Source organism: Balaenoptera acutorostrata, chromosome 1, assembly GCF_949987535.1.
Source record: "Balaenoptera acutorostrata chromosome 1, mBalAcu1.1, whole genome shotgun sequence".
Lineage (NCBI taxonomy): Eukaryota > Metazoa > Chordata > Mammalia > Artiodactyla > Balaenopteridae > Balaenoptera > Balaenoptera acutorostrata.
The window spans coordinates 1,394,463-1,513,293 of NC_080064.1; the positions used below are offsets into that span (position 1 = coordinate 1,394,463).

The 118,831-nt window shown below is 64.5% G+C and overlaps 4 protein-coding genes across 14 annotated transcripts; 2 read left to right on the plus strand and 2 right to left on the minus strand.

Annotated features, from left to right (window-relative positions):
• Positions 1-969: 969 nt before the first annotated feature.
• Positions 970-18,250, minus strand: MORN1 (MORN repeat containing 1). Of its 4 annotated transcripts, XM_057550317.1 has the most exons (8): positions 17,919-18,250; positions 16,703-16,774; positions 15,693-15,791; positions 15,095-15,205; positions 14,155-14,245; positions 13,474-13,561; positions 4,682-4,778; positions 2,821-3,723 (listed from the first exon to the last, which is right to left on the minus strand). In XM_057550317.1, the coding sequence occupies exons 1-8, from the start codon at positions 17,992-17,994 to the stop codon at positions 3,224-3,226; spliced, it is 1,134 nt and encodes a 377-aa protein (XP_057406300.1). In that variant the 5' UTR covers positions 17,995-18,250; the 3' UTR covers positions 2,821-3,223. The 4 variants fall into 4 exon arrangements, 2 of the variants coding, with proteins under 2 accessions (XP_057406300.1, XP_057406298.1); XR_009008879.1 differs by lacking the exons at positions 16,703-16,774; positions 17,919-18,250 and adding an exon at positions 970-2,807 and having other exon boundaries at positions 3,613-3,743; positions 4,682-13,561; positions 14,155-15,835; XR_009008878.1 differs by lacking the exons at positions 16,703-16,774; positions 17,919-18,250 and adding an exon at positions 970-2,807 and having other exon boundaries at positions 3,613-13,561; positions 14,155-15,835.
• A 9-nt stretch (positions 18,251-18,259) lies between these two features.
• Positions 18,260-29,020, plus strand: RER1 (retention in endoplasmic reticulum sorting receptor 1). Its single transcript, XM_057550329.1, has 7 exons — positions 18,260-18,422; positions 21,926-22,007; positions 23,028-23,132; positions 24,893-24,992; positions 26,217-26,295; positions 27,427-27,562; positions 28,143-29,020. The coding sequence occupies exons 2-7, from the start codon at positions 21,927-21,929 to the stop codon at positions 28,230-28,232; spliced, it is 591 nt and encodes a 196-aa protein (XP_057406312.1). The 5' UTR covers positions 18,260-18,422; position 21,926; the 3' UTR covers positions 28,233-29,020.
• Positions 29,021-29,104: 84 nt separating this feature from the next.
• PEX10 (peroxisomal biogenesis factor 10) lies at positions 29,105-35,484 on the minus strand. 8 transcript variants are annotated; one of them, XM_057550282.1, is made up of 6 exons: positions 35,240-35,484; positions 34,191-34,271; positions 33,390-33,796; positions 31,948-32,098; positions 31,793-31,858; positions 29,105-30,885 (listed from the first exon to the last, which is right to left on the minus strand). In XM_057550282.1, the coding sequence occupies exons 1-6, from the start codon at positions 35,349-35,351 to the stop codon at positions 30,782-30,784; spliced, it is 921 nt and encodes a 306-aa protein (XP_057406265.1). In that variant the 5' UTR covers positions 35,352-35,484; the 3' UTR covers positions 29,105-30,781. The 8 variants fall into 8 exon arrangements, with proteins under 8 accessions (XP_057406265.1, XP_057406232.1, XP_057406243.1 ...); XM_057550249.1 differs by having other exon boundaries at positions 31,723-31,858; XM_057550260.1 differs by having other exon boundaries at positions 31,948-32,123.
• Positions 35,485-49,302: 13,818 nt separating this feature from the next.
• PLCH2 (phospholipase C eta 2) lies at positions 49,303-116,857 on the plus strand. Its single transcript, XM_057550342.1, has 22 exons — positions 49,303-49,460; positions 92,874-93,020; positions 94,830-95,095; positions 95,288-95,416; positions 98,786-98,956; positions 100,626-100,719; positions 100,873-101,076; positions 101,357-101,477; positions 103,085-103,256; positions 103,650-103,757; positions 104,833-104,991; positions 107,455-107,541; positions 107,905-107,987; positions 108,357-108,454; positions 108,563-108,745; positions 109,130-109,237; positions 109,923-110,047; positions 110,126-110,210; positions 110,536-110,682; positions 111,097-111,176; positions 113,311-114,073; positions 115,117-116,857. The coding sequence occupies exons 1-22, from the start codon at positions 49,382-49,384 to the stop codon at positions 116,376-116,378; spliced, it is 4,671 nt and encodes a 1,556-aa protein (XP_057406325.1). The 5' UTR covers positions 49,303-49,381; the 3' UTR covers positions 116,379-116,857.
• The last annotated feature ends 1,974 nt before the right edge of the window (positions 116,858-118,831 follow it).

Below are 118,831 nucleotides of genomic sequence, written 5' to 3' on the forward strand. Positions count from 1 at the left end.
TACACTACCAAATGTAAAATAGATAACTAGTGGGAAGCAGCCGCATAGCACAGGGAGATCAGCTCGGTGCTTTGTGACCACCTAGAGGGGTGGGATGGGGAGGGTGGGAGGGAGGGAGATGCAAGAGGGAAGAGAAATGGGAACATATTGTATATGTATAACTCATTCACTTTGTTATAAAGCAGAAGCTAACACACCATTGTAAGGCAATTATACTTCAATAAAGATGTTTAAAAAAAAAAAAAAAAAGAAACTGCATGACAACCCACAAAATAGGAAAAAGATATTTGCAAATCAGATATCTGATATGGGAGCTCTATCCAGAATATATAAAGAACTCTCAATAACTCACAATAAGAAGACAAGTTGCGGGCTTCCCTGGTGGCTCAGCGGTTGAGAATCTGCCTGCCAATGCAGGGGACACGGGTTCGAGCCCTGGTCTGGGAAGATCCCACATGCCGCGGAGCAACTAGGCCCGTGAGCCACAACTACTGAGCCTGCGCGTCTGGAGCCTGTGCTCCGCAACAAGAGAGGCCGCAACAGTGAGAGGCCCGCGCACCGCGATGAAGAGTGGCCCCCACTTGCCACAACTAGAGAAAGCCCTCACACAGAAACGAAGACCCAACACAGCCATAAATAAAATAAATAAATAAAAATAAATTTAAAAAAAAAAAAAAAAAAAAAAAAAAAAAAAAGAAGACAAGTTGCCCCAATTTCTTAATGGGTAAAGGATCTGAATAGATATTTCTACAAAGAAGATCTACAAATGGCCAATAAGTGCGTGAAAAAAATGCTCCAGATCATTACTAATTAGGGAAATGCAAATCAGAACCACAATGAGATACCAAGTCCCGCCCACTAGGATGACCATAACCAGAAAGACAGAGCAACAAGTGCTGGCGAGGAGGTGGAGGATTGAAGACCCTCAGCCATTGCTGCCGGGAATGAAAACACATCCAGACTGAAAAGGAAGAAGTAAAATTGCATTTATTTGTAGACGACATGATCCTGTATATAGAAAATCCTAAGAAATCCTCAGAAACAACCAGCAAGGTCAGAGAATATAAGATCAACATGTAAAAATCAACCGTAGTCTCGTAATTTCTGAAGTGAAGATAACAAAACAATTCCATTTATAATAGCATAAAAGAATGTAACAAATGTATTAATAAACAAACTATAATTAAACAATAATAAATCATTGATCGTTTATTAATAAATTTAAGAAAAGTGCGAGACTTGCTCACTGAAAAATACAAACATTGATGAACGTAAAGAAAAACAGGTGGAGAGATGTCTCATGTTCATGAAGCAGAGGATTCAGTGCTGCTACTGGCGGTTCTCCCAGCTGGAGTCAATGCATCCCTAACAAAACCCCAGCAGCTTGTTTTCTTTCCTTTTTGGGGGGACAGAAATGGACAAGCGGATCCTAAAATATTTATATGGAAATACAGAGGTCCCAGATTAGCCAAAACAATTTTGAAAAAGAAGAACAAAGTTGGAGGAATCTCCAGTTTCAAAACGTACTGGAAGGCTGCAATAATCAAGATGGCGTGGCAGTGGCCTAAGGATAGACTCATCGATCGGGGGACAGAACTGACGTCCAGACATAAACCCTCACCCTTACAGTCAAGTGACTTCTGACCAAGGTGCCCAGGCAATTCAGTGGGGAAAGGACAGTCTTTTCAACACATGGCACTAGGACAACTGGAGTCCACATGAAAAAAGATGAATTTAGACCTCTATCTTACCCACAAAAATTAATTCAAGAGGGATCAGAGACCTAAATGTAAGAGCAAAAGTTGTACAAGAAAACAGGAGAAAGTCTCTGTGAATTTGGGCTAAGAATCCTTAGACAAATCACCAAGAACATGGTCCATAAACGAAAAAACTGACAAACTGTACTTCATCAAAATTTTTAAATTGTGCCCTTCAAAAGACAACATTGGAAGATTAAAAGATAAGCCACAGACTGAAAGAAAATATCTGCAAATATATATCTGCTAAAGCACTTGTATCCAGAATACATAAAGAACTTGTATAACTAAAAACTAAGACAAACAACCCAATCAAAAAAAAAAAAAAGGTGAAATATATGAATAAACATTTCTCTGTGGAAGACGTACAAACGGCCAATGAGCACATGAGAAGATGCTCAACATCATTAGTTTTAGGGAAATGCACATCAAAACCATGAGGAGGGACTTCTCTGGTGGTCCAGTGGTTAAGACTCTGTGCTTTCATTGCAGGGGGGGCAGGTTCGATCCCTGGTCGGGGAACTAGGATCCTGCATGCCGTGTGGCGTGGCCAAAAAATTAAAAAAAACCCAAAAAACAAACAAACAAACAAAAACAAAGAAAAAAAAATCCATGAGGAGATGCCACCTGACATCCTCAGGATGGCTACTCCCTGGCGAGGACGTGGAGAAATCAGAACCTTCGTACGTTGCTAATGGATGGTAAAATGGTGCAGCCACTTTGGAAAAGAGTTTGGCCGTTTCTTGAAAAATTTAAACACAAACCTACCCAACAATTGACCCAACAATTCTACTCATAAATATATACCTGGGAGAAATGAAACATGTTTACACAAAAACCTGCACATGAATGTTCACAGCAGCCAAGTGCCAAGGACTGGACTGTCGCCCACGGACGCAGGTGAGCAAAGCGCTGGGCGGGCAGGATGGGAGGCTAGTGGTCCACAAAGAGGAGAGCAGCGCTGCGCGCGGGGCGGGAGGGAGGGGCGGAGCGCGACCACAGGTGAGATTCCCTCCACGCTCCGTGTCCAGGAAAAGGCGTTTGTGGTGCCTGGGGTGGGGGGTGGGAACAGGGCAGGAATGAGGCGTCTTTCTGGGGGGAAGGAAATGTTCTGAAATGGAATTGATGTAGCGATGGTTGCCCAACTCTGCAAGTGTACTAAGAATCATTAAATCCCTGAATATAGATGAATTGTATGGTATGTAAATGATACCGCAATAAAGTTGTTAAAATAAGCCAATTGTGACTAAATATACTTGATTTATGCTGCACGTCGTGCTTCCTACGCAGAGCCGTGGAACCGAAGTGGACCACCGTACAGGAACGTCTGTCTCCGGTGGTCCCACTCCGTCCCTCTGGGTATGCTCTGCTCACGGGGCGGGAAGCCTGGTCGTCCCTCTGCTTGGCCGCAGGGCCGACTGAGCATCTAAACGCAGCCCAGATGGATGGGCGTCTGTCCACCTTGGTTACCCCACGAGGAGCTTGAGAAACCCTCCCCTTGCCAGGCTGAGCGGCTGGCCCAGCGCCCACGCGGCCTCCTCTGTCCTGACTCTGAGTGTGACCGCCGGGAGGGCCGCCTGTGTGCTCACGCACACGCACACAGATGCACACACAGAGCCCACGTGCTCACACACGCACACGCACCGCACGGCCGCCTCCCACCGGCTGGAGGGCTTGCACGCCCACTGCCCTTTCTGCCAAGGCTCCGGCAGCGAGGACTTGGGAACAGGGGCACCTGGGCGCAGCCGGGAGGCCAGAAGCCACCTGTGGCATCTTGCCTGCGTTTTCACTACTTCAGAACCCGACACCTGCTTATCCTTCTGAAAAGTTTGGCCGCCTTCCTGGAGACACTTACCCGTGGCAACTTCCCCATCGTCCCGCTGCAGCTGAATGGTCAACGTGAAGGAAGATCCCCGGGCCACATCCATCACCTCCGGACCCAAAATCACGATCCCTGTGGCTTGTGCTGGGGAGAGCAGAGCGCACCTGTCGTGGGGTCAGGGCGGTGAGTGCCACGGGGCTGCATCCTGCATCCCACATGCCCTGTGCAGCCGCTCAGGCCTGACCGTGTCCCTGAGGGGCGCTGCGGGGGGCGGGGGGGGCGCATGGATGGCACAGCTGTCAGGGCTGGGGGACCGTCACTGACGCCGTGACCTTAACCCCGTCCTGAGGGCCGCCTACAGTGATTTGAAGTGGGTCGTCTCAGAACTGACCTGATCACGGTAGGGGGGCGGCAGAGCTGAGGTGACGGCCCAGCAGTGCCCAGTGCACCCGGGGCACGTTCCCGCACGGCCTCCCTCCCGCCCACTGCTTGGACCTGGGCCCTGCATTGCGTGCGTCTGTCAGTGATCTGATGAGTGCTGGACGAGGCTGCGGCCACCTGCCCGGGAGCCGGCCTGGCGAGCAGGGTCCACCCGCAGCTCTGAGTGAGCAGCTGCGCCCATGGACCTGGCACCAAGGTTCTGACTAGTGATCCGAGTCCCTGGAGTCTAACAGAAGCTCCCGCGCCCGGGGGCAACACGGGGAAGGTGTGGCGCTGGCAGAGGACCCTGCAGGCCACAGGCCACCTGTGCGCACACTGCAGTGCGGAGAGCTCAGGGTGGGGGGCTGGATGGAGGCTGCGCAGGGGGACCAGATGCCCAGAGCCCCGCGAGTGGGAGACCCCGAGGCTAGGAGCCCCGCTTGAAGCAGGACCACTTGGGTCCAGGGTCTGACGGGGGCCTCTGCGCGTCACGAGCCCCGTGAGACCACAGCAGAGCATGTTCCTCCCAAAAGGGGACTCTGGGCTCCACTCCATCCAGCCCCGCTTGGTCCACGCCTCCCGCGAGACTGCCCAGGGCCACCCGAGAAAGGACACGGCCAGACCCAGACGTGACCCCACGAGAGGACCCCACGGGGCCAGCGGCAAGGCCGGGGGCACCTACCCATGGGGTGGCCATTGATCCACACCCCTCGGTAGACGCCCCCGGAGCAGTGGGCCATGCTGCCCTGTCCCCTGAACACGTCACCGTGCCACTGTCCCTGCGGAGAGAACCACGGGCTCAGACGGGCTGGTCTCCCTGCCGCACGGCCCGGCGGCCCCCCAGGCTCCGAGGGCCCCTGGGGACCACAGGCTGCCGGGAAGCCAATTTGCTCCGCAGAAGGCGCTGCCCTTTGAATTTTCAGAAGCCAGGAAGTTTGGAGACAACGGCCCGAACACAAAATGCAAAGAAAATACGGCTCCAAAGGGCACACTTTTTAGCACAAAAGCCTTTTAACACCGAGATACTGCATTTGTGCAGAGTCCCGACCGTGCAGGTGGGCGAGCAGAGGCTCGCGGGTCGAGGAGCTCAGCGTTCCGACCGGCTCCTTGATAATAAAAAGGCCAATTAAAGTCACACTGTGCACCCACACAGCCGCACCCTGGGGGCAGTGCCAACTCGCTGCCCACCCCAACTCTGCCACCCCCATAATAAGCCTGCTTTGCAAACGATACACACGACAGTGTGGAAGAATGGTGGAAAGAGCAGGAAAATTGTTTTCGTGGAGAAGTTCGGGATCCTAATGGTATTTTACTCAACTATGAATTACTCCCATTAGAAGAAGAATTAGCCAAAGGCACGTTTTGGTTCTTTCACTCTTTGGCAGAAGTTGACTGGGCTCCCGCTTTCCTGCCCAGCCCTCCGAGCGGCCCGAGGCCGCCCAGCAGCTGGGGCCGGGCTCCGTTGCAGGAGTCTGTCAGGCCCTCGGGAGGGGCCGCCTGGCAGGTGGGGCCTGTGGGAACGGCCCCTGAAGAGCTCAGACACCCCAGGATTTGGGGGGACAGGTTCCACGGCTGTTTGGGTCACTGTGCTCACGTTACAAGGTGACAGGGAAGAGGGGCACCAGACAACCGTGGCGCCCGGTGGGTGCCTGGCAGCAGCGGCAAAGCAACGGCTCGCGGCTGCAGGAGCGGCCGGCTGCCAGCTGGGCAGAGGCGTGGCTGTGCCCCCCACGGGTGGCCTCGTCCCTCCGGCCCCCCGACCCAGAGAGCTGAGCCCTCTGGGCCCACACGCAGGCTGCATTCCCGGAAAGCTCGGTGCCAGCACGCCTGACACCGCAGACGGTCTATCGACGTCCCCTAAGACGTGGCTCACGTCTGCAGGCAGCGTGCCAGGCCAAAGAGGGGGCGAGGCCCCAGGTATCACGGCAGAGGGGGACCGCAGCCAACCCAGCGGGCCCCGCGCTGCCGTCCTGGGCTGGCGCTGGGGAGCCCCGGCATCGCCAGCTGGCCATCCCCGGAGCCAGTGCGGCCTGCACGCAGCATCTGCTGGGCCAGACGTCTGCTCCCAGGAAGGGACGCTGTGTGCAGGTGTGCGTGCACGCGGGCGTGCGCCCCCGTGCCTGTGTCTGTGCGGTGGGGGCAGCAGTGCTCAGTGACCGCGATGGGCGGGGTGGCTGGGGGGGAGCAGAGCAGGAGGGTCCTGGGCCGAGCTGGGCCACTGTCCCTCAGTCCGGGTGGGGACAGCCCTGGGGGGCAGGGTCGCCGCCCCCCGCCCCCTGCCCCCCCGCCCCCGAGCTGTGTAGACCAAATGGATGTCAGAGCTTTCCCAGCTTGAGCCGCCAGGAGTCGGTTTGCTGGGGGCAGTGGTGCTGAACGAGTCGCTGGAACCCTTTGCTTCCCTCACGACGCCATCCCCAGGCCTGAGAAGTGACCCGTTTCAACTCGGAAAGCAGGTCTCACGGCCAATGGAACGCAGCCTCTCAGGAGCCAAATGAACTCATCGCCCCAACCCGCAGCCCTTTTACATAGAGGTTCATGCCCTCTTCTGAGGCTCTGTGCTGGGGTGCCTGGGCAGTGGGCCGGTGGCCCCGGGGAAGGGTGGTCGCCTCCAAACACCCTCCTGTGGGGCCCGGCTGCCTCCCCCTCACCCCCCCCAGCAGGAGCTGCGCCCGCTCGGTGCCCGGGGCCAGTGTGCTGCCTGCCCGCACGACCGCAGGCCTCATCCCCGTCCTGGGCAGCGCTACTGGGGTCACCGCCTCCGCGGGGTGGACGGGAGTGGACGCCCAGGGGCAGGTGGGAGACAGGGATTCCAGCCGTGGGGAAGTGGCAGGAGCTCAGTGTGCACGCCTGCCTGCCCCCACGACACGGCCTTGGCCTCCCTTCGAGCTGCTCCATCACGTGACGCCGAGCGCTCCCGCCAAAGAGGGCCGAGCTCTGTGGCGCCCCGTGGGCCCCTCCCAGCGGCCTCTCCCTTCCCTCTCAGCCGTGGTCCCGTCTCGTCTGTCTGTCTGTCTGCTTGGGGCACGAGCTTCCCAGGGCAGGGCTCCGTGGGGACAACTAGGGCTCGAATGAGCGCGGGCTACTCTCCAAACAGCACGATGGCCACTGGGCCCCTCGACCGTGTCGGGGTCCACGTCTCCGCGCGCCCTGCCCGGCCCCTCGGCCCTCTGTGAAGGTGCAGCGTGGGCTTTCAGGAAGAAGGCAGGCAGGGCCTCGGGGTCGCCCAGGAGCCAGGGGCAGACTCAGGCGGGTCCAGCCCACAGAGCCTTGGAGCACGGCCTGCGGCGCACGGGCTGCCGCGTGCAGAGCAGACGGGCAGTGAACGTGCCTATCAGACCACGGGGCCCCGGCCCACCCCGCCCCGCTGGCTGTGCGCAGGGTCGGGCTCCCCGCCAAGTCGCTGTCTGGTGCTTGCCATCCACGCGAGCACGTTGACGGGCATCCACGGTCATCCACGCGTTGACCGACCGCTCAATCGCGCTCCCGTAATCTGAGACCCACCCCCCCCTAGCTCAGGCTGCAACACAGAACTTTCCCGGGACAGATACACGATACACTCCAGCAGAGTAACTCATCCAACAGCGCAGAATCTAATTAATGTTACAAATCATGCTTTTGAAAATCCTGCCCTTTCTCAGTCAGCTGATGTGCACCAGAGCACGAACAAACAGGTGTTAATGTGTCTTACGCGCCTGCCGGCTCTCCCTCCTCCTCCCCGTCCAGGTGAGGACCTGTGTGCGGCTGACGCAGCGCAGGAGGATGCGAGGACGGCCGGGCCACACTGCACACGAAGCACGGGGGGGACGGGGTCCCCGTTAGGAGAGGCCCCGCGGGGTGAGTGGGGCGCACCTCGTGGCCGGCGGTGGCTGGGGCAACCCCAGGGCCTCTCAGCTCCAGGATGGGGACCTACGTGCTCAGGACTCCTTCCCTGGTCCTTTCTTTGAAGAGCACGGAGTCGGGGGTGGGACGAGGGGCTCCTTGGGTGCCTTCCCCACCACACGAGTTTGAATAAATTGTGAGAAATACACACTTGACTCTTCTCATTTCGGGAAGCACTTTCTAGTTAACTGATGCTATTTTTCTTTCCCGGGGAAAGTGACGGTGCTTTTCCTGGAATTGCTTCTGCGGCTGCCTTGCCCCGATGCGTCTTCAGGCACTCCCAGGCACACTCTGAATCTCCGCCCCGGTCAGAAGCCCACCTTCCCAGCTCATCCAGCTCTTCCCCACCTCCAGTCCTCTCCGGGGCACCGGGGTTTGGCCGACCACACCAGGAGGGGCCCGGGCCCAGCTCTCCACAACATCTGCTTTGATGGCATCCAGTCTGCAGGAGGTGACGTCCCACTGTCGCCAAACTCCTTCCTGGAGCAGGTGAGGACTTTCCTGAGGCCACGGCTCCTAGACCAGGGAGGGGCGTGGCCCCGGGTCACCTGCCTGGGCCTGTGGCCGCAGGGGGCCGGGGGCTCCAGCTTTCGGGGTGGCCTGCTGGGGCAGCAGTGGCCACACAGGCCAGAGTGCTGGTGGCCCCTGCCCATCATTCTCTGCAGACACAATGCTCCTCACTTCCCAACTAGCAGCAGGGTCCCTAAGGTGTCTTTGACCTCCACAATCCTGGCCATAAGTTCCTCGGATTTCAAAGTGTGACACAAGTTCTGCTGATGTAAATACAAGCTGCCTTCACACGCCAGGTTCTGACATCCGTCTGTGTAGAACCCCACCGGGAACGTGGGGCAGTGCTGGATCTGCTCTGGCAGCCCAGGCCCCTCCTCCCACGACGCTCCAGTGGGCCCAGATGCTTCTCACGGTCAGGCCCCCATTCCTGGACTGTGACCTCCCGGCCAGGACAGTGGCACGGGGACACGGAGCCCCTGGCATTCCTACAGGTGCGCAGGTGAGGAGAGCCACCAGCAGGTGAAGATGCGCACGAGGCCGACCACCTGCTCCGTGCGGTGAGCAGGTGCGCCGCCCAGCAGGCCTCCCTTCGGGAAATGCAGAGGAACGCCAACACGAGAAACGCAGCCAATGCGCACGGAGGTGCCCTGGGGCGGGCGGAAGCGCACTGCTGGCGGCACCACGGCACAGGTAGGAACGTTCCGTGTGCAGAGGCTGAGGCTCACCGGACAGCACCCCTCTGTCCCCTCCGCCAGGTGTGCACTCGCCTCCACAGCCCACAATCCGTCCCCAGGCTCCACGGAGGCGGCCCCGGAGGACGCTGCTCTCTGAGGGGCTGCCTGCCTCTTCATCACTTCATTAGCACCGTGCTTATTTAAAAAGCAGAAAACATGGGACTTCCCTGGCGGTGCAGTGGTTAATCCACCTGCCAACGCGGGGGACACGGGTTCGAGCCCTGGAAGTCCATGAAGATCCCGCATGCCGCAGAGCAACTAAGCCCGTGCACCACAACTACTGAGCCTGCACTCTAGAGCCCGCGCGCCACAACTACTGAAGCCCGCACGCCTAGAGCCCGTGCTCCACAACGAGAAGCCACTGCAATGAGAAGCCTGCGCACCGCAACAAAGAGTAGCCCCCGCTCGCCACAACTAGAGAAAGCCCATGCGCAGCAACGAAGACCCAACACAGCCAAAAATAAATAAATAATTAAATAAATAAATAAACAAAAAACGAACCAAAAAACCCCAGAAAACACAAGCGCTGGGAGAGGATGTGGAGAAACTGGAACGCTGGTGTGCTGCTGGTGGGAATGGAAAATGCAAAACGGTGTGGAGGTTCCTCAAAACGTTAAAAATAGAATCACCACGTGACCCAGCAGTTGCGCTGCTCCCAAAACTGGGAGCAGGATGTGCTCACGGTGGCGTCACTCACAGGCGCCGAGAGGTGGACACAGACCGAGTGCCCATTGATGGATGAGCAGCTGGGCGCAGCGTGGAAGGACCACCCACACGGCGGAGCAGGAGCCAGCCCGGAAAAGGAAGGAGGTCCTGACCCCTGCGCCACCGTGGATGCACCTAGAGGACACGACGCCGAGTCAAATGAACTAGACACGAAAGGACACATCCTACGTGATCCCACTTCTGCGAGGTCCCTGGAGGAGATCCATAGGGACAGAAAGTAGGAGGGTGGGGGCCGGGGACTGGGGAGGGGTGGGGAGGGAGTGTCTCACGGGGGCAGAGCTTCAGTGTGGGAAAAGGAGAAAGTTCTGGAAATGACGGTGGTGATGGCTGCACAACAATGTGAATGTGCTTAATGCCACCGAGCTGGGCACTTATAAATGGATGAGGTGATAAATTTTACGTTACGTGTATTTTGCAATAAAGTTAAAAAACAGAGAAAGCTATTTGCCTAGTGAAAGCTTGGGGACAGCTGTACCCTCATGGGAGACATGCCAACTCCCTCTGGCGGCTCCACCTCTCCCAGGTGACCCTTCATGCCCAGAGGTCGCAGGTTAGAGGTCAGGCGCAGGAGGCATCCCCACTGCACGGAGAGGCGGGCGCTGAGAGCTGGGAGCTCCTGTGTCCACACCGTCGGGAAGCTGTTTGGGACGCAGGGACTCAGGGCCTGGGTGTCCTCCCGGGGCCCTCAGGACATGGTCATGGCTGCGACTGTGGGTGCGGGCAGCGCTTCCCGACCGCGGGGCTGCGTGTCCCGGGGCTCAGGGTCTGGGTCGCGCGGGCAGGTCGTCTGAGTGCGCGGCCCTGGGAGGCTGGGGCATCGCTGAACAGCGGGAACGCAGGCGGACGGTCTGAACCCTGGGGAAGGACCTTCGTTCACCTGCAAAGCGCCCGGGGGACGAAGCCGCCGGCCCCTCGCCTGACATCCAAGCCGGCGTCCACTGGGCATCCGCTTGGAGGGAAGCGGCTCTAGCTCCGCAGCCAGTGGAGGAGGCCCCTGCAGGGCCAGGCGGTCGGCAGGGCCGGGCTGCCCCCTGGTGGATGGCGGCGGGGAACCCCCAGCCCCCCGGCTGAGCAGCGACTTGCCGGGGAGGCCCGAGCAGGGCCCCCAGTGCCCAGGCCGCTGATGGGGAGGCCCTGGAGGCGCCCAAACTGCCTCTGGGGGAAGGGCACGCGGGGTGGAGGGCGGGGGCGGAGGCCTGCGGGATTCTCTGGAAGAAGGCGAGGGCTCGGCCACCCCCTGGTTTGGGAGGCCTCCTCGTCTTTGGAACGGTGGTCGAGAGAGTCGGGGAGCCAGAGGGCAGCTGAGGGCAGTGCCGGGCACTAGAACCGCGCCCCCGCGCCCCCAGCCTACAAGGCGTGGACACTGTTGGGGGTGCCGAGCGAGGAGGATCCTCCCAGGCCCCCCCGCGTTCCTCTCCTCCGTGGCAGCTCTGGAGAATTCAGCCCAGGGACCGTGGCTGCCCAGGGTGAGCCCCAAAGCCTGGCCCCATGACGATGGACAGACATCCCCCTTGGGGAGAAGCAGCAGGGCTCTGGCCGGGGCACAGTGGCATCTGCAAATGGGCTCTGGCGCAAACTGCCAACCGCAGCGGCCCAGGCGGCACCCCGGGAGTGGCTGGCTCCCCAGACCAGGACTTGCGGTCCCAGGAGGGGGCCCGGGAGGGGGTGTTACCTAAGCAGAGCTCCGCGTTTTACAAGCAGGCAAGGTGAGCATGCCTGGGGGAGCTCGCAGCCAGGGCAAGACTCCACGCTCCCCAGCAGGCCATTCCATCTCAGGCAGGGCCCCGGCCAGTTACCAGCTTACTGCCTCTCGGCCCCAAAACGACCCTTCCTGCCGACTCTGGGCTCTGGGAACTGGACCCTGAAACGTGTCGCTTTGCCAGCTGCTGCCGTGCTGAGTGCTGCAGGGACCCTGCAGGGAACAGGCTTCCCTCGGGCTCCAGGGTGCCCACTCCTAACCCCTCAGGCACAGGGGTTTGTCCTGGGCGAGTTCCTCTGTGTCCCAGGGTTTCCTGCACACACGGCCCGGCTGGTAGCCGACGCCCAGGGAAGCTCCTCCAACCCAGCGGGCCGCGGCCACACCCTCTGTCTGCAGGGTCTGAGTCTCCAGAGGGGCTGGGCTTTCCCTCGTCTCCCGGGACTTCCTTCCCAATCTCCACTCTGACTTTCACATGAGAGACTTCGCAGAGATATGAATTCAGCTGACAACCTAATTCTGCAACCCACACGATCAAATTTTGTTTCAGCCCTGAGGCTGTGAGAAGTGAGGGACTCTCAGGGCCGTGGCTGGAGCTGAGTGCGGACCTGAGCTCCCGTCCAGGACACCAGGGGCCTCGTGGCCGCCGTCACTACATCCACAGCCACGTGCAACCCGCGGCTCCCGAGGCCCAGGTTCAGCTGGCGTGTCACAGCCGAGCTCGGTGGCAGCTCAGTCACTCCCAAAGCCACCACGGGCCAGAGTCACATCTCCCACGGCCTCAGGCCCATGCGGTCAGGCCCGAGGATGCAACCAGCCGGTACCCACACCCCATCTTCGAGGGCGCCTCCTGGGGCCACTTTCACGTTTGCTTTTGCCATATTCCTGCTTTTACCCCTTTGAGTATTTTGCTGTCTTTCACTAGTTGATACTTTCACGTTCAATTACTGGTGTGACTTCTGTCTTCCGGCGGATTCTGGTTCAGGCATCACCACCATCCATCCGACGCTTGGGCCAAAAATGCAGGGACATCTTCGCTTCTGCTCTTGTCAACCAGTCCAGTATCTGTAACTCCAAACCACCCCAAATTTGGTTCTACACCCCATGCAGGCCGCCATCACCTCTTTCCATGAGTGAGAACAAGAGAAACCTTCCAAACACAGGGATCAGGTCACCAGCTCCTTCCAGCACTTTCTGTGATGTGTAGGATAAAACTCCAACCGCTCGTGGCTCCGGGGCCTATGCGTGGGACTGCCCGGACCTCCTGCCTTGCCTCCCCTGCCCCCTGCTCTGGCCACGCAGGCTTCTTTCTGCCTCGGAGCCCAGCCTCGCCCTTCCGCTACCTGCAACGCCCTTCCATGCGGTCTCCACGCGGCGGCCCTTTCCCATCCTTCAGACCTGGCTCACGCGGCATTCTCTGGCCCCTGGCTGCATCTCTGCAGGGCCGGCTGGGCCCACAGGCCGGCGTCCAGGAAGCCCAAGGATGATGGATTCTGGGAGCCCGAGAAGGTCTTCCCACGTGCCTGCATCTCTTGGCCTCGTGGCACCTAAAACCCCCCATCAACCTGAGAGTAGCAGCTGCCACGATGATGGGGGGCGGGGCGCAGAGCCCTGCTCACGAGGAGCGGGGAGGGGCCCTCGCCTGCTTCCCCAGGTTGTCGAGGGCACTGGGACCCCACGGGTATCTCCTCTCAAAAAGGCTTCACCAGGCCATTCCCACAGGAGAGCGCTGGGTCATGGCGTGTCTCAGGAACCCGACGGGACGGAAAGGTGTTGGCGGGCGGCCCTTAAGCTCTCTGAACCGCATCTTTTCGTCAGCAAAACGGGAACGGCGGCCAACCCTACCTCGCAGGGTCAGACGGGCAGCAACCTGGGCTGCGCCCCGGGCGGCACCGGGAGCAGAGGACGCCCGGCCGGTGGGTCCAGTACCTCACAGATGGAGCCGTCCGCACGGCGCAGCATCCCGTGGCCCTGGCGCTGGTCCCGGACCCAGTCGCCCTCGTACTCATCTCCGTTCCTGAGGGACAAACGCGGAGGCTGCTCTCAGGCCGGGAAGGGCCAGGTGGCTGTGTGACGCACACCGGCTCCTCCGACTGGGGCTCAGCACGCACCCCCGGGACCAAGGCAAAAATAGGCCCGGAGCAGATGGTGCGAGCGGTGGCCTTGCCAGGGCCCGGCCAGGGGGGCAGGTGGCCTTGGCGCCCGGTGGGGTGCAGTGACGGGAGGCCCCGCTTGCCGGGCCCCGGGTGTGAAGGTTTGGAGAGGATAACGGGAAGGAAATGGGGGCGCCTGCACATCCCAAGGGCAGGATTTTGCCCGAAAACTGCCCGGAGTGTGAAAGACGCCCAGCACTGGGCCGGGAAGCAGAGAGCCTGCGGGCGCCACCCGACTTGGCCCCGCTCCACCCACCCACCCGACCCTCCCATCCACCCCACCTTCCCAGCTGGTATTTCATTGGAGGAGGGGGATGGATGTTCTTCCTACTAAATACACACAGAACCAATGTCAGTAACTGAGGGAGAAATTGCAGGATCACATGAAAAAATCCCAGACTGTACTTTCAGGGCTGGGTGTTCGATGGGGGGACGGCCCACAGGACGGCAGACTCACCGGAAGACCATCCGCCCTTGGCCGTGCCGCTTGTTGTCGTGAAACGACCCCCAGCAAGCTTGTCCATCTGCGTCCGCCAGGTGCCCCCGTCCTGGAGGGGGGCGAGGGTCGAGGGCCACCTCGTGCCTCCGTTGAGGGAGGGGGGTGTCTACAAGAAGGACGGGGTCGGCACCCCCTGTAGCCGGGCCCCATGGGGGTCCCTCGGCCCCGCAATCCGATCTGGGGCGGCCTGGCAGCCACACGCAGCGGGAGCGGCTCTGGGTCCAGCTCTCAAGGTCCCGAGGGAGGGTGGGGGCGCCCGGACCCCCCAGCATCGGAGACTGAAACGCTCTGCTGTCCGGCTGCGGTGGCGCTGCCGCGCGGTCAAGGCCAGCTCGCAGGTGCGAGTGCGCGCTGAGGACCGACAGCCGTGCTGGGCCTCCACCGTCTACTCAGAGGCCCCGAGGCCAGAGGAAGTGACCCTGAGGAGCGGAGTCTCAGGGCCTGCACGCTCGGGAAGGGGAGGGCGCCCTGACACCTCGCGGGGGGCCTCGGAGGGGGGCAGAGCTGCGCCCGCGCCGGGCGTGCTGTCGGGGGCTGGGGCTGCTCCGCTCGCTGCCCCCGGAATGTGGCCTCCTGACTCGCTGGGTCCCACGGGACGTGGAGGAGGTGACCGAGCCGAGGGTCAAGAGGACCCACAGCGCTGGTCGCGCCACTGCGACCCTCAGCAAGGCCAGGAGACCCGCCCGGCCGAGCCCAGGCCAGACCGCTGACGCGGGATCGAGGGCGAAGGCAGAGCGGGGACCTGAGTCACCAGGTTTGAGGGGCTCGCTGTGAGCCCTGCGCTCTGAACCGCACCGGACCGGGGAGCACACTCGCGCCCGGGCCCGTTCAGGCCCCGAGTCAGAATCCGGGGAGTGCTGGGGTCCGGGCCCCCGTGTCCACCCCGCGGACCCCGGACCTTCTCTCAGGCCGCGGAAGAGCTCCCCTTCGTAACGTCCGCCGGCTTTGTACTTCATGACGCCGTGTCCTTGGGGTTCTCCCAAAACAAACTGTCCGGTGTAGGTGTTCCCTGGTGTGGACGGGAGGCGGGAGGCGGTGTCCAGGGTTAGACTCGTTTCCTGAGTCCCGCAGGATAACCAGTAGTTCTTGCCCGACCCCCGGGCAGTGGTAGCAGAACACGGTGTCCCTTTATCTCACTGCTCACCCTGAACGAGGGAAATGGGACTCCCTCCCTCCCAGCAGTGTGCGTGCAGACTCCACCGCAAGGGGACCCTCTCTGGGGCATCTGTGTGCTGGGGGCAAAGGCCCCGCCAGGCCACAGTCCATGGGGTGAGGCTTCTCTCCGCTGAGAACCCAACACCCGCTTGCCGGTGGGGGTCTGAGGTTCTGCGGGCAGCAGTGTGGCCGCTCTGCCCCAGGCTGGCACGAGGCTGTTACGAGACACCTCAGGGAAACCAGGGGTCCCCAGGTTACAGATGGAAGTGCCTTTTGCACCCGGAAGGGAGGGGCCAGCTCACACCAGGGTTGGTTTAGGAGGAAAGCGTCGGGCCGCTAACCTGTCAGGGCCCAGTGCCGGCAGCCCTCTCCCGTGATCTCTCCGTCCACAAACTCGCCTTCGTAGTAACTCCCGTCTTTAAACAGAAGTTTGCCCTGACCTGGTGAAAGACATCGTGCTGTCAGGCAGTGGCTGGGAGTGACCGCTGGGGCATGCCTGTGACCGGGCTCGTTTCTCAGGGATGAGAGCGGAGCTGTGAAAGTCTCTGCGTTTGGCTCCATCTCTCGTCCAGCACGTGCTCTCTGCAGGCTCACCCACACACGTCCACCAACGAGAACGTCCGTGAAACATGACTGAGGGTCGTCCTGCTGTCCTGGCCATCAAAAGTGCAAGGACCCCGCTCCCAGACCTCCTCAGAGGGGACTCGACGGCCACCTCGCCTCTGTCAGCGCAGGGGCAGAAGGAGAGAGAGACAGTCTGTGGTCACAGGGTGACACTGAAGCACATTTCAAAAAGGAGGGACCACTCTGTCCAGGCCAGGAAGAGAATCAGAGATTTCAGCACAAAAGTGAGAAACATCCGTGGGGCAAAAGCGTTACAAGAAAAGTCAATAAAAATCAAAAGGTTCAAAATATAGAAAATCCTGGCAGCCAACAGATATAAAAATAGCTCATGAGAAAATACTGAAAGATCAATCCTCCAGCAGAAAAACAGGCAGAGGATGTGAGCAGACAGAACCCCAAACAGGCATAAAACCATGAGTGTAAACTTTGGAAAGTTCAGGCCTGCCTCTGGGGGGGACTCCAGGGGACTTTCACTTGATACTTGTTCTCCTCTGCTGCTTAGATTTTCTACAAAATCAGACAGTCTCTTTATCATCAGAAAAAAGAAAAGCAGATCTCATCAGCACCAGGGGAGCCGTCCAGGCCTCCAGCACTGCAGGATGGCCCCTCACGGGCACTAGTGAGCGCTGAGGGCCCGGTGTGGCCAGCACCTGTGTGGCCCCCAGATCGGCAGGGACACGGGCCATCAGCGGCACGGCTGCAGGAAGAGGCCACAGCCCATCCTTACCATGTTTCCTGCTTCCTCTCCATTCTCCTTCATATCGAAAGAAAGAATTCCGGTAAACGTAGACTCCGTAACCTGAATGTTGAAAGGAGGGCGCACAGGTGAGCAAGAGACACAGGTGACCCGGCTGATGACCAGCAAGCACTGAGGTGCGGGCCGTCCCGTGGGCTCCTCCAGGTGTCTGTGGCTTCACCCCCAGTGAACTCCCCTGCCCACTGCTCCCTAAAGGCTCAGTTCGGGTCACGACTCTCCCTGTTCATCTGTTTATGCACCAGACACCCTGAGCACCTACTCTGTGCAGAGAGGCCCGGGGGAAGGCAGGCTAGGAGTGAGCGCAGGGTCCTTGAGAGGACCGTGCAGGTTGGTGGGAGGGTGGACGGGTGTGTGCGGGGGTGGGGAGCCTTCCTGAGAGGGGACATTTGAACTGAGCCGAATTAGCTGGGGGTAAGTGAGGGCACAAGGGGAAGAGCCGTCCCGGTCATCCCTCTGCAGGGACCTCATCCCCCCAGTGGCCTCCTGTGCCCTCCGGACAAAATCCACACTTGCACCCAAGGAGGGCCTGCCCATCAGCACTTCTTGCCACTCAGCTGCTGGGCGCACCATCCCCCAACTCCCAACTCCAGTAGTTCCTGGGGGGGGCAGGGCCCCCTCCCCACCAGCCCCCCTATTTCAAGGCCAACTTGGGGCGAGCGGCTCTAGGGAAGCGTGGGGTTGCCAGACTCTGGTATCTGCCATAAACGAGACTCGGGTTCTACCTGAAGTTAAGAGGTGTGGACTCGGATCTCTATGGCCCCGTTTTCTTCATTCTATGAACAGGTCCTATCAAACCTCCTCTGACCGCGCGTCGGGGACGTCGGCAGGCGCGGTCAGAGGCGACCCCTGCCAGGACGCAGGGACACCCAGGACCGACTCGGTTCTTGCCGGCTGGGTCTCCAAGACACGGCCGGTTCTGCTACTCTGGGCCCGGGACCCCACCCATCCCGCGGGCACCGGGACACGCGAAGGCGCGTCCCTCCCAGATCGGGGGCGACAAGGCTTCCGGGGGTTGCGGGCTAGACTCGGGGGAGGCGCGCGTGGGGAGCCCCGCTGGGCTTGGGGGCCGCGGGTTCTGGACTTCCTGAAGTGAAAGTGCGGGTGCGGGGACGCGCAGCGAGCGTCCGGACCTGCCCGCCTCCCTCCCATCCGGACCGAGGCCCGGTAGGGCGCAGTCGGCTGTTACCGTCCCGCGGTGGCCGCGCCGGCGGGTCTAGGCGCGCTAGGCGGGAGCTCGGGCACCCATCACGGGCGGACGCCATCTTGCCTCTAGAGTGTCCCTTAGCAACCTCCTAGCACTCCTCCATTGGCTCGTTGGTCGCGAGGGGGCGTGGCCTCGGCCTCAGTCTCTGGGCGTTACCAATCTCTGGAGCGGAGCTGTCTGGGCCCGGAGCCAGAGGACGCGACTGCGCTTGCGCAACGCGGAGAATTTCCGCCGCTTACATCCCTTCCGCCGACGTGACCGCCCCGCCAACGGCCTGGGCGCCCGCACCGGAAGCGGAAATGGTTGGAGGCTCTCGGCCCCGCCCCGGCGGCCATCTTGAAGGCCCGGGAGGCGGCGCCGCGCAAGACGGAGCGGAAGTGCTCGGCTGCGTCTTCCCGGACCGAGCGAAGCGCCGGCGCGGCCGCCACCCGCGTCCTCCTTCTCGCGGCCCTCGGGAGACCGCGCTCGGCCGCAGTGGACCGCGAGGTGCCGGCGGACGGGGCGGGGCGGGGGCCGGGGGCTTGGGGGCCGCGCGCGGGGCCGGGGCCGAACGGGGCCCCTGGGGTCGCCGCGATGACCGGCTCCCGCCCCCCGCTGGCGCGTCCTGGAAGGGGTCGGCCGCCCGGCCGGGGCCGTGGGGCCTCGGTGTTCTCGCCGAACCAGGGCGGTCTGCGGGATTTGGGTAGGAAGCGTCGCGGTGGACTTGGGTCTCTTGAGGTCGAGTCCTGGCCATTCTGCGAACCGAGGATTCCGAGCGCTCGGGCCGAGCCGCCCGACGGCGCCCCGCGTGCTGGGCCCAGAGCTTCCTCCGGAAACTTGCCTTGGGCACTGGGCCTGGGAGCGTCCCGGGGCGCCTGCTGCTCGGTCGGCTGGGTCTCACTTCTGGGGATGTGTAAGGTGGACCCCCCGGGGCCCCCGGTTCTGGTGGTGCAGGTGCGGTGTGGTCAGGGCCCGGTGGAGACGGGAAGGTGGTCACGCCCAGGGGAGGGAGCAGCTGGCGGCGGGGCTTGGCCGAGCGCTCGAGTGGATGAGGTCTGGAAGGGCATTTCAGCGGAGGGAACAGCATCAGAGGGTGAAAGTGTGGGAAATTACCACGCTGGGGACCCAGGAGGAATGGGGAGGGGGGATGAACGGAGAGGTAGTGGGAGCCAAACAGTGGGTGTCCCGTGCGCCGGGCGGGACTGTCCTCTGTGTGATGGGGGCCATCTGAGGAGGGAGGTCCACTCCACAGACAGGTGCAGTGATGACTCGAACTCTGTACGCAAATCTGCACACGTGATACTCCTGGTCTCCGCTTGGAATGGTTTTGTCTTGTTTTTGCCTTTGTTTTCTTGAGGTTGAGGCTGAAGCAGTGACATCCAACAGAGAACTTACCCACTGCGAGCTCTGTGCCGCGCCCTGTGGGCCGTGGGGCTGGCAGTGGACAGACAAGGCTCCCCCTCAGGAAGCTTGCGTTCTAGTAGGAGGCGATAGAGAGAGAAAGCGGAAAGCAATCAGAAACGATCGTCACACAGAATAAAACAGGGTGACGTGATGTGAGGGACCGGCACCTGTTGGACAGTCACAGGGCGCCTCTCTCTCGAAGGCGGCCTTGGAACAGCAGAGGGAAGAGGACCGCAGACGCCCAGCCCTGCGAGGGTTGCCCCGATCGGGCTCGGGAACAGGTCTGACGTGTGTGAGGGAGACCCGCTCGCTCCCTCCCTCCCTCCCTCCCTCCCTCGGCCGCCCTACGGGCCAGGCCTGCTGCTGATGCTGGCCGCGCACTCCCACAGAGGCCCGGGAGGGGCCTGCGGTGCTTTACAGATCCGAGTGGGGCCGGCCGAGGTGGCCTGCGGGTCACGCCATAGACAGGCCGTTTGACTCCAAAGTTCACGTTCTTAACGTCGCTGTCGGCAAGCTCAGCCACGGCGTGGAGCCGTGTGTCACCACGTATGTCGTTTGCCAGGTGACCTGAAATTGGCTGTTTTGTTTTGGGAAGATTTTCCACATGTTCAGTTGAAATAATGAGACTTAGAAGCGGTCATTTCTACCTAGGGCACGTACTTTAAAGGAATAGCCAGGTTTTTCTAATGTTCATCTTAATACCTCAGCTCAAGTAGAAGCGTTCTAAAGGTAAACACTTTGGTCATAAAAAAGTAAAATAAGGGGTAATTTGTATGGAACCGAAGGATAAATGATGTTACTGATGTAGCTCTCTGCTGGCCTGGCTCTGGCCTAAAGAGGGTGGCTGGCTGTCCTAGGTAACAGGCTCTAACGTAGCCCGTTTTAAAACTTGGAATTTTCCCCAGTTGAACGTAAAGACAAACTTTCTCAAACGACAGGACTAGGAGCCACAATTCACCTGTTCAGTTCAGCCTCGGCTCCCCTGAGAGCAAAGGGCATTTCCCAGTCTCCTCCGGGGCACTCCTGGCACTCCTGCGCCCGCTAGCCTAGTTGGCCCCCTCCACACGGCGGCTCCAGGAAATGGTGTCATTGAATGACAGACTTTTCAGCACAGATGTGATGACGTGTGTGGTGGGACTGCTCGGGTTACTTTAATACCTGAGCTGTACAGTTGACCCTTGAACAACACAGGCTTGGACTGCATGGGGCCACTCACGTGTGGAGTTTTTCCACGAGAAGAGTACTGCGGTACTGCACAGTCCGTGGTGGGCTGAACTGCGGACCCAGAAGCCGACTGCAAAGGTATACTCGGCTTGCCGACTGCGGGGGGCCGGCGCCCCTAACTCTGCATTCTTCGAGGCTCAGCTGTAACGGGCGCGTTGCTCCACTTGGGACCCGGGATCGCATCGTGAGCCTGCTGGCTTGCTCAGGGCTCGTGGCGAGGACGTGTCGGCGGGCGTGGGTTCAGGCCCCAGCCCCGCTGTGCGCAGGCCGGGCGACGGGGCAGCTCGGGCCGTCGGGAGGCGCGGTTTTCTGTCTGAATGGGAAGGGCTGCTGTGCCAGCAGGTGCCATCTCCCCGATGAGGAAACTGAGGCCGCACAGCCGTGCCACTCGGGCCCTGGAAACAGACTCCCGGCTGGAGTCCGCCTCTGGTCCCCAGCCCTGCCGTGGTGCCGGATCGGGAAGGAGCCGCCCGCAAGTTTGCGGGCGGCGAGAGCTTTGCTCTGGCGTCTTCACCAGCTTCAGGCTGGCAGGGCCCTCCGTCCTCTGCATCCTCTGGTCCCGAGGTTCAGGCGGGGGTGTGCTGGGCTGCAGGAGCTGAGGTCAGAGCTACGCTTGACTTTGAGAAGTGGCTTAAACTATTTGGGGCTGGATCCTCTGCTGTGGAATAGGGGTGACGATGCCCTTGGCTTCCCTTAGCGACCTGGGTTCTCGCAGGCTAGATGCGCGTGGAGTCGCACGGCATGTTGAAATGGTCAGGAGCAGATAGGATTACCTGCACGCACAGATAAGGAACTGGGACGCAGACGGGCGCTCACCTGAGGAGCTTGGCCATGGAGTGGGGACCGGGTCTGGGGGGACCTGGAGGTGCACAGCGGGCACCGTGGGCAGCGGCCTGGACGGAGGGCAGGGCAGGGCCTAGGGAAGTGGGGGCACCAAGGGGAGCCCGAGGAGCGGCAGGAGGAGGTGCTGGAGGCCGGCGAGCCCCGGGGAGGCTTGGGCGCCGTGGCCCGTGCTGTGGACCGGCCCCGGGAGGTGGACACAGGAACGGGGCCACAGGACTTGGCCGTCAGCGAGGGCGGCTCCTGGGGACCTGCCGGAGGCGTGTGAGGCAGGTGACATGAGCAGAAACGGAAGTCCACCCGGTGCTGCTGCTTCGCGTGTCACATGCCTTCCTGGCTCTCCACCAAGGCGTGTTGCTGGCTGGTTTCTTTTTTCTGGGTGACTGGTGGTAAAGACACACAGAAGGAAGCCACGGCGTGGATGAAACAGTGACTACTGAGGAAACCTGCTTGACGGTGTTGATGAAAATAGGGCAAAATGATCCAGTCCTTGAGTGCTTTTTATTGAATTTAAAAGTATGTTGTATTTTTCTTGTATACAGCATGTCCGAAGGTGACAGTGTGGGAGATTCCGTCCACGGGAAGCCTTCTGTGGTGTACAGGTTCTTCACAAGGCTCGGACAGGTTGGTTTTTGGGTCAGTGAGTTGCAGAAACATTTAAATGAGACTTGACCCTGGGACGTTTCCCTGGGGGTAAGTGTGCTGGCAGCCCCCGCAGGGTGGGCGGCACCTCCCTGGGCCTCTCGTTCACCCTCTCGGAAGCTCTTCCCATTGCCGTGCGGGTGCTGGGTCTCCTGAGGTTCAGGCCACGTACTTGTCTTCTGTGTTTTTTTCCGACAACTTTTAAAATGTGAAAACCATTCTTAGCTCCTGGGTGGGATGGAGCTGGCAGCCCCTGCTCTGCCCTTGCTGTCCCCTCGGCCCCTCTGGCCCAGGCCTGCGCTCCGCGGCAGGAATACCCCTTGGGGCTGCAGCGAGGCCTGTGGGTTCTGCAGGAAGGAGTCTAACTCAGCGAAGAATCTCACAGTTTGGTTCAAAACTAAAACTGTCTTGATTTTTAAAATTAAAAAATAGCGTCTGGAAAAGTTCATAATTATTGAAGCCAGGTGATGGGCACATGTAGGCTCATATCCTCTCTCACGAATGGTTGAAATTTTTCATAATTAAAATCTCAAAATTAAATTTAGACTACACACGTGTATATTAATTACACACACGTACACGTGTATGTAGGCACACGTGTGCACATATGTGAATCTAAGGATTAAGGCAGTCAGCCCTGCAGCTCTTGGGTGGGCTGGGACCGGCTCCGGGGGGAGCGGGCTTTGGGACGGGACCTCGGGTGGAGTCCCACGTGCAGGGTGGTGACATTCTCCTTTCTCTGTCCCATCCTCTCGGGGGTTGAAGTTCAGCCTCCCCACGATGGCCCCTCGGGCCGATGCTGTAGGACCACGTGCTGCGAGAGGTGGTTCTGTAGTATTTTTGCTTAAGGGGTGGACTTGCCTCAGGAAGCACTGCAAATCTTGGATTAATTGTAGTCACTGCTTAGTGCCATTGACTTAAAGTCTGAGGCAAACGCTGGCAGGAAGTGTGCTCTGCAGAAGGAATTGCAGGGTCTCTGTAACTTGGGCGCTCTCGTTCCAGATCTATCAGTCCTGGCTGGACAAGTCTACGCCATACACGGCTGTGCGATGGGTGGTGACGCTGGGCCTGAGCTTCGTCTACATGATCCGAGTTTACCTTCTGCAGGTCGGTGGGGGGTGGCGGTGATGAGTCACCGCACTGCGGTGTTGGCTGGGGTGCTGTTTTTCCTTCTGTCGCTGGATTAGGTGGGTTTACGGTGAAGGAAAGGGTCTCTAAAGATCATTTTTCAGTTAAGCACCAAGCATAAGAAAGACTTCAGTGACTGTCTTTAAAGGGGGATTGTTTACATCCCATCCTGAGTTCTTCGTATTCTCTTGCTGGACTTCCCAGGACAGTCTTGGTGTCAGCTTGGTGAGGTGACAGTGCTCTCCAGTGTCCTGGTCTGCACAGGGGACCTTCTGGCGCTCTCTGACCCTGCCTCGCGCGGGACTTTCAGGGGCTGGGGACTCTAGGGACAAAATCACCTGGACTGGCCACCCCATTCCCTGGGCGCTGTGAGCCGTGCTGGTGTCCGAGGAGGGCCGGGTGGGGTGACCAAGGGTGGCACGGCTCCTCCAGGGGACGGACGCCCTCCCTGCACCTTTGGTGAGTGCCGGGCTCCTGGACGGGAGTGCTCTGTAGGTCCTGAGAGGAGGGCAGCTCGTGCTCCCTTGTGCCCAGAGGAAGGAGGCTGAGGCTTTTTCTCCTGCTCCTTGAAAGCGAACACCTCCTTCCAGGTGCTTCCCAAGGTGTAGGCGTACGTGTGTGCGTAGATGGATACTTCACCTGCTGGATGCTATGCTGCGTCCAGGGCTGTGGGGAATTCTCACCTAAGCTAAGTGTAGAGAACTGTCCTTGGATGGTATTGTGTCTGCGTTCCTACAAGGAAGCCTCGCCCTGGCTCGGTGCAAAGGCGGTGGGGCCCCGGTCCAGCTCTGCAGCAGGGTGCGGTCTGTATTGGGTGTCTACAACTGATGTTCAGTTTGCTGTGATCGGCTCTAGATTTTTTTAAGAAACTGGACCTTGGTCCATTCTTAATGGAAAGAATGACCTAGAAACCTTGACTTGGGGGATTTGGGCGGGGGCATCTCGTACGGGTTGGGTTTCCTGTGCTCTGAGCTGAGTCTCTGCCCGACTTGGCATCCCTTCAGACTCAGCCCACCCTGGGGAGCTGTGTGAACATTCAGCTGTTAACGCTTCACATTTAGGTTTTTGTTGTTTGACTTGAAAACGTTTTAAGGCAGAAGGGGCTCATCTTGTTTGTGTGAAAATGTTCAGGCTTTTACAGTTGGTCCTGCAGTGCAGCTCGGGTTCTGATTGGATGAAGTCTCTCCTCTAAGAGCGAGTCACGTGGCACGTGTGCCCCCTTCTCTGTGCTGCCTGAGGGGGGTTTGGCTCCACGACACTTTGCTGACTCGTGCTTGGTTTCCTGATTTTCCGGCTCTGGATTTCTTCTGGGCAAATGTTATGAACATTCCTGACACGGTGTGTGGTGGTGTGAACCGCCCGCCGGAAGGAGCTCGAGCCCCAGTGTCTCAGGCTGGTCCGGAGCCTGCGTCTGGGTCAGGGGCCGCTGGCTGAGGGCAGGGCTTGTGACCCGGGTGTGCAGCTCGGGCGTGAGGCTTTGTGAAGCACCCCCGTTTTTGCTGCCTTCCGGGGGGCTGGTGGCTTTACATTCTGGGTGCACCTAACTGGACCCTTGAAAGCGTTTGCTGTGTGGACCGTGGCTTATCCACTCTCAAGACCCCTCGGTACCGTTTAAGAGAAACTGTCAGCGTCAATGGCCACTGCACTTTGGTCACTTGTTACAACTCCACGTCCTGGTTCAGTCCAGACAGGGGATGGGTTCAGGGTGGCCTCACTGACCGTTTCTCCTTCTCTTCCAGGGTTGGTACATCGTGACCTACGCCTTGGGAATCTACCATCTAAATCTCTTCATAGCTTTCCTTTCTCCAAAAGTGGATCCTTCCTTAATGGAAGATTCAGGTAGAGTAGAGACTGTCCACTTTGTTTGGGGAGAGTTGTGGTCTTTCTATACTTCCCAGGATTAATCTATTTTCTCTGGAAACATTTGAAATCTAAATTTTGGGGACTGTTCTCTGGGTGCTTAAAATGTACCTGCAACTTCTGTGATCCTGGCCAGTTTGTGGAACGACTTGCTAAGCCCTTGTGACAGTCACAGGAGGCAGGCGCTCCTGTCACCCCCGTTTGGCAGATGAGGAAAGTGAGCCGTCGGGCTGTGGAACCTGGCGAGGTCCCACGGGGGCGGGGGGAGCCAGGGCCTGCTTCCTGGGTAGCCGGCCCGTCCACGTCCCCTCCACGCTTGCCTGTTAGGTCCCTTTCTCACAAAAGCAGGCTTCCACGGCGGCTCCACGTGGCTGACTGAGGCCACTGGCCCTCCGGTGTCCCCTGAGGGCGATGGGTTGAAAGGTTCGTGGCTCTGGCTGCTCCTGGCGTACCTGGGCCAGATGGGGGCCTTGGCACACACCTGCTGGGCCAGCTGGGGGCGGGGATGGCTCACGACCAGATGCTGAGGCCTCCATTCCGGCACGTCGCAGCCCCTGTTGGGAAAACCCGACGCAGCTCCTGCGGAGCCCGTGGAGGCAGAGGCACACTTTACGCAGCCTGTTCGCGTCACGATCGGAGCCTGTGTGTTTTTTCTGTGGAGTATTTGTTGAAAATAGCAAAGGAAACAACCCTTTCGTTTGGTGCTGCATTGGGGGATTAGGAAACAAGAGGCCCTTTCAGTAGGCCTCAGTTTCTCCATCTGTTAACTGGGGAGGGCACCTTCCCGCGTGGGGTGGGAGGCGGCTCGCGGCTCACTGCAGAGGGTGGCCGTCCTGAGCCCAGCGCCCCTGAGAGTGGATGCACGGCTCCCGCCTCTGTGCTCCCGTGGCCTGTGGACGTTCATTCTCCCTGTACCTCGTGTGGTACAGTTGACGCGTTCCTGAAAATTGGCGTGTGGTTGAATTTTTACGTGATCACTTAAAGTGGCCTTAAAAAGAAATTCTAATACAGATCTTCTAAAGCAGTGAATGGGTTTCTAAATCAACTGAAGGTTCCCATTTTACGTCCGGTTAAAGGATGTAAATCTGTATGTCACGTATCAGGCCTGCTGGTTCACAAGCTCTAGGGAACCTTAAAAGGGCAGCGGTGGAAACGACAAGGTGCGCCGCCTGCCTCACCTCCGGGTGACATTCTGCCTTTCAGACGATGGCCCCTCGTTACCAACCAAACAGAATGAGGAGTTCCGGCCCTTCATTCGAAGGCTCCCAGAGTTTAAGTTTTGGTGAGTCACTTCCTAACGGTGGTTGCGAAGGGCGCTCGTCCCCACGCATGGCCGTGAGACGGGGGCAGGCGCTTCGGTCCCAGCGAGCCAGCAGCTTAGACCCCTTGGAGAAACGCCAGTTGTGTTGTGTTTCCTCGTTTTGAACGTTGACTCAACCCAGAACGTGAAGCGTGCCCGCTGGGCGTGGAGGGGGGTCACGGGGCCTTGCAGTGCCCACCCCCCTCCCAAGGTGACACCGCTGCACCTCGATGCTGCAGAAAAGAGGCTGCTTCTGGGGAGGCGGGTCCCGGGTATGCGGCACACTTGGCCTCGGGGGGGGCGCTGCTTTGTGCACGGCGCCCCTCCCGGTGGCCCGAAGGGGGACCAGCTCTCTCCCCACTCGGTCCTCGGGGTGGCCTGGGCGTCCCCAGGCTTCCTGGAGGCGGTCACGTGTGTGTGACGTTGTGACAAGGATGAATGTGACAGGAGGATGGAGGTGACCCGCTAGTGTGTGTGTGTGTCGGGGGGGTTAGTCTGTGACCGTGTCTGTCCTGTGTTGTCACAAAAGTGAAGGCAAAGAGCTGCCGCCCTTCAGCCTGTCCTCCTGGTGCAGGGGTGGCCGTGCAGGCGCTCGGCGAGTCCCTGTGGGATGAGCGTGAAACGCCGGGCCCGGGGCTGCCCACCCTCTGAGGTGGCCTTTGTTCCCTAGGAAAGGGAGACCAAGGGGGATTTTAAGTAGGGCTGTGACCCTTATGGGTTGGGCTCTAAGCCGGAGGGAGGGCGGCCCTGAGGCCTGACTCCACCTGCTTCTCCTGGGGACACTGCTCGGCCACTGGGGGACAGCCTGCTGGGCGTGTGGGACTCAAGCCTTGAGGCTCGGGACTGGATTTCTAGACGTGGGCCCCAGCAGCACATGGGGGGCATCTGCATCTGCCAGCTGCCGGCCTGGGCAGTGCCAGGGCCCCCACTACTGTTTTACACTTTATGTAATTTCAGAAAACTTCGAGTGTTCAAGGGACTAAGAACGCTGTGTCCGTGGTCACACGTAGTACGTCAGACATGCCACACGCAGCGCCCAGCCCACTCCGCAAGTGGAGACCCACACCCTCCTCGGGGCCGCCGTCCAGCACTGACCTTCTCTCCTTACGTTAGGCACGCAGCGACCAAGGGCATCCTGGTGGCCATGGTCTGCACCTTCTTTGAGGCATTCAACGTCCCGGTGTTCTGGCCCATCCTGGTGATGTACTTCATCATGCTTTTCTGTATCACGATGAAGAGGCAAATAAAGGTAAAAACCCAGATGGTTCTGCACTGTGAGACAGTGCCTCACGGTACTGGTAGCTTTGGGAGAGCCGGCTCGGGCCCGAGACACGGGAGGGCCGTGTGGACCCTGCTCTCCCTGCAGGTCCGATGGGTGTGGTGCCCGCTCCCCGCTCCCCGCTCCCCGCCAGCGCAGCGCAGCCAGTTAACACCCTCAGGCCTGGCACGTCATACTGCGGGACAGTCGGGGCCCAGGACCTGCCGGATGGCGTGTTCTACCAACATCACCTTAGAACGGGCCTGGCCAGACAGGGCGGTGCGGCTTCATCCTGGCCTCCCCGCCACCACAACCACCTGGGCCCGGGTGCCACCCATCCCACGTCCCCAGCTCAGTAGCGCTAGCCTGTCCGGCACACGGGGCGTCACGAAGCCCATCCCACACCCTCAGGGTTTCCAGCAGCTCGGCCGGCTCCACTGGGCAGTGGGGGGACGGGGGCGTCCGCCAGAGCTCTGTCTCCACGCCCGGTACGTGGAGAAGGTGGGGCTCAGAGTTGGAGGGAAGGTGGGTCACGGGGAAGCCGTGCTGAGACGCGTCTGCCTGTCCCCAGCACATGATCAAGTACCGGTACATCCCGTTCACGCACGGCAAGAGGACGTACAAGGGGAAGGAGGACGCGGGCAAGACATTCGCCAGCTAGACGTGGCCGCTCTCCGCGGGCCCTGGACGGCTGCAAGTTGCTGTGACGCCGTCTTCTTTCCTCACATAAAGTAGTTGATTACAAGGGAGTTATTTTCTTTTTAAAAAGGAGCTTCAATTATTTGTAACTGAAATATCAGGTTCTTGAAGAAACTGGCATTTAAACCGAATCGCGTTGATTTATTTTCCAGTGCCGGTCAGGCGTCCAGACGCTGGCCTTGCAGAGCGCAGGCCGGGTGGACAGCCGGGTGGGCTGGGGGGCGGGGGCGGGGGGCCGGGCCCGCGGAAGGAGCCAGGACGCCAGCTGCCGCCTCCCAGGACGCTCACTGTGGCCACGGAGGACGCTCGCCCGTCCGTCCGGCGCGTGGAGGAGATTCTGCAGCAACTCCGGGCTCTAATGCCGGTTTCCAAATTTCATCTCGCTAGAGATGTGTTGAGTTGGCCTCTATCATAATGACTCAAAACTTCGTTCTTAACTACCATGATTGCTTCTGAGGGCCTGGAATTATAAATATATATATTTTAATTGTTTGAGATTATTTTGACACATTTCTTTGATACGTGAAGGGTTGTTTTAACTTAAACGTGTTCTCATGCAGCAGCCCCTTTTCAGAAACACCTGGCAGGAGCAGCCAGTTCTGTGGCTTTTAACACATGGCTTCCCACTTTCTACAGGGAAACAGCTCTGACCTGCATGTCAACTTTTTTGATGTGATAAAAACCAATACTCTTAAACATTTTACCGAGTGACTTTTTAATTCCAACTTCATTAAAGACAACGTCCCTGCTCGCCTGTAGTCTTCATCTAACCCGCTACGCCTCCGGCACTGTGAGGGCCTGGCGGGGGAGTGTGGCCTCCCTGGAGGGCGGGCTCTGCTGCTGAGGCCGCGGCCCAGACACCGGTGTTCTGTTCCCACTCCCTGCTGCAAGCGCCGTTTCCACCTGTCTGCGGGTTTCAGACATCGAGTGTTTACCGCCTGGCTTTTCTTTTGCCAGTTCTTGCATAGCTGAAATTGAGCTCCTCTTGCTTTTAAGAGGCCGTAGGAAGACCATTTGTGTACCTGATCCTGAATTTTAACTTCATGTGTAAATGATGTCCAAATCGGTACTTTTATTACCACATTATGGCACCTGAGGTGTTCAAACTCTAGACTTTATTTTGTTTTTCATACTGTTTTCCTGGTAAATGCACAGGCCTGAAATACGGGAAGTTGCGGGCACTTGGTGAGTGTTAAGTAAGGGGTTTTGGGAACCATGGAGCCTCCCCTGGGGCTCCTGCCTGTCCGGAGCAGGGCCCACGGTCACGGCCTGCCTCTGGGGCTGACCTCTGCTCACCGAGGAGTCTCTGTTCCTGCATCACCGCGCCCACAGAGTCACGTGGAGGGAGCAGCAGCCTGCAGGGGCCCTGGGAGGGCCCCTTTTCCGTTCACCTCATGGCGCTAACACACCAGCACTTCTGTGGAATTGGTGTTGTAAGGATGCCTACGGCAAAGTCCTGTCTCTGCACAGCTTAGGTAGATCTAAAAACCTGAAAATAACAGAAAAGGTGGCAGGAAGTGTGTTGGACACAGCAGTGAGCTGGTGTAGGCAAGCTGGCCCACCACCCGCTTTGGAGACGGGTGGCCTCAGCGGGTCAGGCTGGCTGGGGCCCGCCAGGCGCTCCAAGCAGGAGGAGACCGCTCGTGTCGAACGGCCAGGACGCACACTTCCGTTTTATTTATTTTTAAAATTTATTTATTTTTGGCTGCATTGGGTCTTTGTTGCTGAGCGCGGTCTTTCTCTAGTTGTGGTGAGCAGGGGTTACTCTTCATTGCGGTGCGCGGGCTTCTCATTGTGGCGTCTTCTCTTGCTGTGGAGCACAGGCTCTAGGCGCGTGGGCTTCAGTAGTTGTGGCTCGCGGGCTCTAGAGAGCAGGCTCAGTAGTTGTGGCACGCGGGCTTAGCTGCTCCGCGGCATGTGGGATCTTCCCAGACCAGGGCTCGAACCCGTGTGCCCTGCATTGGCAGGCGGATTCTTAATCACTGCGCCACCAGGGAAGTCCTCCATTTTCTAAAACGGGAAACAAACTTGACATTTATTAGAAGGCACCTGCCAAATGTGTTAGGGGGCGATCACGGCTCCTTGCTTTCCGGGAAGGGCTGTGCCCCCTCGCCCCAAAAGCCAGCTCTGGTGACAAGGGTTAAGGTTTGTGGGCCGTTGGGGCTGGAAGACTGACCACGCCGGGAAGGCACGCTGCTGGTTCTCGGCGCCTGCTCGGTCCTGGCCCGTCTGGCCCCACCCTCACTGTGTGCCTGGTGTTGGATAGAAATGACCGGTTTGGGGAAGGGAGGGAAGTTCTGTTTAAGTGCTGAGCTGTCTGGCTGGCAGCCCTGCAGGCCCTGCCCAACCTGCCCTGAAGCCATTTCACGGCCAGGTCCAGGTCCAGCGCTTGTCCTCCCCGGCAGCTGGCACGGTATCTTATGTGACAAAGAATAAAAGACTTGAGAGTTTCACGATTTCTGTGCAAGTAAAGTCAACTTGTCAACCTTGAGAATAAACTTCCTCCCGACATCAGGAAAGACTCCTGGGTTCCTCCCTCCGTCGGGTCAGCGGTAGTGCCGCAGGTAGACCAGCTTCTGGGGGAGGAACTTCTCCCTGCAGAGGGGACACTCCATCTGTGGGGGGAGGAGGAAGGTCACGGGTTGTGACCCCTACAACCCCGGGGGTCCCTCCCCCACTGGCATCTCCAGTAAAACACGGATGTACACACGTCTCTATTAAGACAGAAAAACATTTTTTTGAGATGATGCAGGCAGTCGGGGAGCAGAGCAGGGACGGTGACCAGCGAGGAGATGGCCAGGCCACGGGTGACTTGGGACAAGGGAGGGCGCTTGGCCGCGGAACGACCGTGGCTGCCATGAGCCTCTCGGAGTTGCTGGGTGTGAGCTCACGGGTCCCCTGTCCCCACCCTCAGGGCCGGGTCCCTCCTGGCCCGGGAAGGTCAGCCCCTTGCCTGCCAGGCACGCATGTGCCCCGGGGCCTCGCGGCGCGGCCTGCAGCCACCCGCACCCCGCAGGCCCTGAAGAAGGCTCCTTGGGCAGCACGTGGGCGGGACACGCCAGTAACGAGGCGGGCTTGGCCTCGGGCCCCAAGGAGAGACGGGCGGAGGTACATGGGGGCCCGGCACCGGCCCCTCCCTGAAGCCAGCACAGGGCTAAGAGGTGGCAGAGCTCCCTGCTCTGGCCCCTGGACCCCACGCCCTGAGATCTCAAGGCCGAGCAGGCGGCTCTCGCTCCGAGGGTTCCCAGGTGGGTGGCCGGGGCCTTTCGGGAGCAGAGCCGCCACAGCGGGCTTCCGGCCACCGCAGCTCCCTGCCGCCGGCCCAGCCGGGGGCTTTCAAAAACAGGCCCCCCACCCCACCCCACCCCACCCCGAACGAGCGCGGCTGTGGAGGCAGGCAGCGGGCCCAGTGCAGCGGGGGTGGCCCGGGGGCCTGTGCTCAGGACGCCCACCTTGGTGTCGGCCCAGTGGGTGATGCAGCCCCAGCAGAACAGGTGGCCGCAGGGCGTGGCCGTCGAGTACCTGCGCTCCTCCAGGCACAGGGTGCACAGCGAGGTTCTGGAAACTGCTCTCTCCTCTGCGTAGCTCCTGGCAGGAGAGGGGGGACGACGGGACAGAACTGAGCCTGAGTTCCGTGTGGCGCTGGGTAGCCCCTGCCCCGGCGCAGCCCTGCGCACCTGCGGTGGGACAGGCCACGCTGCGGCCTCCACTCCCTCTGGGCGCGCTGCCTCTGCCGGAAGCCGTAGAGCTGCAGGCCCGCGGCCAGTACCAGGTGCAGCAGGGACACGAGCCCCAGCAACCTGTAGCTGGCACGGGCCCGAGGGTCCTCTGCGAGCGGGTGGCGGACACGGAGCTGTCAGGGAGCCGGGTTGGGAGGGGGGACAGTCACATGATCCGTTGGCACGAGGCACTGAGTGGCCCAGGGGCCAGGCCTCCCCCGTGGGACGAAGCCAAGGCCTGCCCTCTGGCTGCGGGATGGGGCAGGAGCGCCTGGCAGGCTCTGCGCTGGGCGGCAGCCGGGGGGGCGCAGCTGGACAGCTCAGGGCCTCACCCCCCGCGGGAGCCCAGCGCTGAGCGAGGACGGCCACGAACCTCGAAGCCTGCAGTCACTAGGCTGCAGGCAAGGTGTCGCGGGGAGGGGGGACGACCAGGCCCCCAAGCCTCATAGAAAAAGAACTGGCAAAGAAGCCTGAGCAGGGGCGCCCAGTGGGGTGGGAGGGGCGCCAAGCGTGGCACACCCGCTACTCAGCCCCATGGGAGGAAGAGAAGCTCCCGCTTCTAGCAAGGCACCAACCACCCGGGTGATGTTCTGCAGCTGGGACTCCCGGCCACGTCCCCCAAGGGAAAGCTGCTTGCCCCCCGCTTCTGTCTCATTCCCCCCAGGGAACGGGGACAGTCAGGTCAGCCAGACTGGCCAGAGCTCGGAGCCCGAGAGGCAGGGCCCTGGGTGCCTGTGTAGGAAGAGCCCCGTGGCAGCCCCCAATGCCCTGACTGGGTTGAGCCCGTGCTTCCAGGCCCCTCTGTGGCAGCAGCTTAGCAAACACCCTACCTAACAGGTAGAGCAAGCGCGGTGAGGACAGGGGCTGGGCTGAGGAGAGGGGGTGCACGTGCCCAGACAGCACTGCCAAGGGAGCCTGGAGACCTCCGGGGAGGCAGGGGGCCCGAGGGAAGGCCCTCCGGATGAACCTGGGAGCAAGGGCATCAGCTGAGACTCAGGAGGGTCGGAGTGCCTGCGGTGGGCGGAGCCCAGGGGAGGCTAGCGGGGATGCTGGCGGCAACAGGGTCGCTGTAGGGTCACCATCGGGATGTCCCTACACCTGACCCTCTGTCCAGGCGGCCTGGAAGGGTGGGCATGGGGCCCAGAAGCCGGGGCCCCAGGCCTGCGCTCAGGGTACAGAGTGGGGCGGTCACACGTGCTGGCGGCAGGAAGACAGACTCGCCCTACCTCAGGGTTTATGGAAACCAGACTTCCGCAGGTCTTTCAGCAAAATGGGACCTGACAAGACCCACGTTTCCAGTGGAGGATTTCAGCTCCGGCCCTGTGACTGTGCTTGGGGACAGAGGCCCTGAAGAGCAGTCCCCTGCAGAAGAGCGGGCCCAGGCGGCACCTGTGACTTACGTAGGTGATGCCTGTGAACCTCTTGGCCAGGTGGTAGAAGGCGCCATGGATGTAGAACCAGGCGACGTGGAGACGCTGGAGGCACCCGAGGCCCTGCCTGAGCACCAACACAGCCCGCAGGAGCGTCCCCTGCTGCTGCTCCGTCAGGGCGGCCGTGCACCGGCGCACCCAGCGCCTTGCCCCCGACGGGCCACGGGCACCGGGGGCCAGGCTGCCCCGCGAGGGCCAGGCGCCGTCGCCATCGGCCTGCAGCTCGTGCTCCAGGTGGAGCAGGGCCTTGTCCAGCAGGTAGGGCAGGACGGTGTGCAGCGCCACCAGTACCCCGCGGCGCAACCTCGAGGGCACTCGGCCCTGGGTCGGGTCCACCTGCACGATGCTGACGTACTCCTCCCCGAGGGTCTGGTAGCCTGTGGGGAGACGGACCGGGGAGACAGACAGGCAGGGACCTGCCAGCGACCTCCTCCTCTCTACCGGGTCCCTACGATCCTCACAGCCCAGGCCCTGTGACAGGGCTCAGCGCTGGGACCCCTCTCGGGCCACGGGTTCAGCCATGGAGAAACGGTCCCAGACAGATGTGACGGGTACTTCAGAGCTTCCAGAGGCCCCAGCCTGGGCTCAGGGCCTGGCCTCCCACCCAGGGAAAGGGCTCAGGGTCCCCTCCTTCCCTGAGGCTGCATGCGGCCCAGCTCCGGGGACACTGAGAAGCACCTCCAGAAGCTTCTCACTCTGCTGGCAGCCCCTCTCCTGTCCTCTGGGCTCGGCGTGTGTTGTGGGCCTTGAGTTCCTGCCAGGGGCTGCTACCTGCCAGTGTAGTGAGGCCAAAGTAGGCGACATCCGACACCAGCTCAATCTCTCTCCTCCACTCCAGCCACTTCTTCGCACCTGAGAGGAGGAACCACGTCATTTCTGAGGGGTTGGGGCGAGGGTGGTGCAGCGTAGATTAGGAACAAGCCTCCTTCCTGCTGCCAAGGCCCAGCCCCGTCACCCTTCCACGCGGCCGAGACTGTCCTAAACCACACTCTGCTCTCTCCCTGGCCTCCTGTGCTGTCCACTCTGCTCCATCTATACCTGCCTCGCTTGGCCCACTGAGTATCCTGAGAACTTACCAACCTGCAGCCACCTTCCCGTCCAGGACCCGCCTGGGCAACTGCTCTAGAGCCCAGAAGGGCCACAAGAACAGTGTAGTACAGTGACCAGGAGCTCAAGCTGAGACCACCCATCCAGCATCAAATCCCAGCTCCCACACTGCTGGTTGTGACCTCAGGAAGTTACAAGATCTCTCTGGAATCCCCACTTCCCTGTCTCTAAGGAGAGGACTAGCAGCAGGTCCCACTCAGATGTGTTGAGAATAAAATGAGTTAACGTTCTGAAGTACGGAGAGCAGTGTCTGGCACAGAGTAAGTGAATGTGTTAGCAAAACGAATACACGGGCCATTTGTTCTGATCGTGTCGGGTCCCTCTCCTGCTCAAAACCTGCCCATGGCTACCCGCCAGAGTCTACGGCCCAGCCTCGCTTCGGCTGTTCCGAAGAGGAGCCCGCTGTCGTCTGGAATCCACCCCACGCTCTTGCCCCTCCACTGGGCTCCGACGCCGCTGCTCCACGGGAGACTCCCCGTGTCCCCAGAGCCGTGGACTCTTCCACGCCTGGTGCCTGGCCCCCACCCCCGCCCCCGGCAGCAGGCGGCAAAGCCCGGGGCGCTCGCTCCTTCCTTCGGCTCAGGTCTTGGGGGGGCGAGCAGGGCCTGGCCGATCCTGCGGAGGGCTGACCGGAGGGCCTGAGGCTCGTCGGCCCTGAGGCTCGTCGGCCCACTTCGCGCCCCAACGGCCTCCGCGGCCCCGCGGGGGCTCACCCGCGAGGCTGTGCAGGGCGCCGCCCGCCGCGCTCCGCAGCCCGCCGCGGTAGTAGTCGTCCTTCTGCGCCGCGCGGACTACCTCCGGGGGGCTGGCGGCCGCGGGGGCCATGGCCTAGGGTCGCGGGGCCGCGTGGACCGTGGAGACCGGGGAGATCGTGGTGACCGGGGAGATCGTGGTGACCTGGGGCTGCGGCGAAGCGGATAGCCACGCCCACGCGGCGGCGTCTCAGGACGGCGCTGGGCTCGGCGTGCGGCGCAGACCTTGTGCGTCACAGACCTTTGCGTCACGGCGCGCGCGCGTCCCGGGGCGGGGCCTGCGGCGGGGCGGGGCTGACGGGGCCAGTGCGTGGTAGGGCCGTGGGTTCCGTGCGCGGTCGGTACGGGGCGAACGCGGCCCGGATGAGGAGCGGGCGGAGGGCGGGAGGGGGCGGGTGCGCGGGGTGGGGGGTTGAGCGGCGCAGGGTGGCGAGCGGCCGCGGGGACAGCCCCCAGGTACTGCGAGAGGCATCAGAGCTAGAGGGGGTGTGCCGACGCCCCGTGGGGAGGCACTTGCCCGCCCCTTGGGGCCGGAAGTAAGGAGGGCGCTCGTCTCCATCCCTGCAGTGCCCTCCGCGGGGCGCTGGCACCTCCTGTGTTCTCATCCCCGCGACCCCCACTGCGGGCCCAGGAAAGGTGCTCTGCGGCCTGGGGCGGGGCAGGGAGCTCTGATTCTTGAACCGCGGTGTTTTTACTGTAGGCTGCCCAGGCCCCACAAGTGCAGACCCCTGACCCCTCCCAGCTGCTCTCAGAGGAGGGACCGAAGAGGGCCTGGGGAACTTGGAAGGCCATGCACCAGAGGGGACAGAGCTAGGAGAGCCCGGCGCCCAGGCACAGGCCACAGCTGGACTTGAGGAGGGGCCTGGGGGGAGGGCAGTGGGAGGAGGCAGTGGGGGTGCCCTGAGGGCTCTGGGTCTGGAGCAGGTCATGGCATCTGTGTGTGTGCCCCAGTGGAGGGGGTGCAGGGGTACCCCAGACAGACCAGAGGGCCCTGTCCTGTGGGCACTAAGGGGAGCCGTGGGCCCAGCAGGAGAGAAAGAAGGCAAGTGGGCTGAGGGGGCGGGGGAGCCACGGGGCCCCCCTGACTTCGGCCTGGAGGGCGTGGGTTGAGACAGGCTGCAGCTCTCGGCCTCACTTCTGCTCCCATATCTGGGCGTCAGCTGTGGGTACGTGCACAGGCTGGCACGGCTCAGCGACACAGAACCAGGCCTTGGGGACAGGCTCAGAGCTCGTTGGGCCTCCACCAGGGGCAGGCAGGCACCTTTTAGAGGGAAGGGGCAGGACCTGCATGGTCCCGCAGTGCCTCCTGCTACCGAAGCCCCCGTGTCCCTTTGGAGCGGTGCCCCTGTCTGTGTACCCAGTTTCCTAGTCGCAGAGGCCACCTGTTGCTTTGGTTTGCAACCAGGGGTGGGCCCTCGGGTGGGGGCCAGGTGGAGACACTGAGGCCTCACAAGTTTCTGGCCAACTAACAGGCTGGCCCCTGAGACCCCCTGGCCTATGGGCTTGCATAGATGGATGCAGTGTCCACCGGCACCAAGTCAGATCTGGAAGAGGTCTTGTCCCCTTCCTCAGGGTCACCGGCTGGTTCCTTAGGGAAGCCTGAGGGGTGGGGCCTGCCCAGGGCACCTCCTCCACTGGCTGGTCCCGGCTCCCTGCCCAGAACTGCATCTTCCCAGTCTTCTAACCAGCACAGCTGTACTGGGCAGGGCAAGGCCAGAAACAGTGTTACCACGCGTCTGTCCTCGGGGACGTGCGGCCTGGGGTCCAGCTGGGTTCAGATCTCCCCAGTGTCCTCACTTGCCGTGGGGCTGGTTGGTTGGGGTGGCCGCTGGCGCCCCAGGGCCCTGCTGTGACTTGAGTTTGGGGTCAGAGCCCAGAATGGCCAGCAGGTGGTGCCGTGGGCCCATCTGCTCCACCACGTTAGCGGGTAGAATTATGGATTGGGGAGTGAGTTTCACCCCAAAGAGTGAATCTGGATCAGAACCAAAGGAGAACAGAGTGACGACTCGCCGGGTGCAGAGATGGCCACACGACTAAGGAGGGGGACGAGATGGTTTCAGAGGGAAGTCGGGTGGGAGGGACAGACAGAAGTCCCTGCCTCATCAAAAGTCAGCTCTCCGGGTCCCCTGGCAGCCAGGCGAGCTGGAGCCCTGTGCGCTGCCCGCTGTGTTCTCGGGTTCTGGGATTCTGGACGGGCTGGAGGGATGAGGGCTCTTGCTGGAGGCCTCACCGCGTGACTTCTGACCTGGCTCCTGGGACAGGAAGGGGAAGAGCCGTGTGGACTTCAGGGAAGCGGCCACCTGCGCCGGGCAGAGGTATCTGACCGGGGTCCAGCCCCAGCGTGGGGCCCTGACGTCCACTGCTGTGTACAAACCGAGCGTGCTGAGCCAGGAACCCGCTGTGACCTCGGCTGTGTGACCTCATCCACTGGGACCTCTCACACGCACTGTCTGACCTCCGGGCCTCAGTTTTCTGGTCTCCGGAATGGAGATGCCGATACAACGAGCTGATGTTTATTAAGCGTGTCCTCTGCGCGCATCGGCAGACGCAGGCTGCGTCTAAGCTCGTACTGCTCACCGCACAGCAGGCCAATAATAGATGAGTTGTTGGGACAAGGCATAATGACTTTATTCAGAAAGCCAGCAGACCGAGAAGATGGTGGGCTCGTGCTCCAAAGAGCCATTGTGCCTGAGTTAGAATTCAGGCTCCTTTTGTACTAAAAGGGGAGGGAATAAAGTCAAGCATTTCCTGGTTCCGGTCAGCCTCCGGAGGGGACATGTGAATTTCTTCCTCCCTGCAGTCATTCACACGTGGGCCTGGTCAGGATGTTTCCTGTGAGCTAAACAAAGGCATTTTAGCTGAATGCTCATAACCTGGGAAGCAGGGTTCCCAGAGATGGGCCACTATGTAGAATTTACACTTACAGGCAACATCCCTGTAGTGATTAACTTGTAGTAGAATACAAATGTTCCTCCCGATTACATCACCACCAAATTCATTCACTTCCTCCCATTGTCAGATTGCTCCCTCCTCCAGGACGTTCACTGAGCCCGGCTGGGGGTGGGGGTGGGGCGTGGCCCTGCTGCACCCCTCACTCTCCCAGCTCCCCCGCTCATCTCCCAACCTCCCACAGCCCCACCCAGCAGACTGGTGGGCAAGCCAGTGGCCAGCTGGTCTGTATCCCTTTCCTGGGAGGCTGGCTTCGCCCGACACGGGCTTCTTGCTTGGATGGCTGCTGTGCCGTGGAGCCTGGCTCGGGAGCACCTGTCGGGAGAAAGGAGGAGGGGCAAGGTGGGTCAGCTCGAGGCCCCTGATTCTAGCCAAGGCAGTCTCACTGTGTGACCCCTCCTGCCCAATCCCAGGGCTCAGGGTCATCCGAGGCCGGCCGGACAGCGGGCTGGGTGCACCCCTGCCCTGGGACTGTGGGGTGGGGTGCTCCCAGGCAGAGCCTTCGCTGGACCCCCTGTATCCCCATCCAATAAGGGGGAGCGGGTGTTTCTCACCGTCGGAGAATGGCAGAGGGGCCACTGAGGCTGAGATGCCCACCCGGTGGTGGGGGTGGAGAGACACGGGTTGCTGGGGACCAGCCTTGCTGTGGGCCTGCGTCCATGACTGGGCAGGCGCCTTCGGGGTGTGGAGCAGAGGTGGGTGCTGCTGCCCTTTGTGGGGCGTAGGGGTGGGCAACTGCAGTTCCGGCCCCAGGCCTGGGCGGGTGGAGAGCCCGGGGAAGCGCCCGCTGCCCCCCGCTGACCTTTGGGCACAGCACTCCCTCGGGACAAACCTGGAGAACAGGTTCCTCCAGCTGGCCGTGGTGGCCGCGCTGGGAGGTCTGGGAACACACCTCACCCCAGCAGGCAGCCGCGGAGCTGGCCCTGGGGCGGGGCGCGTGGGGCGGGGGTGCAGTGGGCACAGGGAGGGCTTGGCCGCCTGGGGTGGGAGGGGCCGTGGGCGTAGGTGGGCAGCCCCCCAGAACCGAGCTGGGACTCCCACCAGCCCCTTGGGCAGAGGCCTCCCCCAGTGCAGGGGTGGGAAGGCCCTGCTGCGGGACCCAGAGCGGTGCCCTGCCAGGGGCTTGTTGGGTGGGGCAGGACAGGGGCTGCCTGGGGCTTGGGCTGGTCTGGGAAGTAATGTCAAGCAATTTCAGGGCACAGGGGCTGGCCAGGGACTCTGCCGGTGGCCGGGGCCGGTTGTCCCTGTGCTGACCTGGGACAATCAGGCACGATTCCTGGCCCAACAGTGTGCTGGGACTCCGGGGCCGTGGGCCACTGTCAGAGCTTCAAGGGGGCGGGACAGGAATCTGGAGCCTGAGGGGCCAAGGAGGGAAGGGGCACCATCCATGTGGCAGAGCTAAGAGTCAGAGCTCGGAGAGGCCATGCCTGGTCCAAAGCAGGTGCAGGGTGAATCCCAGGTCTGTCTGGTCCCACATCTGGATCCCAACGGCTTTGCATGATGCCAGGGTGGGTGGGGGTGGTGTGAGTGCAATCATCATCTGGGGCTGAGCTGGTTGGTAACTAAGACCTGGACCCTAAGGGCCCAAGGAAGAGGTGATCTGGGAGGACTTCCTGGAGGAGGAGGCTTTGCACTGGCAGGAGAGGGAGGGCTCCGTCCAGACCAGAGGCCGTCCTCCCCGCCTCCCCTGGGGCTGGAGGGAGGGGGGAGAAGCCAGGACCCTGTGGGGTGGGGCACCCAGAAGACTGAGGATTTGTGGGCACCAGGCAAAGCCAGGGCGGCCTGAGAGAGGCCGCTGGCTGGGCAGGGGTGTTGACAGCGGCTGGCGCAGGTCACCCACACGCTCGCCTCACTCCAGCCCAGGGAACGGCATCCACTCGGGTCTCCACGTGTGGACGGGCACAGGGAGGTCAGGCCTGCTGTTGGGGCTCTTCGTGGAGGGGGCTGTGCTGGACGCTCCCTGGAGACGCCCTCCCCCCATGTCACTGTCCCCATGACGGCATCCTCCTAATGGGGGTGGCCACGGGGGCTGCCACCTCTGTGCTGGAGGTGTGACCTCGGGCAGGTCCTCACCTGCCAAATGGAGGATAGAGAGTCTTACATCCTGGGCCGGGGAGCCCCCGGGACCCACGCGTGTGCGGCGCGGGCGGCACGGGGCCAGCCCGAGGCTCGCTGTGGCTCGTCTCGCGGGCGGGCCCCGGGGGCTGAGTGGCTCGGGCTTTGCTGGGAGGTGGCGTGGGGGCCACGGGTGGTAGGGCCTCAGAGGTTTGCAGGCATCTCAGCAGCAGCAGTGCTTGGTCTGTGGACTCGGGTGACGGTGACAAGAGTCCCCGAGGGCGTCTCCCATCTGTTCCCAGCAGGCGCCCGGCGTGCGGCGGCGCTCAGGGTGTCTGTGTGGACCGAGCTCCGAGGCCAGAGCGAGTGGACAGACCCCGGTGCGTGGCGGGCACCGTCCACGGTGCGTGCTCGCCAGGAACCCGAGGCCACGGCCTGCCTTGCTAGCGCCCCGCCGGCCACGGCTGGAAGGAACCACTGTGCGCTGGTTTCCACCTCTGCATCCACGTGGTTCTGACTTTGGGTTTTGCGGGGGTTTGTCCTGATTCACAGTGACCGGTAGCTGCCAACGGCCAGTGCTTCTCACGGCCCCTCTGCAGCCTCGGGGTGTTTACTTTCAAAGTAGAAGAGCTGATGCTATTGAAGGCCCACGAGCTCCTCACTTTAGACGTGAGAGTCGTGAGATCGGGAAGCAACCAGGGCCTGGGGGCTGCAAGCGTGCGGCACGGGGGCTCCCCGAGGCAGAAGCGCAGGAGCCTGGCCCGGCATGGCCCAGCGTGGCCCAGCGTGGCCTGGAGCGTGGCCCGGGGTGGCCTGGGGCTTCTCCCACGAGGCGCTGTGTGGAGACAGTGGCTCCCGGTCTGTTGGAGGCCAGGGGTCGGGGTCCCCAGCAGGAGCCTCCGGATCCCCCGCCCGCCCCCCGCCCCGTCCCCAGAGGCCAGGGCTGAGTGGGGGCCCCAGGGCGCGTCTTTAGCTTTCTCCCGCTGGGTGTGGCAGCTGTGGCTGTTACCCTCACTTGGTGCCAAGTGTGACCTCAGCGTCCCCTGTGCTCCCCCTTCATCCAAACACCAGTCCCCCTCCCCGCCCCCCGCCACCGCTGCCCCTCCAGGCACAAAACTTCTCAGAGGGGATGCTCTCTTAGGATCCCCCTCCACTCTCCCCCTCCACGGGATCCGCTCCTGTTGGGGGTCCCAGCAGCCCCCGTGCCAGGCCCCCCAGGCCGTGGTCCTCGCCCTCCTCCAGGAAGGGGTCTGCAGTGGCCACCCCAGCTCGGGGCTGGTCTGGGGGTCTGTCCTCTCTGCCTGGCCTTGAGTTTCCCGCTGAATTTCAAGAGACAACAGACATCCAGGGGAAAACGGAGGGGCGAGCAGGTACCGGCCTCTGGACGGGGGGAGCGGGGGACACGGCTGGAGGCCGGCAGAAGGAGGGGCTGATGCCCACCCGGCAGTGCGGCGTGGGGGCCACAGCCGGCCTCCCCTGGGGGCGTGAGGACGGTGAGGGAGGACGGCGGAACGGGGTCGGGTGCCTGGCCGTGGAGATGGCAGAGCCGGGAGGAGCCCAGAAATGCTTCCCTCAGCTCCCTTGGAGGAGGGAGGGGGCTTCTGTCTGAGGAAGCTGCACTGGGACTGGGGACTCCCAGCCAGCCCTGGGCCCCAGGGACCAGACGGGCCCTTCTGGCTGCAGGGCCTTTGCACTTGCTGCCCCTTCTGCCTGAGGCGCCCCCTCCCGCAGATGGCTCCCCTCTGAGCCCCTTCGGACCCTCCCCGACACTGGACCTTTGTGGCGAGCGAGACCTTCCTCCCTGCCAGCCTGGGTACTACTGTGGGGTGAGGGTGGGTGCAGGGTCCCCCCAGCCGCCCCTGGGGCTCTGGTCAGAAGCTCTGCGTCCTTGTGTTAAGGACGCAGGGACGCAGGGACATGCCCTGTGCCTCCCTTCTCCCGGCCCCCTACCCCAAGCCTTGACTTACCTCTTCCACTCAATGGACACCACCCCGCCCAAAGACTTAGGATTCCATTCGGGGCCGCGGGGAGCTGGCGTCTGATGGAGGTGGTCTAGGCAGGACCTCTGCTGTCCCTTTTGGGGCCCTTCCTCTGGCCCCGGGGAGCCGTTTGACCCATTTAGCACCCTCCCCCACTGTGACGTGGAGACTGACCTCGCCACACTTTGCAGATTCTCGCGGAGCACGGAGGTTGGCAGTGACGCTTTTGTGGAGAGGGTGGGGCTCAGGCAGGACAGAGGGGCTGGAGCTGCCGGGGGGATGGGGGGGCTCCCAGGGCCCATCTCTGTTCATGGGGTGGACCCCAGTGATTGCAGCCTGGCTCCTGTGGGGTGTGCTTCTGGCGCAGGGGTGGGGAAAGCGCCCCCAAGGGCAGGGGTCCCAGAGCGTGAAGACATGGAAGGGTCTGTGCCCACCTGCCAGGCTGGGCTCCTCCAGACCTGGCTGGTGGACACGGCGCCTGCCATCTCCTGTTGGGGAAGGGCTCTCTGTGCACCTGCTTTACGGGCCAGGAAACCAAAGCTCAGGGAGAGTTTCTTCGCTACGCAGAGGCAGGCTTCAAACCAAGTTCCGACCTGGAGACGCCCACTTCCACAGCAAACTCTTCTGCAGGCCTCGGGCACAGAGGGCTCTGGGGACCACTCCTCTTCACATCCCGGCCCTGCTCTTGGCTGATTGGTGCATGGTTGATTGATTGCGTTCACCCCATCCAGCCCCTTCTTGGGATGCACTCTGATGGGTGTTCAGTGTGCACCTTTTGTTTTAGTTATTTTTCAGAATGCATACTGTGTTTTGTTGCACTTACCTTAAAAGTTTTTTTAATACAATTTTAAAGGTTGTACTCCATTACAGTTATTACAAAATATTGACTGTATTCCCCATGTTGTGCAGTACATTCTTATAGTCAATCTTACCCCCAATAGTTTGTACCTCCCAATCCCCCATCCCCATATTACCCCTCCCCCCACTGGTAACCGCTAGTTTGTTCTCTATATCCGTGTGTCTGCTTCTTTTTTCTTTCTTAAATTTATTTATTTATTTATTTATTTATTTATTTATTTTTGGCTGTGTTGGGTCTTCGTTTCTGTGCGAGGGCTTTCTCTAGTTGCGACGAGCGGGGGTCATTCTTCATCGCGGTGCGCGGGCCTCTCACTATCGCGGCCTCTCTTGTTGCGGAGCACAGGCTCCAGACGCGCAGGCTCAGTAGTTGTGGCGCACGGGCTTCATTGCTCTGCGACATGTGGGATCTTCCCAGACCAGGGCTCGAACCCGTGTCCCCCTGCATTGGCAGGCAGATTCTCAACCACTGCGCCACCAGGGAAGCCCCCTTCTTTTTTCTTATATTCACTAGTTTGTTGTATTTTTTTAGATTCCACATATAAGTGATATCATAGAGTATTTGTCTTTCTCTCTCTGACTTACTTCACTTAGTATGATAATCTCTAGGTCCATCCATGTTGCTGCAAATGGCATTATTTCATTCTTTGTTATGGCTGAGTAATATTCCATGTGTATGTGTACCACATCTTTTTTATCCGTTCATCTGTTATGGACATGATGGACACTCAGGTTGCTTCCACATTTTGTGTTGCAATTATTTTTGATCCATATCAATGTTAGCAGTGCAAAGGTTTTGGTCTCTGGACCCCTTTCCACTCTGAACAATTGTTGGGGACCCTGAAGTGCTTTGTGTCCAGTGGAGAGAGAGCTGGCGAGAGCCAGCTGTGAGATATCCAGTAATTCTGTGAGCTGGTTGTTAAACACAGCCATTATTAAAATCAAATTACGTAAACCATATAAGTTATGTAAAAGCACAAGCAATCAACACTCAAAACTTAGCACTTCCTAATTATTCACATCTTACTATTATCCATGTTCTTGTCTAGATAGGGTTTGTGTCTGTTCCATCTGAGGACTGGAAATCCCAGGGGATGGAATGTCGCCCATTTCTTCCCAACTCCGCGCTCAGTAATCTCACGGTCATAGCTTGACATTGGCTGCGGTGGGTGTGCTTACACCATGGGCATCAGCAAACACCATCCTCAGGGCTTTCCTCCCCCGAGAGCTGGCTGGTCAGTCTTGCCCAGCACACCCCTGGTTATGATCACCTGACAGTTACCACAATAGAACGTAAAAGTGATCATTAAAAAAAACAGTTATGGATGAGGCCTTACTAAAAATAACAATCAACTAATTACACGTTAATATAAATAACATTTTATGAAAATAACTGGTTTTTTCCAAACAAAAAATTCAGTGAGAAGAGGGACATTTTTTTACATTGTTGCAAATCTCTGTCGTGTTTGGGTAGAGAACACAGCATTCCATCTGTCCCAGTGCGTTGTGGTGAAGACTACGGGGACGTCTGCCGACTCAGGTAATGGTGGATATTCTCGGATGCTCCGCCAAAACGGAACAAATGAGAGCTTCTTTAAGGGAGCTGAGATGTGAAAGTTGCATCCCTGTCAACGGCCATCAGGGGCTCTGTTACACTAACACCCATTGGTCTGGTTTTCGCTTGGAAAGGATCTTCACTTGTGAGTGATTTTGGATTATCCTGTCTTGGTCGTCTGGGAAATATTGGTTTGCTGAGTTCGGTGGATTTTCCAAATGTTGACACGTTTCATTAGAACACATTAACACCACCACTCTCAAGAGAAACAGCCTTCACTGTTTGGAAGCTGTCAGACTCACAGTGGTGGAGTCAAGTTCTTCCAAATGCTGATGTTCACTTAAGCTGTGGCTTTGATTGTTGGCGACAGATCCTGTCATTTTATTTATTTTCTTTTGAAGTGGCGTGCTTACTTCACTTGTTTTTTTTTTATGTTTTTTTGGTTTTTTGGCCCCGAGGCATGTGGGGTCTTAGCTCCCCGACCAGGGATCGAACCTGCACTCCCTGCATTGGAAGGCAGAGTCTTAACCACTGGACCATGAGGGAAGTCCCCACTTCACTTGTTTTTGAGGAAACTTCTGCCAGATGTCTGCACACCCATACGGCATAGCCAGTTTGCCAGCTGTTCTTTCGGGTAAAAAATGGTGTCTGTGGGCTGTGTCCGCGACCATTTCGGGGGCGGCAGCTTTGTGTGTACTCGGGAGCCCTTCCCCGTGGTCTCGAACAGAATACTAGAAAGATGCGAACCCAGAGGTGAGGTTTAATCAAATTTGTCATTCTTACTGCTCTGTCGAGGACGGGCTCAGGGACACGGCGTTTTCTTTGTTTAATCCTGAGCGTGCCGTGATGCAGGAGGCGATACGGCTGTGGTCCCGCAGCCTTGATCTGTGCGGACTGTCACCCACTGTTGTGCAAACGTCAGCACGGGGAAGGAGAGCGGAATCATGAAAACAGTTCAGACCTCGTGGGCCCCCAAAGGTTCTGGGGACCCCTGGGGTTCCGTGGGCCACACTTCGGGAAGCAGTGCTCTGTGGCGTGGTCTTGGTCGTCTGCCCCCTTCTGACCTCTGCTTTCTTCTCTCGGCACTGTGCTCTCAAGACGCATCTCTCTCCCGCGAGACACTCTTTCTTCCTCCTTCTAATGCCGTGTTGTTCCAAGTGTGTGTCCCCCACCCTGGGGCCTCCAGCTCCCCGACCTGACAGGGCTGCCCTGGATATCCGCCCCCCCCCCACTCCCTTGGGGCCTGGAGGGGCTCTTTCTCCGGAGCAGAGCGGCTGGGTCCCAGGCTGCACACACGTGCCCTGGCTGAGTGATCCCTGCTCTTACCCAGGACTTGCCCTCAACTAAAGCCCTTCCCTCCTGCCCCCGGGCAAGGGTCCTGCTCCATGAAGCCCCTGGACCCAGACGTGTGGCTGCATCGCCCAGTCACTCCCGCCCGGCCTCGCGGTCAGGGCTGCTGCCATGTGCGGCCTGGCCGGCCCTGGGTGACAGCCTCTGCGCTGGGCTCTGGCTGGCTTGACCCACTCGAGGGGGGAGGCCGGGCTTGTCGGGGTCCAGCCTCCATTCTCTGCGTCCTCATCCGCTAGGTCCAGGGTGGGGCACAGGGGAGGCTCCGGCAGCAGGTGGCTCCTGGTAGAGGGTCCAGCTCCAGACTCGCAGGCCACAGGGGAGCCCTGACCTGTCGCCCCATCATCAGGGCTCCTCCCCCTTGGACCCCACTCCCAGCCTGGAGGCTGTGCTGGGGTGGCAGGGATGCGGGAATAAGCAGGCTCTGTGTGGGAGGGGGCTTCGGGGGAGGCTTTGGGCAGTGAGGGTCCCACCTGGGGACGAGACTCTGCAGGCAGCTTTGGGGGAGCGGGGAGGGGGATGGGCAAGGCTGGGGTGGGGGCCCTGGGCAGCAGACGGGCCATCCTTTTGATTCCCTGATACCGTGCCGTGTCAGCCCTTGGGGGCCTCGGGCCAGGTGTCCAGCCCGGGGTGGACACCAGGGGGGACCTGGGCAGAGGGTCTAGAAAGGCTGGATGTTCGGGGCCAGGCCCAGTGCAGCCACACCAGCTGGGCTGGGGTTGGTGGGTTGGGATTCTTCTCATGCCAGCGCTGCCAGTGGAGGATGCGGCGGCCCCACCTCCTGGGCGCTGGCACAGAAGGCGGGGGGCAAGAGGGAGAGGGTGGCCGGAGGGGGGCTCGCGGTGGCCCCTGTGGCGCTCTCACTGCGAGCCCGCTGCTCTGTGGAGCATGGTGAGGGGGCACCGCGGGGTTGGGCGGGGTTGGGATGGAAGCAGTAGCCAGTGTCCAGGCCAGGGGGCCGGGCCTGAGGGACACGTAGGCCCCCGCAGCGGGCGACGGCAGGGCGGGTGGGCTCTGTGGACTCATCAGGAACTGCTAGACACTCCATCCCGGGGCCTCGAGGCTGGGCACTGGCCACTCTATGGAGGCAGATCTGCCCTTCTGGGTGTGGGCATCGCCCCCTGGGCGCTTCGGCTCGGCCGGGCCACCCTCCGGCCTATCCGGGCCTGTGCCGAGGGTCCTGATTAAACGGCCGGCTTCTGAGGGTCAGGAGTCCAGTAAACCTTTCGGCCCTGTCCCCCCCCGACCCGGCCTGGCTCTGAGTGATGTCACCGTGACTGCTCACCCGTGGGCAGTAGCCAGTTCCCAGGCCTGGCGCTGGCATCTGGGCCGGGGTCTGGGCAGAGGCTGGAGGCCTGAGAGGGGCGGTGCCCCTCCTTAGCCCGGAGGTCAGCCTGTGAGAGCGGGAGGGGCCGAGCTGGGGACGGCGGGCAGCTCCTCTGACCCTCAGCCCCTCCCCGCGGGGGCCAGCGTGGCTGGAAGCGAGGAGCGCCATCAGGGGCCCTGGCGTGGCTCGGGGGGCGGGGCTCACGGGCGCCTGTGCTGCCGGGGCCTCAGCTCGCCAACCGCTGACCTCACGGCCCCCCGTGGCCTCGCCTCAGCTCCTGGTGGGTGCTGTTGCCTAATTAGGCTCGACTGTGCCAGCCCAGCCCGAGCCCCACGCCCGGCCCTGCTCTGGCAGACATGTCCGGGCACAGCTCCTGGGCTCCCGCCGCGGCAGGAAGCGTGGGGCCTGCTCGGAACCCTGGCAGGAGCCGGCGCCGGCCTCTTGGGCTGTGTGGCCAAGGGGCCGTGGTGGTCCAGCCGCCGCAGGTGAGCCGCCGCAGGTGAGCCGGGGGCCCGGGCCGCGGCGAAGGGGCGCCCAGGAGGGGAGGTGGGCCTGTGGAGGGCTGTGTGGGCCCGGCGGGGCTTGGGTGGGCAAGCGGGGGATGCATGGCATCCCCTCTGTGCTCGTGGGACGTGCAGGACCCCAGGGAACTCCTGGGGGAGCAGGGAGGGGGATGGGCAAGCCTGGGACGGGGGCCCTGGCTGTCGGGCCCTGGGGGGCAGCCGATCCCGGGTCTGCTGCTGATCTGGGAGGGCTGGGCCAGGTGGAGGGCTTGGGGGCTGAAGCCTGCCAGGGTGAAGGAAGGGCAGACTGCCACGGGGCCCTCCTTCCCGGGTGGCTGGAGAAGGGCCACGAGGTAGGGCGGCTCTGAGGGGCCCTTGGGAGGGGTGCTGCCCCCCGCCCCCGCTGTTTTTCCCACCTGGGCAGAGCGTGGCCCCGGGTGTCCCGATGTCCGTCCGAGGGCCAGGCCTCAGAAGCTCCGTCCTGGGCACGTCAGAAGTGCAACAGAGCCCAGCGGCCAAGGCCTCCCATGCTGGCCTCTGTGGTCTCTCTGTGGCCCCCGGGAGGAGGCTCACAGGAGGCAGTGGCACAGAGGAAGTCTCTGGAAGGAGCTGGCCTGCGGGAGCGAGGAGGCGGTTGGCTGGGGAGGAGCTGGAAAGGTGCAGCAGGGGGGCCTGAGCAGAGGCCAGGGTGGGACTGAGCCTCTGTGGAGGCCACGCGGAGGCCGGGCGGGGCCTGGGCCCACTGGGGGGTGGTGGGAGCCCAGCCAGACAGCCCCGGGGCCGATGGCTGCCTGGGAGGCCAGCGTGGCCTCCACCCACCGCCCAGACCGAGTGGTGGCTGGAAGGGCCTGAGACTGCGGACCTGGGGGTGACAGTGCAGTGGGACCTGAGGGCTGGAGAAAGGGCTGAGGGGCCCACCTGTGCCTTGGGCTCCTCCTGTGGTCCGTGGGGCCCCGGCGTGGCCCAGGGCTGGCCAGTGCATCCAGCACCGTCACAACAGAGGGGGGCTGGCCGCTCTCTGTAAAATGACTCGTGTGTTGCCTTTGAAATGTGTCAAGCTATGGAACGAGTCCCAGCACAGAGAAACAATCAGCACTTTGGTGATGCAGCCATTGATAAGCTCCCCCGCCCTCTGGCTGCACCCGCTCCTCCCGCAAAGCCTCAGTGTCCCGGGTGGGGTCGCCTCCTGCCAGACTCCCTGCCAGGCTGCAGCCCACCTTGAAGGGCTGCTTGTGGGGGGCGGTGGGGGCAGTGGGGCAGGGCTGCAATACAGCCCCTCCTGCACTCCCGCCCGGCACTCACCTGGACGCCGGACAGGCCTCGCTCACCAGCCCCGCTGCCCCTGCCTCTCTAGGAGTGATGAGCGGCCAGCCCAGCCTCCACCCGGGCAGAGGACGCTGGGGCCCTCGGGGCAGAGGGACCTCAGAGCAGCCTCTCCCTGCCTCCCTCAGATGGCCGGCCCCAGCTGGTAATCCAGGCCAGTCCCACCTCTCACCTGCCGCCGCACTGCCGGGAGCCCTCGGTCCCTCCGCGATGGTGCCCTCGCCCGAGGACCCAGGCCCCGATCTGGAGGGCAGACGGCCTTTCCTGAGCACGAACGTTCTGCCTGTGGGTGAGTGAGGCTTCCGGGTAGACGGCGATGCCGTTCTGGGCTCAGTTCCCCAGCGGGCATGACGTCCTGGTCCCACCTGGGGTACAGGGGGCCCCGCCCGCTCCTCCAGGATGGGGGGCTGCCGCGGCCGGCCGGGAGTGGGACGTCTCCTGGCACAAGGGGAGAGGCACAAGCAGACTTATTGGGAAGGCAGCTTGGGGGCTGCCAGCTGCCCCTGCGGCTCCGCCCGGCCTGGTCAGACCCGTGCGAGCCCTGTGCTGGCTCGGGGGCCTCAGCCGGTCTCTTGGCTGCGTGTGGCGCCTCCAGGCCTCGGTGTCCTGTGGCCTGTTGGCCGGGACACTTGTGGCCTCTGGAAGCGGGTTGTGTGCGTCGAGGACCCCGCTCGCTCTCTCTCTCTCTCTCTCTGTCAACTTTAAAAGCCATGGGACTATAGTATCCAGGCTGGAAAGCGCACAGACCTCAGGGGCGCAGCTGGGTGAGGTCACGTGCTCCGCCCTCCAGACTGGGGAGGGGGACGTCCCGCCTGCCCTGGGGCTGCGCCCCTCCACCCCCAGCAACCCCCGGCTCACCGTGCTTCTCACGTCCAACACCCAACATTTGTTTGCTGCATCTCAACTCCCAACTTTTGGAATCACACAGGTGCGCAGGTGGACCTGGCCAGGTGCGAGAGCCCCTGCCTGAGGGGAGGGTGGGTGCCTGGCGGTGCCCTGGTCCTCCCCGGGCAGCCCAGGCTCCACGTCCAGCCAGACAGACCATGCCCACACCGCGTGGCAGACTTACATACCAGGCTGGGCCTGGGCCTGCGGGAGGTGGGGGGCTTATCCCCTCCCCGCCCAGGGCACCTGGCTGCTTTCTGCCCTGAGAGTCTAGCGTGTTGGGCTGAGTTGGAGTTGAGGCCGCCGCAGTGTGTGCCTATACCCGCTACTGGCCCTGGGTAGACTGAGCTGAAAAGCAGGGCCCCGAGCCCAGGCAGGGGCTGTGCGCCTCAGAGGGCTGGAGAAAGGGCTGAGGGGCCCACCTGTGCCTTGGGCTCCTCCTGTGGTCCGTGGGGCCCCAGTGTGGCCCAGGGCTGGCCAGTGCATCCAGCACCGTCACAACAGAGGGGGGCTGGTTGCTCTCTGTAAAATGACTCCTGTCTTGCCTTTGAAATTTATCAAGCTATGGACCAACTGCCTGGGGACGGTTGGTCTCCTTGCAGTCCGGGCTCCTCAGGAGCTGCAGGACGAGGTGGGAGCTCGGCGCACCTGGGAGAGGGGATGGGCTGAGCCGGGGGGCAGCCCAGCACATTGGTGGGTGCAGGCCTGTCTCTGGCATCTCGGCAGTGTTTCCTTCTCAGGTGTGTGGTTGGGCCGGGTGCCTGGGGACGGTCAGAAGGGCTCTGGGATCTCGCCCACCTGGAGTGGGAGACCCCGGGGGTTGCGAATTTCTGGCTGGTTTGCTGGGCCCTCTGCTGAGCGGCAGGTCCACCTCTGGCTGGGGGGCGGGGTGGGCAGGGGGTTCCTCGTGGCCCCTCCTTGGCGGACACAGCTGCTCGTGGGACCCTGACTCAGCTCTCCTGGGACGGTCCCGGGTGAGGGTCTGCGTGGCGCCCAGCCAGCACCAGGCTTGTGGGCGTGATGACAGGTCTGCACCTCAGTGGGGTGTGCGTGTGCGTGCGTGCGTGCGTGCGTGCGTGTGTGTGCACGTGCTCACGCACAGGAGGCCTGCTCTTCCTGGGCGGCCGAGGCCCCAGGAATGCGCGCTGATGGCGAGAGCGTGTGCGCGCCTGTGGGCATTCGTGCTCCCTGCCCCCGTGGGCCCGAGCCGGCCGGGACTTGTTCCCCCCACATTCCCCAGATGCGCCGGGACAGGACAGGTCTCTTCCGCCTGAGGGGCCGTGTCTGCTCAGAGGCGCACAGTCCCCTGCCTGGGCTCCGGGCCCTGCGTTTCAGCTCAGTCTGGAATGGACGCCAGAGGAAGGGGTAGTTGGAACGGGGGAGCGGAGGGGAGGGGAGGCTACCGGGCCGCTCCTCCGGGGGGCGGGACGGACGGAGCCTGTAGTTCTGGGCGTGCGGAGGGGCTATGATGTCGAGGAGGGGGGGCTCCACCCTCAAACTACCGACCCCTCCCCTGCTCCCCTCCCCCTCCCCGAGCTCCCTGTCCCCCCCATGCCCGGCTTGCTGATGCTGACGTCAGGCTAGGTCCTCCGCTGGGTGCGGGGCGGAGGGCAGGGCTGGGGGGGATGCCTGATCTGGCCCTGGAGGTCCTTCCAGAAGGCTCCTGAGGCAGCCCCTGTGAGCAAGGGAGGCTTCCCAGCCACGAGGGCGGGGGAGGCCCTTGGGCCGGTGTGTGCTGGAGGCTACCTGGGGACGGTTGGTCTCCTTGCGGTCAGTAGGCGCCTCCTTGCGTTGGACTGAAGCACGTCCGGGCTCCTCTGCGCCGCAGTGCCTGCCCTGGCTGAAGCCAGCTCTGTCCCCAAGCGGCAGACAGGCGGGGGGCGGGGGGGCCGCGGGTCAGAGCGGTGCCCGAGAGGCGTGGGCCCGGGGGCCGCTCTGGAGCCCTGGCTACTTTGGCTCTGGGGCCGGGTGCAGGTGGCGCCAGTGATGTTACTCGGGGCCACTTGCATCCACGGTGCCCACGATGGGGGCAAGCCCTGCTCCAGCCCAGGCAGTGAGTGTGGCTGGTGTTCCCGTGGCGCCGTGGCTCTCGTCTTGGCCTTGGGCCCTTGGCGCAGAGCAGAGCCCGTGCACTCCAGAGAGGAGCCTGGTGGGTGGACAGTGTGGGGACCAGGCCCACGGCTGGGGCAGCGGGACGGCCACACCCCCACTGCGCTGTCTTCTCACCCTGTTCTCCTGCGTCCCTGGTAACGGGGTTCATTTAGAGCTACTTAATCTCATTCAACAGGCCGAAGGATGGGAGAATGCAAATGAGCTGCCCAGAGGCTATGGATCTGGGGGTGACGTGGGAGGCACGCGGGGCCTGGGTCTGGCCCCTCACCACACTGGGTCTTACAGCGCTGGGGCGCTGGACCGTGTGTCTGAGTCTGAGTCCTTATTGGCCTGGGGCTGGAGGGGCTGGGCGGTTGTAGCCTCTGGGCCATGAGGCTAGGGGAGGGGACTCGCGTAAGTCCACACGGCAGGGGTGCAAGCTCTGGGGGCTTCACAGTGTGTTCGGATCCGCTGCTGTCCCTGGGACTTCGCGCCGGCTCTATGTTGGCCTCGCCTGTATTTCTTTCTTCCTGGCTGTGGAAGCAGGACTTGCTCCGAGGAGATGCTTTGGAAAGTACAGAATACACGACCTTCCTTGAGCCCTTGTGTGCGTGGGTTTCTAACTGCTCCAGGTTACCAGCTGCGTCTCTCTGTCCCCCCCAACCAAACCCTCCCGACAAGCCCGGCCCTGGGGGCTTAGACCCGCTCGGCTCCCTTCTAACCTTGGCGTCTTCTTCTGGAGCCTGCTTTTTAATGGCCTCCTCACTCTGGTGGGCGCGGCCCCTCGGGCATTGCCGAGCATCCAGGAACCTCATGAGCGCTGGCTGTTATGAATAATGTGGCGGAGAAGACGCGTGCTCGCGTCTTGGTCTGTGCCTCTGGCTGTCTCCTTGGAAGCACGGCGGCCTTGGCATTGGATGTTCACCAAGCTCTTTGAAGCTCCCGCCTTCCTGGGCAGCCTCGGTGTCTGGTGCACTCGAGCCGGCCTCCCCCGCTGCTTTTCCAGAATTAGCCCCACCTGCTGAGGGGTCACAGGCCTTTCCGGAAGAGGCAGGACTCACCTTCAGGGTGATCTGCGCCTGGGAAAAGCGATCACGGTTTCCTGGACAATAGTGGCTTTGGGCTCCTTCATTCTCTGGACACCCCTGGGGGCCTCTGGGCAGGGACGCGCTCCCCTTGCGCAGAGGGTCCTAATCCTCACGAATACAGAATGCAGCCTGGTTCAGAAAAGCAAAACCAAACCCTGCCTCTGAGTAGGTAAAGTACAAGTTACTAAGTCCAATTACTATGAGTTCGTCTGCTTCCCTCGGGTGCTCTCTCGTGGCCTATTAACTCTCAGTTTATGCACAGTTCTAACAGGCAACCCAAAGGGTCAGCTGGCCAATTTGACTCTCCAGTCTTGGAGAGTGTGGTGAGGGTCTTTCTTCCAGGAAACACCCCACCCAAGCAAGCAGAGAAGCACTTGACTGCGGGGTTTCCTAGCCAAGGGGACGGGGGACAGAACCTTTCTGGTCCTGTCCCCTCTCTGGGATCCAGCGGGCCCCTCTCCCTGGTACCACGTGCACTGATATCCCTTGTCATCATGAATCCTGGGCAGGTTGTGTGGATGAAGCCATGAGTTGTTTTTGTCCTCGGGCATCTACCCTGGGCCTGGGCGCACAGGGATGCCCGAGGCGCCACACGCGGGGGTGGCATGGGGGGTTCCCCCATGCCCAGAGCTTGCTGCACAGGGGAGATTTCTTCTGAGAAGTGCGGGGCTTGCAGCTCCTAACTATCCGGCATGCGTTAGAACTGGGCTGGGCCCTGGGACAGAGACCTGGCTTTGATGGCAGATGGGCAGGAGGGCCCCAGACCATCCTGCCCAGTCTGCAGGGGAGCAGGCAGCCCAGGGCAGTCTGGGAAAGGGGGACGGACCGCTGGGCTCCACATCAGGGTGTAGGGAAGGGGCTGCTGCAGTTGGAAGCAGGGGATGGAGCTGGGGGCTGGTCCTCAGGATGGCTGGGGCCAGTGGACAGGCTAAAGCTGCAGCTGGGGGCCTGGGTGCTGCTTCCTGCAGGAGGAAACCTGGTCCTGGGCCAGGGGAGCAGGGGGCCCAGTGCACTGGGCCTGGGACTCCTCTGAGCTGACCAGTGCTCGGGACTGGCCCTCCAACCGCCCTACCCAGCCAGCCTGGCCAGAGGAAGCCAGCCGGGCCAGCAGCAAGCTTATCAGAAGCTGCTTTGGGTTTGTAAGGTGAGGGATGTTAGGGGTGGCGGTGGCGGGGGGCTCTCTGCAGGGACTGGGGAAGGGGCCCAGGCCCCGACAGGGGTCCCCGGGTGGCAGAACCTCCTGGTGCGTGGAACCTGGGCAGGGCAGCGCTGGGAACAGCCGCTCACCGATGGGGCTTGTGTGGGAGGTGACCCTGCACTGGCGCTGCTGTGATTGACAGGGGAGCCTGGGTTTCTGGAGTCTTTGGGGGTCAGGCCCGCTGCTACAGGAGGCCCAGCCCGGGCCTGGTGTGGCCCAACCTTGGGGGCTCGTGCCGTGCCCGGCGTGGGGCACTGGGAGTCTCCTTCTTTGGCCTGGAGAAAGCGAGGGCCCCTCTCCGCCATCTCGCCTGGAGGTAGCAGCTCCCTGAGCTGAGCCACGCCGTTGCCTGCAGCCCCTGTCGCTCGGGAGAGCTGGGGGTGGGGTGGCCGTGCAGGCTGGGCTGGCTGGCTATTCCCAGTGCCCTGCGGCTCTGCCCCTGCGGACTGGGGCCCAGGGAACACAGGGCTGCCCAGGGCACGGCCTCTCCTGAGTCTGGCTGGATGAGGAGGGGTTGGGGCCAGGAAGGATACCCCTTGGGTGGGGAGTGGGCGAGGGGGGCATGAAGTCCTGCTCGGCCCCTCCCAGGGTTCTGCGCCAGGACTCACCCCGGAGCCCAGAGCCCAGAGCCTCTGCCCTCCGGCTGGGCTGGGCAGCCCTGTGGACTGGGGACAGCCAGCCCTCAGCGTGTGCCGGCACAGGGTGCTGGACCCGAGCAGGCCCTGCATGAGGGGCTTCGGGTTCTGCTTTCTTTCAAGCCAGACACGAGGGGTGCACTTGGGCAGCAGCCGGGAATCACTTGGCCCAGCTCGGGCCCCCTCCTCTCTGAGCATGGTCGCCCGCCCCAGAGACTTGAGGTCCACCAGGGTCACCCGGCTCGCGGTGCCAGGGCCCCACTCCTGGCCGGGTGCACCTTGGACCTCCCAAGGCCAGCTGGACGGCTCTGCCTGAATCTCAAACTCGTCAGCATGAGAACTGGACGTCAGAGCCTCCCCAGCTTCCCAGTCTGAGCGGACAGCACTCACCCCTGGAGCCCAAGTCCTGCCCCTCAGTGTCTCAGGTCCCCGCGCTTTCCTCCACCCCTAGGCCCTGCCTGTCTGAGCCACCTGGGTGTCCCGGCCCCGCCCCGCTGAGGAAGGCCTGCAGCCAGACCCCGCATCTCCCCCTCTCCTCTCCCCGCCCCCCAGCCCTCTGTCTTAATGATCTTCTGGACCTGACCCGAGAACAGCCCCTCACTTTTGTCTCTAAGGCCCGCTGTGATCTGGCCCCTGCATCCCTTTCCCGCCTCGCCGCCCCCCAGCCCTCTGCTCAGCCCCTCCCGTCCGAGGACCCCTCCTGCTGTGCCAGGAAGCCACCTAGTGTCAGCTGTGACAGTTTTCGTACGTAAACTGGCGAGCTGGTCGTCTCCTGCTGGTCAGTGGGCAGAGGCCTCCGGGGTAGGGGTCTTGGGATGGGGGCCCACTGAATTCCTAGCCACCCAGCCGGGCACCCTGGGGACTCACAGAGAGTGTTTGTCAGTGGTTGCAGGAATGAAAGAACAAAAAGGTGAATGAATGAATGAATGAATGAATGAACGGAGCCATCACCCAGCAGACGGGCTGGCTGCTGCGTGAGAGCCATAGTTGGTTTATAACAGTGGTGGGTGCAGCAGGCCAGGGGTTTGGGCGTGGGGTGAGAAGAGGGGGCAGGGCCCAGCATCCCCTGGTCCAGAGATGCCCTGGGGTGGCCCTGGGGGGGTCTCTCTGCCAGGGCTACCCCCCTGTGCTCCGGCCACCCCCTCTCTCTTGCTCCCTCCCACTCTCCAAGGCACACTCCCCTCCCCCACCCACATCCCTCCCTGTCACCCAGGTCCTTCCCTGCTCCCCCCAGGCCAGTGGCCCCCAGCTAGGGGAGAAGGCAGTGGCGGGCACTGAGTGTTGGGGTGGCCGCAGGGAGGATGGGGAGGGAGCTGTGCTTCTCCTTCCTGTCCTGCCCCCGCCCAGGGCCAGGAGAGGGCACCTCCAGCCACCCCGGCTTGGGTAGGTCAAGGACTCTGCCCTCCTCCCCGCCCCCCACCGCAGCCCCGGGCCCCTCCTCCCTGGCCTGCTGGCCTCCACATCCACGTTGGCTTGGCCCTGAGCTGCGGCTGTCGACTCTTTTCTCCCCAGCTGGCCTTGGCTCTTGCGCTGCGAGCAGCCCTCCACACTCCCACCCACCTGCCACCAGCCTCCCACCCTCCCCGTCCACAGGCACCTCCCCTGCAGGTCCCAGGACGTGAGAGCCCCCGGGGGGTTGCTCACATGGTCTACCTCTGGCACTCAGTTGTGACTGCACTGCCTGACCCAGGGGTCCAGGCTGGCCTAGAGCCGAGGCTCTGGCCCTGTGGATGGCCGTATTAGACATGGCCTTGACCAGGCCCCCTCAGTCCTGACCCAGCTCAGGGGCCCCGTCCTCGTCCTGCCAGACCCAGATGGAAACGCCCACCCCTGCCAGTGAAAGAGGTCCTTTGCGGGCAGGATGCCTGGTCTCGGGGGGCCTGGGGCAGGTGCCTTCCTCTCTCTGCACCTCAGCTTCCCCCTCAAAGAAAAAGTGGGGTCAGGAATCAATGATTCCTAAGGGCTGGCAGTGCCCACAAAGACCTCTGGCCCATCAGACATGCCCCCCAGTCGGCACCACCTTGGTGCAGCAAAGTGCCCTGGGGGCTTGGGGCAGGTGGGCCAGCCCTCCTCCTGTGCCCATGGAGATGGCTGGCGGCCACGCAGGCTGACACTGGCCTGGCCAGGGCTGCCCCGGGCTCCGTGTGTAGGAAGCAGGAGACGGGAGAGCTGGATCTGATCCTGCAGGTTGTCTTGAGTTCTGATTGAGAACTAGACGTCTTAAGACCAGCTGCTGGTGAAAACTGAAACACACTTTCTAAATTTAGCAGGTGAGAATTGCACATTCACCCCATTAAGCTTATTGATCTGGCGAGCGTGCCCTTGTTCTGCCCATGGCACTCGCTGTGCCTCTTGCTGCCTGTGTGTGCGCGTCTCTGGGCCCTGTGTGCTCGCGGGTGACCTCCAGCTGCAGAAAGGTTTCTGAGCCGGGCTCTCGCTGGGGCCACCTGTTACACCCAGAGCCGGGCAACGCTGCCCACGGGGATGGTCTCTGGGTACACGGGGCAGCAGGTCAATCTGGCAAGCAGACATGCCTGAGGCTAGCTGCCAGGCTAGCTGGTGTGTTTGGGGATCATCTTGCTGGAGACAGACTCAAACCAAGGGCAAGGCCCCTGTGACATCTCAAGGGAAGTTCTGTGACGCAGTCTCAGAGGGGACGTGTACACGTGGAATGAGGGAACCAGGGAAGGCTTCCTGGAGGAGGGGCCTCACTCCAGGCCTTGGGAGCCAAGTGGGAGGGGCAGAGGCCAGTGGGCGGGGCCCCCTGGGTACCAGGCCGAGGGAGGTGTGTCGAGTGACAGGAGAGCAGAGTCCCTGAGGGTTTCGAACCGGAGTAGCACTCTCACGCCTGTGTAGAAGCAACACGAAGCAACACGGGTAGGGTGCCTCAGAGGGAGGCCCAGAGGCCAGAGGGGGTGAAGGGGAGGCCCGGATAGCAGCCCGTCTGGGAGACACAGGTAAGGAAGGGTGGCCGGGGTGGCTCTCAGCGGGGGCGATGCTGGGCGGGGCGGGGGGGGGCAGGCTGTGTGCCCTGGCTGCTGAAGCTGCCCCCGGACGACCTGGTGGGCGTGGTAGGCACGTCCACACACCACACACCGCGCGCAGCCTCCTTGTGTGGAGGCCCTGAGCCCCGCCTGCCCAGAGGTCCTGTGGCCTCCTTCCGGGGATTCTTGGAGTCTCTGGCGCAGAATGGAGGTTTCTTTCGAGGTTTCTGATTTGCACTTCAGTTTTGATTTCGTGCAGGAGCAAGCCCGGGTTCCCCGTCTCGTCGCTGCCCTGGGTGTCCGCGTCTCTGTCTCTGGGTGTGTGTCTGTGCGTCTCTTTGTCCCTGGCTCTTGGGCTCTCAGCCGTGTCCCCTGGGCACAGAGGGCACGTCCCTGCGGGCTGCTGGAGTCTCCCTGTGCCCAGGACCGGCAACTCTGTCCCCGTGAGAGGAGCCACCCCTCCCCCCAACAGGGCCCCATGCTGCCTGAGAAAGGTGTGCAGGTGTGCAGGTAGGAGGTGCTGCCCACTCGGGGTGCCCAGGAATTTTCCCCACCTGCCCGCACCCAGCCCAGCTGTCACTCAGGAAAGCCTTGGAGGGCTGGGGATGGGCAGAGGGCAGAAGGAAGCCCCCAGCCCTGCTCGCCAGGCCCCTGCTGTGAGCACCCACTGGTGTGAATGTCGTGGGGCCTCCCGGTGGGAGTCCCGTCCTGGCCGGGCTTGGCTCCCGAGGACCTGCGGGGGCTCCTTCACTCTTACCCTGCCTTTGCGCTCGCCCCACTGAGCCCCCTGCACGTTTCTGGACGTCTCCATACTCCACCTTCTCAGCCATCTCGTGTCCTGGGCACTGTCCAGGTGGGGCTGGGGAGGAGGGAGAGGAGTGGGCGGCCCTGGCCCGGCCTGGGCATCAGGCCCTGGCCTGGGGGGTGGGCAGAGAAGCTGCTGGAGATGGTATTCCAGGACAGGAAGCAGCCCGGAGCCGCCGTGGTGGTCCTGAAGGTGGAGGGGTGCCCTAATTGCTGCCTCTGCAGCTCTGGATGCATTACTCTGACAGCCCCTCACGGAAGTGTTGGTGGGGTCTTTGCCTCCAGTTCACAGCCCGGTGGGAGTGCCTGATGCCTCCCTGAGCGGGGGCTGCCAGAGCCAGGTCAGCCTCAGCCAAACGAAACATCCCCAAACACACACCTGGGCAGTTCCCAATGCAGGTGTGCAGGGCTGCGCTGGGAGTTGGGGCCCAGCTCTTGTCCAGTGTAGCTGGAAAGCAGGAAGCCTCGGGAGTTCAGCTGGTCCTGGCAGATGCCAAGATGCTGTCTCTCGTGCGTCAGCTTTGGCCCTGAGAGGGCTCTCAGGTCCACCCTGGGGTCTGTGGCACAGCCAAGGAATCTGCCGTGTGGCTTGGGGAAAGTCAGGAACCTCTCTGGGCTGCAGCAATCTGGAAAGAACCTTAGAAACCAGCAGGTCTTATACCTGGGGAAACTGAGGCCCAGAGAGGGGAGGGGTTTAGCTGAGGCTACTTGTGGGTCCGCGGGGAGCTGGGACATGAGCTTGCATCTCATCTCCTGTTGTCACTAGACCAGGCCCAGCGGGTGGGATCTCAGCCTCTCTGGACACAGGTGCTTGGCCGGACCTGTTCTCCTGACCTGCCTCTCCTGCCCCTCCTCCACTGCAGCAGAAGGGGAAGAAAGGCAGGCTGTAGGGGGCTCCCAGAAGCCTGATCTGGCCGGGAGGTCCCACGAACGAGGGTCCCCAGGGCCAGACCCCGGCTCTGTCGCTGCTTGGAGGACCCTCCAGGACCTGGAGCAGTGAGAGGGCGAGTGTGCTGGGGCTGGCGCTGCCGTCGGGCAGGGGGCCTGTTTGGGGAGGCAGGGGGCCCGTTTGGGGAGGCAGGGGGCCCTTTGGGGAGACAAGGGGGTGGGCAGCTCCCACTACTGCTTCTGGTCTCCACGCTCTCTCCAGACTCGGGGGTCACAAGTTTCCAAGACAGCAGCGCTAAGCGCCCCTCCCCCAACCCAGGGTCGTCTGCCCCCTGGTGTGAGCTGAGCGGTACCCGGTGTCCCGAAGAGGAGCCGCTCCCGGGCTGGGCTGCCACCCCTCCCCCCCAGCTGCAGACACTGGTGCAGGTTTCTGCACGTGCCACCTTACATCTTGGGGGAGGGGTGGCCCAGGCCCCTCGCTTCAAGCACCAGGGTGGCGGTGGGTTGGGAAGGTGGGGGGCAGTGCCTGGCAATCACCCGTCTCACGGAGCTGAGCCGCTCTCTGTGCAAGTGCCCAGCCTCTGGAGGGCGAAGCGGTTCTCGGCCCCGCCCCCTTCCCAGTCCCGCGGCCTGGGCCAACCGGAGAGGGGATTGGAGGGGGAAGTGGGGGGTGCGGGGAGGCTGCGGGCGCATCTCTGCGGGGCAAATACTTTGGCCGCGGGCGCGGGGCGGGCCGGCAGGCACCAGTGTGCGCCCGGGCTCCCGCGCTCTGCGCCTGGGCTCCGCGTCCCACGCCCGCGGCTCTGCGCCGGCCGCGAGCCCGCGCCCCCGGCCCCCTCCCCGCGCGGGGCGGGCAGGGGGTGTGGTGCGGGCGGCACGAGTGACAGCGCTCTCCGCGCGCGGCGCCTCCACGGGGCGTAGTGTCAGCGCGTCGAGCCCGCCGCGCGCACAGCCCGCCGCGGGCTTCCGAGCCGGTGGGGCGATGCCGCCCGAGCCCGAGCCCCGACCCCAGCCCGAGCCCGGGGCTGGCCGCTGACGGCGCCCCTACCCCGGCCGCCCCCACCCCCGCCCCCGGCCCCGCCGCCGCCGCCACCGCCACCGCCGCCGCCGCCGCCGCCGCGGAGACAATGGACGCGGGAGCCGCCCCGCGGAAGCACAGTAGGTGCCGCGCCGCTCCTGTTGCTGCGCCTGGGACTCGGTGGACGCGCGGGGGCGCCGCTGCCCTGGGCGGCGGGCCCGGCCGGCGCGGGGAGGGGGCGCGCGCTGCTCCCCTCGTGCCGGCCGCCACGGCCGCCTGGTGGGCCGAAATGCTTCTGAGGTCCAGACCCCGGAGGGGGGGCCCCCCGATGTTGGAGGGGTCCGGCCGGGGTGTGGGTGTCGGATGGGCCGGGGCAGGTGAGGGGTCCGGGCTCTTTCGGAGGCCTCCGGGGCGGGCTGAGGGATCGGGGGGCCGCCCCCTGCGAACTTTCCTGCCCTGGTTGAGGACGGATGTCTCACCGGGGCCCCTGAGCTGAGGCTGAGCCCTGCTGAGCCCAGGCCAGGGCACCCCGCCCCCTCACTGGTTGTAGGTGGTGCACTGCCATTTGGGTCTGCGGCGAGGTGCTGGGGGGACACTGCGCAGAGAGGGGCCTGGCATATCTCCCTGGGCTGCAGGTGCCGCTTCTGGCCTTGGGCCAGCCTCTCCCAACACTGGCAGGCGTGCGTGTGTGCGGGCGGGCACTGCCGGTTCAGGCGGGACCCAGCCAGGCTCCGGGACAGCTCTGTCCAGGTTGTCTGCAGGTGCTGGTGGGGTGGGGGAAGCAGGCCCTCCTGGGGCTCTGTGCCTGCGAGCGGAGCTGTGGGGCAGGCGTCCTTTAGGGGACGTGGACACTTCCGGAACTGGCAGAGGGAAGATGCCAAGGAAGCAGGAGACCTCCCCAGCCCCCATCCTGCCTGGCGACCGTTGAGGTGGACAGAGTGACCATGGATGCCGTGCTGAGGCTGGCCTTTCCCCCTTGGCCTTCTCCACCCCGCACCCATGAAAATGTATCAGTCTGTGTCCTCTCTGTCCCTCTCTGCCTGACCTCTGAGAGGTGACACTCGGCTCCCCTGGCACCTGGTGCTCAAATGCTTCTGTCATGGGGACCCCATTTGTGATGAGCCCACAGCCCCATCAAAGAGCGGCAGCCCCAGAGGGGAGTTCTGGCAGGTCAGATGTCGTCATCTCCTCTCGTGGGTGGTGGGGACAGGAGTCAGCCTGCCTGTCTCCCCCAGGACCCTGGGATAATGGGAGAAATTGGCTCTAAAGACCCCCAGCAGCCCCCCGACCCTGTCATATTTCCTCTGTACTTAACCCATAGCCACATCCTCTGTGTGGCCCTGTGGGGAGGGTCTGGGGGTTCCAGAAGGGGTGGGGAGGCAGGTGGAGCGTGTGCCGTTGGCCGTGTCTGCAGGGTCCCCACGGCCCCCTTTCCAGAGGCCCGACTGCTCGGCGGCCCCGCCTGGCCTGCGCCTGAGCAGAGGCCACGGCCCTGTGCCTGCGGTGTGAGAGGGCTGAGCCTTTGTCAGGCCAGGCAGTGTGTGCCGCGCCTGGGGCCTCCCAGAATGGGGGGGGTCCAGTGACGCATCCAGGGTGCGCGGTGAGCCCGAGGCTGGGCCGGGGTGTCCAGGGGTCACGCCTGACACCCAGCCACGGATGCTGCCTTTGAGGGGCAGCCGGGGGCACTGGGGGGCTGTCCCGCAGGCTGGCAGTGGCCCCCCTCTGTGGGTGACCAGCCAGGGGCCCCCGCAGCCGGTGCTTGGGCCAGGTCCGTGGGGTCCCGTAGGTGCCAGAGGGACCTGTGGCTGGAGAGACCCCTGCAGACCCTCTTGGGGGTTCCCCGAGGCCCTCGCCCTGTGTAGCTGAGAGCTCAGCTTACATAATCCCCCCGCCTGGCACACGGGCTGCCGTAAGCAGCAGCAGCCAGGTTTGACAATACGAGTTGTAATTGGATTTTAATTTTTAATGTCTGCAGTAGATGGAGAGATATGGACCAATTTGTATATACTCTGTTACCCTGCGCCTAATAGGCGTACTTCATTAGCTGCTAACTATCGTGCCCGCCCTGCTCCCCGCTCCCCGCTCCCCGGAAGGGAGTCTGGTTTGGAGACCCACGGGTTGCCTGCCACCTGCTCCACTGCTGTCACTGCTGGGCCAGCCGTCCCCTCCCCTGTCCCGCGCCCATGTCCACTGTAGCCCCCAGGCCCTGTGTGCTGGGGGTCACTGGGAAGGGACAGCCATCGGGACCACTGAAAATGCAGCTTCCTTGTGGGCTAGCTGGGGCTTTTGACCCCAAGGGCCACAGGGCACAGATGGGTCTTCTGGGCTTCCGCCTGCCACTCCCAACAGCCAGGCTGGTCCCTGGGAGCCAGGGGTGCGGGCAGGAGTCAGGACTCTGCGGTCTGGTCTCCCAGGTGCTGGGGGTGGGTGTGCCCCGAGGTGCCCCCGGGGCCTCCAGACAGACCCAGGCCCCAGGCCCCAGGCACAAGTAGGACCTACCTGCCCGGCCCCATCGCCCACCATAGCTTGAGGGGTCCCAGGAGGCTGGACGGCCTTCTCCCCTGCACTGCCCTCCCCCCGGATTATTCTTAGGTCTGTTGTGTAACAGGCCCGCATCCACGGCTCGGGTAGGAAGGGCTCCTGGGAGACGTCTCCGGTGCAGCCTCCCGCCAGCCGAGAGCAGAGCTTTTGTCCCTTCTGCTGCCCGGCACAAAGGGACAAAGGAGGCTGCCTGGCCGCCCAGCCCAGCCCAGGCTGTGGAGAGAGACCCAGGGCCGGTGGGCGCTCGCTCCCTGGGGATGATCTGGCTTGGGTCTCCTCCAGCCTCCGGCCCCTGCAGCTGTCTGTGTGTGTGTGTGTGTGTGTGTGTGTGTCCCTCTGGGGCAGAGTGGCCTGGGGGGGCCCCACCCCGCTCCTGTTCTGCGGGGGCCCCACCCCGCTCCTGTTCTGCCCCCCCCAACCCCGGCTCTTCTTCCTGCCTTCATCCCCGCTCTCTGCTCCCAGCAGCCTCTGGGGCATTGATCTCAGGGTCTCCACCCCCACGGATCGGAGCAGACGCTTCACACCTGTTTTCACAGCTCCTGCTCCGCTTCAGACAGGGTGGGCCAGGGGCTCCAGGAGGCTCAGGGTCAATGGCAAACAAGCTGGGCCTGGGGAGGCCCAGGGTCGGGCCGTCCACTCACAGCCCAGAACATGTGTGGGGGGAAGGCTCCGAAATGTTCACCTCGCCTGCATCCCCTGGGGTCAGCGGCCACTTCATCGCCTCCTTCCCCGTGGGGCCCTCGGAGACGTGCAGACCCCGGCCCTCGTGCACACACGCTCACTCTCAGGCCCCCTGGGGAAGGGGGTGAGTGGCCGGCACGTTGGGGCTCCTACTTTCCACCTGTACTCAGAGGGGGGCCCGTCCCACTGGCTAATGGGACCCAGCAGCTGGGTCGGTGTGGGGAGCAGGGAGATGTGGGCCGGCACTCCAGGTGTGATGCAGGGATCCGGGGACCAAATGCGGGTCCGGGGGCGGGGGGGCTTTACCTGGGGCTTCACTTATGACTGAACCCCAGGAGCCAGGAGGGCAGGGAGGTGGGGGGCAGGGTGCAGTCTCTGAAATGTCCCTGCCCTGTCCCGCAGGGAGGGAGAGTCCAGGGGGCCTCTGGCCTGAGCGAGGAGCTCGGTTCCCCCGCCTCGCCTCCCCTGGTCCCCTCACTGCTGTGGGACCTTGGGTCTGTCACCGAGGTGCCTGCCCTCCCTGCCCTCCTCCAGAGGGTTATGACCAAATGCTTCTTTAATGGAGCTGCCTGCCAGCATGGGGCGGCTCCTGGGCCTGAGGCCTCTCTGGTCCTCGTCCTGGTGGCCTCCTGGGCAGCCAGACCTGAGCAGAGACACCCACCTCATCAGGAAGGCATCCTGCTTCCTGAACTCACGTGCCCTGCGGCCAGCTCGAGAGGGCGGCATGAGTGTCCTGGGGCTTCCGGAACAAATGACCACAAACTAGAGGGCTTAAAACTACAGACATTTATTCTCTCACGTCTGGAGGCTGGAAGTCTGAGGTCAAGGTGTTGGCAGGACTGCGCTCTCTCTGAAACCTGCAGGGGAGGGTCCTTCCTGCCTCATCCAGCTCCTGGCGGCCCCAGGCTTCCTTGGCTGCAGCCTCTGTCTCTGTCTTCACATGGGCTGGTCCCCCGTGTGTCCTGTCCCCCCTCTTCTTATGAGGACACTTGTCATTGGATTTAGGGCTCCCTTGAGTAATCCAGGATGGCCTCATCTCAAGATCCTTAACTAGATTACGTCTACAAAGACCTTTTTCCAAATAAGTTCTGGGACGTAGCCGCACCTTTTGGGGGCCACCATTCAGCCCACTACAGTGGCTGTGTTGTCTGCCCACTGCACCCACTGGTGGACACCTGTGAGCCAGAGGCAGGGCCCGTATCTCACCCCTCTGGGCCCCATGGGCTGAGGATGGGCTGGCATGGAACAGCATTCCCTGACAGCACGAGCAGAGCTGCCCAGGGTGGAGCCCTGCCCGCTGCTTCCTGGGCTCCCACCACCGCAGCCTCTCCTTGGGCTGGACACTGGCTCCAGAGGCACCTGGGGGGAGGAGGGAAGGGGGCCCTGGAGGTCCTGGCCTCCTGGGGGATGTGGCGGCCAGGTGGGTCCTGGGCAGGGTCCTCACCCTCTCAGTGAATGGCTGCTCCCAGATCCCGCAGGCCCACTGCTCACAGCGCCCCTGCTGGGGACGGCAGGCAGGGTCTCCCAAATGCCCCCTCATCAAAACCTGACCTCTGTGGCCGGCGGTCTGGGGGCTCCAGTGCGTCTCTGGGCCAGGAGCAGCCCGCCAGCTCCAGCGCGTCGTTGGCTGCTCTGACCAGGCCCTCCTGGCCCCAGCACGGCTCTGAGCAGCCCCAGAATGGTATGTAGTGGGCTTTAGGCATTACCTGGGAGCGTGGAAAAACATATTTGAGAGAGGTGGGGGCTACTTTAGTAGAAATACGCGTTTTAAACAGGATGCCAGGTGAGGGGTGGGTGGAGACCAGGTCTGCAGGTGGCTCTGCGCTTCCTGGGAGCACCCTCTGCTCGGGGCTGGCCCTCCCAGGATGGGCGGGATGCGGGGTGGGAGGGCCCTGCCCCAGAGTGGGCAGATGTGGCTTGGCTCCTGTTCTGCCACCGGCTCCCATGTGGCCTTGGGCGGGGGCTCAGCCTCAGTGTCTTCACCTGTGAAATGGGCGAATAGTAGCCTGCAGAGCAGTAAAGGAGAGGCTGTGTGTGGTGCTCTGCCTTCCGCCCCCGCCTGTGGGGACCACCGCCGCCCCCCGCCCCTCTCCCGTTCCCCGAGCTCCCCTCGGCCTGTTCCCCGCCATTCCGCAGAACTTGGCTCTTCCCGCTGCTTTTCCCTGGAGAACCGCCAGCGCTCAGCGTCCCCTGCTTCCGAGCGCTGAGTAGCGACTGCCGGCCCCGCGGGCCTTGGGGCGTGGGTGAGCGAGGCCGCTTCTCTGCACCCAGAGCTCAGCGGAGCTCAGCCTCCACCAGGGCCCCCAGGGGAGCCCACAGCACCCGCCCAGCGGCGGCCGGCACCCTGAGGCTGGTTGGAGGTGGTCATCCCCTCCCCGTGGCTGAGCTGCCAGGCGGCCGATACTGGGAGCCCCACCCACCAGGGCCTGGTTCTCCACCTGCAGAATGATGGTGGGGGCCCTCCTGCACCTCCTACCTCCCGGAGACGTTCAGTGTCCTCGAGGGTCGCTTCCTTCCTTGGTGGCCTTTCAGCGCAGGGTGTTGCTCTGGGCCAGTTACCAAATGGCCCACTTTTCCAAGAGCCTCCAATTGCCTCTCCGAGCAGCGAGGACGAGGGCCTCCGGGAGGCCCCCTGCAGCCTTCAGAAAACGGCCAAGGGGCAAATTCACGAGCCTGGTCCTGAGGCACGCCTCCCACCCACCCAGGCCTCCGGGCTGCCGCTTCCTGGGCTGTGGGTTCCTGGGCCAGATGCTGGTCTCCCCGAGCCTCAGTGTTCCCACGTGTCACAAGGGGTGCTGGTGATGGTGGGATGAGCGAGTTAACCTGTAGCCAAGGTGAGGGACACGCCGGAAGGTGGTGATCGCTCCACCAGACCTGGAGCTGCTTTGCTCGCCCTGAGGGGACGTGGGCTCCTGTTGCTCGGCCCCTGGAAGCAGGACCCAGGATGCCAGGCAGGGGGCAGCGGATGGGGCCCGCTGGTCCGGGAGGGAGGCCTCTGTTGGCCTCCACAGCGCCGAGGGGCCAAGGGGCCTCTCGATCCCCCAGGCCCCGCCACCTCTGGATGGGGCCCGGGAGGCGGCGCTGCCCTGGCTCCTAACTGCGGGTCTGGAGCCTGGAGCTGTGTGTGCTCGGTGGTGCTGCCTCATCCCACACAGTTACTTGGGGGAGTGCCGCCAAGGGTTGCAACCTGCAGCGACAGGCCAGGAACTGCCACCAAGAAAGTGGCTAATGAAGATGGATTCGGCCGCTGGGAAGCCCAGTGAGCTCCTGCCTCCCCGGCAGCCCCTCCCCCTGCCCAGTAGCCTCTCTCCAGCTGCGGGAACTGGCTCCTCGGGCCTCAGCTCACCCCCAAAGCTGCTACCCCTACACCCCCTCGTGAGAAGGGCTGTGGGCAGCCCTGCGGGTCTGTGGTGTGGGCGGCCGCGGCCCCTCACCCTGTGCCGGGGCTGCCCGGGGAGGGTCCCCTGCACTTGGGAGCAGAGTGCCCCTGTGACCGTGGATCGGACCCCTCCCCAAGGGGCTGGGCCAGCATCGCGGGGCACAGGTGGGTGGCCCCACGGGGCGGTAGGCCTCCGCCTCCTGCGTCCATGGGCTCTGGGCCCCCAGCCCCGCCCCCGCCGCCGTGCACCAGGGCTGCTGGGAGGTGATGATTCAGGCCCGAGCTATGGGGAGGCTCACCGTGTACAGGCGTCTGTTCACACAGAACACAGGTTCGGAGCCCCAGGACCTTTGTCACCCTCCACAAATGCCAGACCCGTGCCGTGGGGCTTGTGTTCCCAGCGGCCTATGGAGGGCGGGCTGAGCAGGGCCCCCCCGGCAGCACGGGTACAGCACGGCGCCCCTGCCGGGAGGGGGCGCCCCTGGGGACTGGTGGGGGCCTGTGTCACTGTCTCCCCACGGGCACCGTGTCCGCCCTGGTTTACAAAAGGAGAGGTGAGCCCAGGGGATGGCTGGGCCTGGGTGCTGGACCGGACCCTTCAGGGAGCATACCGGGGCTTCCTGGAGCCGTGCCTGGGCCGGGATCCCAAGCTGCCCATGTGGCCCACCCTGCGCGCGGGAGATCAGCCTGGGGGGAGGATTTAATCTCAGCTCAGAGGCAGCAGCGCCGACCTACAGTGAGCCCCGGGGACAGGGCTGGCCAAGGTGGACCGTGGTACTGTCTCTGCCCTCCCCTCCTGCCCCCGCCCTCCCCTCGCTGCCCAGGAGAGCAGCAGGTGGACCTGGGGAGGTGCCTAGATAATTCCCGGTGGGGGAGGCTTGGCCAGGGCTCCCCAACCAGAAGCAGGAACAGGCCTCCCTTCCCGGGGGCCTCGCCCGTCGATCTGGGTCTTGGGAGACCCCCTTGTGCGTGTTATTCCCAGGCCCAGAAGGCTTGGTCCTGCTATCGCCCTATTTACTTGGAGGCTGGGTGGGGTGACCTACCGGGGCCCTGGGGCGGCAGGCGAGAAGCGGGCGAGACCCTTGGCGTCCGGTTCGCTAGGGCCGTCTGCGCACACAGCAGGCACTCACTGGGTGCTGGTTCCGCTTCCCTTCATGGAAGGGGTCGTGGGGCCCGGGCATGCTGGCTGCGGTGCGGGGGTCAGGGCCACTCCTCCTGGCACGGACAGGGCCCTCCGCCCTCTGCACCGCCCTTCTGTCCACTCCCCAAGCTGTCTTCCCCTCTGAGGAAAGCCGTGCCCAAGGGTCCAGGTCCTGCTGCCCTTCCGGGGCCCTTGTGCCTGTGCACACTGCCCCCGGGATGCCATCGCCCCACTCTTGCCAACCCCAGCAGTGGGCACCCCCCCGGGTGTGGCCTCCCCGAGCTGGCGTGGGCTGCTGCAGCTCCCAGTGTCCCCAGGGCTGCGGCCCACAATGGGGCAGGGGTTGCTGGGAAAGCCCTTCCTGCATTTCTCAAGTGGGGAGGGGTAGCGAGGGAAGCCCCCATCCCTGGGTGGGCAGGAGTTCTGGGGCTGCCCGGGCCTGCTCCCCCAGGGGCGCAGGGAGGGGACCGTTGAGGAGCCCCTCCCCAGGTCCAGGCGGGTGGGCGCACCCCGGGGAAGGGGCTCCGGGCCAGGGCACCTCTGCTGCGCGCAGCTCCCTGCAGGCCACCTGCCGCAGAGGCAGATCCCGTGACCATGGAGCGTTTCCGAGCAACCGCTTTCCAGGCCAGGCCGTGGCCCACTTCTCAGGCTGCAGCGGGATTGGCAAAGCGGAGTTCCACAGCAGCAGGTGGCTGCCCGCCCCAGCCAGCGGGCAGCGAGGACCGGGGCTCCAGCGGACCTCCGTTTGCCTTGGTGGCTTTGGGGGTGGAGGGGTGGGCAGGGGGTCTGCTTCCCCAGAACAAAGCCAGCCTGTGCCCCTCTGGGTGGAGCTGCGTCCCGAGGGACTGAGCAAATGGATGTCACCGTGGCCTGTCCTCGTTGCCCTCACCTGTCCAGCCTGCTGTGGCCTGCGTTGCTGTCCCCAGGGGTGGCTGCAATGAGGGGTCATTCTGTGCAGGCTCTGGGTGTCCAAGTCCTGGGCCTCTCATTCTGTAGGGGCTGGACCAGCAGTGCCCTGTGTGAGCTGGACCCCTTTACCGGCAGGGGGTGTCCTGATGGCCGGCCCCAGCCTTCCTGGGGATCCTGGGGTCAGGATCCTGGGGTGTGGGGCTCAGTAGGGCCCTTGGAGCTCCCCTCTTGGAAGAAGCCCCGAGTTTGGGGAGGGGAGGATTTGGGCGCCGGTGGGCTTCTCCAGCCATTCATGGGGTCCGATTGGCCTCTGCAGCGTCTGGGCCCTGCTGCATTCTCAGTGGCTGAAGAAGCGCCGCTGGACCTGATGTCTCAGGTACAGTCCCTGGTGCCGTGGGATGCAGGGAGCCGGCCCGTCCCAGGACCCTCTGGTGAGGGAGCCAAGGCCAGTGGGCACCTGGACCTGGGTGCCAGCCGCTCTGGGTCTGGAACTGCCAGAGACCCGACAGGCGCCTCCTGCACCTGCCCTGGACGGATGTGCACCTGGCCCGCAAGAGGCCCCCCGCCCCCTCAGGGGAGCCAGAGGACGGCCGCCCGACAGGCCCACCCGTGTCTCCCTCGGGTGTGGCGGGCATCGGCCGCTCCTCGGGTTGGTGGGGGCAGCACAGGAGAGCGGAGAGGGGCGGAGGGCCCAAGAGGGGGCTGGGGCGGGCGGGGGCGGGCGGGGGCGGGTGGAGGCCTGGGTAGCCCCACCTTCTGGAAGAGGAGAGCTCGTCTAGCACTGCCCCCCATGCTGGGGGAGCATGTCCCAGGAGGTCTTGGGGGCAGGGTTGGGGAGGGCTGGGGGTCAGAGCCCTTGGAGGACTTTGCCGCGGTCAGGGGTGGGAGAGCACTTTCGGGGCGCCCCGTCTGCCCCTCTGCCTGCACCGCTGCCTGGGGCCTTCTGTCAGCCGCCGGGGTGGGGAGGACAGGGTCCCCCTCCCACCTGTGCCCTCACCTTCAGCGCCTACCTGCCGTGGGCGGGGCAGGCATCCTCAAAGAGGGTTTGTGTGTGTGTGTGTGTGTGCGTGTGCGTGTTTAGAGTATTTTTAAAGCAACTCTGCAGCTGTGCTCGACTCAGCCGCATTCTCCGGTGGGAGCTCGGCACGTGGCTCATTGTGGGGTTATTTTGGGCTCGGCATTATTGGGGGTTATATTCTGTGTCTGTAAGGAGACAGCATCGTTGCAGGCTGAGTTGGGGGGTACCCGATGCATCTTGGGAAGCGGGGCCCAGAGTGAGGTGGGGCCCTTGCGGGCTGTCAGAGTGGCAAGGTGGCCATCTCCCGGGGGCTGCCCCCTTCCGCTCGCCCATGGGTTCTATTGGCCTTGCCTGGGGAGTCCTTCCCCGGCCCCGCTTGCAGGGGCTGCTCTGCAGAGACCTGCCGGCTTGAGCTGGACGGCCGAGGGGCCGGGCAGGACAGGCTCTGGGCGGTGCCTGATCCTGGGGGGCTTTTCTCAGGACAGCAGACAGTCAGGCAGACGGACAGGGGCCGACGAAGGCCCAGGGAGAGTCAGCACGGCCACGTGGGGACGCGGGGCACAGGGAGCCCCCCCAGCCCACACCCCTTGGGTCTGTAGCTGCAGTTGGGGTCACCAAACCGCCAGGACCAGATGGTACATCAGACCACAGTGCCAGACCCCTACTGGCCTTTGATCTCCTCTGCCAGCTGCCCGGGACAGGAGGACAGGAGTGGGAGGGGGGCTGCCAGGCCATCCCTCCTAGGAAGACCCTCAAAGGGCCACAGCCCGTCTCTAGGACACGACACCCCCGGTCGTGCAGCAAGGCCCACCTGGCCCTGCCGGGCCAGCAAGCGCGTCATGCACCCTGCCTCCGGGACGCCTGCTCCTGTCCCGCTGAGGCCTGGCTGCAGCTGCGGCCCCCATGCCTGCAGGATCTGGGGGGCATCCCGTGGGGGGCACGCGGCTGTGTGCTCCGCCCTGACCTCATGTTCTCTGCCACGTGCTCTCACGTCTCCTAAAAAAGACCTAAATTGCCCCGTGCACTCAGCTGTGCCTTAAAAAGCCCCGGGCGGTGACTCAGCCATCACCAGTGGGCCCTGCTCCTGGAGACACATAAGGTCACTGGAGCCGCTCGGCCTCACTGAAACCCCCAGGCAGCTCCCCAGCAGCTGGCCTCCTGTGGAGCCCAGGCTATTCGTGACCGTCCCCCGGCCCCACAGGGCGGGAGGGAAGATGGCAGGATGGGGCGCTGGCCCGCGTAGGGGACCCAGGCTGGGGGCTGCCACCACCTCAGGCACCTCCCCTCCTGGGACTCGGGAGCTGGGCCTTCCTCTGACCTTGGCTTGTCCAGGGGTCTTGGTGGGAGGAGTGCCTCGGGCTTGTAGCCCACCCCGTCCTCAGAGGACCAGCCCTCAGCTGGGGTAGGACCCCTCCCGCCCATTCCAGGGCCGGGGCAGGGCTGCGCTTGGGGGGCCGAGAGCCGGTCCCAGGGCCACGCAGGCTCCCAGAGGGAAGGGACCTCGGGTTTGCTCCCGCTATTGGGACACCACGGGGGTGGGTGACACCTTCCCTGGGCCTCTGCTTCGGGTCCTCTGGCCGCCGTCCCTTCCTGAGGAGTGGGGAGCCGTCCCCAAAAGCCCCGGGCTGGCCTCTCCTGGCCTCAGGCACCCATGTGTGGCTGCAGGGGCTTTCGGTCCTGCCCTGACGGTCATTACACTGGCGAGTCCTTCCCCAGAGTGGCCTGGGGTGGGGCACTCATGGCTCTCTCACGGTGGGCTGCATGGGGGGGCCACTCTCGGAAGAAAGCCTGGACTGATCGGCTGGCGGCTCCGTCCATCGGGGACAGGAATGCGGTCTGGCCCTGGGGGCCCGTTCTGGGTCAGCCTGCCCCCGATTTGCTGGGACTCCTGCCTGCCTGCCCACTCCGGGGTTGGGGGCGCGTCCGGCGGTGGGGTGGGGGCTGTGAGGGACCAAGGGCTTGGGAGGCCCGTGCACCTCCGCAGCCCCGTGGGCCGTGATACGGCGTCCGTGTCCCCTCTGCTTCCATCTCCAGCTGCCAGCGGCTTCTCTCCGGGTCGCCCGAATGAAGGAGGCTCCCGGGGGAGCCGAGGTCTGCTGAGATGGGGGCGGTGAGCCTGCAGGATGGGCTTCCACTCCTGAGGGGCACCGAGGAACTGCAGGTGGTCAGTGAGGACTCCCTGGAGGGGGCAGCTTTCCTCCAAGTGACTGCCCAGAGGCTGACCAGCGCTCACCCCGTGTCAAGGTGGCACCTGCAGGGGTGGGTGGGGCGGGGCAGTTCCCATCCTGCCCACAGGGTGCTGGGCGCTGCTCCCCGCCCTTTGCTGGACACCCCAGTGACTCACCCGCCCCATAGGCCGACCCTCTTGCTTCTTTTCTTTTTTTGCCCTAAAGAGAAAATAAACATTGGCATATGTAGCACTTGATGGCTGCTGGGTCCACTCATCCGCGGGGGCAGCTGGGGGTGCAGAGGGCACAGGGGAGGGCAGGCGGCCAAGGGCCTGGTGCCCGGGCTCCCAGTGCTGTGTCCTCCAGGGCTTGACTCCCCCCAGGCTGCGGGTGAAAGTGCGTGTCGAGGGGACCCGTGTGGCAGTCACCGTGGGGCACGGGATGTGACCTGTCACCACCCAAGGTCTGTCATCCTCAGGAGCCTGAGAGTGAAGGAAAGGTGACAGGCTGGGGCTGGGGCCTCGGGGAAGCTGAGCAGGAGGCTTACGGACACGGGTGCCCAGACTGACCACTGTGGCCGGTGCCCTCTGCCCGGGGCCGCCGGAGGGACCCCTGCACATCCCACCAGGCACTGAACCCACGGCTGTCTGGTGGGTGGGCCCCCTGGTCGAGTAGGATCTTGGGGTCTCTGTCTTGTCTTGAGGGAAAATGTTTTCCAGGTGCCCTGGCCCTGAGCTCTGTGTTCACACCCCGCAGCTGTGCATTCACACCCCCCCACCTCCCCGAGGTCTGTGTTCACACCCCCCCACCTCCCCGAGCTCTGTGTTCACACCCCCCCACCTCCCCCAGCTGTGCGTTCACACCCCCCACCTCCCCGAGCTCTGTGTTCACACCCCCCCACCTCCCCGAGCTCTGTGTTCACACCCCCCCACCTCCCCGAGCTCTGTGTTCACGACCCCCCAGCTGTGCATTCACACCCTCCCAATTCCCCGAGCTCTGTGTTCACACCCCACCACCTCCCCGAGCTCTGTGTTCACACCCCCCCACCTCCCTGAGCTCTGTGTTCACGCCCCCCCCAGCTGTGCATTCATCACCCTCCCAATTCCCCGAGCTCTGTGTTCACACCTCCCCAGCTGTGCATTCAAACCCCCCCAATTCCCCGAGCTCTGTGTTCACACACCCCCCAGCTGTGCGTTCACACCCCCCACCTCCCCGAGCTCTGTGTGCACATCCCCCCCGACACCCTGCGTCCCCCTTGCTAGGGGCTCAGGGCACTGCCCGAGTCTCCAGAGGAGCGAGGTCAGGATTAGAGCCCCAGTGACTCCAGTGCGGGGGGAGGGGTGGAGGGATAGTGGCTCTGAACTGGGGGCCGGCGAGGCCTCCTGGCACACCTGAGCTCCCAGAAGCTGGTACGGGGTTGCCCCCGACCCCCCATAGACCATCTCCACGGGATGGTCTCGAGGCCGAGCTTCATTCCCCTCGTCCACCTCTTGTGTCCCCAGTCTCACTGGCTCTGAACATCTGTGGGGATGCAACCATCGTCCCTCTGGTGTAAAGGTGATTAAAGTCGGGGTGTCACGGTGTGGGTGGCCGGCTCCTTGCACTGGGGCTCCGTCTCCCAGTGACCGGGGCAGCCCGTGGCCACTGGTTAGGATTACATGACCCCCCCAGAGAGTTCTCGCCCCTGTGCTGACCATGGCCTTGTGGGGACCCGGCCCCTCTTTGTAAAGAGTCAGCCCTGAAGCCCCTCCCGGTCCACGTCTGGGGCTGGAGCTCAGGATGCGCTGAGGGACCGGTTGGGAATCTGGCAGGTGCCGCGGGTTGGCAAGGCTCTCCACGCGCCAGGAGCCCCCGGGGCTGAACCGTGAGCCGTTCCCTCCGTGGCCTCGTCCCAGGCGGCCTCGCCTTCCCCGTGCAAGTCATCGTGACAAATTCAACCCTCACCATGAGCCCTCTCTAACTTGTTTATTGGGTTTTGTGGTTGGAGACGCATGTGCTAGCACCCAGGATTTTTGAATGGTTTCCATTCTACCAATGAACACCAAGTAAGCAGTTGTCTGGATGTCGTGATGTGGTAAAGTTGGAAATAATTTGTACATAAAATTGCACTTCCGGGAAGACCCGGGGTAGGCGGCCTTTGGAGGATGGTTTCAGGCGAGCGCCCTGTCACAGGGCCGTACGTCGTCGGCACGGTGAGGGGGTGGGAGCTGATGGCCAAGGAGGGGTCTAGTACCCACCCCCCCAACTCGCTCTCCTCGGCCCCTTTGTGCCCTGAGCTGGGTCCTGGGCCGAGAGCTCTTCTCGCCGTGGTGAGCATGGCCCAGCCAACACCTCTGCCCCTGCCCCGGCGCTCCCTGACGGTGGAGGCCGCTTCTGCTTGCTCATTACTCCCCGGCCCCTAGTGCAATGCCTGGCACACAGCAGCTGCTTAATAAACGTTGGCTGTCGGCTGCGGGGTGGGCAGTGGAATAGGTGGGAGGGGGAAGGGCAAGGGAAGATAGCCCAGGGACACACAGGTGGCCGAACCTGGCCTGGGGTGGGGGGTGCATGACGCCTGCGCCCCCTCTGGCCCGGGAACACGTGCAAGGCCTGTGGGCCTGGTAGCCAAAGGCAGGGCTTTGCATGCATGTGCTTCTAATTTCAAGGATGTCTGTATTTTTAATTGATGCAAGTGGCCAAGTGGCTTCCTGTCCCCATGCCTGGGTGGCACACGGGCGCCAAGATGGTGCAGCACAGGCTGGTGAGGCTGAAGGGGACGCCCAGGTGCTGGGGGCCTGGCCTGGCCTGCCACGGGGCAAGTGGTGGGCAGCTCCGCACAGAGCCTGCTGGCGGTGTTGGGGGTTGCCCTGGGTGGGCCGGGCCAGCGACTGTGAGGCCGCGTTTGGCCCGGCGTCCGGCCCCTGTCTTGGTGCCAGGCTGGCCGTGGCTCTGCCCGGCATGCACGCGGGCGCGGAATCTAGGTCAGGCTGGTGCAGGGGGTCCGGGAGGCGAGGGCAGTGCCGGCTTCCATGGGCTCTGTCCTGTGACTGGGCCGCGGCAGCCTGGGGCTGGGCGCTGACCCAGTGACCCGGCCGGGCCCCCGGCTGATCAGGGCTTGAGGTTGTCCTGAGGGGGCGCGGAGGGAGGCGCGTGGATGGGCTGTGGCCGCAGGTACCACTGTCCGAGTGCGGACCGGGCCCCTGGGCAGCTGGGGGCCTGGGCACGAGGGTGTGGCCTCGGCCATTCAGGCGGAGCCTTCTGGAAGCTCTCCTCCTCCCGCTGTCCGTGGCTTCCTCCCCCTGCCGGCCCATGGTCGCCCTGGATCGCCCCATTCTTCTAGCCTCCTCCCACGGGTTCGTCTGCGGCCCCAGGGCTCTGGCCAGATGGGGGCCTCGGCTCCCCTCCTGCCCCGGCAGCCCTTGAGGAGGCTGTGGGGATGAGGACCTCCCCGGCCAGTGGGACTCCACCACCCCTGGTGCACCCTGAATCCAACCATTCCGGGCTGTCGTTTCCAGTTTGTTTCGTTCTTCTGCCTGGGAGTGTGGCGAAGATGGTCCTTTCGAAGTGTCTGCTGGCTCCACCAGGCTTGGGGGACCAGGAGACAGGCTCATGCCCTTGTTGGGGGCTGGCACGGGGGTGCCGGGGGCAGTGGGGGTGCCAGGCCCAGAGCAGCACCCTGCCCACCCGGGGCCTCTGCGTCGGGGGTCTCCTGGGCTGTTCACCCCGCACCCCAAGTTTCTGGGATCCTCGGGTCCCACTTTCTTGGAGCATCTTCTCAGATGCCGCTCTCTTGGTTTGCGCAGGCTGCACACCTCACTGCTACTTTACACTCCAGCCGGCCCCCTGCGTCTCCCTCAACGGCCTGTGGTCACTCTGGGCAGCTGTGGGCAGGCTGGCTCCCCTGGGTCTGTGACCACAGCCTCAGGCCCGAGCCCTGGACTCAGCTCATCACAGGGGTGACCCCGTGGGCGCCTCCGGGCCTGGGGGAGCAGGGACTCTTCATATGGGGGACATCGCGGGGCCCAGACAGAGGGGCTGTCCCCTGCCTGGTCCCCGTGTGCCACTTGCTTCTCCCTCCCCAGCTGCTTCCCGAGGCAGGATGTTGCTCAGCCCGTACTGGCGTGTTGAGTGTGTGTCTCAGGTGGTGGGGTGGGTCCGGCCACCCACGAGGGCCTCCCGAGCGGCTCAGTCCCTTAACAGAAGCCTTACCATTTACAGAGCTCTTAAACCAACCAAGAAAGCGACACTAACTTGGCTTCAGTGTTGAATAATTAATAAAACTTCCCCTGCGTGGCTGCCGGGCCGTGTGTCTCTCCCAACAGCGGGGCCATCAGTACTGTGTCGTCACCCAAGCGGCCGCCTTTCCATCTTCAAACAAGCGCTCGACTCTTTGGAGAGGTGTTTAAGATGTGCTGCGTGCTGGCTGGGGTGGGCCGCAGTGCCCACACTTGAGGTGGCAGGAGGGGGCCAGTGTGACCTTTGGGGTGACCCAACTGGAAGGGGAGCTGCCTGGGGTCAGGGCCTGGGTCCTGGTCTCGGCTCTGGCTCTGCCTGGCTGTGAACCCCGGGCAAGACCCCTCTGTTTAGTTTTCCTTTCGGAAAAGCAGAGAGGTTGGACCCGGTGGCCTCTGGGGCCCCTTCTAACTGGGACATTCTGAAGAAGCAGCCTTGGAGAGGCAGAATCAGGGACCCGCCGGGGCCCCTCTGCTGTGCACGGGTTCCCCGCTGCTGGTGGGCCCTCGGCAGAGCCCTGCCTGCAACTGGGCTGCAGCCTCAAATCAGTTTCTCGAGCGGCTCGTGGGGAAGTGTCTCCTTGGAGATTTATGTAGGACGGAAGTCGGAAGCCAAAATCCGAGGTGCCCCATGGAGGTTTCTGAGGGTGTAAGTCTGCTTTTACTCCCCTGGTGGGAAGGTGATCGCTCACGGCCTCTTGCTCCTGGGGGTGTCAGGCTCAGTGGCTGCTGCCGCCCAGGCACGGGTCAGGGCCGCGCTCTTCGCACAGCGGCCCCCCCCCCCCAAAGTGGGCATTGCCCTTGGACCTTCGGCGCAAGATGGCCTGGCCCCGGCTGGTACCCCACCAGGTGCCCACTGCTCTGCGCTGCCCTCCAGACCTTCTTCCGTGGCCTCAGGTGGGGCTCCAGGCTGGCCACCCCCTCAGAACTGCTGGACCTTCCTCGGTTACAGACAGGGACGCCGAGGGCAGAGAGCGGTGAATTCCACGTGTCACGTGGAGGCTGACCCAGGCTGTGCACGGAGGCGCCCCTACGAGCCTCTGAGCACACACACGTGCACACACACAGGCCCTTGCGGCCCCCCCAAGACAGGAGAGGCCCTGGCCTGGTCATGGCCCATGTCTCCAGCCTCGCCCTGGGACAGGGGCTGCCTAATGGATTTTTTTGGGAGATCAGAGGTGTAGGAGTTTTTCCTGCAGGACCACAAGAGGGGCTGCGTTATATCCTTCAAGTAAATGGTGAGACTCTAAGTGGAAAGTGGGTTTCAGGCTGTGGCAGGGCACTGGCGGGTCATGGAAGTCGGGGACCCAGGTTCTGCCCCCCTGAGACCTTGGGCTGCCCCTGCCCTTCTTGGGCACACGTGGGGAGCATCAGGGCCAGGTCTGGGTGGGGCAGCCCAGGGCCGGGAAGAGGGGAGGGCTCGGCAGGGTCCCCATGCGGCCCTGGTTGTTGGGAGCAGACAGTGAGTGGCTGCCCCCCTTTGCAGAGCCTGGCCCCCGGAGCACGTGTGCAGTGTTCCCATTGTTCAGGCAAGGAAACCGAGGTGACACATGAGGTTTGCCCACTTACAGGCCTGGCTGGGAACCCAGGGCTCTGGGTCCAAGGTCCAGGCTGGCCTCCACGTCTTAGGGCACAGTCTCCTCGCGGCAATGCTTGGGTGGACCCAGCTGGAGCTCATGGCCAGGTCCAGCCTCAGACTGGCCCCTGTCCGGGCACAGCGCTTTAGACCTGGAACGCAGGAACCCCATCCCAGAGAGGGGGTAGAGGGACGACTGCTCTAGGCTCAATCCTCCTCCGCTGTTTAGACCTGTGAGGCCACACCCACTGCCCCTGCCCTGGGTGTCCAGGCCTGGGCTCTGTCCCCAGGGCTGGGGAAGCCCCGGCCCTCTGCCCCCCAGTCAGGCAGGTTTATGCAGCTGGGCCTGATCCGGAAGCAGGGGTGCTGCACACAGGAGCAGGGTGGTGGGAGGGAGGCAGCTCAGGCTGTAGAAGGGCAGTGCACCCGGCCGGGGACAGAAGTGGGGCTCAGGGGCACAAGGTGCCCACCCCAGCGCGAGGGGCTCAGGCAGGGGCCCTGCGTCCACTCTCCATCACCTGACTGTGTATTCCAGTCCCCTTCCTCAAACAAGAAGGAAATTAAACTCCCAGGGGCTGGCAGGCCCTTCCTCCCACCCACTGCTAGCCAGGCCAGAGGCTCTCAAAGGCGGAATTTTGCTTAAATGCCCAGAAAGGAGATTTAGGAGATCAGAATCTTAAGCAAATTAACATGTGCAGCAGGAGGCTTTTAATCACCGCCTTTAATCGCAGGCCCGGGTAACGGAAATCATCTCGCTGGGCTGCAAGCGGTGGGCGGGGCTGGCGACACCCATGGATTATTCATTAGAACCTGAACCTGAGTTTCATCCGACTTCTCCGCAGGGTGGGGCTCAGGGGCCTTTGGTCCACTCCAGGGAGACGAGGCTGGGCCGGCCAGAGCCCCCTCCCCCGGGGACCCTGTGGTCCGCACGCCCTCCCGCACATTCTCACTCTCTCGGGTCTGGCTTTGGTTTTGCCTCTCATCTCCTCTCCCTTGGTCCCCTCTCTCCCTGCCTCGGTTTCTCCTCTTCTGAGAGTTTGGGGCTGCTGGGCCTTTCCCAGAGGGGACCGGACTTACCAAACCCAGGTGTGGGCTGCTGGACCGCCCCTCCCCGCTTCGCTCCCTGGCCTCTGGTCGGCTCTTGCACATTTGCACTTGGTGCCACTGCTTGCACTGACTGGACCCCTGTCCTTGGCTTCAGCTGTAGGACCCCCTCCTGCTGCCAGCAGCAGGGACTTCAGTCAGACTTGGCGCCGGAGGGAGGGTGCCGCCCCTCCCTTCCGTGGTCTCTGCCAGCCCTGTGGACCCTGGCTGTGCTGAGCAAACACACGGCCAGCGTGGACACGGGAGGGTCACAGTGTCAGGTCACGAGGGCAGGTCCCCAGAGCCCAGGCGGTGGCCAATCTGGCCCAAGGGCCAGGTCTCCAGGCGGGGCAGCCAAGGGGGGACGGCGGCCCCTCTAAGGGAGCTGGGCAGTGGGCCCTGGGCCTTCCCTGGGTGGGATCCAGGTGGTGGTGGTGACAGCTGGCGTGCTCCCCTCCCCATCGGCACCTGGGTGCCTTGCCTGGCAAGAGGCAGTCACCCCTCGGAAGGCGGCAACTCAGAGAGCCCTGAGGAGCCCCAGGTCCTCCGGCTCAGGCCTGATGCCTGCCTGCCCGTCCCCAGACCAGGCTCCCCATTCCCTGTAAACCTCCCCAGGCCACCCCCTGGGCTGTGGGTCAGCCCTGACAGACGGGGCTTCGGGCAGAAGCGGCAGCTTTCCAAACAGCCCCCGAGGGACAGAAATCTCTTTTGTTGATGTGGGAAATGTAATTTCCCTCAGATGCTGGATGCAGCAGGTCAAACCAGAGCACAGCGGGGGGAGGCAGGCTTTGCTGGGGATCGGGACCAGGTGGGGGCTGCTTGGCACTTGCCCTCCTGAGACTCTGCCCCCGGCTTCGCTCCCAGCAGGACCCCTCCAGGCGGCGTGCAGAGGCGGGCGTGGGGGGCTATTCTCCGGTACCCCCAGCAGCCCCACCACCTCCCAGCCCCCACAGGCCTGTGCAGGACCCTCACTGGGGGATGCGTGCAAGGCAGGGAGGGAGCACGGGAGGGGTTTGGGTGCCGAGGGGGCTGGGCTGTCACCAGGGGCCCTGGGACCCCCACCGTTGTCATCCTGCCCACCCCCGCCCCCCAGGACAGCCAGTGGAATGTCACCCTAGCCACCTCTGAAGCGGCGAGCCTTCCTGGGGGCCCCTTGTGGGGTGGGGTGACTTGTCCTGGATCCAGCCCATGGGCCTGGGAGGAAGCTCTGTGCAGTGGCGTGGGGCGATGCCAGATGGGGGACATTTGGCTCCTGGGGGAATGCAAGCGTCTACCCGCTCTGGTAGAAGGGCCAACCTGGAGGATGGGAGGGAGGCCAGGAGCAGCCAGGGGTGGTGGGCAGAGCCCCTGCTGGAGGAGCGCACAGCACCACCCCATCCCATGCTCCTGCCTCTGCCCGCACCCCCTGCCCCCCACTCCCACCCCTACACGTGCCCCGCGTGCACCATTCCACCCTCTGTGGTTCCCAGCCTGTCAGCGGCAGTGGCAGCGAAGGGTTAAGGCAGGCGGGGATCCCGCGGGAGGGGCGGTCCCAGCGGCAGCGGCAGCCGGGCAAGGGCAGCGCGTTGGTCGGGCATGGGCACGCGAGGGGTGCCCAGCTTGGACACGGGGACACACGGGGCCAGCACGCTGCCTGGGCACCCCTCAGGCTGTGCCGGTGGCAGCGGGGTGGAGCCTGCGGGCCATGGCAGTGCCCGGGGACCCTGGCGGGCTCAGCCGGGACCAAGGTAAGTGGGACAGGAGGGGCTCAAGGAAGAAGGCTGTGATCGGCCCTGTGGGGAGCCCAGGACCAGGTGCTGAGCTGCCCATCGGTGACCCACCGACCCCACGTGGGCAGTGCCTGACGCCCCCGACCAGGGACCTCTCCGACGACCCCATTCGCACCAACACCCGCACACTTCTCCCCACCCCCGGCCTCCGGCCCCCACGTCATCCCTACCTGTGCTGGCATCCACTCTGAAGGGTGGTGGCAATCCCGATGGGCAGCAGGAGGCGGTGCCCTGTGATAGCCAACACAGTCCCCTGACCGCCACCCTGCCCCCAACGGACTTCAGCCTTGTCGGGGGTCAGAGCTGGGTGTCCTGACCTGTGGGACCCAGGGGCCAGGCCTGTTCACGCCGTCCCCATCCAGGGCCGTGGAGGCAGCCCCGAGCCTCTGTCAGCACCATGGACAGGGCAGCGGCAGCCTCTACCTGAGGGACCTGCCCTTGTTTGCTGAACCCTGGCACCTGTGTGGGCAAGTTCTTGCTCAAATCTGTCATGCCGTCTTGATCTGGGGGCCAGGGCACTGCCCCGGGCAGACAGCACAGATCAGCAGGGGTGGCAGGAGCTGCCCGGCACCAAGGAGCTTGGATGTAGAGGGGCCGGGTGCTTGGTGTCGGGGCCCGTCCTGCAGGGACGGGATGGGGCAGAGCTTCTCCAAAGAGGGTCTCTGTCTGTCCCCAGTGCAGCACTTGCTCCGGACCAGGGGTGGGAGTGGCAGGGAGGGAAGGGGGGCCAGCACCACGGCTGCAGCAGGAGTGACTTGGGCCAGACAGCAAAAGCACTTCCTGATTAAGGGCTGGGATTCCAAGGACAGTAGGAGCTGCCTTCTGGTGATTTGTCTGGATCCTGGTTGTTCTGGACCCGATTTGTTCTGCCCTCTGATTGGCATGGACGCGGGGGAGGGCCTGGGGAGCCTTGGAAAGGCAGGGGCATTACTGCCAGGCAGACTGAGGATGGGTCCCCGCCGGTGCCTCTGATGAGCTGTGTGACCTCAAGCAAGGCACTGACCCTCTCTGGGCCTCTCACGGAGGAGAGGGACAGCATGGGGTTGCCTTCATAGGGTGGCCTTAAGAAGAGTGCACCTGGCCCGTGTGCCTGCTCCAGGGATGCCTGTCGCCTCCTGCCTCCCGAGATGAGTTGCCCTTTATGAATGCAGGACGGTGTGGCGGGTGTAGACGGGGCTGGTGGTGCAGACGTTCCCAGCTTGGCCGGGTGCTCAGGCCACCCCCGGTGCACCCACTCCCTGACCGCAGCCCCCAGCGCAGGGCAGGGTTCCCATGGGTGGGTGGTCCCTGGGGAGGGCCTGGCCCAGCACATTCCTGCCAATCTGACCTGCAGAGAACTCTGTGGAATCAACGGTCCTGGGCCGGCCCGGCCTCGTTCAGAACCGCTGGGTGCAGGATGCCTGCTTGAAGACGGTGCAGGAATGGCCGCTGCCATGTGGCCCCAGGGCCCCAAGGTCCAGGTAGCCCCGACATCGCCAGTGTCTTCAGCCAGCGAGGGAGCAGCCTGGGCTTGGGAGGCGGGTGGGGTGGCAGCAGGAGCCGCCGTGAGCCCACCTCCGTGCCCCGTCCTCTGGGCTGAGGGCTCGGCCCACCTCGAGGGTGGGGATGTGCGGCGTGGCCCTTATCTTCTGGGACGAGCGTGCTGGGCCCCCCTCCCAGGGAGGGAGCAGTCTCAAGCGCGCAGCTGAGGATGCAGCAGATGGCTGGAGTCCTGGGTCCGGCCTCCAGCTGCACAGCTGATGAGCCGATGGCCGAGGTCTCGGCTCTCCTGTCACCCGTCTCCTGAAAAGCCAGTGGTCCGGCCCCCACCGGGAAGCGCCCCTCTCCAGGGACAGGGTGTGGGTGAGGGGCACGCGGGGGCCCCTCCTGTGCCCTGCCCGGGCGGCTCCACGTTCTCTGAGAGCTGTCGGTGGGAGGGGTTTGAGGTGGGGGATGACTAATCGGAAATGTCTGTTTCTTCCTGGGACTTTGCTTCCAGCTCGTGGGGTCCCGCCGGCTGGACGGACGTCCCGTGTGGGAAAGGCGGGTGGGCGTGGGCCTCCAGGTGGGGCAGCGGATGTCCTCCCCAGGACAGGATGTTTCCATGGCTCCTGCGAGCTGTGGGGAGAGGAAGTCACCCACCTGGGCAGCGCTCGACCAGGGCTTCCACACCCGCCGGGGCAGCGTGTGCGGAGGGTCCCAGGGTGGGGCCTCGTGTGCCAGCCGGTCAGCTGAGGGGACTGAGCTGCTCGGAGTCTGCCTGCTCAAGCAGCGCCAGAGCCCGTGGACCCTCAAGCTCAGTGTCCCAAGGGTGGGGAGTGCAGGCGTGGTGGCCCAGGCAGGCTCCGTCAGCAGGCGGGTCCTCGGGAGCCACCATGAAGCCACCGCTCAGGGACACAGGGCCACCCTGTCCTGGGGGTCCCCTCAGCCTGCCCAGGTCTGGGGACCCACAGGCAAGCCTCCAGGTGACTCAGGGAGGTCCCGATTCCACACTGAATGGGACCTGGCCTGGCCCATGCCCCGGGCCCTGCCTCAGCCGAGCTGCTGCTTCCTTTGGACGCTCTCCCTGGCGCTCAGGCCCCGCGCTGGAGCTGACCGCGGGCCGGGTGCAGGCGGCTCCTCCTGGGCGTCCTCCCCGGTCAGCAGTGTGCGTCTGGGGGCTTCACGGAGGGGAGTCAGGGTGAGACCCAGGCAGGCCCACCGGGCCCCTCGGGGCCGGAGCAGGGGCAGGCAGCTGGCCCAGCCCCCAGGTGGGCTGGGAGGGGCGTCCTGCACGAGATGTGGGACACTAGTCAAACTTGGCGGACCTGCCCGGCTCTGGAACGTCCCCTCTGTGCCGAGGCCCCAGGGCTCTCGCGGCAGCTGCTGTGGAGGTGGCTGGCCGCCCTGGCTGGGAGGCGTGGCCGGGCTGGGGGAAGGGCTCAGCCTTCTTCTGTTTCTTGTCTCCCCCGTGGCTCTGCCCGATGGCCGTCCAGCCCCACCGGCTGCTGCCCGGACTCCCCGCACGGGCCTGGGCGGGTGAGGGCTGGGGCGGGGCCGGCTGGCCAGTACCGCGAGAACCCCTCCCCTGGAGCTGCCCCTCAGCCCTGCAGGAGTTTCCTCTCCTCCCCACAGGCGGGCCAGGTTCCATCTGGTGACTTTGCAGGGAAGTGCCCCCCGCCCCCGGTGCCGCTGTGAGCCTCTCTCTCCTTCTGCTGCCACTCCCTGGGGCTCCCTGGGCCCGTCCCGATGTGGGCCAGCACCAGCCTCGGCCCCCCACCGCCTGCCCACCCTTGCAGCCTCACCCAAGTGATGCCAGGGCCGGAGCCCCCAGAACACAGGCACCAGGGCAGCTTTGAGGGCAGGAGGCCGTGGACGGCTGCTAGCGGAGTCCTCTCCCGGAGGTCTGTCGGATGTGATTAATGCCGCCGCTGTAGCTGAGCAGGGGACCGCCAGGGCTGGGCCTGTCCCTGGCCAGTGCGAGGACGCCCCGGCTCTGCTGGGTGGGCAGAGGAAGGCCAAACGTTGGGGCCCCGCTGTGCTGGAGACCCCCCGGCCCCCCGTGGTGCTGACGGCTCCATGTCAGCGTGGGGGCCCACTGCGGGGGAAGGGGCTTCTCCAGGGGGCAGGTGCGGGCACTGGACACCGTCTGCCTCAGAGAGTGTCCTGTCCACCAGTGCCCGCTGCCCCAGGAGGCTGGGACAGCTGTGACCATCACGATCGCTTATGCGCCATCACTCTCTCTTGGGTGGTGGACAGAAAGTTCCCGCTGGCCTTCCCAGGGCTGATCCTGGAAGGCGCTCAGGCCACCGGCTGGAGGGGCAGGGGGGCAGGCTGCTGCCGTCCCACCCAGAGCAGGGGCACCAGAGGCCTCTGTGGGCAGGTGGAAAGTGCAGGCCCAGCCCGGCTGGTCAGTCGGCCTGCTGGATGGAGCGTGGCTGGCCACCAGTCTGTCCCCACCCTCTAGGACACTCTCTGTCCCCGACTCCCTGAGGTCTAGCGCACAGGCCCAGAGAGGGCAGGTGGCCAGAAGCAGCCCAAGGGGGCAGAGCAGAGCCTGGCCCGCTCACGCCCCGCCCCCCTCTGGCCCTCCCCACGGCCCAGCTGGGCGATACAGGGGGGCCAGGCCCCCGCCCACCAAACGCTCATGTCTCCCGCTGGAGGCCCGAGCTGCCTGCCCCGTGGGGGGGGCCCTGCAGGAGGAACAGGGCACGTCCTGGTGACAGGGTGCCTCCCTCCCCGGCTGCTGCCCTGCCCCCCGGGCCCTCAGCTCTCCCCCAGGCTTGTCTGGGGCCAGACCCAGGCCTTGCTGACCCGGCCAGAGGACCCTCCGGCTCCACCGCCGTGGTGCGGAGCCCTCGGTCCAGCCAGGGCTCCTGGGTCCCCCGGCCCGGAGCACAGCCACCCTGAGGTCTTGCCTGGGAGGGTGGGCTTGAAGGAGGCAGCTCACACTCGCTGATAAAATAAAAATAGTTGGGGAGGAGACACCCAGACGTGCGGGGGCGTGCCGCTTCTCAGACGTTTAAATAATCTCCACCATACGTGAGTGGGCCCGTCTCTCCCTCCTGGAGGCCCCGGCCTCCTTCCCCTTCTCCACCTGAGCACCGTCTGAACGCCTACTGCACGCTGAGCTGGGTCCCCCGTGCAGTGCGGGGGGAGGCTGGTGGGGGGCTGAGGACCCTGTGTGTCCCGCTGTTACTGACCATTCTGAGTAAAGTGGACACGGGGAGGGTCCACTGGCAGGTCCTTCAAGAAGGCAAAGAAGCTTCGGAGGAGGAAAGGGCTGGAAGCAGACAAGCAGGGAGGGGAGGTGCTGGTTTGCCCCACGAAGGGCAAGCGAACAGGGCGTGTGCCCCTGCTGGGGCGGGCCTGCGGCTCCGCAGGGGTCCACGCGTGCGCACGTGCGCGTGTGCGTGTGTGCGTGCGCGTGCACGTGTGTGTGTGCGCTCGCGCTGGGAAGCCTGTGGGTGTAATTTGCGGGTTTTGTTGGAAGGTTAAATTGATTTCCCAGCCTCCCCTGGGGGAGAGGCGGAGATGTCGCTGCCACTGCTCCCTCGCTGCTGCCGCGTTAGGACAAGATCAAGCTCGGCCATAAAAACAAGATTAAGCCAGAGCTACCCGGCTTCTGACCGCGAGGGCGCCCCTTCCTTGGAGCCATGGCCGCCCGTGTCCCGCGGCCGGCCGCCGTCCTCCGTGGGGCTTGGGGCAGGAAGGGGCCAGGGGCTGGGGGCCGCCTTCTGACGGCTGGGGGACCTGAGGCAGGGGGCCGGGCGAGGCCCGTCTGAGGCCTCCGCTTCCTGGCGGCTGCTGGGCCAGGCATCCTGGGCGGCGGTTCCGCCGCGGCCCAGCGGCCGAGGCGAGGAGGGCCCCGGGCGCCTCTCCTCTGGGGGTCGTGTGGGGTCGAGGGTGCTGTGCTCTCTCCCCGCCTCAGGAGCTGGCCCTGCCCGTCCCGTCTGCTGGGCGCGTCTGCACGCCAGGCTCTGCGGCTGGAGGTGTTGGTGCTGCCTGGTGAGGCCGAGCCCTAGAAGGCTAGACGGCCAGGCCAGACTCCGGCTCCGTGTCACCTCCTGGAGCTGGCTTGGTGGCCTGGGCCCTGTGCCCACCCCCACTCGAGCGCCTGGTCCCCGCTGGTGCAGCGGCAGAGCCGGACGGCCCGGGGCGTCCCCTCCCTGGGGCACACAGCGTGCAGGCGAGTACACGTGGTCCTGTGAGCAGCCACGAGGCAGCGTGAGGAGCCTTGAAGGAATCACCCAGGGTCACAGGACAGGACCCGGAGAGCGGAGCACAGGGGAGGGCCCGGCACGTGGTGCCCCTGTGGGTGCAGGGTGGGCGTGAGGATGGAGGGGCCTGGGGAACTCCCCTCCCCGACGGAGCCCTCCTACCCCTTCCTGACCTGGGTAGCCGGCCCCCAGCTGTGCTGGCCTGGGGGTGCAGGGGGTCCCAGTGCAGGGCAGGCCTCCCGGGTGGGCCTGTCGTTCAGGGAGGGACAGGTACGAGGGCCTGGAGGCCAGGTGCGCTGCCCCCTCCCACCTGAGCCCCACAGGGCTGGGCCAGGGCGGCGGGCTGGGCACCTGCAGCAGGTGTCGGGGCTCGAGCAGGGAGGCCCCTGACCGAGGGCGTGGACCACAGTTGGGGTCTGGGACCTTGTGAGGAATGGCAGCCCCCCACCCCGGGGAAGGGTGCGTGGGTCCCAGGCAGTGGGGGAAGCACACCAGGTCGCGGTGGGCTCCCCTGCCTTTGTGGGGGTGGGGTGAACCTGGCCCAGGTGTGAAGGGCGCCCCAGGGCCCCATCTGTGGCCCCCGTTATGGGGCCAGGTGGGGCGCTAGGCCCTGCTCCCTCCAGGGGTCCCTCGAGTCTGCTCTCAGGCAGCGCCCTGGGGGGCTTTTTCTCAGGCCTTGGGACCTGGGCCCCGAGTGTAACTCTGCGGGAGTGAAGGTCCCAGCTGGTGTTGCTGGCCTGGCACCTTTGGGGGGCTGCTGGGGGTGCGAGGCAGGGGTCCCACACCTCCTGGTTTGGGGGGCTGAGCCATGTGGGCTTGGGGCCTGTAGGGGGTTCACCTCCGGCTTGGCGGTTACCGGGGGCGTGGCCTTTGCCCCCAGTGCGCTCGGCTGCACCAAGTGGGTGACACAGCCGCCCCTGGGACAGGTGCTCCCCGCCAGCGTCCTGCAGCCCTGGGGCGTCCCCGGCCTTGCACAGCAGCTGTGGTTCTGCCCCCCCTGACTCCTGGAGCGTCAGAGGAGGAGCGGGGGTCCCCTGGGCAGCGGCCTCGCCAGCAGAACCCTGCCTGAGGCAGATTAGCCGGACCTCATCTGCCTGGTCAGTGGAGGATTACGGCCTGGGGCAGCCGTGGAGACTCAGGGAGTCTGGGATGCAGGGGCCGGGCCCCCTCCCAGAACCCCTGCCCAGGAAGATGGGGGCACCTAAGCCCCCCGGGCTGGCGGTGGGAGACCCTTGATCAGCCAGTGGCCGAGAGCCCAAGGGCGTGGCCTGGGGGGAGAGCTTGGGGTGGGGGAGCTTGCGGGGGGAGGCGAGGGCACCTCCGGACTGGAGCCAGCTCTGGGCAGGGAAGAGCAGGAGGGACCAGGTGTGAGCTGGGTTCGAGGAGACGCAGGCTTCGGGGCGGGAGTGTGTGGTCCAGGGCCACGGAGGGGATGAGGGCAGTGACCACAGGAAGGGTCGGCAGGAAGGAGGGGTGAGTATCACATGGGGCCCGGGGCGCCGAGCGTGTGGGCTGTTGGGCCTCGGCCGGGGCTGTCCCTGGCCTTGCTCTGGTCCTGGTGCTCCCGGGGCTTCTGGTTCCCCTTCCCCCCCGCCCATCACAGGGGCTCCGGCAGGCTGCGTCTTCCTGAGGACGCCCAGGACGGAGTCCCCTTTCCAGTTCCGTGCAGAGCCACCTCCTGCAGGGACGGAGCCAGTGCCTCCTGGGCAAAGCTCCTAACTGGCTTCGGGCGTTTGATTCTGAGTCGATGACGGGACCCCGGTTCTTGTGGTCAGCCCAGGTGACCCGTCCTGTCTCCTCAGAGCCTGCGCCACCTACCCTCCCTGACCCTGGACCCAAGGGAGTGTCCCAGGCTGCCCGGCCTCTGGTGCCCTCCGGCGCCCTCTGGCCCTGGCTCTGTGGCCTGGCCCGGGCTCCGCCCCTCTGGCTGGGGAGGGAAGGCTGCCGGCCCCAGCACAGCCCAGGAGCAGTGGGGTTTATGGCAGTGAGGACCGGGGGCGCAGGCCCAGCACTGCCACAGGCGGCCTGGGACACGGATTCATGCCGTCCCTGCGGTGCCTGGGCAGGGGGCACAGGGTAGGCTGGGGGCTCGGGGGCCCAGCGGCAGGAGGGACGTGAGGTCTTCAGGGCAAGACCCCAGTCCTCCCGCAGCCGTGACTGGGGTGGGGTTCTGCCCCCCGGCCTGTGCCCCCTTGTCTGCCAGGCTGGCCTGCCCTGGGAGCCTCCGACGCCCGGCAGCCCCTGGCCCACAGGAGGAGGGGGTGCCGCCCGCTCTGCCTCTCCTGGTTGCCCCTCGTCTGGGCCTTAGCTGGGTGGCCTTGACTGGGCCTTGTGTCCGGTCGGCAGGCAGCAGGCGGGTCTTCCCCAGGCCCGGCCCTCCTCCCCCAGGACAGGTCGGTCATGAGCAGGGCAGCTGGCCCAGGCCAGCCCAGCCTCTGGGGGCAGAATGCTGTGAGGAATGTGCCCCCTCCGCTGGGAAAGGTCAGTCTTGGGGGCTGGTCCTTGGGGGCTGCGGCTGCACGCCAGGGGCCTGGAGCTGGGTGACGGAGGCAAGGAGGGCTCGACCCAGGCTTGGGGACCTGAGCCCTTCAGCTAGTGCTGGGAGTTGCAGCAGAAAGGGGCCCAGTAGGCCTGGGGTCCCCCTCGGCCAAACAGGCCTGCAGGCAGTCCCGCCCAGCTTGGTTCTAGGGTGCCAGCCCACGGGGAGCTGGGTGCTGGGGGGCAGGATACTACTGCTTCCGTCCCACCTCCAGGCCCACTGGGACTTCAGGAATCCACTCGGAGTTCCCCTGGAGTACGAGAGATGTGGGGTGAGAGCAGGGCCTTCTCCTGGGGCACAGGCTGGGATGGAGCAGAGCATCCGCCCTGCGGAGGCGGGTAGGGAGACCCCCTGGCAGGGCCTGAGAGTGTGCCCAGTGGGTGGTCCCATGAGGACCATCACCCCAGGCCTTACAGCTGTGGTCTTCAGGTCCCCAGGGAGACCACCTGTCTCTCCTGCCTGTCGTTACTCAGCCGGGGCGTGGGGGCTGGTGGCCTGGGGCCTTGGTCGACACTGCCACCTGCCTGGTCCCCTCCTGGTCCCCAGCTGGGAGTTCCCTTGGCCTAAATCCTCTGGCCAGCTGGGCTGGATCCAGGCTTGGATTAGCGCAGGGGATTGGGCAGAGGGTGGGCGGGGCGGACAGAGGCCCTGCAGCTTCCCCACCTCAGGCCCTGGGGCGTTGCTTCTCCTGGGACCCCTCTGTGGCCCTGGTGGTGGGTGGGCTGGCTCGGGGGCCACTGGGGACAGCAGGTGAGAGGCCAATGCCAGAGGCGCCTGGGAGCAGCCCTGCGGGGACCTCGGTGGGCAGTGAGGGGGAGGAAGAAGCCAAGGAGAGAAGGGGGCCCCGTGGAGCCCCCGGGCTGCCTGCCACTGCCTGACCTGCCGCTGAGGTGGGGTTGGGGGCTGGCCCTCTCTGGCCTCCGTGAGCCCAACCCTGGCCATCATCGGGGCATGTCTGTCCCCTGGCCATTTACCCCCAGCCGGACCAAGGGAACGGTGGCCTGGCTGGCGGAGGCCCTCCTCTGGGTCGGCGGGAGCGTGGCTGTGTCCCCGCAGTGGCAGCTTGGCCCACTAGGTAAGGGAGCAGCCCTGTCTGGTCATCTGGGGCGGGGACCGGCCTGCTCCTCCCTGGCCACAGCCCCGCCCAGCCCCAGGGGCACTGGGCTCAGGAGGGGGGCTGCTCCTGGGGTTGTGAAACGCCTGGGGGCTCCCACCCCACCTCCATGCAAACCTGTAGCCTCCTGACCCCTCGGGTCTCCCTCTGGGGATCACGGGGCTCCGGCAGCAGCCCCCGGGGTGCCTCTCTGACCCCCCCGCTCAGGGCCTGGAGGCTGAACCCCAGGCGGGCAGCGGGGAAGGAAGGGGTGGGGGAGTCAGGGGTAAGGAGGGGCCGGGGCCACGGTCCTGGTGGATGTGCCCCGAGCCCCCAGCCTACCCTGTGCCCCCTGCCCAGGCACCGCAGGGACGGCATGAATCCGTGTCCCAGGCCGCCTGTGGCAGTGCTGGGCCTGCGCCCCCGGTCCTCACTGCCATAAACCCCACTGCTCCTGGGCTGTGCTGGGGCCGGCAGCCTTCCCTCCCCAGCCAGAGGGGCGGAGCCCGGGCCAGGCCACAGAGCCAGGGCCAGAGGGCGCCGGAGGGCACCAGAGGCCGGGCAGCCTGGGACACTCCCTTGGGTCCAGGGTCAGGGAGGGTAGGTGGCGCAGGCTCTGAGGAGACAGGACGGGTCACCTGGGCTGACCACAAGAACCTGGACACTGTCTGGGGGGTCCCTGTTACTTTGGGGGGCAGTGACACCTTCGGCCCAGGTGTGGTGAGGCCAGCGTGCTGGTGCTGGACGTGTCGGCCCTTAGAGGCCCGCAGAGTGCCCGTCGCTGCGGTGAGACTCCGGAGGGTAGAGTGTCTGTCTTAGCGGGGCCGGCCCACGGAGGGCCCCATTCAGGTCCGCTCGCCCCTCCGGCTCTCTGTTCCAGCCGGCGGATGGGGCCTGGTCCAGGTACCACCTTCCAGAACCTGGTTCTAGGCCTCTGGGGCCCATCCCTGTCCCCATCCCGGCCTCCCGCCTCCTCCCTGCTACCTGCGTCCTGGCAGGCACACCGCGTCTTTTCCTCCCGGTGTCTCCCCTGGAGCCCAGCCTCCATGTGCGCGGCTCCCCGCTGTGCCCCCCGCCCAGTGCCTGCAGTTCAAGGTCAGAGGTTGGCTTCCTCTGAGAGGTCCTCACTGCCTGTTCCCTCGGGCTGACACTGCCCACGGGCCTCCACAACACCACCTGAGGGTTCCTCATCGGGGGGACCTCGTGGGTTAATTACTTGGTGCTTCACCTGATGGTACCTCCTGGGTCCCGGGCTTCCTGTAGGCAGTTGTGAAGGGCCTGAGGGGGCCCAGGACAGACCTGCCCCTGGGACTTCTGGAGCCTGCTGCCTCTCCAGCCTGGCCAGCCACGGCCTCTCCTGGTACCTGGGAGACGTGCAAGCTGCAGACCGGAGGCTGAATGGATGGAGGAGGAGGAGGAAGAGAAAGGAGGAGAGGGGAGGGGGAGGAGAGGAGAGGGGAGGGGGAGGAGAAGGGAGGGGGAGGAGAAGGGAGGAGAAGGGAGGAGAGGGGAGGGGAGGGGAGGAGAGGGGAGGGGAAGGGAGGGGAGGGGAGGGGAGAGGCAGCGGGGCCCCTGGGGGAAGGTGTGGGCTCTGTGCCCTCCCAGACCCGTGTGGCGCCTTGGCCTCGTGGAGGCTCCTCCGTGGCCCCCGGGTGGATGTGTGTGGTACCACCCCTGTGGCGTGTGTGAGGAGGGCGGCTTTCCTGAAGATGCCACGGGAAGGGGATGCAGGCTCTCAGGAGTGCCTGCGGCCGGGCCAGTGAGCCAGGCTGGGCATCGTGGGGGGCTGCCTGCATGCCGCCCACCTGGGCCCACCCTGTGCCTGGCCCGGGACCTCGTTGCATAGCAGCTCCTGAGAGCGGGCTCGGCCACCCCTTCCCTGTGTCCTCTCGTGTGTTGTAGCCTTTGGGGCAGGTCATGGTGGTGGAAGGGGGTGGGTGGGAGGCCGCTGAAGCAGGGCAGAGCTGGGGGGTGGGCAGGGCCCGTCTGGGACCTCACCTGGGCCTTGGGCCGCAGGACCACTGGGGAGGCCAACAGGAGCCCGGCTGGGCAGAATCGGTCTGATTCTCTGTGTGGACTCTGGCCTCTGATCAGGGTCCCAGATTGGACCTGTGACCTGGGCCGGCGCCTGGGGCCGCAGGCAGGCCTGGGGGTCTGAGTTCGGTGCCCTGGTGGGTGGGTGGTCTCTGCACCCCCCTGAGCACGTGGGGGGTGGGGCTGAGGCTGCGATGAGCACAGAGGGGCTGCCGCAGCGCTCACCGGCCCCCCGTCTGTGTCTGCCTGTCTGTGTCGGTCCGTCTGTGTGCCGGGTCGGCGGGCCTCCAGTGGAGCGATGCATGAGCGCCATGCAGGCGGGGACACAGATGGTGAAGCTTCGTGGCAGCTCCAAGGGCCTGGTCCGCTTCTACTTCCTGGACGAGCATCGCTCCTGCATCCGCTGGCGGCCCTCACGCAAGAACGAGAAGGCCAAGAGTGAGTGGGGTGGCCCTGGGTGGGGGAGCGGTGGGCAGGGCAGAGCCCGCAGACCAGCACCCAGGGGGGCAGAGGACCCTCCCAGAGCAGCCACTGGGCAGCTGAAGGGGCAGCAAGACCCTGAGCCCTGGAAGTCCCCAGGCCTGGCCCATGGGCTCAGCTGGCCTTGGAGATCCTCAGTGACATCTGGACGCAGTGGGGTGAGGGCCCTGGCCCTGCTGCCCACCTAGCAGAGCCCTCTGGGACTCAGTGGAGACTGAGTGGCCCCAGCGCCCAGCCCTGCACCGGATGCTGAGATGGGCTGAGAGGCAAAAGTCCTTCAGTCTAGCCGGGGAGATAAGACCGCTCATGAGCAGAGAGAGAGACCCTGCCGGGCACCCTGAGCGTACGACCCCGGTGCCGAACGCTGGCCCAGGCAGCCTGGGGTGTGAGCAGCTGACAGGCGTGTGGAGGCTGCAGAGCTGTCCGGATGGGTGGTGGCGGGCAATCAGCTGTGAGGATTTGGGCAGAGGGACCAGGCTGGGGGTCCTGGGGGTCAGGAAGAGACACGTGAGTCCTTACAGGCGACAGAGGGGACTTTACGGCCCCTCCTCTGGCTTTGGCGACTGGAGAGACGCAGGTGTGCCGGGGCAGGGCCTCAGCCCTGTGGTTGCTAAGGGCACTGCTGCCACCTTGGGGCCCAGGAGAGAGCCACGCTGTGGAGCCCCCGGGGAGGGTGTCTTGGAGGAGGGGGCTGGGACTGCCCTGAGGGCCCCGGGGAGGTGGAACGACCACTGGCTGCTCAGGCAGGAGCCCCTGTGCTCCATCCGGAGCGCCTGCTCTGTGCCAGGCACTGTTCCCAGCACCGGGCATCCTTTGGGAACTGAGCCGCCATGAGGCTGGTCTTTGAGTGCGAGGTGGGTGACACCACCTAACGGTAGGATAACTTCACATCATGCTGAGTGACGAGAAGAACACAGGATGGCAAATAGAGGGGAGCAGGTGGGTGGGGGTCGTGGAGGCCCCTCTGGGGAAGGGGTGATAGGGCAGAGACCAGCAGGCTAGGACGGGGGGAGACCAGCTGACTCTGGCCGTGGAGGGGTCCCCAGGAGGGAGGAACAGTGTGGGGGGCAGCTGTCTCCTGACTGTCAGCGCCCCCTAATCCGGGGGCCCAGCACCCCTACCCCCGCCACGAACATGCGTGCACACAGGCAGCTGGAGAAGCAGGCTGGGGGAGCAGGGGAAGCGGGAGCTCCTGGGGAGGGGTCAGTGGGGGCAGAAGACAGAAGGACTCACGCACCCTTCACTGCGCGAGTGGGGAGGACCCGTCGTTATTGCACGGGACACGGTAACGTCCAGGGCGGTGCAGAGCCTGCCGCCGGGAGCAGGAGCCGGGCAGGGGGTGCAGTGCTGGGGTCCCTGGCCGTGCCGAGCCCAGGGTGCCTGCTCCCAGCGGGGTGCTGCCCAGCTGTGCCCCGACCACCTGAGAAGGGGCCCTGCCTCAGGCACAGGAACAGACCCTGCAGCCGCCCTTCCCAGCTCATCTCCTTGCGGTGACTCAGCCTCTGAACGGAGGCTGCACGGAGCTGCAGGTGCTGCAGCCAGCGATGAGATTCCTGATGGCGCCTGAGCTGGTGCGCGCCAAGCGGGACCCCGCCGCCCCCGGCCCCCGCCTGCTGATGCCAGACTTGATTACCGAGGCGGCCCCAGGCTCAGACGGGGCGGGCAACCCCAAAGGGCCCCAGCTGTTGCTGAGAGCACCTTGGGGCCTGCGGCTGGAGGACGCCTGGCCCCGGGGAGGGCCGTGACCGTGCCCCCCGCCCCCTGCAGTCTCCATCGACTCCATCCAGGAGGTGAGCGAGGGGCGGCAGTCAGAGGTCTTCCAGCGCTGCCCCGACAGCAGCTTCGACCCCAACTGCTGCTTCAGCATCTACTACGGCAGCCACCGAGAGTCGCTGGACCTGGTCTCGCCCAGCGGCGACGAGGCGCGCACCTGGGTCACCGGCCTGCGCTACCTCATGGCCGGCATCCGCGACGAGGACAGCCTGGCCCGCCGCCAGCGCACCCGGGACCAATATCCTCGCGGACGGCGGGGGGTCCCCCGGGGACCACCGCTCACTGTCCACCGTGTGGGGCGGGTGAGCCCCGGCTGGCTCACATATTTCGGGAAGGGGAACTTGGGCGGGGTCCTCCACGCCTTCCTGCCCGGGGAGGGGAGGGGAGGGGAGGGGAGGGGAAGCGCGGCCGGCCTTGCTGCACCTCCGTTGGCCCCTAACTTGGCCCCAAAGTGGCTGAAGCAGACATTTGACGAGGCCGACAAGAACGGCGACGGCAGCCTGAGCATCGGGGAGGTCCTGCAGCTGCTGCGCAAGCTGAACGTGAACCTGCCGCGGCAGAGGGTGAAGCAGATGTTCCAGGTGAGGCCAGCGGGGCCGCCGGGGGTCTCGGGCCCCGAGCGAGGGTGCCTGGGGGCAGGCGTGTGTCCGGGAGCAGGCCGGCCCCGTCCAAGCTGCAGGAGGTCCCGGCGGTGCCGTCCAAGCTGCAGCAAATGGCAGGGAAGCAGCCGTCCTGCACCTGTGCGGGGCGGTCAGTCAGATGCCCCAAGCTGCCCCCTGTTCGCGGCTGAGCCGGCACCACTGCAGCAGCTCCCGGGGCCTCCCCAGGCCGGCGGACCGGGCGTGTGGGCAGGCACCGGGTCAGCGAGGGGGCCACCCGCAGGACCTGCACCCCATGTCCCACACTGCCCCGCGATTCCCCAGACTTACTCAGGTGCACGGGCCCTGCCTTTTGGGCAGCAGCTCTGGTTACCCACCGCCCAGCCTGTGGTCCCCAGCCACCCCGGTGTTAGCCGTTATGAAAGTGCATCCTCAGCTGAGTGGCCGCCTTTATTGTCTGTAATTAGTTTCTCCCTTTGCGGAACCCCTGCTGGGCCGGGGGAGGAAGGCGGTGTCAGCAGGTCCTGGATCCGGGTGGGGATGGGCGAGCAAACTCCACCCTCACTCAGGCCTCACTGTCTTGCTGCCACCTGGGAAGAGGGTTCCGCGAGGTTGAACCAGGCCCTGCACCCCAACAAACACACGCACACACACACACACACACACACACACACACACGCACACAGCCAACCGCTCCACGAGGCTTGGCCCCCGGCTGCTCCCTTCTGGGCTCTCATGATGGGCGGGAGGTTGTGCTCGGCTGCAGCGAGGGGAGCGGGCCGGCTCAGAGCACGTGGGTCCGTGTGTGAATGGCGGGGGCGGGGTGGTGTGCGCAGGATACCCTGACTGCTGGGTGAGGACTGGGGGGCTCTCAGGGCCCCTCCTGAAGGCCCCAGCGGGGACAGAGCCCGCCTGGGCAGTGGGGAGCCGGCAGATGGCTCAGGCCCGCAGAGCAGCCCCACCGTTCCCTGCCTGCCCTGCTTCCAGGGGCAGCTCGGGGGTCAGCAGTCCCTTCCAGAGCGGTGAGGCTGTGTCAGGGGCTCAGACTGGCCTCGGAGGCAGGACGAGAGATGAGTGCCCCCCACGGAATGGGTGCGAGTGGGCACAGGCTTCTGGGCCCTGAAGGTCCACCACCAAGACCTGGCTTGAAAATGCCCCCCGCTGGGAGCTCCGGAGAGCCCACGCCCCCTGCCCCTCCTGTAAGGAGGCTGGGCCTCTCCCGCACCCCCTGGGCACAAAAGGGGCTCCCCACAAAGCCCTCTGACCAGCCGCAGGACTAGTGGTGTCCGGGCGCTGTCCAGACCACTTCAAGGAGGACCTGCCAGTGGGGCCCTGGAGAAAGGCCAGCAGGGGGCTGTAGGCCAGGAGCTGCTGACCCCAGACCCTGGGCAGCTCAGCCCCAAGTGGGCGTTGTCCACGGTGGCCCCTGAGCACCTGGGCCTCCCTGCCCATCTGCACGGGGCCCTCTGTGGGCGCTCGGGAGCCCAGGGGAGGAGGGCTGACCTCCAGCCGGGCAGAGCTGCTCTGATAATTAGTAACAATTTTATGGTCGAGAAATCTCAATATTGTTTCCACTGCCTGGAACTGCCCTAATCAAAGGAGAGATCTGTATGGTGGGTCAAGAGTGGCTTGAGCGTAATTTCATTAAGCCTAAAATAACCGTGGAACATAGGCGAGGCCGCACCCTGGGCGGCTCTGAGGCCTGGCCCAGCAGCACAGCTCCGGCCGGCGTGTGCTTTCAGCCGCTGCGGTTTCCCTTTGTGGAGAGGAGAGCGGCTGCGTGACCACATAGAGGGGCGTTTCTGGGGCCGAGGGCTCAGAGCCGCCTTTCGGGCCCCTGAGGGCCTCGTCGTCACAAAGCATTTTCAGCCCCCACCTCGGCATGCTGCCCAGCCCGGAGCCCGCGGAGAGGCCAGATCACCCTGCAGGTGGACACTCAGCAGATGGGCATCTCTGCCCAGCTGCAGCCACGGCCCCCGGGAGGGCGACCAGCCCGACTCTGTCCCAGAGGGGCCCTTTGACCTGCAGTGAGTGCCCTGCCCGGGTCTGTCCCACCAGCTCTAGACACAAGGCCGCCCCCAAACCTGGCACAGACACAGGGGTCCTCATCTGGCATCTGCTGGCCCCGTGCAGGTGGCCCTGGGCTGGGCCCCTCGTACCAAGCTGGCCCTGTCCTGGCCTTGGTGTGAGCACCCGGCGTGGGCACCCGGGTCCTGGAGGGAGATGCTCGGGCTGTGCTGGGCGCCCACCTGGGGGCCAAGCCACAGGGCCGGGGCAGGCAGGGCAGCCTTCCCAGGAGCCCGACTCTCTCTGGGGCCGGGGACATGGGGGTGGCTGCGGCCTGCACCTGGCTCGCTGGTGATCCTTCTGGTTCAGAGGGGACCTCATTCCCATCTCCAGCCACCCCAGGTTGTGTGGCCGTAGGAGAAGAGACAATGCAGACGCCCCGAGGGGCCGGCGTGCACTGCTATCCATGGTGCTGAACCTGGGGTCTCTTTTTGCCGGGCAGTAGCACCCACCCCCGCCCCCCGCCCCCACCCCCCACCCTACTCACCGGGCTAAGGACCCGACCTCGGCACTCAGGGTCTTGAGCACCTTCCACATGGCCCTTCCTGCCCAGCTCCAGAGACCCCCATGACCCTGTAGCACCTCAGGCTTCCTAGGGGCCGCCTGGCCTCCATCACTGGGTGCCCTTGTCCTCTGGGTCTGTCCCTGGCCTTGGCTCTTGGTGTCCCCAGGGCCTGACACCTCAGCAGGTGCTCCCTGAGTGAGTGGATTCATGCAGGAGTCTGTGGTCTCATTAGCGGCCTGGGGGGCTCCTGTGGGTAGAGTGTGAGCTGCTTTCTGAGCAAAACGAGGACAGTGGCTGAGACCAGCGTCCTCTCATCTCTGCTGTGGCAGCCAGAGTCTGGGATTCCTACATGCCCAGGGGCCCTGCGCTTTTCTAATCAATGGATGGCCAACCCTAATTACAGATCACAGCCCAGCGTGGGCACTAACTCCTGGGTGGGGTGTTGTTGGCTGCAGGGTGGGGTATTTCTCCAGAGTGGGGTGACTTTGCTGGGTTCAGATGCAGGTTGACCTTGGAAGGCTCGGAAAGGGGAAGGTGGGGTGAGATCTGTGTTAACGGGTCACTCGGTGGCTTCTTGGTGGGAGAGGCGCGGGGGACCCCAGTGAGGATGCCGCTGCCGGGCTTGGGGGGCACTCATGAGCCCGTGACGTGGGCAGTGATGCTGGAAGGGGTAGGGGGGATTCGACTCAGGGCTGACTGAGGAACGGGGAGCTTGCAGGCACCCTCGCGGCTGAGGCCCAGGGTGGGATGCGAGGGGACCCGGAGGCCTTGCGTTACAGGAAGCGGACACAGATGACCACCAGGGGACTCTGGGCTTTGAGGAGTTCTGTGCCTTCTACAAGACGATGTCCACCCGCCGGGACCTCTACCTGCTCATGCTGACCTACAGCAACCACAAGGACCACCTGGACGCCGCTGACCTGCAGCGCTTCCTGGAGGCGGAGCAGAAGGTGGGGCCCCCGCAGGCGCCGTGGCCTCACCTCGGCCTCCCGGGGCATTTGAGCCCGTCCACAGCGTGGCTGAGAGCTTGTGGAAGTGCAGGCACCAGTCTGGCATTTGAGGCCCACTTACTGGACCTGCCTCGGTTCCCCGCAAGGGCCAGCCACCAAGCCGGTGGGGAAGGAGCGTGGCTCAGCCCTGACCGTGGCCCCCCCAGAACTTCCAGAGGGGAGCCCGTGCTTGACCACGGCCCCGACATTAGCGTCGAGCGTCTCCTGGCCTAGGCCCCTTGGCCCAGCCTTCAGGCCTGGTCCAGCCACGTGGGTCTGGCCGGCTCCCACCCCCAGGGCTCTGGGCCCATTGCCAACTCACTCCAGCATTCGTCCAGCAGACGTGCAGATGCCTCTGGGTGCCAGCAGGGTGTGCCTGCCCACCGTCCTCGACCCCAGGCTGCCCCACCCCTCCTGAGAGGCCGAGTGCTCCCCGGGCACTGCCTAGCTGAAGCTCAGGGGTCTGGACCCCTCATCCCGGGCCCGGGCTGGGGAGGGGAAGGCCACCCGCTGAGGGGACAGCGCTCCCACAGGGGGGCTTGGACCGCAGACAGCCTGGGTGCGGCTACTGTGGGCAGCACCGGAGTGAGGCTGAGGGGCCGCTCTTCCAACAGCTGCCATGCTCGGGGGTGGAGGGAGGGAATGTGGCCTGGGCTGGGATGGGCAGAACTGACCCGTTGCTCCCTGACCTTTGCCCTAAGCTCTCCAGAACTCTTCCTACCGTCTGGGGCCAAAACTGTCCACCAGCTGGGTGGTTTGAGCCCTGGGCCCCTGACTCTGGGCCTCCTGGTCCAGTAACAGCTGGGCCAGGCAGGGCCTGTGTGTGTCAGCGGCCCGGGGCCACAGACACCTGGTGTCAGACGCCTGCAACAGTGGTGGCTCTGGCACTAACTGCCCTTAAGAAGTTACTCTGTGTCCAGACTCAACTTGCTGTCACTCAGAATGGCTATAGAAACTGTTGAACAAAATCCAGCTCCGAGCTCTAACCCCATTTGCCCCTCCCCCTCCACTACACACCCACCCCCCCACATTCCCGGGGACGCGCAGGTAGCCCCACTGGTAGGCCCGCCTCTGGGAGCGGGGGGCTCCTGGGGGCTGCACCGTGGGGCCCTGGGAAATCACTCAGCCTCTGACACACGGGTCCACCGATGGGCAAGGCCACCTTGGGCTCGGCTGCCATGCGCAGTTTTCTTGCGAGGGACTTGGGGAGGTGACAGGAGGGGCCGGGGGAGCCCCCTGGGCTCCTCCAAGGTGGGACGTGGTCCTGGCTCTCCCGCACCTTCTCACACCAGGCCTCGTTCCCCGCCAGCCCACCCTGGTCCACAGCTCTCGAGACCCCTAACATGGCAGCGGTGGCGGGTGGCCCGGCCGATGATGTCAAAGATCTCTCCCCTGCCAAGGATCCTCAGTCAGCGCCAGCTCTTCCCAACCCAGGGGACCCTCTGTAGTCTGCTGGTCACTGAGTCCCAAGTCTCATGCCATTGCGGGTGGCCAGGGAGCCCCCCAGTCGGGGGGGCACGCCGCAGGGCCCAGGGCCTCAGCCTCGCGTGGTCAGCGCCCGTGCGTGGAGGCGGTCCGAGGTGGGCCCGGAGATGGGCCAGCCTGGCCTCAAGCCCCTGCTCTGGCCTAGATGACGGGCGTGACCCTCGAGAGCTGCCGTGACATCATCGAGCAGTTTGAGCCCTGCCCGGAGAACAAGAGTAAGGGAACAATGGGCATTGACGGTGAGTGGGCGCCGCGCCGGCCCAGCTGCGCTGCCAGGTCAGCGGGGTGCGGAGGGGTCCACGCGGCTTGGGGGCGGGGGGCCCCGAGATGAGCCCGCGGCGGGGCTGGCACACGGGGCTGAGCCCCTTGCCCCCACCGTGCTCCCCCAGCAGGCTTCACCAACTACACTCGGAGCCCCGCGGGCGACATCTTCAACCCGGAGCACCGCCGCGTACACCAGGACATGACGTGGCCGCTGAGCCACTACTTCATCACCTCGTCTCACAACACCTACCTCGTGGGCGACCAGCTCACGTCCCAGTCGAGGGCGGACACGTACGCCTGGGTCCTGCAGGCCGGCTGCCGCTGCGTGGAGGGTGAGTGACGCGGCTCTGGGACCCCGCGCGCCCCTCGGCCCCAGGGGCCGGGCCTTGGCCGTGGGCTGACGTCTCCTGTGGGAGGGCGGCGTGGCCCCGAGGAGCCCTCTGGAGTCTCCGGGCACGGTCTCTGCCCTCTGCCTGGCAGGGGCTGGGATAGGTCTCTCCTGGTGTTAAGTGCGGAACAAGAGGACCGCCTCCGGTTGGCCTCCACGGACTGTGGGTCTCTGGGCATTGGTGGTCCGGCCCCCGGAACCCACTGAGGCCTGTCTGCCTCCAGTGGACTGCTGGGATGGGCCTGACGGGGAGCCCATTGTGCACCACGGCTACACTCTGACCTCCAAGATCCTCTTCAAAGACGTCGTTGAAACCATCAACAAATACGCCTTTGTCAAGAACGAGTGAGTGGCTGGGACTGGGGGTGGCTGGCCCAGGGGGTGGGGGGGAGGGGCTCAAGGGCCTCTTTCTGCCCCTCCTGCACATCCTTTCTGCGGAGCAATGCAACATTTTGGCGGCTGGTTTACTGTTGAGGATGAGGGGCAGGGGAGGGGTGGAGGAGAGGGAAGGCGGTGGATGCAGGAGTAACAGCTGGGCCAGGCAGGGCGTGTGTGTCAGCGGCCCCGGGCCACAGACACCTGGTGTCAGACGCCTGTGACAGTGGTGGCTCTGGCACTAATTGCCCTTAAGAAGCTACTCTGTGTCCAGACTCCACTTGCTGTCACTCAGAATGGCTATAGGCACTGCTGAACAAAATCCAGTTTAGTTTCTGGAGATAGAAGACTGCCTCCCCACACTGTTACCCTCGGGTCTCGGCTCGGTGAGGTTCACAGGCGCGGGAGGAGCTGATTGAGTGAAGGAGGGGAGGGGAAGCAAGACTGATTTAAGAACCAGACACAGAGGTGCCCCTGCGGGAAGACCTGGCACAGGCTCTGTCTTGGAAGGGGGTGGGAGTGAGGGGCCTCTGCAGGGCCTTCTGGCCTCTGGAATTGCAGGTGAGGGGGCGTCTCAGGGCAGGGGGGCTGGGACGCACAGGTGTCCTGTAGCTGCCAAGGAGCCAGGGGCCTGCTGGGGTCTCAGGACGGGGCTTGCACCTCCCGTGCCAGCATAATCTTTGTGGGCACAAGGTTCTCCCCCCGGCCTCGGTCCCCTGACTGGGAAACGGGGAGGGGAGCACCTTTGCCCCAGGCCGTGCCTCTCCACATCGCAGGACTCGCCCATCTCTTGCTCTAGTTGATGACTTCTAGGTCTGGGTCGTTTACATTTTCTAAAAGGATCATGTTGCCTTTTGGCAAAAATCCAAGTAAATGTGCACATGACTGAAAAAATAAACCAAACAACTGAAGAACTTGTCATGAAAATCCCCGCGCTGCACCACGTAGGTAATAATGATGTTCCCCCAGATGGTGTGTACCAGGCTATGTCTCCGTCCTTACTGGGCCCACATTGGGCCCCAGGGCCATGCACAGGACAGTGTCTCCAGTATCTCGGTGAATGGGAGTATCTTTCTCACAGTCTATCCATTGCTCCACACTGCACCTCAGTGAAGTCCACATCATTTTTTTCTGGCCGTGCTGCGTGGCTTGTGGGATATTAGTTCCCCCACCAGAGGGGAACTCACCCTAACCCCGTGCTTCCTGCAGTGCAAGTGCAGAGCCCTAACCCTGGACCACCAGGGAGGTCCCCCACATCGTTTTCAAACCATGACTTGTTTGAACGTTTCCTTTTGTTTTTCCTGGAGTTTCTAATTGCCTTTGTTATTTTCTTATTAGGAGAAGAAGTGCATTCCTTCTTTACCCATCCCTGAGGTCTCCCAGCTCCTTTCCCCCACGCTCACTTGCTTTTGAAAGCCATTGGTGGGCCCCCTCCCAGAGTGGCTGGCAGCCCTGTCTATCCTGGGCTCCTGTGAAGATTCCTCCTCATTCAGTGGTGCAGGTGACCTGCAGTCCTACGTAGGTGGGACCTAGCCTTCCCCTGGCCTCATTCTGTTCCTTCCCTCTTGGGGCCACAGGTATCCAGTGATCCTGTCCCTCGAGAACCACTGCAGTGTCGTCCAGCAGAAGAAGATGGCCCAGTATCTGACCGACATCCTTGGGGACAAGCTGGACTTGTCATCAGTAAGCAGCGAGGATGCCACCATGCTACCCTCTCCACAGATGCTCAAGGGCAAGATCCTGGTGAAGGTGAGCCCCTGCCTACCCCTCCTGGGGCCAGCATCCTGCTGAGCCTTTGACCTCTGACCTCTAACCTGCAGTCAGGTCAAGGGCAAGGCCCTGCTCCAGACAGGCTGGGGTTCCGCACCATCTGTGATAGATTTGAGGGGTCAGGGCAAGCCCTGCCCCTGACCTGGCCTCCATCTCCCCATGGTGGTCCATCAGTTTGGGGCCTTTGGCATGCACACCCGGGCACGTCCCTCCCTCGCTGCTGCTGCAAGGATGGGTGGGCTGGCCGTGCCCCCGGCCTGAGAGCCACGAGCAAGCTTGGGAAAGGCTCCCACGCTTTGCTGCTGCTCCTGTGGGTGCCGGCCCCCCAGCACTTCCCACAGGGCCCCTGCCAAGGTCCACCTCCTCCCCCAGGGCAAGAAGCTCCCAGCCAACATCAGCGAGGATGCTGAGGAGGGCGAGGTGTCTGACGAGGACAGTGCGGACGACATTGATGATGACTGCCGGCTCCTCGACGGGGACGTGAGTGGGGTGGGGGCTTCGGGGGCCGGGGGAGCTGCAGCCCTGAAGAGCCGGCTCCTCGACGGGGACGTGAGTGGGGTGGGGGGCTTCGGGGGCCGGGGGAGCTGCAGCCCTGAAGAGCCAGCGCAAGGCCTTGTTGTAGAAGGGAGGGGGCAGGGACAGAGGGGCATGGGGCAGATTCTGAGGGTGATTTGCAAAGCTGCCAGGCTGCTGGGCATGCACTCAGCCTGGGCCAGTGGGGGACCCCCCTGCCCACCCCTCCACACAGCACACGAACCCCGGGTTCCCAGCTAGCGGCTGTCACCTCTTCACAGAGAGTTGCTGGGACCAGGGGCAATGCTGGGAGGCTGAGGAGTCCACAAGGGCTTTGAGCAGCAAAGGGGCAGGTGGGGGAGGGGGGGACTGTCTAATTAGCGTCTTCCCTCTTCTGGGTACCGCCAAGGTATTATTTCTCCCTGAGGGGCCATCGGATGGGAAAATGATTGTGCGGCTCGCTAATTGTTTTAGAAAGCCCTGAGGCACTGGATTTCTCCCGCTCTGGGTGGGCTTGCACATTTCCCTGCCTGGCCAGGGGTGATAGTAAACCCTCAGTCTGTGGTGGCCACCTTGCACCCACTCCAGCCTGGGCATGGGGGTGCCCAGATGCCCAAGGCCCAGGCCCTGCCTGGAGGTTCCAAGTTGGTCAGGGCCACACTGGGGGCTGTCCGCACCCCATCCATCTCCTTGAGGCGCACAGTGGCTGGTGGTGGGTTCCCAGATCCTGAGCTGCCGAGCGGCTCTCAGAGCCCAGAGTGGCCGCCGGGTGCCCGGTGAGCGGTCCACTGGGTCCCGCGGGCAGCATCGTGCACCTGAAGGAGACAGGAGTTAGAATCAGATGGGCCTGGGCTCAGGGCCTGCTCGGCACTGTCTGAGGCCCCGGGACAAATCACCTGCCTGGGTGCACAGCAGCGTGAGCTGGGGCTCACATGGGGTGAGCGTGAGGTGGTGCTGGCCCTGCCCGAGACTGGACGCCGTCCCCGCTGCTGCCTGCGAGCTGGGGACCGGGGCCAATGGGCTGGCCGTCCGCCTCTTGCAGGCCTCCACCAATCTGAAACGTGTGGAAAACATTGCCAAGAGGAAACTGGATTCCCTACTGAAGGAGTCGAAGGCTCGGGACTGTGAGGACCCCAGTGACTTCACCGCGTCCACGCTGCCCCTGCCTGGCAAACGCGGGCACAAGGCAGAGGCCAAAAGGGTGAGAGCCCTGAGGCAGGCGGGGTCGGCCTGCGGCTGGGAGAGGGGCCAGAGCGCGTGAGGTTTCTGCATAGCTGCACACACACACCTGCCCCCCAAAACCTGCCCACATACACACACCTGCACACACTCACACATATACCTGCACACACACACACCTGCACACACACACCTGCACACACACACACACCTGCACACATACACACGCCTGCACACACACACATACCTGTACACACACCTGCACGCATACACACACACACCTGCACACACTCACACACACACACCTGCACGCATACACACACACTACCCCTGGTGTACGTCTCCACCCCGGGTCCTCCAGGAGCTCACACTTGGCTGTTCCAATTCTCATCATGAGGGACCCGCAGCCGTCACCCTGTCACAGGCAGATGGCCAGGGAGGGGCTGCCCTGTTTGTGCGGCTGACAGCCTGTCCCCTGGAGGCCTGCGGAGCTCCTCTAGCCCACACCCTCCCTGCCTGTGGGCAGGAGCGGCTGGCAGCCCCCGGGGCACCTGCAGCTCCTTGCAGAAGAGGACCTGGGCATGGCCTGGGGGGTCTGGTGGTGACAGGGAGGGGCTCCAGGCGCTCAGAGCCGAGTGAGTCCTGGGCAGCTGTGCAGCCCCCTGCCCGGAGGCCCTCCGGCCGCGTAGGGGAGGGCCGCTGAGCTCTGGGAGGTTCCTCTGTGGGAGAACGGGGTGGGGGCCGTCACGGCGGACGTGAAGCCTATGGGGGCCGGGCCAGTGCGGCTGAGCAGCTGTGGTGCCGTCTGGAGGGGCCGGCAAACACCGGAGATGGTCCCATCAGCTGAGTGGCCCGAAAGCCGGCACCCTGCGGGGGCTGTGATGGGCGGGGCAGCTGGCCCTGGGGCCAGGAGGGTGCTGGTTGGCCCCGCAGAGCCCACTTTGCGAGCACGAGGCCCATCAGGCGCTGTGTCCTGGTGGGAGGGGCTGCCCACAACCCCTGAGGACGGCATGTGGGGGCTGCGTCCCCTGTTGAGGTCGGGGTGCGCGCGGTGGGGGTGGGTGATGGCAGATTTTGGCTTCGGCCACAGCACTTCTCCAGGATCTGGGCCAGCAGGCGCCTCTCCGCGCTTGTGCCCAGATTCAGGGGTGCTCGTGTGCTGGGTGACCACGGGGTGTAAAGAGCCAAGAGGTGTGTCAACCCCGCCGGCTCCTGACGCACCGTGAACACGGCTTCCTGTGCCTCTGCCAGCTCGTGGGTTTTCTGAGCGCCTCCGTTGCTGCGCCTTGGGCTCTGGACCAGCGCCCCTCCGGGCAGCCAGCCAGCGGGTGGGAGACAGCACTCCCCAGGGGGTGGAGGAGGGGTTGGGGGATGGCCCCGTGGCTGTCCCTACCCCTCTGCCCTCCTTGGCCGGGCCTGGGGGGCCTCGCATCTCCCGCTTGAGCTCCAGGCTCCCTGCTCGGCGACCGGAACCCAGACCTGAGGGGTTCTGCTCATTTTCTGGATGAGGCCAGCGAGCCAGGCAGGGGCGTGGCCGAGGGAGGCGCGTGTGCGCAGGGGCGCCCACAGGGGGTGCGTACAAGCTTGTGTGGGTGCACGCAGAGTGCGTGTGCAGATGTGTGCAGATGTGTGTGCCCCTGGCCGAAGCCCCTCCTTGACAGGGAACCTCGGCTGCGAAGCCGGCTCCCGCCCTGGTGGGCACGTCCTGAGCAAAGTTGGGAGAGTTCGGGGGGGGCATCTGTGGAAGGGGCTGGGGGGCGGCTGGTGACGGCTGTGACGAGGGACCTCGGGGACGCTGGCACGGACTCTCAGCCGCTCCAGAGGTGTGACTGAGCTTCAGGATGGATGAGAGCTTTGGGCCTCGGCCCCAGAGGGGCACAGGCCGCGGTGCCGCCGGGACCGGGGGCCCCTCGGGTGGGGGCAGGGGCCGGGAGGGGAGCCGCCAACGCGCATGGTCTGTAAACAGCAGCGAAGAAGCTGGTCCTGCAGCCTCGGGAGGTTCACCGCAGCCCCGAGTGCAAACGGTGACGGTAAATGGCCACAGCCCAGGGGATTGTCTAAGTAGGTAATAGCTTTGCCGCTGCAAGAAGCAGGCGGGGACTCCTGAGCTGCGGGATCCCCGTATGAGGATTACCTAAGCGGGCAAGCCGAGGAATGTTCCAGACACACAAGCGGCATTTATTAGGCCGTCACCATCTGTGGGAAAAAATCAGCACTGGGCGCTGCCGAATGGCACACTGTGGGGAGCTGATACGCGCGCCCCGTTCTCACGTCTCTGCTCCCGGCAGCCGCCTATGTGCACCCCGGGGGGCTGGAGCAGTGGCCAGCCTGGGCCCGGCTCCCCCCTTCCTCCACGCCCCTCTCAGCTCCCTCTCTTCCAGGAAGGCGGCCCGGGGCCTCTGGGAGGAGCTGCCCAGCCCCATCCCCGGCCGGCCGGGTCTGAGGCTGGGCTCACCGCACCCCCGCTGTCTGTCTCTCCTCCCAGGCCGAGGAGGACGCGGAGTCGGGGGAGGAGGCCGGAACCAGCAGGCAGAACAGCCGGCTCCTCGTGGGCAGCTTCTCCAGGCGCAAGGTCTGCCGGGCTCCTGGGTGGGCTCCCTGCCCCCATGTGCCCCAGCTGTCCCTGCGCCAGCCAGACTTGGGGGGTCTCCTCCAGGACCGAGGCCCTCCGGGATTCCTGGAGCCCTGGTCGGGGCTGCATGGAGCAGGTGCCTCGATGGCCCTCCCCTGGTCCACACTGGTCGATGCCCAGAGTGCAGGTCACCCAGGGCCCGGGCCGAGCAGGGCACTGCAGAGGAGGGGGCAGGCCCGGCTGCAGGGTGGGCGCCAGGACCCCAGGGCTGCAGGCCCTTCCCTCGCAGCCTCCTGGCCTCTGCAGACGGCCCGGCTGAGCCTGGGGCTCCACCAGTCCTGACTCTGCCCTGGTTCTGCACAGAAGAAGAGCAGCAAGCTGAAGAAGGCAGCCAGCGTGGAGGAGGGGGACGAGGACCTGGACTCCCAAGGCAGCCAGAGCCGAGGGTCAGTGCCCTGCCTCCACGCCGGGCCCTTGAAGAGGCACCGCGGCAGGAAGGGCTGAGACCGTTGTCACGGCGACAGCAGGCGTCAGATGCGCAGGCTCAGGGACCGCACGGTGGGGAGGGGCAGTGGGGGCCCAGGGCAGGGACCCCGGGGTGCAGGGCCAGACTGGCCAGCGCGGGTCCCTGTGCTCGTTTCTGTAGCACCTGTCGCGGTCGGCCACCTGCCCCTTCCCCCAGTGTCACCTCTCAGCACGTCCACCGCATGTCCCGACGCCTGGAACACAGGGGCATAGTGGACGCCTGATGGACGCTCCCCAGAGCCTGAATGGGGAGAGGTGCGACCCAGGTCCTGACCCCACCCCTCCTGCAGGGCCGCCCGGCAGAAGAAGACCATGAAGCTGTCCCGGGCCCTCTCAGACCTGGTCAAATACACCAAGTCCGTGGGCATCCACGATGTGGAGATGGAGGGTGAGGGGCCACTGGGTGAGGGGCTGCCGGGTGGGCCCCTGAGGGGGGGATCGGGGCCCTGGGGGGGTTGCTGACCCGGTGCCCTGACGCCGCCCGTCTCACCCGCAGTGGCGTCCAGCTGGCAGGTGTCTTCCTTCAGCGAGACCAAGGCCCAGCAGATCCTGCAGCAGAAGCCGGCTCAGTACCTGCGCTTCAACCAGCACCAGCTCTCTCGCATCTACCCCTCCTCCTACCGAGTGGATTCCAGCAACTACAACCCGCAGCCCTTCTGGAACACCGGCTGCCAGATGGGTGGGTGCCGGGGCCTGGGGCAGCCGGGCTGGTGAGGGGGTGCCGCTGGGCTCTCCGCGGCCGCTCTGCTTGCCCTTGGCTCTGGAGAACCTTCGCGGCATCCAGCCAACTTCACCAGGATGGCGCCGGGGCGGGGGCCGCTGGGGCGGGGGCCTTAGGACCCCAGGGCAAGGCGGGAAAGATACAGGTGCGTCCAGGCTCCTCAGGTGCGCGGGGCTGCTGTGCTGGCTCTGCGGGAAGTCCTGCCGGGACGCACGGCCCTGGTTGTGCCCGACGTGAGCCCCAGGGCCCCTGCTCACGTAGTGGACGCGGGCTGACAGGCAGCGGCGGGACGGGACACATGGGCTGGGCGCTGAGCTGGCCACCTCCCGTCCTTCCCCGCAGTCGCCCTGAACTACCAGTCGGAGGGGCGGATGCTCCAGCTGAACCGGGCCAAGTTCAGCGCCAACGGCAGCTGCGGCTACGTGCTCAAGCCCCAGTGCATGTGCCAGGGTGAGGCCGCGGCCCCGGGACGGGGACATGGGGGTGGGGGCTGCTGCACGGAGGTGGCAAGGGGCGGCCATGGCGAGGCCACCTGGCGGGTCAGGCGGGGGCACAGGGAAGCGCCGCCACCCTGCCGGGCATCTGCAGCCCCTCCCCACCCTGCCCCAGCGCGAGGGTCCCCGGGCAAGGCGCCCTGGGGTGAGGTCTGCCTGGCACTTCCTCCCTTCTCGGTCACCTCAGTTTTCTCCCCGATGTGCTAAAAACGACTTGTGGGTTTCTTCCCATCGTAACCCTAACCCATCCTCCCACGTGCCTCTTGGCTTGTGCTGTGCAACGTTTATCTGCAGTGGCCTCTTCGAGTTATCGACGTGCGCAGCCCCAGGCCCCCCACCCTGGACCCTGTCCCCGGGCACCCGGCCCCCCACCCAGAGGCGGTGTGGTCTCGCACTGAGCCCCCGTGGTCCACCTGTGGAAGGAACGAGCTGGGCCCACATCATGGGGTGGTCACAGAGGCGACCGGCCTACGGGCCCCGGCACCCACCCCTGCCCTGGAAGGCTGCCTCCCCTCCCGCTCCCGCACGCGGGGCTCCCATCCAGTGGATGGGGTGGGGGTGGGAGTGGATGCACTGGGGCTGCCCCGGGAGCCGGTGGTGGGCTTGCCCTGCCCGCTCAGCCTCACCCTGGCCCCCCTCAGGCGTCTTCAACCCCAACTCCGAGGACCCTTTGCCCGGTCAGCTCAAGAAGCAGCTGGTGCTCCGGATCATCAGCGGACAGCAGCTCCCCAAGCCGCGGGACTCCATGCTGGGGGACCGAGGGGAGGTAGGAGGGAGGGCCTGGGGGCCGGGGAGGGCCGGGGCGTCGGCCCGGGCCCCGGTGCCACCCTGCACTGTGTGCCAGATCATCGACCCCTTCGTGGAGGTGGAGGTCATTGGGCTCCCCGTGGACTGCAGCAAGGGGCAGACGCGCGTGGTGGACGACAACGGTGAGGATGCGGGAGGGCCGGCGGCGCCCAGAGGCCCCGTCACGGCTCCTGTGCTGGCGGCACCAGGTTGACCGGGCAGGGAAGGGTGAGGGCCACCGCCTGTGACCCACATAACTGTCCAGGACGCCCCCTCGGCTGGACGCCCAGTGACAGCCGCCTGGCCTTCCGGTGTTGCTTCTCTCAACTGGTGGCCAGCCCAGGAGGAGGTGCTGGGAGAGGGCGTGGGCCCATGTGGCCTCCAGGCTGGAGCTGTGGTGCGGACGGGCCTGTCTGAGAGGTGGGGGCGGGGCAAAGGTAACAGACACCTCCTCCTGGTGGCCTCCAGGATTCAACCCCATGTGGGAGGAGACCCTGGTGTTCACGGTGCACATGCCTGAGATAGCGCTGGTGCGCTTCCTCGTGTGGGACCATGACCCCATTGGGCGTGACTTCATAGGCCAAAGGACGCTGGCCTTCAGCAGCATGATGCCAGGTGGGCAGGGGGCCAGTGGGGGTGGGGGAGGGCAGAGCCCTGGGCCAGTGCCCCCCGTAGCACATCCCCCGCAGGCCAGCAGAGGACGCCAGGACAGGGTGGGGCTCAGCTTCCTCCTGCGAGTTGGCTCCTGCCACGGGTGGGCCTGGGGATACCGAGGGAGCTGAGGAGGAGGGTTCAAGGCCACGGCACTTTGTGGTCAGGGTGGGGGAGGGGAGCACCAGCTGCGGAGCCCCTTAGCCCCCAGCAGATGATTGCTCTGCAGGCGAGAGCAATCCTGGCAGGCTTCCTGGAGGAGGTAGAGTCCCCAGGACCGGGCTCACGGGTTGTATTCAGGGCTTTGGGACCTTTAAGTAGAGTGTGGGGGACGTGGGTGGGTAGGAGCTGTGGTGAGCATGACCCCGGCTGTTTCAGGCTATCGGCATGTGTACCTGGAGGGGATGGAAGAGGCCTCCATCTTTGTCCACGTGGCCGTCAGTGACATCAGTGGTAAGGTGAGTGCCACCTGCAAGGTCACTTGCTGTTGGGAAGGGGTGCCCCAGCCCCCCCCAAATCCGTGTCCGTGGGGCCATGAGGCCTAGTGGTTACCTTGATGGGCCTGTGTCTCCATCCACGAAATGAGTCTCCGGGGCCCCCGGACGTGCCTCTATGTCCCGGGGCCAGTGTGGCCACCAGCATATGGAAGCCATGGCCCTTCCTGGGCAGCCCCGGCCCCTCCCGTCTCTCCTGAGCCTCCCCTTCTACTGCTCGGGGTCCCCTGGTTCTCTGTCCCTCCTCGAAGGCGTCTGCCTGGCTTTGCCCCGTCCCTCACCTGCTCCCAGTACATTTGCCCCAGGACGGGGTCTCACTCCGACTTCCCCAGTCTGCAGAGCCCAGGGGTCCCTGGTTCTAAGTTTGGGGCCTAGCAAGGCTGCACGCGGTGGTCTGTCAGGCACACACGGGGGTCCACGTGGCTTCTGGCACTAACCGCCTCTCTCCTGCCGTGTTCCTCGGCCCTGGGTGCTGCCGACGGAGGTCCTGCAGGCCTCCCAGCTCCGTTGTGCGTCCGTGGTCGCCCTGTCGGTCCTGTGTCTCCGTCTCCGCGCTCCACGCCCGCTGTCGGTGTCTCACGGCCTCACTCTGTCTCTTTGGTCTTGCAGTGGGCTTCTGTATGTCCCAAGTCTACTTTTAGAAGCACGGCCCTGTTAGGAGCTCGAAGGTACCCCAGCACGGGGGCGGCGTGGCCTGCCCGCCCCCCACCTGCATGCTCAGGCCACCCCGTTAGCATCTGTGAATTCCTGGTAGCATTTTGGAGACTGTCAGCTCATGTGACATGGGTCGGGACGTGTTTCCGGGTCCCCTGGGCCATCCTCAGGCACAGAGCAGCATTTACGAGGCAGGTCCAGGACTTCTGCCAGGCCTCCTGTGTGTCCGCCCCGAGGTCTGGCCCGTCTCCTCCTGCCCTTGGCCTTTCCGACTCCTGCACCTCCCCCACCCCCCGCCCTGCCCTGCCCTGTCCCTCCCTGTGTCTGGTCCTCCAGCTGCCGGCCCTCCCAGTACCCGTGCCCGCTCCCTCTCCCCACCCTTCCCTCTGTGCTCCGCCTGCCTGTGTGCCCCTCTGATCTGTCTGTGCTTCGACGCCCAGTGCTGGGGGTGGGGGGGGTGGGTGGGGGCAGGGGAGATCCCAGGGACCAGGAGCTCCGAGCTTGAATTCTGGACCTTCTTCTAAATGACTTTCTAGCCAACTTTGACCAAATCGCTCTGGATTTGGGATCTTGAATCAGACAGCTGATTCAAGTGCTGGCCACTAATGCCTCTGCCCAGATGTGCCCCTGTGTTGCCGGGCCCGTGGCTGTCTCCAGGGTCTCTGCATGTGAGGACCCCGCCGGCCTCTCCCGTGTTGACCCAGGCACGTGCCAGCTGGTCCTGGGGACCCTGGCTGCCTCCCTCAGGCAGGGAGGCTGGGGGGAGAGGCCTTGTAGGGGCCTCCCGGGCCCGGCCGTCTGGGAAGGACTGCCTGTCAGGCGTCTGGAAAGGCTTCCTGGAAGAGGCAGCACCTCCGGGGGAGAGGGCCGGGCAGGAGCATGGGTGAGCCGAGCGCGGGGCTGCACCTGGCTGTGCTTGCTTCCTCGGCCGCGGTGCCTGCGGGCGGGTGAACGTGACCCGTGCTGCTGCATCTGGATCACACCCCGTCTTGCTCTCCACACCAGGGCCACCCTGGGGGCCCCGTGCCAGCCTGCCCTGCCAGAGCTGGGGCCCCAGGGGCTGGAGGGGGGAAGCGTGCGGTGGGCACAGGGCTGGGGTCCAGGTCTCTGCTTGGGAGACCCTGGGGGGGCCTCCCCGCTCCGGCACTCCCTGGCCACCTGCCCTGAGAGCCACAGACCCTCCGCCAGCGGCCACTCCCTCCACCCTGGTGCAGGCAGGCGCCATCCACGCTGTGCTGAGGCCACAGCCTCCGCCGCCCCTGGTAGAGCCTCCCTGGAGACCGTCCTCCTTACACACAGCCCTGAGTGGTGCCCCAAGCGAGCCGGCCCGTCGGGCCGCAGCAGGCTCTCCCGGGCCACAGCCTCCGGAGCACAGCTGGACGGGGCTGGGCAGTCTCCGGCCCCTGGTGCCCAGCTGTCGGCTATGTATCTCCTTCTCTTGCAGGTCAAGCAGGCTCTGGGCCTAAAAGGCCTGTTCCTCCGAGGCCCAAAGCCCGGCTCCCTGGACAGTCATGCTGCTGGGCGGCCCCCGCCCCGGCCCTCTGTTAGCCAGCGGCTCCTGCGGCGCACGGCCAGCGCCCCAACCAAGAGTCAGAAGCCAGGCCGCAAGGCCCTCCCGGAGCTGGTCCTGGGCCCGCAGGACGTGGGCTCTGCTGGGGAGGCCAGCGACGCGGCACCCTCCAGCCCCGGCCCCGCCCCCGAGGCCCCGGCCCTGGAGGAGCCGGGCAGCCGCAGCCCTGGAGGTAAGGCACCGGTGGAGAGGAGCCCGGTGCAGGCGCGGCCCCCGCAGGCCCCCAAGGGCCCTGGGCCTGCCGGGATGGCCACCACCTGCATGAAGTGCGTGGTGGGCTCCTGCACCGGTGAGGACGCCGAGGGCCTGCGGAGGGGGCAGCTGCCCAGCCCGGGGCCCGAGGGCAGGCACGTGGCCATCAGCCAGCAGCCCCGCGCCTGGGCGGGCTCGCTGGGGGCGCCCCACACTGCCCCCGGGAGAAGCAGAGGGGCCCCCAAGGGCCCTGGGTCCCGGCAGCCGGGGCCGGGCGGCCGCGGCTTCGTGTCCTCGGACTCCAGCAGCCCGGGCAGCCCCGAGGGGGCCCCCCGCTGGCCCGAGGGCGCCCGCAGGCAGGCGGGGGCCCTGCAGAGGGAGATGAACGCCCTGTTCGTGCAAAAGCTGGAGGCGATTAGGAGTAAGGCCCCCGTGCTCTCCGCCGGTAAGCGCAGACGCTGCTCCGCAGTGTCCCGTGGTGGCTCCCACGCTGCCCCCGCACGGCCTGGCTGGCGTCCCCGCTGCGCTTCCGTGTCCAGAACCGTGGCCTCCGTGTGTTCACTGTGCCTTTGTTTCCTGGCTCCACTGGCTGGTCCATGGGCCCCTCAGCCCCCAGACCCCCGTCTGACCATGATTTGCCCCGCAGGCCCCCGATGCCCGCAAAGGGCTGGGAAAGTGATTGCAGCTCTGGCCGCAGCCGTCCTTACCCCGGGCTGGGGACTGGGGAGTCCGAGCCGGCTCTGCTTGCCGAGGCCTGAAGCCCAAAGGGTGGCCTCTGGAGACTAGCCCCAGTGCCTGGGGCCGAGCCTCCCTGCCTGGTCTGACCGCCAGGGCCCGGGGGCAGCTCCCAGGCCCTCCTCCTGCCTCCCCCTGGCCCCTGGCCGGCACCGCAGTCCTCTGGGGAGTCTGGCCTGGGTTCCTGGCCGGGGCTCAGAGTCTCGACGTAGAGGCCTCTGTTTGCAAAGTGTGAGGGGAGCAGATTGACCGTGGCCCTTGGCCTTGGGGACGCACGTATGAGCAGCTCTGCTCTGGACCCCCCCAACCCGGCCCCAGGTCTGGTCGTGACAGAACTGCCTGTGGCCCCTGGTCACAGGGAGCAGTCCCAGCCTGGGGAGGGCGTGCTGGAAGCTGGGCCACCCTCCCGCTCCCCTCTGTACCCGCCCAGCCTTGCGTTCGTCTGTCCACGGCCAGCCCCGCCCTGGCGCTGACCACCCTCTTCTCCTTTCTGTCCCCACGCTGCCTTCCTAGTCAGGGACTGAGAGCGGCCGAGTGCCAGGTAACGGGGCCCGGCCGCCCGCGGGCCCTGAGCTGCCCCGGCCCCAGGAGGACCCTGCCTGTGCGCCCAGGCCCATCTCTTCCCCCAGCAGCAGCGGAGCCGGAGGGCAGGGTGGGGGCGGCTCTGAGCACGTGGAGGGGCCTGAGCGCGGGGCTCCCGTGGGCACGGAGCCCCGCGGGCGCCCCGACACCTGCCTCTCCGTCTCCCCGCAGACGCCCACCCCTTCTCCTCTCTGTGCGGCCTGGAAACCATTGCCGAGGAGCCGGCCCGGGGTCCTGGCCCCCCACCGCCGGGGGCCGTCTCCCCTAGCCACGCCCCTGGAGGGCCCCAGTGCTCTGCAGGGCCCGGCAACAGCTCGGCGAGCCCCCCAAGGGCAGCTCTGGGAGCTTCCGGGCCCCTCCAGCTCGGGACCGGGAGCCAAGGGAACACTGAGCCAGCCCCCGAAAGCAGGCAGTGGGCGTGCCACGGCGGGGGCCCTGCCGGGGCCTGCGAGGGGGCCCCCGGTAGCCAGACGGACGGCAGGGGCCACCCCTGGGCTCTGGGCCATGCGCCCAGAAGGGCCAAGAGCGAGGGGCAGGTCCCCTCGGAGTCCCTGGGTGGACGGTGGCCCCTGGCCGGGCCCCACCCCATCGTGTCCTCAGACGCCACTGGCGGTGACCAGCTATGGCAGCCGCTGGAGCCAGGCAGCCACTGTGGCAGCGTGTCCTCGTCCTCCAGCCTGTCGTCTGGTGACACGGTCATCGACCTCTCCCTGCAGGGCCTGGGCTTGGGACTTGAGAGCCTCCCAGGGGCCCCGGCGGGACGCCTGCCCCTGTGGCCCTGCTCAGCCTCGGCCACCCGCCTGGACCTGCCCGCTGTGACCAAGAGCAAATCCAACCCCAACCTGCAGGCTGCTGGCCAGCGGCCTGTGGGGCCCGACGAGCTGCAGCCCCGCCCCCTGGCCCCATGGCCACCCTGGGCCCGCCACCCCCTGGTGGGCCTCCCGGACTGCACTGTGGCTGCCAAGTCCAAGAGCCTCGGGGACCTGACAGCGGACAACTTTGCCCCCCGCGTGGAGAGCCCGGGCCGCGGCCTGGGCCTGGCCGGCGAGAGGCCGGCAGGGCAGGGGGCGCGGCCGGACGCCCTGACGGAGCAGCTGCGCAGGCTCGTGGGGTTCCAGCAGGCTGGGGGCATCATGTCGCCCACCAGCAGGGGCCCGGCTGGGGAGGGGGCAGCGGGGGGCCCGGGCTTCCTGCGGCGCTCCTCCTCCCGCAGCCAGAGCCGTGTGCGTGCCATCGCCAGCCGGGCCCGCCGGGCCCAGGAGCGGCAGCAGCGGCTGCAGGGCCCGAGGGGCCCCCCAGAGGAGGAGCGGGGCACCCCTGAGGGCGCCTGCTGCGTGGGCCAAGAGGGCTGTGGGGATGTGCTGGCCCCCGCCAAGGGCGCCACCAACCAGCTGTCAGGTGCTGCCGCCACTGGCCTCCTGCTGAGACTCTGAGCAGCCCTCCCTGCAGCCCAGGGCTCTGCGGGGGCCGGCGTTTGCTCAGGGTGCGGAGCTGCCACCCCCGAGGCTGCCCGCCTGTCCGGTGTGGCTGTGCCCCTCGGCCCTGCCCCTCCTCCTGGGAGGAAGGAGCCTGCCCTGGTGCAGGGCAGAGTTTTCACGACCTTTTAAGATCCATGTACACATAGAGAGATATTTAAATTTTTAGAGACAAAGCTTCTACAGTAAGAAAATGGTGCCGTGTCCTTTTCCACTCTCCCCTGGTTTCAGCTGCAGGGCGCGTGCGGGCGCGCGTCTGCCTGGCCCTGCCGTGCGAGGCGCCCAGAGTGACCTGGAGCGTGGCCATCCCCGCCCCGACTGCTGGCTTGTTCTGCACACACTCTGCTCTGTACGGGACGTTGTAGACTCTTGTAAACTCCTGAACACAGCTCCAATAAACACGCTTGCGCTTGCTCCGAGTGGGCTGCCGGCCTGCTCCCTCTGTGGCCGCGTACCTGGTGTCGCTGGGCCGGAACTCAGAGGATGCCCCCCACCCTCTGCCCGCAGATGGCTTGGCTGGACTGCGCCCAGGGTCAGGGCCACAAGCCCCGAACACACCCCTGTTCTTTCCCTCCCTATCTCCCAGCCCCACTTATCGGGGGCAGACATTGGCCCTGGCAGGGACCCCAGGCCAGAGGGTCCCCAGCTGTGGGGCTGCTGCTCGCGAAGTCTCTGTGCACACGGTTCCAGGACCGCCCCCTCCCTCAAGAAGCTGGGGGGCTGACTGCTCTCCCCACCCAGGCACCTGGCCTGCACAGAAGCCAGCTGAAGTGTCAGAGACCACCCCAAGGGTGTACTCTCTCGGTACAACAGGCAGGGGCTGGAGGCAGCCCACCCACGGCTCAGCTCGGGGAGGCCTCAGGCCCCGCACCAGGATCAGCCCTACCGTCCAGGGTCGGAGGCCCTGGGGACGGTGGGCACCGGGCAAGGCGTCTGAAAGGCTGGGTGTTGGTGGGCGCAGGCGCTCTGTGGGGGGCTGTCTCTTGCTCTGTCCCTCGTAGGCCCCAGGGACCCACGCCAGTCGCTTGACCAAACTCAACAAAGGCCTGGGGGATGGGCAGTTGCACCGGTGCCACTTTCCTCCCAGGACCCGTCAGGCCCCTTGTAACCGGGAAGGCCCTCCTCCTCCCTCTGGTTGGGGGAGCTCAGCCTGGGGGAGCTGTGGCCCAACCCCGGAAGGGAGGGGTCCCCAAGGCAGGGTGTTTGGGCTCCTAGAATCTTGGGGGCAGTGAAGAGGAGGTGGGGGGCAGGGAGGGACACAGCCTAGGGGAATCTGCCAGGGCTCACAAGATATGGGGGGGTCAGCCCTTCTCCAGCCCCGGGTGGGCACTGCCTCTTGTTCCGTTACCTCCCAGGGGCTGCCCTCAGCTGCTGGGAGGCCCAGAGCCTTTCTGTCCCAGCTGAGAAAGGGACAGGGCATCGCAAGAGGGGTACCTGAGGGCAGGGCAGGTGCTCAGAGCCCTGGTGCCCTTCTCACTGCGGGGCCACAGCAGGCTCCCCCCACGTCCAGCGACCCTCAGGGGAGGGCCAGGGCCTGACAGGGGGGAGGCCCAGCGAGGCAGCATGACACAGGCCGAGCTGGCTCTGATTGGACCTCTGGAGTCCTCCTGGGTGTCTGGGCAGGGCATGCCCTGCACGGGGAGCCCCAGACCAGCTGGGACAACACTGCCCCACCACCAGGGACGGGAGGACAGAGGGTGGCCTGGGCAGATGAGGGGCCAGGCCAGGCCTCACAGAGGCGACCACAGGGAGCTGAGGCGTGCGCGGGTGCAGGCCGGGGGGTAGTGAGGGGCTGTGCTGGGGTCAAGGTGGGTGAGCCTTCGAGGAAATGGGATCACAGGGACCACCCACGGGACAGGCCTGGCCTGTGCCCTCTAGACGGCCGTGCCCCTTGCTCCCCCTGGCGGCCGCTCACAGGAAGGCCAGGCCCCTCTCTGCCGACAGAGCAAATGCTTTGAGGTCCGTCCATCCAAGAGTGGGGGGCAGCACGTGGGTCACCCAGGGGGGCTGCTGTGGCGCAGGACGGGTTGGGCACCCTCTGAGGCTCAGTGCAGGTCCCGGACCGCTGAGCTCAGCCTCCTGGAAGTGGGTGCAGGGCCCCGGTTTCCCTGGCCCAGCAGGGCAAGCGCGAGGCGGTCTTGGGCAAAGAGGCCGGGGCTCAGATCCCTGCAGGGCAGCCCCGCCGGCCTTCCTCATCCCGCCCGCCCTCACGTTGCTGGGTGCTGGGCAGTGGGGCTTCCTCGGCGCACAGGGCCCGGGGCCACGGCAGCAGGGCCCGCACACAGCTCTTCGTTCCCGAGACCCATGGCACACAGGCAGCCTCGCAGCTCCGTGGCCAGTTCTCCCGCTGCGACGTGGCGTCTGAGGCTCAGGTCCGCACCCCGAGGGACGGGTCCAGCGGAGGAGGAGCC

Bases quoted from the DNA above. Each gene is read 5' to 3' on its own strand.
- MORN1 (XM_057550317.1), bottom strand. From the start codon at position 17,994: ATGGCGTCCGCCCGTGATGGGTGCCCGAGCTCCCGCCTAGCGCGCCTA. The intron at 15,206-15,692 runs GTTAGCGGCCCG...CGTCCACACCAG, and splicing joins CCGGCACTGGGCCCTGACAG to GGAACACCTACACCGGACAG. The intron at 13,562-14,154 runs GTGAGTCTGCCG...TTTGTCCCTCAG, and splicing joins CAAGGGCGGATGGTCTTCCG to GAACGGAGATGAGTACGAGG.
- RER1 (XM_057550329.1), top strand. From the start codon at position 21,927: ATGTCCGAAGGTGACAGTGTGGGAGATTCCGTCCACGGGAAGCCTTCT. The intron at 24,993-26,216 runs GTAGAGTAGAGA...TCTGCCTTTCAG, and splicing joins TTCCTTAATGGAAGATTCAG to ACGATGGCCCCTCGTTACCA. The intron at 27,563-28,142 runs GTAAAAACCCAG...GCCTGTCCCCAG, and splicing joins CGATGAAGAGGCAAATAAAG to CACATGATCAAGTACCGGTA.
- PEX10 (XM_057550249.1), bottom strand. From the start codon at position 35,351: ATGGCCCCCGCGGCCGCCAGCCCCCCGGAGGTAGTCCGCGCGGCGCAG. The intron at 32,099-33,389 runs GTAAGTCACAGG...ACCCGCTCGCAG, and splicing joins GGTTCACAGGCATCACCTAC to AGGACCCTCGGGCCCGTGCC. The intron at 30,886-31,722 runs GTGGGCGTCCTG...CTCCCCCCACAG, and splicing joins CCCACTGGGCCGACACCAAG to ATGGAGTGTCCCCTCTGCAG.
- PLCH2 (XM_057550342.1), top strand. From the start codon at position 49,382: ATGGTGCCCTCGCCCGAGGACCCAGGCCCCGATCTGGAGGGCAGACGG. The intron at 49,461-92,873 runs GTGAGTGAGGCT...GCGGGCCTCCAG, and splicing joins CACGAACGTTCTGCCTGTGG to TGGAGCGATGCATGAGCGCC. The intron at 103,257-103,649 runs GTGAGCCCCTGC...CTCCTCCCCCAG, and splicing joins AGGGCAAGATCCTGGTGAAG to GGCAAGAAGCTCCCAGCCAA.